Here is a 144,179-nt window from a genome sequence, read left to right on the forward strand (position 1 = left end):
CAGAAATGCACGCTGTATCGTGTCCTGTGTTTAAAGGGAAGTCAACATCACGCAGTATCATGTCCTGTGTTAAAAGGGTGTAACAACATCACTACACCAAGTACCATGTCCTGTGGTAAAAGGGCGGACACCATCACTGCACCAAATATCATGTCCTGTGGTAGAAGGGCAGCCAACATCACTACACCAAGTATCATGCCCTGTGGTAAAAGGGCAGACACTATCACTACCCCAGGTCCGATGTCCTGTGTTTGAAGGGCGCACAACATCCCTACACCCAGTACCATGCTGTGTGGTAAAAGGGCGGACAACATCATTATACCCAGTACCATGCCCTGTGGTAAAAGGGCGACCACCATCACTGCACACCAAGTATCATGTCCTGTGGTAGAAGGGCAGTCAATATCACTACACCAAGTACCATGTCCCGTGTTTAAAGGGCAGAAAACATCACTGCACCAAGTATCATGTCCTATGGTAGAAGGGCAGTCAAAATCACTGCACCAAGTATCATGTCCTATGGTAGAAGGGCAGACACCATCACTACCCCAAGTCCCATGTCCTGTGGTAAAAGGGCGGACACCATCACTACACAAAGTAGCATGCCCTGTGGTGAAAGGGCAGACACTATCACTACACCAAGTCCCATGTTCTGTGGTAAAAGGGCGGACAACATCACTACAACAAGTATCATGTGCTGTGGTAAAAGGGCAGACACCATCACTACACCAAGCATCATGTGCTGTGGTAAAAGGGCAGACACCATCACTACACCAAGTATCATGTCCTGTGGTAAAAAGGCAGACACTATCACGACCCCAAGTCCCATGTCCTGTGGTAAAAGGGCGAACACCATCACTACACCAAGTATCATGTCCTGTGGTAAAAGGGCAGACACCATCACTACACCAAGTATCATGTGCTGTGGTAAAAGAGCACACACCATCACTACACCAAGTATCATGTCCTGTGGTACAAAAGGCAGACACTATCACGACCCCAAGTCCCATGTCATGTGGTAAAAGGGTGAACACCATCACTACACCAAGTATCATGTCCTGTGGTAAAAGGGCAGACACCATCACTACACCAAGCACCATGCCCTGTGGTAAAAGGGCGGACACCATCACTACACAAAGTAGCATGCCCTGTGGTGAAAGGGCAGACACTATCACTACCCCAAGTCCCATGTTCTGTGGTAAAAGGGCGGACAACATCACTACACCAAGTATCATGTCCTGTGGTAAAAGGGTGGACAACATCACTACACCAAGTATAATGTCCTGTGGTAGAAGGGCGGACAACATCACTACACCAAGTACCATGACCTGTGGTAAAAGGGCGGACAACATCACTACAGCAAGTACCATGTCCTATTGTAAAAGGGCGAACACCATCACTACACCAAGTCCCATGTCCTGTGGTAAAAGGGTGGACAACATGACTGCACCCAGTACCGTGTTGTGTTGAAAATGGTGGATAACATCAGTACACCCATGCCTTCTTCTGTGTTCAGAAGATGGTCAACACCACCAGAAACAGTACATTGTTCCATGCCTTGTGTTTAGGAAATGGAAACATTACAACACACAGTAACCTGGTGGATTTCAGTGATATACCAATCACTTCATACTTCGTGAAACGTTTTCAGCAGTGCCCTGTCGCCCAGGAAAAAGCGCTTCACCCAGTAACCGATCCTGTCCGTTATGGGCGAGCAATGGAACATGTAAAGTGTGGAACACGACCAAGCACGCATCTGATTGTACTCACACTGCAGAGTCACCGGTGTCTTCGTTCTTGTTTCCAGAGTGTAGGTTTCAACACCCGCAGCTGCAAAACAATTTCTACATAAAAGAACAAACATAAATGCGCTCACACATATATAACATTAAGTTAGATGTTGAGAACTCTGTTGGTTTCACGAGCGGAATACATCATCTTTGTAATACATAGTATTCAGTAGTAATCCATAAACAAGTTTCATGTCTTCTTGTTGTACATGCACTTCTAAAAGCCACGTTATCAAATACCTACTCTTTGTTTGTTTTATTCAAAGCTTCAATCAATCTTCATATACAAAATGAACTATCGCCAGGTTAAGAAGCAAGTACCTGCATGTGTATGTGCCTGAGCTGCCAATCCATCTTCATTGACAGATCCGAAGTCAGAAATGTAGGATTTCAATGTCTCCAGGCCTCCTGTGTTGAAACTGGCTGCAGATGCACTGTGTGTCTCTGGTGGAACTGATCTGAGATGCGTCTTCGCTCTGTCTTGTATTGAACTCTCTATTGAGAGAAAGTCAGAGTTTGAAGCATACTTGAGTGCTGTCCTGATGTAGTCTGAGGTCCACTTGCATCTTTTACTCTCGCCTTCAGAGGTAACGTGTACAGTGCGCAGCTTTGACAGTTCCTGCTTCGTGTGATTCTCCAGATCTATGACCAGCTTCTTCTCTCTTTGATCAAGCTGTGTCCTCAGAGAATGGAAAGTGTGGTGGATGGCCTCCTTAAGAGCACTACTTGTATTCTTTGTGTCATTTACGACTTTGCTGACGCTCTTCAAATATGCTTGGTGACAAGTATGATGCGCAGTCACATTCTTCCCATGTTGTTCTATCCGTCCTTTTGCAGCATCAGCAGCCACATCTAAATCATCAACGTCGTGCTCGGAATGATCGCCAAGCCTGCATTTGGCACAAATTGAAATGTTGCAGTTTTTATCAAAATATTCAAGAGGATAACGATCGTGAAGTTTGCATACTTGTTCTACAAACATGCCCCCCGGTGCCGTATCCCCAAGGGTTTCAACAACATGTCTTCTGGTAGCTTTAAAACTATTGTGCATGTTCTGGCAGTATTCGCAGAGGAACTCGTCACACTCCTGACACCAACACACAGCCTGGTTGCCGTCATCTTCATGTGTACAGAGGAGCTCTGTGGGGCGATGTTTGACTGTCAGGTGGAATATTTCCTTCTGCCTGACTGCGTCCTTCTGGAGGCTTGTGTCTGTGAGGTTGACCCCCCTCTGACATGTAGAGCATGATATCACTCCACCAGCTGCAGATGTCACACACGTCTCACACACAGCGTGTAGACAGGGCAGTAAGTAGGGCACTGGACCTTTCAGGGTAAACTGCTGCTGACAGACAGAACACTTCGGGAAGGTGTCCATTCTGAAACAAAGCATTGTCTCTATTACAACGAGAACATTGCATAATTGCATATAACATTGTAATAATACGAACAGTTTATCAATAATGGCACAATCATTCCACGAAAATAAATGGGCTAAAACTAAGCACTAGCACTTGATCCTTGATGTATTTGAATTAAAAACAGGCAATCACATTACAACTGATTATTGAATACATAAAGATCAAGATTCCTTGAGACACATGTTGTGATATTGTAGTATTGAATATTGATACTGGTTGTTAGAACGTTTTCTAGACTGCCTTTCTGATTCTTGTGACATCGAATGTCAACAGGACATGGTTCCTGTGATGCGGTGAATGCTCTAGCAAACATTAAGTTATCGGGGCCGTCATGTGTATGCATATTTCACAATCAACTCGTGTATAAACCTCGAAATGCCGCCAATCAGACTGCATTGGACCTATGAATTAGCTGTATCTCTCATGAGGACGGTTACAAGTAGAGTGTGATACACAAAATGGGAAATTCAGCTATTTTGTATCTGTTTTGGTAAAATTGAAAAACGAAAAGAGATCACATCTCTAAACATTGGATTAAGGAGGTGGCGATGCCGATTTTGTAATAGCCATAGCAATGAATATGAGAAAGTCATACTGACCGGTTCAATAGTTCAAAGGGAAACTATGTATCTACACTATTTACACTCCACCCATACTTTCATCTTCCTGTACTACCTACCAGCATACACTATATTCTCCACCCGTACCTTCCTCTTCTTGTTCTACCTACCAGCATACACTACATACTCCACCCGTACATTCCTCTTATTGTACTACCTACCAGCATACACTGTATACTCCACCCGTACCTTCATCTTCTTGTTCTACCTACCAGCATACACTACATACTCCACCCGTACATTCCTCTTATTGTACTACCTACCAGAATACACAATATACACCACCCGTACCTTCCTCTTCTTGTACTACCTACCAGCATACACTTTATACCCTGTCTGTATATCCCACACCTTGTGCTATCTTCCAACATACACAACTCACTGCACCCGACACTCCTGCACCTTTATTAACCTATACGAATATCCACAGTCCCTGAACGAATAGATATCCCATTGGACTCCGACACAGTTAAATCTCTATAAATACCCCGTCCTACATGTAGCCTGCCTACCTCAACGATTATGTTCAAACTATGCAGTCGACGACAGTGTTCAATACAAGGCCGACAGCAGTCAAGTCACAACAAGCAGGTTACAGATTGATCCTTGTAAAGAAGCGGAAAGTCTCTAACCCTAATATGTGCAAGTGTTAAAACACTGTTTAACTCTCACAACTTTAGGTACAGTTGTTTGTGTTTGTCAGTGTTATAGCGTATGCATCGTGCATAATCTACTTCGAGGAATGGCGTCTGAATTGGGAGTGAAAATGAAAGGTTTACTTGATTGCTCCGATTCCTCGAATGTGTAAATTTAAATCAAGGCGAAAAGGAATATATAATTCACTATGAGCTGATTTACACTGACAATATATCTTAATCAAGACACTTTTACTCATATATGTCGCGACAATACAGGACACACCTACCTGTGAGTTTATCTTCCTTGTTATACAGGTCACTTCCGGGTCAGACGTCTATGCGCGAGCGTCGTCGAATTGTGATAGAATATGTCACATGACACATAAACATGAAAAGCGTACAAACTTTATCATTTGATATAACTAGTAGTCCATTCAAGTTACATTGAGACCTGTAGTTAACAGTAGTTCTGTTGTGCCGTGGTGGATCAATGTAATGTGGGAAGGAAGCCCAGCACTAGGACTGCGTTCCTAAATTTCAAAGCAGCTTGATGCGTTATTTCGATAAATAAATTTAAAACTGTCAAATAAATTATTTTCCTAAATATATACAAGTGACACAGAAAATTATAACTACATTTGTTGATATTGTATGTGCTCAAAATTAACATACTTGTTTACACTGGCGGGGGGCACGGGTTGCCCAGTCGTCTAAGGCGCCGCGATTTGCTGTGCAGAGTTGCGCCCCTTGGGCACGCCAGAAACCTATGATTGTGGGTTCGAATCCCGGTTCGCCCCGATTATGTTTCTAGGTTTGTCAGCACCATACCCGTGCTCGTGAGTTTCACCGAAGTGGTAAACGTCTGAGACCTGCATCACTTCGGGCTTTCCTCCCACATCAAGCTGACACGCCGTGATATAACTGTAATACTGTTAAAAGCGGCGTTAAAACCAACTCACTTTCTCACACTGTTTACACTGGCTGTTCAATCAACTTGGTTGTTCAGTCATTTTGTTAACTGACATATCTGGGTACAGGTGCTTGTACATGGGTATATATCACTGTGTTGAGATACTCAGAAGAAATATTTGTTTGACGCATGTCTCGAGGGGTGGGTGAAGTGGTTTAAGCGTTGGCTCGTCACGAATGAGGTACGGGTTCGATTCTCTACTTATATACAACAGGACAGGCCCATTTCTGGTGTCTTGATAAGGTTGGACTATTGGCCATGGTAAGATTGATCACCCAACCAACTCTCACTAACCTACTCACACACATGCCCCCACACACACCCAACACCCACACACCAACCAAACCACACACCTGTGTGTTCTACACATTCTCTATCTATACATGGGTGAAAAGTAAATATTGGTCATTAGCACTTTTGCAACAGTGTGTGTTCGGTGACATGAAGAGTTATCCCCCTTTGACCGCTCGTCTGAGATTCGTTGTGGCATATGCATTGTGGCATATGGTTTCCACGACATGTTCAACATGACACGGGCGGTATTTCAAAGCAACTGTTACAGAATTTTCATACGAAGAATAAAGCCATTTATCACCAAAACGTGTTTTCACAGGAGATGACTTTTCTCTATGACCCTGAAGGTGGTTGCTACTGCACATTTTTAGACACCGGTTACTATTAGAAAAAAGTTATATATTGTTGATAAATAGAATCTCATTGAGTGGCCTTCAATATCAAATGTTGCAACGCGCGGCAGTAAAAGTTTAATATTTAATTTTAAATATTAAGTTAATTTACAAATAGACTGAAACATCTGTCCATTCATTTATTATGATAACGATTTCAAGACATTTTGATGTTTAATTTCATCATACAGTGACTACCAAACAATAGGATTAAAAGAGATCGAATACTAGCATAGTTAGTCTATTGTGATTGTTTAAGCTTTTTTGAACCTCTTAATAATTGTCAGTCAATCTGTAAAATAAATGGACAGATGTTGCTGACAATTTAGACATTTTATGAATTCCCTGAGAAAACAACATTTTACACACTGACTGACATATACGCCTACAAACTAAAAGGAGTGGTGTCTGTCGCACATCGAAAAGCTTCCAAGCGAAAACGAAGAGGAACATGAAGGATTCTGTTAATGCTAAAACAAAATGCAAAAACTGTAATTACAACCGACCAACGTTATATGTTTAAGAAAGAACATTTGCTCAACCCCCACGTGTAGTGCAATAAAGTACAGTTTTAACCTTAACTCTAGTTAAAGCACGAGGTCGCTTATAAAAGCCTTAATTATCAAACGTGTGTGCCATCTGTCAGACAAATAACTATTTTGACCCCTTGTTATCGTGTTGTCCAGCAAATCGTTCCACAACAAACAAATCACCCGATCTCAAGAGCAGCACTTGTGGGAACCTACTCATCTGTCTGACAATATGGCGACTAATTATTCTGTATAATTTATTTAAATTATTCAAAATATCCCCTTCCTATTGCAGGTGTCAATGGTGAGAGACAATTATATTACAAATATTATGTGAAACAAAAATGGTTGAGAATAGAAACCTGGAAATAAAACTGTTCAACCAGACATGTTTCTTATATATATATAATAAATACACACTTCAAAAAGAGGGGCGGTCGGATAGCCTAGCGGTTAAAGCGTTCGCTCGTCACAAATAGGAAATGTTGGACGTCGTTGTTGTCGTTATACAAAAACATTGAAAACTGTTCACTGTCATGTCACATAAGGCCACAAGTTTGAACTCAGTTTCTCGTGTGGCCGCCCCGGGCAGCAATCACGGCTCTGCATCTTCTCGGCACTGACTGTATAAGTGTACAAATTCTGTCCTGCATAATTCTTAGAACGCGTTGGCCAGTTGTGGGAGTGTCTGCGTGTCATCCCAGAGGAGTTCGATTGGCTTGAGATCTGGAGATCTCGACGGACAGGACAAACTGTTGATGTTGGCATTATGAAGGTAGTCTACCGTGACGAGCTGTGCGTGGTGGAGCGTTGTCCTGTTGAAACAACTCCCTCTGGCGGTCAATGATGGGAAGAAGGTGAGGTTGAAGAATTTGAATCATGAAGCTATTTGCTGTCAAATTTCCCATAACCACAACCAAGTCAGATCTCTTGGTGTAGGATATGTCCCCCACACCGTGACACTACAGCCACCGAAATTGTCGAATTCACGTACACAATGTGGGGCAAAACGCTCATTTCGACGCCGATAAACACGTTGTCTTACATCTCGCCGGTGAAGAAGAAATCTTGATCCATCACTAAACCACACCACAGTTTCTCAAATTCCAAGGGTGTAATGTATGACACCAACGCAAGCGTCTCTGTCGACGGATCTGTTGCAAAACTGGGACGATAACTGGTCTTCTGGGTCGGATTCTAGCCTCGCGAAGATGGTTCCTGACAGTCAGGTCCGATATCCTCCTCAAACCAGGGATGCGTCCTGCAGTCTCCGTAGCTGTGGCATAGCGATGACGTAGGTGGAACAGTTGAATGGAGCGATCCTTTGCAGGGCTGGTAACTCTTGATCGGCCGGTTCTCGGACGGTTTGCAGTGGAATTGAACTGTGTGTATCGGTCCCAAAGGCGACAAATGTTGCTGTGGAGGACGTTGAAGTGGCGAACAACAGAAGACTGCGATTCACCTCTTTTGATACGTCCTATGGCGATGTTCCGATCGGCAGCGCTGAGTCTCGGCATTTTCGAACTTGAAAAATGTTGACACTTGAATGACAAATTATTGGCTTATGCTTGCCTTATGGCCACTACCACGAGTTGTACCACGAGTTACGAATGCCATAACTTGCACGTGCATTTTGCTTTACTGTTTTCTTCCATGACATTTGTTAAAAAGTGTGAAAAAAATGCCGTTTAAAACATTGCAAATCGTCAATGGCTGCGTTTTGATGCACCTTTTGTCGAATATCAGGCCACGGACATTTTCCAATAACATATATCAAATTTATGGACGGGATGCTTTGCATAGTCAGGTTCAATAAACGGCATACTACCTATGCGTTTCTTTTTTTTTGAAAAGTGTATGTAGTACCGATACGGCATATAGGCAAGTCATTTACATATTTTGTTTGGTGTTTTACGCCACTGGCAGCAATATTCTAGCAGTATCATAGCGGCCTGTTGATATTCGAGCATGGGCCATCCAAATCAGAGGATGATATTATGAGCAACGATGACAGGCAATCAACAACGTCACCAAACCTGACAGTGAGATCGCACTTAGTCGCTGTAACGACATGCAATAGAGTCTTGGCAAACTACACGATCCACACGGTTGATTTACATATTTGAATGACGGACTGGCTTGTCTATTTTACCTTCTTCGCTGTTCCTTCAGCAGAAATATTAATACCAATCAGTCTTTATTTTACTTACGTTTGAAATATGACATATAAATGGGTAGATGTGTTTGGTGATTAAACATGTTTAATGCTTAATAAGTGTTTGATATTGGATAGCTTTCGTTGCTTGAGTTAACCCGTGAAGATCCGGGGTAGAATAGGTCTTCAGCAACCCATACTTGCCGTAAAAAGTGACTATGCTTGTCGTAAAAGGCGACTAATGGGATCGGGTGGTAAGGCTCGCTGACTTGATTGATGCATGTCATCGATCCCAATTGCGTGGATCGATGCTCGTGTTGTCAATCAATGGATTGTCTGGTCCAGACTCGATTATTTACAGACCGCCGTCATATAGCTGGAATATTGCTGAGTGCGGCGTTAAACAACCAACCAACCAACCAACCAATGTTGCTTGACTTTCAGACTTTGCATGTGACATCACCCTGACAAACATTGCCTACTAGTACTGTGTTCTACACCCAGTTCCAGAAAGTGCTACCAGAATTTGCGAAAATAGATGTAAAAATGTATTTACGTTTACTTATTTTTGGAAGTGAATATTATAGCAGATGACGTCAATATAAAAATCGGGTCTTTTACTGCGCTATGATACCTCTAGATGTCTGCGTGAAGATCTCAGGGCACCTAATCTTCTTCATTAATTAATAAGCGTCGAGGCTTCTAAAGTGTTGGTACGAGTGTGCGATGTGAATAATTGTTGTTTGCATCTAAAATGTATATTGTTGCAGACATAGTTTATGTCATGTCGGGGTACTATTAAGTGTAAATGAGTGTTCTGTGAGGATTGTCGTTTACTAAGACCATTCCGTAATGAAGCAGAATCGCTGTATAAAGCTGTGTGTGGATTCCGTGGAAGAGTCACCCTTACATGGAGGTGAGAAGTTTCGTATCGGAGTAACATTATCTACTTTAAATGAGCTTACGGGTAACGTACAGGAGGAATACACTATAAACTTACAACAAAAATCAATAACATACGATGACGTTTAATTATTTTCAGGCCAAGGGATGGCACGGAAGTTTATATGGAAACAAAAAAGCATCAAATAAAGGTACTGACCGTTAGGGCATGACAAAACGTTGAGTGAGTTGACAGTTTTTGGCAATATTCCTGCAAGATGTTTGGGCGTGACAAACGACACTTTTAAGTACAAGGTTACCTCACGAAAGGCGTGAAGCTCAAGCCCTCAGTTTCAGTGATTTTGAATTAAAGCCACTTTGAACAGTATTTCAGCGTGCAAGCTAATGTGTGAGGAATAGAAGAGGTGGTGCAGACGTTTACAACTATAGTAAAACTCGTAGCATTCGGGCTAGCGCAAGGGACAGCTCTTCACAGGGCTTAACCGAATGGGTATTGCTGGAATATTGCTAAACGCGGCGTAAAACCATACTCACTTACTGGAATGTGAATGTTGCCTGCAGTTTGTGAGGTCACTTACTCAACATATTCACATTCTGTGTCCCACAGTGTTGACTTACTTGACTTACCCACAGTGGTGTTCACAAGGAGCGAAACCTGGTGACATTAGCTTCACGTTATATACACATTTTACACTTTGACCGTATACTATTCATCATAAAATTTAAATTCGTTCGTTTTGTTTTTTTACGTGAAATTGTATATTTTTGGCGAATTTAATCCTCTGGCGTTCTCGTTTGCATCGCTTCACATGGGCGATGGGCTGAATGACAACAAATATGTTTTTTGGAGCGAACTGAATCATAATAGGTAATATAATAGGTAAGTTTTATCATACTTATCATACGGCGATAAAACTAGTCCTTCCAAGAAAATTCAATATGCTGTAGGATTTAGTGCCCATGAACAACTTTCTGTTTGTGTAACTCGGTCGAGGTACGACTGAGTGGATAAATGTCATGTTACGCAGTATTACGAAAATACCACTTCAAACAATCATTAACAAATTCTACTCGTAGATTCACGCTGAGAGCGTAATACCACCTATTCAGTGAATACTTGCAGCCTTTGAGAGGTGAGGAAATACTGATTCTCTCCCGATTCTGTAACTTTGTCAGGGTGGCCCAGTCGTCTAAGGCGCCGCGATTCGCTCACTCACTCACTTTAACATTATTTCAACATTCAATAAAGGTCAGATAAACCGTCATTCCGAGTAGGTTACTCTAAAATACACATCGTCTATTTTTTTCTGCGAAAATGGAGCAATATCTATATGAGATGTGTTGATAATCACTCAATCTATTTCTGAAAGAAGTGACATCAAACAGTCTGTGACGTCTTTGATATATGATCGTCTTTAACCATTCTCGACGATGCGGTGATATGTGTCGTTGGTATGGGCCGCTTCGCTAACAATGTCACCAACGACGTGAATTAGCTAATCAAGATAATATACTGTCAATAATTTCACCAATACCTTTGCCCCTAAGCGCAATATCAGGACACATCAGCGTAACACGGAGTTATAGTTTGGCTGGACTAACGAGTGAATGCATAGTCCATTCAAAAATATCGTAATGAAATCGACAGCCGGTTCGTAAACGACTTTGATCGATTTCAGGATTTGAAAGCATGTGTACCGTCGACTGGGCGTCGTCAGATATTAATCACATATTTTCAATTATTTTTAATGAAGGTCCTTAGTTGATTTGATGCACTTCGCGAGGTAAGACCCTTTTTATTACAATACAGATGAGATCGTCTTGACTGGGCGCAGCGATTTTCTTTTAAAAATGGACTTCTATAGCCAGTTAATTAAAACTCCCTTGACTCGCGAAGATGGTCATTGCTGGTAACTTGAGCAACAGTACATGCCATTGACGTACGATGACAGCCATGTCACGTAGTGCAACCACGTGGGCCCAGTTGACATTGGGTACTCTCCAGAAAGACGCCTTATCGTGCGGCTATGTTAAAATATGGGGCTTGAGGTCATATCAGCGCGAAGATTGCTTTGAAAAAAATGGCTCCGTTCTGTCCAGGAGTCCCCGTGGTGTGGTTGTGATACGAACTTACTGTAGTGACACACACAGATAACGCATAATCAACGCAACATCGGACAAGCCTCGAAACACGCCGAACGCAAACAACGACATTGTTGTGTTATATTTCCTGATGCCTAAATATACAGAACAACGATATTTGATTGGTGTAGCCATTTTGACTAATATTACAAAATAATCGACTATGCTTTTTGTGTGTGCGATATTATGACTGAACTTTCACTATGTGTTTAAACCAAGGCAAGTGATGCCAAGTTATGCAGCTAATAGGTTTCGCCATAGACTAACATTTAGTCTATGAAATCTTATATTACACAATACCCTTCTCAACTCTAAAAATAAAAATTAAAAATGTCTCTATGCTGTGGAATAGAGCTAGGTAGAGCTGGCTAAACTTGCTTTGGTATACGTTTCTAGACTGGTGGTTTTTTTCATAAAATATATATATTCCACAGTCATGGTGCAGGACTAGTTTCGTCCATATACAATCATATGCAACTGCATGTAGAGTTGTACTTACAACTACATGTGTCTGTAAAATGGGAGTAACTGGGTGAGTGCTCAATTTGTATCTATATGGGGAATCGATCCCAAATACATAGATTACCTACGGAACCGTTCAGATCATTATCAATCACGTAGTTCAGTTATGTAATACAGCTAAAGAACTTAATATATCATCACTAGTTTAAGATTATGACATAACATAATAATGCAAATCAGTTAAAGCTCGGCGCTTAACCAGGACCGGTTGATATTTTCAATATTGAAAGATAATATACTGTCAATAATTTCACCAATACCTTTGCCCCTAAGGGCAATATCAGGACACATCAGCGTAACACGGAGTTATAGTTTGGCTGGACTAACGAGTGAATGCATAGTCCATTCAAAAATATCGTAATGAAATCGACAGCCGGTTCGTAAACGACTTTGATCGATTTCAGGATTTGAAAGCATGTGTACCGTCGACTGGGCGTCGTCAGATATTAATCACATATTTTCAATTATTTTTAATGAAGGTCCTTAGTTGATTTGATGCACTTCGCGAGGTAAGACCCTTTTTATTACAATACAGATGAGATCGTCTTGACTGGGCGCAGCGATTTTCTTTTCAAAATGGACTTCTATAGCCAGTTAATTAAAACTCCCTTGACTCGCGAAGATGGTCATTGCTGATAACTTGAGCAACAGTACATGCCATTGACGTACGATGACAGCCATGTCACGTAGTGCAACCACGTGGGCCCAGTTGACATTGGGTACTCTCCAGAAAGACGCCTTATCGTGCGGCTATGTTAAAATATGGGGCTTGAGGTCATATCAGCGCGAAGATTGCTTTGAAAAAAATGGCTCCGTTCTGTCCAGGAGTCCCCGTGGTGTGGTTGTGATACGAACTTACTGTAGTGACACACACAGATAACGCATAATCAACGCAACATCGGACAAGCCTCGAAACACGCCGAACGCAAACAACGACATTGTTGTGTTATATTTCCTGATGCCTAAATATACAGAACAACGATATTTGATTGGTGTAGCCATTTTGACTAATATTACAAAATAATCGACTATGCTTTTTGTGTGTGCGATATTATGACTGAACTTTCACTATGTGTTTAAACCAAGGCAAGTGATGCCAAGTTATGCAGCTAATAGGTTTCGCCATAGACTAACATTTAGTCTATGAAATCTTATATTACACAATACCCTTCTCAACTCTAAAAATAAAAATTAAAAATGTCTCTATGCTGTGGAATAGAGCTAGGTAGAGCTGGCTAGACTTGCTTTGGTATACGTTTCTAGACTGGTGGTTTTTTTCATAAAATATATATATTCCACAGTCATGGTGCAGGACTAGTTTCGTCCATATACATTGTACAATCATATGCAACTGCATGTAGAGTTGTACTTACAACTACATGTGTCTGTAAAATGGGAGTAACTGGGTGAGTGCTCAATTTGTATCTATATGGGGAATCGATCCCAAATACATAGATTACCTACGGAACCGTTCAGATCATTATCAATCACGTAGTTCAGTTATGTAATGCAGCTAAAGAACTTAATATATCATCACTAGTTTAAGATTATGACATAACATAATAATGCAAATCAGTTAAAGCTCGGCGCTTAACCAGGACCGGTTGATATTTTCCATATTGAAAGATAATATACTGTCAATAATTTCACCAATACCTTTGCCCCTAAGGGCAATATCAGGACACATCAGCGTAACACGGAGTTATAGTTTGGCTGGACTAACGAGTGAATGCATAGTCCATTCAAAAATATCGTAATGAAATCGACAGCCGGTTCGTAAACGACTTTGATCGATTTCAGGATTTGAAAGCATGTGTACCGTCGACTGGGCGTCGTCAGATATTAATCACATATTTTCAATTATTTTTAATGAAGGTCCTTAGTTGATTTGATGCACTTCGCGAGGTAAGACCCTTTTTATTACAATACAGATGAGATCGTCTTGACTGGGCGCAGCGATTTTCTTTTCAAAATGGATTTCTATAGCCAGTTAATTAAAACTCCCTTGACTCGCGAAGATGGTCATTGCTGATAACTTGAGCAACAGTACATGCCATTGACGTACGATGACAGCCATGTCACGTAGTGCAACCACGTGGGCCCAGTTGACATTGGGTACTCTCCAGAAAGACGCCTTATCGTGCGGCTATGTTAAAATATGGGGCTTGAGGTCATATCAGCGCGAAGATTGCTTTGAAAAAAATGGCTCCGTTCTGTCCAGGAGTCCCCGTGGTGTGGTTGTGATACGAACTTACTGTAGTGACACACACAGATAACGCATAATCAACGCAACATCGGACAAGCCTCGAAACACGCCGAACGCAAACAACGACATTGTTGTGTCATATTTCCTGATGCCTAAATATACAGAACAACGATATTTGATTGGTGTAGCCATTTTGACTAATATTACAAAATAATCGACTATGCTTTTTGTGTGTGCGATATTATGACTGAACTTTCACTATGTGTTTAAACCAAGGCAAGTGATGCCAAGTTATGCAGCTAATAGGTTTCGCCATAGACTAACATTTAGTCTATGAAATCTTATATTACACAATACCCTTCTCAACTCTAAAAATAAAAATTAAAAATGTCTCTATGCTGTGGAATAGAGCTAGGTAGAGCTGGCTAGACTTGCTTTGGTATACGTTTCTAGACTGGTGGTTTTTTTCATAAAATATATATATTCCACAGTCATGGTGCAGGACTAGTTTCGTCCATATACACTCATATGCAACTGCATGTAGAGTTGTACTTACAACTACATGTGTCTGTAAAATGGGAGTAACTGGGTGAGTGCTCAATTTGTATCTATATGGGGAATCGATCCCAAATACATAGATTACCTACGGAACCGTTCAGATCATTATCAATCACGTAGTTCAGTTATGTAATACAGCTAAAGAACTTAATATATCATCACTAGTTTAAGATTATGACATAACATAATAATGCAAATCAGTTAAAGCTCGGCGCTTAACCAGGACCGGTTGATATTTTCAATATTGAAACACTCTCCATTATTATCACTGAATTGAATCTAATTTCAACTGTTGATGAGTAGAACCACATTGCATCTGATTATGTACCAGATATATGTCTACATTTATATATGCATACCAAAAGGTACACTATGTTGTTTAACTGATTGCACAAAGATAGATGTTTGTCTCTTATGGTATTACACTGTCGCATGAAAATAATGCCACAAAACCTCCCATGAAATGTGCTTAAAATAAATGTAAGCGACACATTTCAATAATCAAATAATCTAGTTAGCTCTAAAAGCAGTCTATCGAACAATTCCAACTACATGTATGTCATTAGCGTGTGTTTATGTAATCTATCAAACAGCGATGATACCAGGTTTAAAGGTGAGCTTATTCTGCCACGACTGTTGCACCTGTCACAAACACCTGCACGGACACGTAAACTGTTCACCTGAAAGAGCACGGGTACAAGTGGTACAAGATAACAAAAGGAATTACATTGGATATTTCTTTTGTCACTGATGCGTCAACGTACATGAATGTGGCAAAGTAAAACTACCCCCCCCCCCCCCCCACACACACACACACATACACAGCCCACCCCCACCATCCACCCCCCACCCCCCACCCCTCACCATTGTCACGACGTTTCAGCAACGTTGACACTTATGATATCACTGCACACTATATGAACAGGACTATGCATTGTGAAGGTCATACGTCGACTCTTATCGCCTGCATTAGGTCATGTTAACACCGGTCGGCGCGCCATGAAGCCAAACACTTTGTACCATTTCTTCGTTGGGAGGTTTTGTGAAAGGGGCAACATCTTGCAGAATCTTCTGTATTAGCTGACAGCAGTTGGTGGGACATTTTTATCGGTCAGTAATATGTTTCCTTAACTTCGTAGTGAGATATAGTTCTACATAATTAATCTGTAATATTATAGTTTCACGATTGGTATTAATTATTACATTGCGATTTATTTGTCTTTCCAAGCCAAACTCGTGTGTTGCTGTGATATTTTTTATATCAAAAGACACGAGGGTGAGATTTTATTTCTCATCCAACATCATTCTTTCAACTTATTCAGATTGTAGACAGTAATAAGCAGTTTCCACTTGCACAAAGCGATTTTAGTGGTGAGATGATCGTAACTCCGGTTCTTTAACATTGGCGTACAATAGTCGTAGCGCTAAGATCGCTTTGTGCAAGCGGGCCCAGTTGCAATGCCATTATTGGTGTAAGTGATGACGTCACAATGGTATGCAAAGCATTGTGATGCAATTTCGACCAAGTGATATCTCCTGTGGTTGCCAGTTTTTGATGATAAACGATGTTAAGTACAGTGGTCATTGGTTTAGTCATAATTTTAGTATGGTAAAGTGAATCTTGGCTTCCTGACGTACTTCGGCAGCTATTAAATTGTAATCGTTATTCACTTAGTTCATTTATCTTGTTCCAAGACACCATCACCAGCCATTAAGATGTCACATTCCAAAGATGATCAGAAGCAGGATGGAAGAGGACAGATTGATTCAGTTCATGATGACGACAAAAGTAATTTCAAGACAAAGTCAGAAGACTCATCGGATGGAGATTATAAACACATTCCACTGTCTTCAGCGACAAAAGTACAAGGGGATGATTTAAGAGATGTTGAGGATAGACTGTTGGGGGATGGAGGTGATGGAGGTGATGGTGGAGCAGTGGAAGGTAGTACACAACCTGAAGAGGACGCCGGTCTTCCCATTGACCATGGTTGGGCGTGGATGGTATTAGCAGGTGACCTTAAGTACACGCATATTAGAATTTAAAGGATCATAGGTGAAAGATAAATCTTCTACGAATTTAAAGGTATGGTACGTTTATACACGGAGGAATAAATGTAGTGTGGTAAATGCTGCGTATGTGTATGTCTCCATCATATGACATGAAACTGAATTAATAAAATGCATATCTTTTTCTGCAGCAGAATCGGTGAAATATTTATGTTTGAAGAAAGATTTTGTTTCACTGAGGTTGACCTACTATTTCAGGTAGTGTCCTGAATGTGTTTATGATAGTGGGATATGCCAAAGCTATTGCAATATTCTTTGTGGCGTATCTGAAGGAATTCGAGGCATCTGCTGCCACAACAACTCTATTCATGGGAGTTATGGCAGGAACGTCCAGCTTAGCGTGTATGTATTTAATGTACCAATTAACCGATCATTCGATGTAACTAGAAGGCAATGGAGTTGGCTGTATAGCTGATTGTACTTAAAAATATCATTATGAATATATCTTCAAAATGATTATTTTGCATTGGCGATCGAAAACGTCCTGTCCATCACAAACATCCCATTCGCCTCCCAATTGCAACATTACCCGTAAACTGGCTTTAAATTACCATTGATGTTACAATATAAGTTCATTTGATTGGTGTGATGTCATTATCAAGTCATTATTTTTAATCAAGGTTGTGAGTTTTGAAAATCACACTTTGTAAGAAATAATAGAGCTGTTGGTTCTCGTACATGTGCTTTGATTCCATTAGGCATGTTACGTCCGAAAATTGAATCATTCAAAACAGTTATATAATTTGATTATTTGATGAAATGGCGAATTTGGTAATCAAAGTACATCCGTGTTTGATTAGTGTCAAAAGGAAGGAATCGAAAGCAGACATTCATCAAAATATCTAATCCTGTTTGGCTACCTGGCCAAATTGTGTTTTTACAGCACTCTTTTCCATGAACGTGATTCTACAACTGATTGGAGAGAGGAAAACTGTAATCATCGGTGGAACAATAGCAGTTGTAGGAATGCTTACAGCCGTGTTCGCTACCAGTATTACATACCTCATCTGCACTCACAGCATCCTAATGGGTAGGTATTTCAAACAAAAATGAAATTGATCAAGGGCATACTTTTATAGCAATATCGGAAAATTCTATGATTGTTTTGAATAAGCAGTGGTTACAGAATCTAGATGTCTTTCCACTTCAACATACAATTGTTTATAGAGCAATTTCTTTCGGGATGATCACACAGAGTTTGATGGTTTAGTACAAAAAAGAATAAACTAAATTTTCAAGATTTTAATATGCATTCAATTTCAGGTATAGGTCTTTCCATGACTCACGGCCCCGCACTGGTACTGATTGGAAAGTACTTTAAGAAGAGAAGAGGCATCGCGACAGCAGTTGCCATGTCTGGAATGAGTTTGGGGGGCAGTGTCTTCCCACCTCTAGTGAACTTCCTATTGGGTGAATATGGAGTCAGAGGAAGTATGTTGATCCTAACAGGGCTGACAATGAACGTGTGGGTCGGGGCAGCCCTGTTTAGACCATTAAGCTATTTTCAAAAGAGGGCACCAAAGAACAGATCAGTCATGAATAAAGGACATGGAGATGAAGATGGTGATGTTGTACAAGACTCTTCTGTTGATATGGCCATCGACGAGGCTGGTGGACATAATGCAGGTCTCAGTCAAATGGACACATGCAAAGAAAAGGCTGTTCGTGAAAGAAACAGACCTGATACGGCGATTAGCTTTGGATCACAAGAACATGATCTTTCCGAATATCATCTGAGAATGTACACAAGCAACCCTGATTTGACATCACTGTCATTGGTGGATATACGAGAGGTTCATTCACAAAAGTATGGCGATGAACAAGAAGCCAGGCTACACAAAAGTGCGTGCATGCATGTTAAACAAGCTTTTGCAGCTTTTGACTTTTCCTTGTTCAAACAACCAATGTTTCGGCTGATTGCCGCATTTTCTCATTTTGGTATGGTGTTTACAGTAGCAGGAGCATATCTTCCTGCCCTGGCAAATGAAAAAGGCATTCCACCAACAGAGGCAGCCTTTCTGTTGACTATTACAGGTGTGCTTGATTTCTGCGGTAGACTGGCAGTCGGGTTCGTTGCTGATCTCAAATACATCAAAATCAATCATTTGATGGTTATTGGAATAGTAATATCTGGAACACTGGCTCAATTCGCCTCTTTTTACAACACGTACCCACTTTTAATCGTATTCTCCGTGCTTGCTGGGCTCTTTGGCAGTTTTTATAATTGCCTGATTCCTATTGCCATTGTTGAGTTTATGGGACTGAAACACATGGCCAAAGTTCTTGGATTTATAGCTGTGTTTCATGGGCTTGCAATGGGGCTGACACATCCAATCATGGGTAAGTCTTCCCATCAGTTTGCATGCTATTAAATTCATAAGGTGTACAAAATTATTAATCATACTACATTTCTGTTTTTACAACTCTTTAATTAATAAATTCAAAGCTTAATAGTTTAATATAAAATAGACATAAAGCGTTTAGACATGCTACAAATATATAACGTAATGTAAAACCCCAATACTTTGACGGTGCAAACCTTTCAAAAGAAAGAATTCGCGGTCTATCGAGTTATTGGTATGTTTGGGCAGAGTAAAATTCTGAGCAGCTAATCAATTAGAGTCAGTATGGTTTCCCGACGCTGTTATCAATATTCCAGCTGTATTGTACCCATGTGGGCAACGAACCCGGACAATCGATGTGAAGAGAAAACGCTGTAACCGCTATGTTACCCCAGCGGCCTCATAACTTTGATGTTCCGTATATATTGAAACGTTTAATACTTCCTGTTATGATGCAAAACCATTAAATACTCGATTTTAAAACAAATGCTTGGTTTTGCTTCTTCACAGATACTGATACTGAAATTTTAATAACCCTAAAAGAAAATATAACATATATAGTCATTAAATTTGAAATATTTCATATTTTGCCTAAATTCTTACTATTGTTTTAAACATTACTTATCGTAACACATTTCTTGCAGGGGCAATCCGTGATCTGACTGGCTCGTACAACTTGTGCTTTAACTATATTGGAATATGCAGCTATATCTGTGCCATATTGCTTCTATGCATACCACTAGTCACAAAGAAGACACCAACGACACCAAAAGCAAAGGAATTGGAAGAAGGCCAACCACTGAAACATGACTGAGATTGAACATTTAAGAGTGTCGTGTGTAGATGCATAGATGCCTTTTTATATATATTGTCTTATATCCCACTACCTATTCGTTTGGAGATTGCATCCCTCTGCGAGTTGTATCTTTGCTTCAACATATTAGACATTGTCGCAGTCATTGTGTTGAAAACTAAACATGTGTAGGTTTTTGAATTGTGTGGATCATTGGAAGCATCAAACGAAATGGCTTTCTGAAGAAAAGTGAAACGATTGTGATCCCCGAACGTTACGAACATCACCTAGATGTAAATCTGCCTTAAGATAGACAACAACTGATACACATGTACATGTATATACCAGCATTATATCATTCGATGTTACCCGTAAAGATCCGGGTTAGAATTGGTCTTCTTCAATCCAACTTGATCGGGTGATCAGGCTCGTATTCCAATTGCGTGGATCGATGCTCATGATGTCAATCACTCGATTGTCTGGTCCAGACTCGATTATTTAAGACCGCCGTCGTATAGCTGGAAAATTGCTGAGTGCGGTGTTAAACAACAAACAAACATCATATATTTCAATAATGGGCTTGGTTTGATAGGCTGAAATAGTTTAGTATAACATTCTTTATAACCTTTGGCAGTGTGTTAAGCTATTTGAATGAATAAAGTGTACACCGTTATGTAGCTAGTTCTCATACTAATGCTTGTAGTAATACGTAATCACAATGTGAAAACAAGATTATTCATCAGTCTGCATTACAACTTGCAAACACTACAATAACAAGGAGCTGCGTATGCCTGAAATATAATATTCTAGCAGTCGGCGTACTTTATCACCAGTATATACAATAACTGCGGTAGCGGACCTAATCTTCATTTGATTGATTTGACAACATCTAAATATAGAACGTATTAGGTGTATGTGTTTCTGTATCATACATGTCGTGTTAAAGAAAATAAATGTATAATGCGAGCTTTATTTCTAATATTTGATTTTTACGACACGGACTCATACGAGGGTAATACTGTCGTTAAAGAAAAGGGCCAATATAGCTCTTGCCTGTAAGGGTATGTGCAATGTCAAGGAAATTAGCAAGTCAAGGGCAGTAGGGTGACCTTGTCAGTACATACCGGCTATGTCATCCTGTTTCGAAGAGATAGCATCTTGAGAGGAATTATTAGTGTCGCACATTCAAGTCACTGATTTATAATCGGAATAGATTAAATGTATTTGACATTTGATGAAATAAGAAGCTGAAAAGAACTTGTTGAAAAACCTGTTGGGGCATGTATGACAGTGCAATCGGGGCCGTGCGTCTGACACACACAGTGTCTTGCATATAACGCCCCCTACTTGACATAATATTTTTCTGTCACGTGAGTTGGAGATTGGTGATTGATGTTTATGGCATGAACAGCTGTCATAGGTTCGTGTGAAAGTACAGGTATAGAGTACAAGTGAAATATAGCCCTATGTTGCAGGGACATTGTCAAGCGATTCAAACATTTATGACCTGTTTGTCAAACATATCTACCACAGTATAAATATCATAGGTTAAAGGCTGTGCATTACGTGATAAAGATAGTCCATTTAACATCAGTAAAAACAGATGGAGACGGAGTTTAATTGAATGAGTCGCAATGGGTATTACGATGACGAATTAAAACTAACGAACCCATAGTAAATAAAATGTATGTAAATGTATAATCCTTGTCTATGTATAAGCTAGATTTGAAAGGCAAATGAAATAACTTTTTTTGTTGGTTCCTTTTGTTCTATATACCCGTGCTCACACGTAACAGTGAGTGAGTGAGTGAGTTGGGTTTAACGCCGCTTTTAACAGTATTCCAGTTATATCACGGCATGTCAGCTTAATGTGTGAGGAAAGCCGGAAGTGATGCAGGTCTCAGACGTTTACCCCTTCGGTGAAACCCACGAGCACGGGTATGGTGCTTACACACCTAGAAACATAATCGGGGCGAACCGGGCTCACACGTAACAAACATATGTGTTGGTTCTGAAGGTGCTAAAACGTGCGGGAAATCCCTGATACTCAAGTAGCTGGATACAGCAAACCAAATTCCCATCATAAACTGTCAACGCAAGACAACCAGTCTTAATTATCGGCCGAAATAGATACCATTTGTCGTAAAGGGAAAATAGATGTGAAATGTATATGAATACGTGTATGAGAAGTGGCATGTGTTCATCAGTTGCACCCACAACAAGTTTCGCTTCACATTTACATACATGTACATCAGTTGTGCGGTATGGTACATATTTCTTCAGAAAAGCCCCGGTTGTTCCAAGTATCCCATGCTTCAAAAGCAATAAATAAGGGTCGGATGGTTAAAATGCGTGAAACGGCTGTACGGTGACTAGTTCATTGTTAACTTCAGTGTAATTGAAGCTGTAATATTACTATGTAGAGCGTAAAAAAATCATAAACTCATGAAATCTGATAAATCATAGAACGGCTATTTAGAACTTTGACCAATCTTGATTTTGATAGATGAGATATATGTCATCTGTACCAGCTTTTTCACAGGACATTCAGAAGAGAAGACATGCTCTTTCTACCAGTAGATGGACATAGGTGAGGGTTCATGGGAAATTAATGCTGACTGAATGGAGCAACACACAAACTATCGATGTGGTCAAGCAAACTAACTATTGGCAGTAGAAAACCTTAATTGCAGAATAATTATTGACTGGTGCACGTATTAAATAATTATAATATTTAATGTACTTAGATGCTCAAAATAGCACATGTAACCTAGAAATTCAATGTTATATTCAAATATAACTTACAGATACTTATGATAAATATACTTTACATTGCAACCTAGTTAATACCTAATGATTTCATACTTTGAAGTTTACACTGTTTCTCTCATGCTGATTGGCTGAAAGGGTAGTCACGTGATCTGATATTTGGAGTTCACACACATGTGAACGGACAGAAAAAGTTCACACGATGTGAACAATTATTTGTGAAATTGATCGTGTGAACTTTTGCCGGAACTACTTTCCGGGGTTTCCCCGAATTCTCGATCGGTGTTTACGATCAACTCGTTGTTCTATTTTCTTTTTAATACCTGCATTTATCAGCAAAATAATTAATTCAGTATTTTTGCCTGGTCTTGTAACGTTTCATCTGACTTATAAATAAATAAATGCTTTGGTTCTGGTGATTGATGTCGTCTAGCTGCTACATGAAACAAAATGGATTGTTCTTGAGATGATTTGGATATGGAATGGTTATCTTTCAATACTAATAACGCAAGTGAAGCAAATTAATTCTGTAAAATTACTGAGGGGAACGAAAGTGATTTATTGAGCGATATTGACTTTGATGCCTTGTTTTCGGAAATAACAGGAATTTTGCACCAATGAAAACAATATCGTACCCTGCTCAGATGTGGCCGCTGACAGAGCAAACGCGACTGCTCCTGATCAATTCAAAACTAAAATCCCATTTACTATCGTATCGGGGAAAAAATCTAAGATTTTGAGAAACCATAAAACATAAAAAGGTAAGGAAAGAAACTAAAATTTAAAAAAACCCTAAAACTTGCCTACCTGTTTTATCGATTGATCATCGGAGTCGAGAAAATATCAATAGACGGAATTAGAAATCGACTATTCCGGTTTCTGAGTTGGCCGACCTTCTCCGTGCATTCTAGGCCGAGAAGCGGCGTCACAGGAGGAATGACGGGGCACAGAAATGAAACTGGTATGAGGTCATACAGTAGGTCCATCTCAGGTGACAAGGAAAACCAGCTAAGCAAAGTATTACAGCACACGCGACAATTCCTAAACTCCAAATATGACATACCCTGACGTTCAAAATTATCACAAAACACACAAGTTTCAGAGCACTCGGTTCAACCCCCACCAGTCCATTCCGCATCGTCCGAATAGGTTTGCGATTATCCAAACACAAGCAACACATTCATAATTCGGTGATATTCCCAATTTGCTAGTGCCATGAGAGGGTTCACGCGTAGGGGTGTTTTCCATGACTGCTCCATGAACGTCATTTTCAACAGCAGTAAGTACCATAAGCTCCCGTTCGACTCGAAATACACCTCTTTACAAACTTATGTGACGTCATGTATAAATCCGCGCTTGAAAATTGACCTCGCCTCGGTGCATCGAGGTCATGTTTATATTTTTGATCAACTTCCTGTAACCTATTTTTAAGATTTGATTTATCCCAAATATTGTTTGTAAATTTGTTCCGAGAATGAAACTATATTGACATATTTCTAGGTAATGCTGTATATATTCAAAGAACTATTTCTCTTTGCGTAACTGAGTATGAGTGGGGAAACGTATGTGACCAAGAGCCGGCAAATACCGATAAAGTAACATTGTTGTAATGTTCTTCGGCGAAACCAGAGGACTTCAAATTTAAGAAAACATTGTTACAATATTATTCGGCGAGACCAGTAAACAAGAAAGTCTGAAATTATAAGAATTGAACGATTTAAAAGTGCTGGTTAAACTTTCGTGTGAACCTCCTTGCAAGCTCGGAGGTTCAAACGAAAGTTTTACCAGCGCTTTGAAACTGACGTTCAATTCTTAATTAACTCACAAAATTGTTGTACCGTTACACTGTCCGGGCAATCGTGCATGTTATGTCAACACAACAATATAATCGTATGACGTATGATGTTATGACACATCTTATCATGGTAATTACTTATGTCTTATATACAGCGATATTGAAGCATTACTTTCACTTAAACTTGTATAAAATGACAAGGGTACCTTTGTTGGCCAAAGACTTGTGCCAAATGCCAAATTGAAATTATATTCTTTCATATTCCTTTGGTGTTGTTTATTAGACGAAACAAGAAATTCATGACATTGGAACCCTCAGACGAAGAATCATGTCAGACAATTTATCCCAACCTCGCTGTTCCCTCAGTCATTTATATATTTACCAGGTTCAATGGAAGGGCGTGGTTTGATTAACTTGGAAGCTATTCATGGTAGACTTGTATGGTGAATTTTCGCACACATTTATTTGTCTGATAATCGTCTTGGGAAGCATGATGAAAAACAAGCCATCCACAGTTTTCTCAAAGGATGTGGACACAATCTCAATGTCAATGTTGACTTTGTTGATGGTTCTGTACTGCTGAACGGTACAGAAATGAGTGTCGACCAAGTGACACATCAAATCGGTGTTGTTGCTCAAGGGAAGGTTCTCTGAACGACCACTGCATCGATTTTATGTGCCGTGTAAACGGCAACCCGGCAGAGTCTTCACATTCTCCAAATAGTTCTGGGTGGGTTCGACTCGGCAGCAATTTATGGGAGAAGTCCCATTCGCTGTCTGGGTTGCGTGTAGAGGGGACAAAGGCCCTGAGCTAATGATTAGCATACCAAGCCTGACTGTGCCAGGATCACCAAACCATCTTTGCTGCATTTGTTTATTTTATCTGTATATAATAATGATAATGATTATGATGACGACGACCACGACGATGATGATGTTAATGGTAATGATGATGGTGATCATGATATCATTTCTGCCTTAGTACTCTTGAATAAAATAAAATACCTTAAAAAGAACTAGGACAAACGCGTAATGTTATCAAACGTTTAAAACATTATCAAAAGAATTACGGATACGATGTTTCGAGCATTATGAGTTGATCCTTTCATTGACACGTCTAGGACATTCAGTAATCTATGGTCCAGCATTGGTACTAATTGCAAAGTATTTCAAGAGGAAAACGGGGCGGTCCGGTAGCCTAGTGGTTAAAGCGTTCGCTCGTCACGCCGAAGACCCGGGTTCGATTCCCGACATGGGTACAATGTGTGAAGCCCATTTCTGGTGCCCCCGCCGTGATATTGCTGGAATATTGCTAAAAGCGGCCTAAAACCATATTCACTCACTCACTCACTCAAGAGGAAAAGAGGCATTGCAACAGCAGTTGCCATGTCTGGGAACAGTTTGGGAAAGAGTATATTCCCATCTCCTGTGAACTTCCTGAGGAAGTTTCTTCATCCTGACGGGGCTGAGAATAATCGTATATTGTTTGTGTCTGTGTTCTATGGTTGTTCTGTGTCAGTCACGCACCTCGTTATGGGTAAGATCAATTAACATGTTTATACATTGTTTTCCAAACTGCATCGTGTTACATTGATTTCTTAAAGGGTTAACCCTAAAGGTTAAGAGTGACTGAGTTAGCCTCGAACAGTATTTCGACTTAATGTCCAATGTGATGCAGATCTCGACCACGTTAGTGAAACCCACGAGCATTGGTATATCACGAATCATAATCAGGACTATTTAGGGGATTCGAACTCAATAGCATTATCATTTTGGAACGCCTAGAGGTCGCGAAATGCGACACCGTTTACAACTGGGCCACCCGTGCCCCTATTAGGGATAATAGATGTACATTAGTATGAATCCTTAAATGTATGACTTCATAAATGTATAAAACATCATCATACGTCCCTGGCCAGAGACTAGTATAACACATACACATTGATTGTATGAAGTAGTTATAATAATGGAAGTTGTATTAAGACGTGATGTGGCTCTCGTGTTGATCAACAATTGTAATGAGCAATGACGACAAATAAATATAATTGATAAAATATTGTAATATGTTTGAATGTCATTATGGCTTCGTTCACTGAACATGTCATTTTCTTGCAGGCATAATCCGTGATCTGACTGGTTCATAGAACATGTGTTTCATCCGTATTGGAATCTGTAACGCCATCACTGCTGTAACTCTGCTGAGCGAACCATTGTTCAGAAGAAGAGCAACTGCGACACTATCCAAAAGTGATGTAAAAGAGCTGGATGAAAATCAACCATTAAAAATATAATGACTTAGATTCACAAGTTGAACAGTTGATAGAGTAATTAATAGTGTAAATGTATATTCAGTGTATAGATTTAGATATATTACACATATACAAAGTGAAATTGCGTACGTGTTATACCAATGTGATTGAACATAAAAAAATCGTAAAGTACATAAAAGTGCTGTGTTATATACACTAAGCATAAGCTTTACCATATTTAACTTCACTTTCGGATTTACATAAAGAAGATCTTTTCCACTTGACCACAGATTGCAATGTGACTTCTGTGTGTAATCTGCAATCTGCTTAAGTTGCTAAATTGGACTGGATCACGGAAATCTTGTAGACTTTTCACTTTCCTTCTGAATCCCAAATGTGATCACACGTGCCTTTCGACTTGGGAAATAAATACCATAGAGCATTAATCATGTATTGGGTTTGATTATTTTTATCAGAACTTTAACAGAAAGGGACCTCATGTTACATCCTCTTGTGAAAACACAAAAGGTTTATCTCCTAATTTAGTCATCATATCTGTCAGAAACGATTTAGAACGATCAGCAAGGAAAGAGGCATGTCCCCAAGTAAGATTGTTATAAATCCGAATGAAGGAGTTTTATTTCGCCTCACACTTTGTGTAAAATAATCATTAAAAAATGTCTCCATGAGTAAGAACGAGATCGTAGCCAAAGCAAAGAGTAGATAATTAAGTGTTCACATAATTAGATGTTTGATTCCGGAAGAAAAAGAAGAAGAAGATGAGAGTGATCTTTATGAAAATGTCACCGTTGACGCAGATATAATACTATATATACTCAACAAAAAAAGTTCCTGTGACACCAGTATCATAGTCTACTTTTCAAACAAGTAAAGTTTGGTTTTCAATATTGTAAATTACGCAATTATTCAACATTACGAAGTTCTACGCCTGTCCGAAAATGAACGTCTGCGAGCCATTGGTATGCTTGAAGCAGGATCGAGTCAACGTGATGTTGCAAGACAATTTAACGTCCACAGAAACACCATTTGGTGTTTATGGCAACGTTGGCAACAGACGAATGCAGTCAGAGACCATCCTCGGAGTGGCAGACCAAGTGTAACCAATAATCGACAAGATAACTGGATTCGATCAACACACCTACGATATCGATTCCAGCAAGCAACAGTGACTGCCAGAAGCATCCCTGACCTTCGACGAATATCTTTACAAACCGTACGCCGCCGAATCAGATGTGCAGGGATTGTAGCCAAAAGACCCGCCAGACGTCCTATTTTGACAGGAAACCATCGTCTAGCACGTCTACAATGGTGCAGACAGCGTCTACGCTGGACGGCCATGCAGTGAGGACAAGTTCTATTCACTTACGAGTCTCGTTTTCACCTAAGTCACAGTGATGGACGGATTCGAGTGTACCGACGTTTAGGTAAACGTTACGTCAGTCACTGTGTCATTGAAGAAGATAGGATCTGGGAAATTCGAAACATGCTCCAGCAGACCCACAGAACTTTGTGCGACGCCTGGTCCATTCAATGAGACGAAGATGTGTTGCTTGCATCGCAACCAGAGGTAGACACACACGCTAATGATCTGTAAATTGACATTTTGCCATGTTCATGTTTTTTTTATGAAATCACGCATTTTCTGAAGTCAGTATGGCAAATTAAACCATTTGAACACTTACAGGAGTCTTTTATCTCTTGCAAACCGAAATTATTTCAGATTTGGAAAAAAACATAACTTTGCATTTAATCTTATTCAATGTTGCAGGAACTTTTAAAATAATTTGGTGCATGTGTACATACAGTGCCCCCGATTACCATGACCTATGGGGCACTATATATATATATATATATATATATATGGTTTCAGTTTTAGTGTTTTTTTTATTCTTTTATATAATGTATATATGTATGGTTTCAGTTTTAGTGTTTCTTTTATATATTAAAGAAACACTAAAATTGATCAATTTTGGCCATGTATGTATCTCTTCCTTACACCTTATGTAGTATAGTGTTGTATGTCATGTGTTTATTGTGCTACAGAAATGCGTCAGTGACTGATGTTTGCTTAACGTCGTTTGGCGGGCTATTTGGAGATTCGGAGGGCAAGACCAGTTTTATGTTCCGTCAACCATAATCTCTCTTTCGGCACAATCAGGTATGCCTGTACACGCTGAAGCCGCATTGGTGATGACAATTATAGTAAAAATGAAATACCCCAAGTCCATGTTTGTATGTTTGTGATGAAAACATCTTAATCTAATGTACAATGGGTACTACCGATGGATGCTATATGGTAGTCAAGTCTGTAACGGATGGAACCGCCTCCATGGTGAAATGAATAGAGAGTCTGCCCGGAAGTGCGGACGTTTGGTAGGTCGATCTCCGGCCGCGTCATACCAAACGACGTTAAAAAGATGGTACTTCTGGCGCTCGGTATTAACGGAATGGACAAGGACTGTATCAGAATCAGCTTACAGTAAACTACGGTTATAACGAACGCAAAGGGACCACTAATTTAAGTTCGTTATAACCGTAGTTCGTTATAAGCATCTATACCGCAGCAAATAGTCGGGACAAAAAAGTAAGTTCGTTATATCCGTCAGTTCGTTATAAGCGTGTTCGCTATAAACGTAGTTTACTGAGTGGGGTATGCATGTTAATCCGCGGCTAAACTCCACTTCACGCAAATAGTTCCACTTATCGGATACACGAAAATGCCCGCATACAATTACACCGGCCGTCAACTAATTGTGCCGTATTCATTTCAGTTAACTGAATGCTATTGCGTGTACCTTCGAAACTGATATTTTTTCTGACGAAATACGGAATACATTTGAGAAACCAGGACAAACGTATAAATAGCACGTTTGCAGTTGGATATCTTGCTCAGCGTTGTCAGAGTCCTTTCATTAGCGGAGGCGAGGGGACACAAAGACTTCTGTTTGAGGATACATACAGGTGAGCTTCGTGTTACATGAGGTAGATTTGTATCAAATACCGATATACTAGAACAAGATTCGTGGTGTCTTGTGGCTGTGACGTGTAATTTGTATATTATACCAGTGACGTTTTGTCGTTTTCATTAGTTTGATAGAAAAGAATGAACCCCTCGTATACTTCTATACTATTAAACAATGCGTATGTAAGAGTTAGTTGAGTACTAAGTATGATTAACTTTGTTTACTATAATATGAATACGAAATGTTATACTCTACGCACCGAAGCGACGTAAAATCTATAAACGATGCTTACCATGTATAAAGAGAACAAATCATGTGAGCAGATAACTAGTGTTGGATGACATTCTCAAAAGAGTTCTATCAAAAGACATTGCAATAAACTTGACAGATTTCATTGAACAGACAATGATACTGCATCCTTAAAGTAACAAATGGAGCAGTGCAATGATACGGACAAATTACTGCCACGATTATGTCCGAGCTTGTTAGGTTGGGCTGAAAAGGTATTGTTAATCACTGACCCTCACAGAAGGCCGCCATTTCGATTGCAACACGAGTGTGTAATCGGCTTGGCGATAACAGAAGCGTGTGTGGTCGTCCGTCGCTGAAGATATATATGTAGGTCAGTCACAAGATTAAAGATAATTTGTGACTATACACAAGCACAGATAGGTATGTAAATGTATTATCGTGGTTGAGATGGCAGGTATGCATTGTATCTGACACTTGCGTTGCTAGATATTCGTGTAGGCTTGTACGGAATTCATATCATAACAGGTGAAAGTACCTTATGTGTTGTGGTAGAAACTGACACTGGGATCAGGTGAAAAGGCTCTGTTACGTGGCTCATTGTTTACCATCGAAACTTGATGACGTGGATCGTTGTTCGTGTTTTCAATCACCACACTGTCCATACTGACAGTTCAGAGTTATTTATATGGAATGTTTGTTTTTACAGCCTTAAACTACATTCAGACAATCACTGATAGTTACAGACAGCCATATTGACCTTCTAGGAAAATGTCACAATGGTCTTGTATAAATGCAGCTTCATAAATGATTTAGGTCCGATGTGCTATCAAAAGCAGTAAAAATGACACAAGATTCAAAAACTTGTCGAGAGGATGAAGCTGACAGAGACGGACATGTAGTTGTGACACCAGATACAAACAACGGAAAACTGTTCATACCAAAGACGGGAGGGGCGGTTGATGGGGAAGACAGTTTGTTGGGAACGGTTACCGAAGAAGGTGAGACACGAGCTGGGGGAGACGCCGAGAAGCAGAACATGTTGCATGATGGTGGTAATGGCGAGCTACCAGATGACACTCAACCAGAGCAAGAGGATGATGGTGTACCTATCGATCGTGGATGGGCTTGGGTAGTGTTAGCAGGTGATCGATTGTGCATATTTCTACGTCCATCCAGATAACAGAAACAAATATGTTTGTCAGAATATAAGATATAGTACTCTGTCACAATCATTCTATAGCATATGGAATCCAACATTTAAGAATTCTGGATTAAATCTGTCCCTTCTTCATAAATTTCGAAAACAATTAAATTGTAAAAAAATCACGTCTTGGTAATCACTGATACCACATTGTATTTTATCCTATTCGGTGTCTTCTCGTCTCACTCCAGGGAGTTTCCTGAATGTTGTTTTAATGGTTGGGTATGGACGGTCCATTGCCATATTCTTTGTGGCATACTTGGAAGAATTCGAGGCATCTGCCACAAAAACAACCTTGTTCATGGGTGTGATGGCAGGAACGTACAGTATAAGTTGTGAGTATTAAACAATACATGCAAATGTAAACTGTTTTGGTAAAGAAAGACATCCCCATGTTCCTGTATACCGCTGCATACTGATACAAAATGTACATAGATAATTACGGTGATGATTGTGTTTTGTTATGGACACACATAATCTATCTCGTGTTCCCTCTCGGCTGGCAACATATTCTGACACTTGTGGTCGTATAGATGATATGTTAAGTGTACTAATTTTCAGTATTTTAACAAAACCATGTTCTGTATGTTAACAGCTCTCTTGTCTATGAACATAATTCTGCAACTGCTTGGGGAGAGAAAAACTGTACTTCTTGGTGGGACTATATCAGCTGTAGGAATGCTGACCGGAGTTTTCGCCACCAGTATTACATACCTCATCTGCACTCACAGCATTCTCATCGGTGCGTGAATCAACTATTCATGTTAACAAATACAGATATACATAAAGACACAGAATAATAATTTATGGCACAAGTAAATGCATCCATATGAGACTTTTTAACATTAGGTCCCTTTATATGGCCATTATTGTATACATATATGTTTCTAAAATGTTTACGTTTGCACATTATACCTAAATGTAAACAAATATTAAAGGCTTGAATGAGTTGGACACACTCCGAAAAAAATAGATCAGTTATGCAACGGCGTAACAAGGTCATGCAGGTCTTGTACATTAAGAATTATACTTGAAAAACGAGCATAAAATTCTGGTATGAGTAAGAGACATAAGATTGAAGCACAATGTGTCATATTTAATATAACTATGTAAGCTGTATTGTAGGATGTTGTAATCATGTAACACTATAAGCATCTTGAACAAAACATCAATGAAATGATTCATTTACTTTCAGGTATAGGTCATTCCATGATTCATGCTCCAGCATTGGTACTGATCGGAAAGTACTTCAAGAAGAGAAGAGGCATTGCCACAGCAGTTGCCATGTCTGGAATTAGTATTGGGGGCAGCGTTTTCCCACCCCTCGTTCGTTTCTTATTAGATGAATATGGTGTCAGAGGAAGTATGTTGATCCTAACAGGGCTGACAATGAACATGTGGGTCGGGGCTGCGTTGTTTAGACCATTAAGTTTCTTTCAAAAAAGGATACCAAAAAACCCATCTGTCATGAGTGAAGGGCGAAAACATGACCAAAGACATGGCAATGAAAAACATGGAAATGAACATGATGTGGTTCGAGCCTGTTCTGTAAAGGAACTAACTAGTGTTAATGGTGGAAAAGCAGTTGTCACATTTGCGAGTAAATCAAATAGAGCAGAGGGACAGATAAGTGCAATTATCCGCAAAAGTACAAGACCAGAATCAGTTGTCAGCATTGAATCACAAGTAGATTCCCTCTCAGAAAGCCAGATTAGATTGTACACAAGTAACCCAGATTTGACATCAATGTCAATGGTGGATATTACAGAAGTTAATGCTGAATCATTTGACAATGAACAGGAATCAAAAGAAGCCAAAAGTTGTGGCATGTATGTGAAACGAGCCTTATCAGCATTTGACTTTTCCTTGTTCAAGCAACCAATGTTTCAGTTGATTGTTGCATTTGTTCATTTTGGGGTAATATTTGGATTGGTTGGAGTCTACCTTCCTGCCCTGGCAAATGAAAAGGGCATCTCACAAACAGATGCAGCATATTTGTTGACTTTGTCGTGTGTTCTGGATTTCTTCAGCAGACTTGCTGTCGGGTTCGTCGCCGATCTCAAATACATCAAAGTAAATCATTTGATGGTTATTGGAATACTTATATCTGGAATGGCAACCCAGTTTGTCTATTTTTTCAACACGTATGCTCTTCTCGTCGTATTCTCCGTCATTGTCGGACTCTTTGGCAGTTTTTATCACTGCCTTATTCCTGTTGCCATTGTCGACTTCATGGGACTTGAAAACATGGCGAAGGTTCTCGGATTTATAGCTGTGTTCCACGGTTTAGCCATATCTGTGACGCATCCGATCATGGGTAAGATCGTCATTAAATATTTTATGTTTTTAATGTTATGCTGTAATTGACAATGAGCATTCATCGAGATACAAGTATAATAGTTCTGTTAAAAGGTACATGTAGTAGTGACATTGATAAACGTAAGGGAACACGACTTGTACATTGTTTGGCCATCCATTTGGTTGGCAAGCCATGCAAAATACCGATATATATTGACTGATAATAATGTGGGTGGGGCTTGCGATGCATTCTTGCGCTGAACGATGTCACCGATTTTGTCTACAATCTGTTGGTGATATTGATTAAATACCAAACACTCTGCCTGAAGCTACCGGTATTTACACTGTTCACATCAGTTTGTAGGTGTATACATCCAAAACGAAACAGATTGAAGTCAGCTCTTAATATAGTGTCTGTAAAGGTAAAACATTATGAATTCCATTAAAAAAGAAGTCTTCGACCACCCCAACAAACAGTCATTAGCAAGTGATTCAAGTTAAATGTTCTTTGATTTGAACTGCAAATATGTCGGACAATAAATTTCATTATTTACGATGCAAATAAATGAGGAGAGTGTGAGTCATCAAGACATATCTTTAGACATGTATGGTATTGACAATTGGAATTGATATGATCTTATTTATTATTGGGTATGCGATCTGATCTAGTGGTTTCTGGTGCTTGGTTGGATGGGATAGTGGCGCACGAGGTTGTTCAAGAGGTCAGGTGTCAAATTCAAAATTTGCACTTTGCGCTTTGCTGTCAATGTCACAAATGGCTAGAAATGCACGAATTATTCGAGGCAGAACTTCTGATGATGTCGACCAATGTCAGATTGGCTCGTGTTGTTCCACTCATCAGTGAGAGCTGCACCGAGTTCATTGAGACTGGTCTGTGGATTGTGATGTTGGCGCACACGTCTGCCAATGACGTCCAGACGTGTTTCATGGGGGAAAGGTCAGGACTGGGTGCTGGCCATGGCATGTTATAGATGTATTGCAGTTGCATGAATTAGATCACAATTATTAAATGTGTTTAATATAGGGTCATTGAGCGTTTGGGTCCCAAAAACCAATATGCGTGTGTTGAAAACCGAGTCTGAGTGTCAATAGTAAATCTGATATACCACCCCCTCAACGTGCTGTCCGTGGTCACGTGCTTCATGACTTTCACAATGCTATGTTTTAGGATTGATTTCTTCATAAATGTTCGTGTCACTTAAATCACTTGCCAGTTTTCTGTACTTTCGCCACATTATTGTGCGTGTCCAAATTCAAATTACCAGTGCTCGTCATAGGCCAACATACTTTAGTTGGAAATACGGTCAGGTATAATGATTTGTTTGATTGCTTGTCATCACATCTTCAAGAAGCAGCGGAGTAAACTGACTATAACAGCCCAGTTACCACCTTGCCGAAGTCCGCTGGACGTTTGAAGTTATACTTTGGCTGGACTATCAATCCAAATCCCGTAACAAAATCGACATCATGTTCGTAAACAACATGGCGACTGTCGTGCAGAGTTTGCTCCACTGCAGAATTTGCAAAGCATGTATAACGTTAACTGGGCGTCGACAACAGATGTTTTCCAATTGGTTCATTTTTATAATCAAAGTGCTAGTGCTCGACGTGCTATATTCCACATGCACTGGGTGTCTACGCCAGGGAATGTGAAACCTTTCTTCGACTAATTTGATGAGATCGTCTTGACTCAACACCGCCATTTTGTTTGAAGCAAATGCAAGTTATATGAGAGGTGGAGTTCAATCCGTCAATATGAGGGACATAGAAGTGACATATATCGTTATTGCGACTGGTTGCGCTGCGATCGAGCCATGAAATTCAAGCCTAATTCAGCAAAGATTGAAATTTGACTTTTGGAGACAGTTAACTGCCTTGTCTCAGAAGATGCTGTCATTGATAATTAATTATTTAAAATCAGAAGTGTTAAAAGTATATTGCTGATTTAGGCGTACATTTACTGACCCACGTCTCCATTAACTTCGGTACCACAACTGGTTATGTTAGGCTGTATTAACCATTGTTAAATGGAACGTTTAAAAATCTTTTGTTGAAATCTGACTACTTTGTGAGTATAATGCCCTGCGTATTTTTGTTACAGGGACAATCCGTGACCTGACCAGTTCATACACCCTTTGTTTCAACTACATTGGAATATGTAACTTCATAGCTGCAATATTTCTACTTTGTGTACCGCTCGTCAGACGTCGGGCGAACAGAATGAAGTCAGAGAGTCCCCTTATGGACACTGAAGAAAACCGACCCCTGAAAAGCAATTGATGTATCAAGGACGTTTTGTGCAACTATAAACGTTGAATAAACTGTTTTACAAAGACACATGCCACATGTCTGTGCGTTGAACTCGTATCTTTATATTATGTGCGAGTGTTATGCTTATATTGATTTTTTAAAATAAAACTTCAAACTGGCATTTTATGTGTGATGATATGTATAAATCAAATAATACAACTATCGATATCTTCATATGCCCTCGGGAAACCCATATATATGTCTACAGTTTTATGGATTAGCTGTCTCTTGCGAATGAATGATGTGAGCAGATACTCTGTAATAGCGTATACGATATGTTAATCTGTGTCACTGATGAATGAAAATGAAGAGCAAAACGTATGAAATGTCAACCCTAAAATGAAACTTTTATTACATACTTCAGTGTGAAAGACTGAGTTTTCCGAAGTTGAGAAAAGTGACATTTTTATTGCAGTGAACATAACACTTGATATGTCACTGCTGTGAACATAACACTTCGATGGAACTATTGTCATACAAAAGTTACCTCCTTTTAAATTGTCTCCCTTTGTCGTAAGTGACAAGCCCGAACACAAACTGTTGAGTTTTTTTTACGTTAGTTCCACATTAACAAGGCAAAAAATTGAAAGACGGCTGTTTATGAAGTTAATATCACTTCTTGCCGTTCGTTATTCTCTCGAAAATGTTTCCTTGTAAACTCTAAATCTTTCATTATACTCGTCAATCGAGACAGTTCGTTTCACAAAGCGCCATTTGTGTTGCTTGACCAGTGTGTATTCTTTCGCTTTTAACAGCAGTCTCCAAGTTTTCAAGAATATTTTTTTTGTGAAAGTTGATTTTGAAAATAATCATATCTAAATATATGATAAAGAATTTTCGTGACAATAAATATTTTTTGATACTTTTGTTTAGATTTGTTTAAGATTTTGCTGACAAGAAACTTTTTTTTAAGTCGCAAATACAAGGGGTTGTGAACACTCCTTGCGTGTTAGGTAGGGAGGATTTACGTTTGAAGGTTTTACATTTGTAATGAATTAATTTAATTTACTGGTAGACAACTACACAAAAGAGAATATGATAGGATATGCCATGTTTCTCTCATCGAGTGACGGGGGTGAAAAGAGATATTCGACACTCGACACATGTAATATCCTCTATCACTTAATACAACCTATTGTGACGTTTTTGCATTAGTTTGTGATGTCATTAATAATGGATGACGTTATACTACTGTGCTCAACATTGGACAAAGTAAGATCATGTTGCTTCAACTGACCAGTCAGAATTTAAAATCACTGTAATCTCATTTCGGAACGATTTTAGCACTTACTCAAAATACAATGGAGCTATGGTACGGACCTAGGTATGTTTCTTATATAGCTAGGCTACCTACCCACTTTATTAAGGAGCCACGAATAACCCAAAGGTCACTTGCCGTTTCATACTCCTCCATGGTCTCAATTCTCAAGTTTGTGTTTCAAGTGCCGGCACTTCGGACATCCTTTCCACCCTCCCATATAAAACACTGTTAGCAGTTCTGTTAACAGACAGAGATCATCATGTATGTGTATTGAAACGGTCATACAGGCAGTATTCCAATAATCATTAACAAATATCGCCATAAGTAAGAAGGAGGTCGTCGCCAAAGCAAAGAGTAAATAATAAAGTGCTCACCAAATTAGATGTTTGATAACGGAAGAAGAAGAGGAAGTAAGTGATCTTTATTTCAGTGTCACGCATAAACAAACAAATACATTTTGGGTTGCTATTACAATGCCCGATCAACATGACCTATGAGACACAAAAGGCTTTAAGAAGCTTAAACCATTTATATATATACACAAAAGGCTTTAGAAGCTTAAACCATGTATATATATATATATATATCATATATATGTATATAAATTATATAATAGAATAATAAAGTCCACGTTAGTCCATCATCTTCTTTATATCAGTTTCAGACATAGTACTTTCGCTGTCTCATGACAGCTCTTCAGTGTAACTGACAATGACATATAATATGACGTCATACGTATCATGACGTCATACATTACAACTGTGACGTCATAATGTATTTACACACTCCAGCGACGACACCGAGTAATTTAACAAATGTAGGGAGACATTTGAATTAAAATATACAGTATTTGAAAATAAGTTTTATACATATATATATATATATATATATATATATATATATATATATATATATATATATATATATATATATATATATATATATATATATATACATGGTTTAAGCTTCTTAAAGCCTTTTGTGTCTCATAGGTCCTGTTGATCAGGCATTGTAATATCAACCCAAAATGTATATATATAAAAGAAACACTAAAATTGAAAACAAAATCATCGATATAATCCTATTTGTTGCGTGTATCCATACTCATACCCGCATACACGCAGCCAATCTCACTCTATGTTATCGTGTACCAACCCTCGGATAATCGTACTCACAAAAATAATACCCCACTTTAGGTCGTTAATAACGTCAGCCAAGTCATTAAGAAACAAACAGAGAATAACGTTGGTGACAACGCGCAACTTTCTGCAACCATGAATATAAAATTCATCCGTTAATTTCAATGAAATGACCGTTTACAGAAACACTTGACCAACTTGTTCCATACAACAATTTAACATTGAAGTTGAAATTACCATCTACAACCAATTTTTGCAGTTCATACCAGAAACAGTCACATTGGATTTGATTGAAAACTTTCATCGCGTTAATATGGCAAACAAAGGTAGAACGTCTTAAAGGTCATAGCTTACGGTTTTTGATTGCTGCATACAGCGTAAAATCTGTTCAATAAAAGCAATCTTAATAGTGAGTTAAACTGCCATGACAGTCAAACACTGAACGGGAATATTATCAAATAATATCGCTCACTAAAATAACATGAAACATCACTCACGGAATGAAGTTGGCGAGTTAACTCACGCTCATGGTATAACTTCGCTCGAGAACGAGATGGTTTTCCAGTTAAAACAACAACAGCCTAGCGGAGGCTACCGCACTTGGACACCATGCGAATAATTCTGGTCCACAGGTTGACATCCTGCAAATACCCAGTTATAAACCATTGTACAGTGAAAACACTTTAATCCGGAATAAGGAATCGTGTATGAAGTAATTGCAACCTGGAATTCATTCAAGCAACGCTGGATTATTAAGGACACATCCTTCCACAACAGGTTCAGTTACACATTCGTTATGTTTGATATATGATCTGGAGTAATATCAGTTTCGACCACATTCCATGTATGTATGCTATGAGAGTGGAATCGAAATTGCCATCAACTGGTCCAGTGAGATGATGACCTTTGTAAAGCCTTGTAAGCTATCCCTTTAACCCACGTAGCATACAAATTCGTGAATACCTTTCCAAATGATGTAAATATATAATTAACTTAAATGCTAGTTACCAGTTCATGTGATCATTGAAGGACAATAGAGTTAAACCGTTAAACATTTTGTTTTGCTTCGTGGTTAGTAGGGTGACCCAGTCGCAGGTCAGGTTCCGATTACTGACACAGGTCCAGTGTGTGAAGACCATTTCGTCGTGATATCGCTGGAATATGGCACAAGCGGGGTAGAACCATACTTACTCACTGACACACTGCAATGTGATCAATATTGGCCGAAGTAACTAGTCATCATGATTGCAAGCCCGACCAAAATGTCATATAACCGTATGCTAAATATTTGCAAAGGAAACGTAAATATTTGCAAAGGAAAAACAGCAAAATGAAAATAATGGCCGTGTATTTTTGTATGTATCTCTTTCTTACACTCTACTGTAGTATAGTGTTGTATGTAATGTGTTTATTTTGCTACAGAAATGAGTCAGTGGCTGATGTCTGCATAACGCCGTTTGGCGGGACTATAATGCGATTCGCGGGTCAAGAGCAGTTTTATGTTCCGTCAACCATAATCTCTCTTTTGGCACAATCAGGTATGTCTGTACACGCTGAAGGCGCATTGGTGATGACACACACGGTAAAAGTGTAATATTACAAGTCCTTATTTGCATGTTTGTTTCTTAATCTGATGTACAATGTTTATTCCCGATGGATGCTATATGGAAGTCAGATCTGTACGGACGTTCATTGGGTCAGTCCCCGGCCGCGGCCGCACCCGACCAAACGACGTTAAAAAAATGGTACTCCTTGTCATTCGCCTGGCGCTCGGTATTAACGGGAGGGACAAGGACTGTATCGGAGTCAGCATACTTTCTCTGAGTTGGGTATGGATGTTGATCCGCGACATAGTATATCAGTGGGCTAGCACTATGAAACATCTCATAAGCTATATGAGAGAATAGTCTTTAACGTGACCTTAAACTCCATTTCACACAGATATTTCCACTTATCGGACACTAGGGCAAACGGTTTGCCTATAAATAGCACGTTGGACATCTTGCTCAGTGTTGTCAGAGCTCTTTCATCAGTGGGGGCATGGCGGAACAAAAAGTACTTTTTTTGAAAACACATACAGGTGAGCTTCGTGTTATATTAGGTAAATTTGTATCAAGTACCGTTATACTAGACAAAGATTCGTGGCGTCTTGTGTCTGTGACGTGTAATACGTTCCTTCCCAGGCATTTACCCCGTTTGTGATTATACCAGTGACATTTTGTCGTTTTCATGAATTTGGTAGAAAAGAAAATATCCTCTCGTATAGTACTATGCTATTAAACAATGCGCATGTAAGAGTTAGTAAAGTACTAAATATGATTTACTTTGTTAATAATCATATGAATACGAAATGCTATACTCTACGCACCGACGTAAATTATATAAACGATGTTTACCATATATAATGTAAGCAGACATCCAGTGTTGGATGACACTCTCAAAAGAGTTCTATCAAAAGACATTGCAATAAACTTGACTGATTTCATGAAACAGACAACGACACTGCAACCTTCTAAAGGCTTAAAGTAACAACTGGAGCTGTGCATTGATACGGACAAATTACTGCAACGATAATGTCCGCGCTTGTTAATTTGGGCTGAAATGGTCACTGACCCTAACAGTAGGCCGCCATTTCGATTGTACCACGTGTGTGTTATCGGCTTGGCGATAAGAGAAGTGTGTGTGGCCGTCCGTCACTGAATATATATATGTAGGTCAGTCACATTCTCTTCATGTGTGTACGTTTTGAACATTTCCAGTCTGTAAGGGACGGTCGGGTAGCCTAGTGGTTAAAGCGTTTGCTCGTCTATCCGAAGACCCGGGTTCGATTCCCGACATATGAAGCAAATTTCTGGTGTCCCCCGCCGTGATATTGCTGGAGTATGGCTAAAAGCGACGAAAAACCATACTTACTCACTCACTCCAGTCTGTAAAGATAATTTGCGACGAAACACAAGCACAGATACGTATGTATATGTTTACACAATATTATCTTGGTGAAGATGACAGGTATGCATTGTATCTGACTCTTGCGTTGCTATATATTCGTGTAACATACAGGCTTGTACGGATTTCGGATCATAACAGGTGAAAGTAACTTATGTGTTGTGGTAGAAACTGACGTGGGGATCAGGTGAAAAGGCTCTGTTACTTGATTAATTGTTTACCATAGAGACTTGATGACGCGGATCGTTCTTCGTGTTTTCAATCACCATACCGTCCATACTGACTGTTCACAGTTATTTATATGGAATGTTTGTTTTGGTTTGTTTTACAGCCTTAAACTACATTCTACCATGAATTTGGAATTTACTCTATTCTGATTGGTCAATCAGAGGCTATTAAATCACAATAAACCCCCTCTGATTGAAACAGCTGGTTTGACGGCCGCTTCACCGCGGAATCTAATATTCGTAGATTAGTACTATTTTCAGTCATTGTCGGTAGGCATATTTAAATAATTATACCTACAATTAAAGGTTACAAAATGCACAGATGCGGGTTACTACAATATTCAAAGGATGTGTAGCAATACATTTTGTGCAGAAAAACACGACAGAAATCAACAAAGGGAATGTATTTACGTTTTGGAGACAACAGAGAGCTTGGCATTTTTGCACTTTTCTATATATGACTGTGACGTCATATCTTTTGCGTCACAATGAGCGGCATGACGTCGTAAAGGTGACGCGCGATGTAGAGCGAAAGCCTTGCAAAGCTTGCTTTGTTTTCTTTAGGGATGCCCACCTCATGTTTGCTTACCAAGTTGCCGTGCTTATATGCTTTCAATGCCTGTCATATGTTCGAGTGAAGTATTACGGTGTGAACAAACTTCTTAAGGATATACAGCACCCTATTTTGTTCGGTGATTCCGTAATTCACATCGATAACCCACTCAAAACACTGAACTCAACCCATGGCGCTTCACTCAGTATATTTGCTAACACAAAAGAGTTCGCGTTTTATTTAGTCATGGTAGAATGGAGATAAACATACTGTGTTTTCAATGTAGAGCTAGGTTACCTGTAGATTTAATCGCGCAAAATTTAACATTTGAAACCTCACGCTGCACGTTCGGTTTCAAATTCAATTTAGCAGGGTTAAATCTACAGGTAACCTAGCTCTACATTGAAAACACAGTATGTTTATCTCCTAATTCAGACAATCACTAATAGTAACAAGCAGCCAAATTCACTTTCTAGGAAAATGTCACAATGGACTTGTGTAAATGCAGTTTCATAAATTATATAGGTCCGATATACTATCACAGTAAAAATGACACAAGATTCAAAAACGTGTCGGGAGGACGAAGCTGACAGAAGCGAACATCTAGTTATGACACCAGATACAAACAACGGAAAACTGTTTGTGACGAGGACGGGTGAGGCGGTTGATGGGGAAGACAGTTTGTCGGGAATGGTGACAGAAGAAGGTGTGACTGGAGCTGGGGTAGATGCCGAGAAGCAGAACATGTTACATGATGGTGGTAATGGCGAGCTACCAGATGACAGTCAACCAGAGCAAGAGGATGTTGGTGTACCTATCGATCGTGGATGGGCTTGGGTAGTGTTAGCAGGTGATCGATTGTGCATATTTCTACGTCCACCCAGATAAAAGAGACAAATATATTTGTCAGAGTATAAGATATAGTACCCTGTCATAATCATTCTATTGGGTATTGAATCTTAAGATAAAGAATTCTGGATTAAATGTGTCTCTTCCTCTTGCATTTTGAAAACAATTAAATTATAAAAAACACGCCTTGGTAATCACTGATACCACATTTTATTTTGACCTTCTCCAGGGAGTTTCCTGAATGTTATTTTAATGGCTGGATATGGACGGTCCGTTGCAATATTCTTTGTGGCATACTTGGAAGAATTCGAGGCATCTGCCACAAAAACAACCTTGTTCATGGGTGTGATGGCAGCGACGTACAGTATAAGTTGTGAGTATTAAACAATACGTGCTAATGTAAACTATATTGGTAAAGAAAGACATCCTCGTGTTCCTGTATACCGAAGTATACTGATACAAAATGGACATAATTATATTGTTGCAATGATACTTTTATATCATATCATGGACAAAAACAAACCCTCTCGTATTCCATCTGTACTGACAACATATTCTGACCCTTGTGGTCGTACAAATTATATATATATATATATAGTGGTCATACAAATTATATATATATATATATGTGTATATATATATATATATATATATATATATATATATATATATATATATATATATCTATATAGATATATATATATATATATATATATATATATATATATATATATATATATATATATATATATATATATATATATATATATACAGTGTACGAATTTTCCTTATTTTGACACAACCATGTTCTGTATGTCAACAGCTCTTATATCCATGAACATAATTCTGCAACTGCTTGGGGAGAGAAAAACTGTACTTCTTGGTGGGACTATATCAGTTGTAGGAATGCTGACAGGCGTTTTCGCCACCAGTATTACATACCTCATCTGCACTCACAGTATTCTGACTGGTGCGTATACTCTACATGTTCACGAATCCATAATAGCACAGAAAAATAATTGATGGCTCAAGTGAATGCATCCATATGGGATTTTGTAACATGCGGTCCCTTTATATGATCCTTATCTATACATATATGTATATAAACTGTTTACTCTTGCACCTTTATCCTAAATGTTAGATTTTATTAAAGGCTTGAATGAGTTGCACACACTCTGAAAAAATAGTTCAGTTATGCAACAGCGTAACAAGGTCATACAGGTCTTGAACATTTAGAAATATACTTGAAAATCGAGCAAAGAATTTTGGCATGAGAAAGAGACATAAAGCTTCATAGACATTTTCAGATTGACGCAAGATGTGGCATATTTAATATAACCATGTAAGCTGTATTGAAGGATGTTGCAATCATGTAAAACTATAAGGAACTGGAACAAGATATCAGTGATATTTGATAATGAATAATTTACTTTCAGGTATAGGGCATTCCATGATTCATGCTCCAGCATTGGTTTTGATTGGAAAGTACTTCAAGAAGAGAAGAGGCATTGCCACAGCAGTTGCCATGTCTGGAATTAGTATTGGGGGCAGCGTTTTCCCACCCCTCGTTCGTTTCTTATTAGATGAATATGGTGTCAGAGGAAGTATGTTGATCCTAACAGGGCTGACAATGAACATGTGGGTCGGGGCTGCTTTGTTTAGACCATTAAGTTTCTTTCATAAAAGGATACCAAAGCACCCATCTGTCATGAGTGAAGGGCAAAAACATGACCAAAGACATGGCAATGACAAAAATGGGAATGAACATGATGTGGTTCGAGCCTGTTCCGTAAAGGAACTAACTAGTGTTAATGGTGGAAAGGCAGTTGTCTCATTTGCAAGTCAGTCAAACAGAGGAAAGGGACAGACAGGTGCAATAATCTGCAAAAGTACAAGACCAGAATCAGTTGTCAGCATTGAATCACAAGTAGAGTCCCTCTCAGAAAGCCAGATTAAATTGTACACAAGTAACCCAGATTTGACATCAATGTCAATGGTGGATATTACAGAAGTTAATGCTGAATCATTTGACAATGAACAGGAATCAAAAGAAGCCAAAGGTTGTAGCATGTATGTGAAACGAGCCTTATCGGCATTTGACTTTTCCTTGTTCAAGCAACCAATGTTTCAGTTGATTGTTGCATGTGCTCATTTTGGGGTAATATTTAGATTGGTTGGAATCTACCTTCCTGCACTGGCAAATGAAAAGGGCATCTCACAAACAGATGCAGCATATTTGTTGACTTTGTCGTGTGTTCTGGATTTCTTCAGCAGCCTTGTTGTCGGCTTCGTCGCCGATCTCAAATACATCAAAATAAATCATTTGATGGTTATTGGAATGCTTATATCTGGAATGGCAACACTGTTTGTCTATTATTTCAACACGTATACTCTTCTCGTCGTATTCTCCGTCATTGTCGGACTCTTTGGCAGTTTTTACCACTGCCTTATTCCTGTTGCCATTGTCGACTTCATGGGACTTGAATACATGGCGAAGGTTCTCGGATTTATAGCTGTGTTCCACGGTTTAGCCAGATCCGTGACGCATCCGATCATGGGTAAGATCCTCATTCTGTATTTTATGTTATTAATTTTATGCTGCAATGGACTATCAGCATTCACAGATTTATTAGCTCAACAGCACTGTTAAACGTACATATAGCAGTAACATTGATCAACGTTGGGGAATACAGCTTGTACACAAGCACGAACCGTCTATACACTCTAATGATAACTTGTAAATGCTTCCATGAAATTTGGTTGGCAAACCATGTAAAATACTGAAATATATTGACTGATAATAATGTGGGTGGGGCTTGCGATGCATTCTTGCGCTGAACGATGTCACCGATTTCGTTTACAATCTGTTAGTGATATTGAATAAATACTGAGAAGTCTGTCTGAAGCTATTAGAATTTACACTGTTCACATCAGGGAACAACCAACTCTGTTGGCCAGAAATGCACGAATTATTCGAGGCAGAACTTCTGATGATGTCGACCAATGTCAGATTGGCTCGTGTTGTTCCACTCATCAGTGAGAGCTGCACCGAGTTCATTGAGACTGGTGGGTGGATTGTGATGTTGGCGCACACGTCTGCCAATGACCTCCAGACGTGTTTAATGGGGGAAAGGTCAGGACTGGGTGCTGGCCATGGCAGGTCATATATGTTTTGCAGTTGGATGAATTAGATCATAATGATTAAATCATGTGTTTTTAATATGTTCTTTGAGCGTTTGGTTCCAAGAAAACAATATGCGTCTGCTCACAACCGAGTCTGAGTGACAATAGTAAATCTGATATACCACCCCCTCAACGTGCTGTCCGATGTCATGTGATTCATGAATTTCACAGCCCCGCCGTGATATTGCTGGAATATTGCTAAAAACGGCATAAAATCAAACTCACTCACTCACTCACACTCATGAATTTCACAATGCTATGTTTTAGGATTGATTGCTTTAGAAATGTTCCTGTCACATAAATCACTTGCTTTCATTTTCAGACATTGGTGTAGATTTCTGTTGTATTTTTCCGTAGTTTCACCACATTTTTTTGAATCCGGATCTAAAATCAAATAACCAGTGCTGGTCATAGGCCAACTTACTTCGGATGTAAATACGGCCAGGCACAGTGATTTGTCTGATTGCTTGTCATCACATCTTTCCGAAGCAACGGACATTACTGACTATAACAGTCCAGTTTCTACTTTGCCGAAGTAGCCTTGACATTTGAAGTTGGATTAACAATCAAAATCGCATTTCAATATCGACATGGCGACTCTCGTGTTTGCTCCAAGCCTGAATTTGCAAAATATGTGTACCGTCTGGGCGTCGGCAGATGTTTTCTGATTTGTTCATGTTTATAATCAACGTGTACTACACCTCTCAACGTGCTACATTCCACATGCACTGGGTGTCTGAGACAGGGAATGTGAGACTTTTCTTCGAACTTGATCGGATCGTCTTGACTAGACACTGACATTTTGTTTGAAGCAAATGCAAGTTATATGAGAGGTGAAGTCCAATATGTCCATATGAGGGACATAGAAGTGACATAACTCGTAAAAGCCACTGGCTGAGCTACGATGGAAACTTGACTTTTATAGACAGTTAACTGCCTTGTCTCGGAACATTAACGTCGGTAACACAACTGGTTATGTTAGGCTGTATTATCTATTGTTATATGGGACGTTTAAAATCTTTGTTCAAATCTGACAACGTTGTGACTCCTGCGTATTGTTGTTACAGGGACAATCCGTGACCTGACCAGTTCATACAACCTTTGTTTCAACTACATTGGAATATGTAACTTCATAGCTGCAATATTTCTACTTTGTGTACCGCTCGTCAGACGTCGGGCGAACAGAATGAAGTCAGAGAGTTCCCCTAAGAACATTGAAGAAAACCGACCCCTGAAAAGCAACTGATGTATCATGAACGTTTTGTGCATCAATAAACGTTGAATAAACTGTTTTACTAAGACACATGCTACATGTCTGTGCATTGAACTCGTATCTTTATATTATGTGCGAGTGTCATGCTTCTATTGACATTTGTCAAACTGGCACGCATTTTGTGTATCATAATATGTATAACTCAAATAATACAACTATTGATGTATTCATATGCCATCGGGAAACCCATATATATAAATACATACATACATACACACACACATATATATATATATATACATACTGAACAGCATTGAAAACGCACCACCATGAAAATGGATGTATTTTTATCCGGGCTTAAGTGTTATGAAAATATATAAGTGAATGAGTAATATACGACGTTCTGGACGATGCATGAAGAAGAACAGCTCGTCAAAACACATTCCTAATTTTTTTGTCAGCGACATCGCCAAAACGCAACAAATTGCATGCACATCATGGAAAACGTGTTTTGTTGCACGGAAACCATGCGGAATAGGGCTATAAAAGACAGACTTTTAAAAGCCACATCACTTGTTGCTGCAGACGTAAAGGGCACTGACACAAGAAATGCCAAGATTAACAGTAGAGGTACGTGAACGTGCCTTGGGGATGCTTCAAGTTGGTACATCAAGTAGAGTCGTTGCAAAGCGGTTTCAATGCCATCATTCAACAGTTCTCAGGCTACTGGGCAGATACCAGCAGACAAGAACCACCAGAGATCGACCACGTCCGGGTCAACGTCGTGTAACTATACCACGTCAGGATCGCCATATTGTTCGTCGGCATCTTCGTGATCGAACACTTCCGGCTACCAGGATTGCAGCAACCGTAAAAGGCCGACGGAATTGATCAGTGCTAACACCGTACGTCGACGTCTCCGCGCAGCAGGGCTACGTGCTCGACGTCGATATGTTGGACCCATACTCACTGATCGACATCGAAATGAACGTCTGCGTTGGGCCAAAAGGCATCGTCATTGGAGATTGCGGCAGTGGCATGGTGTGCTGTTCTCTGATGAGTCCCGTTTTCATTTACGGAATGCTGACGGTCGACTGCGAGTGTGGCGTCGACATGGAGAACGTTACCACAATTACTGCGTTGTACAGACATGTCGATGTGTGTGGGGGGGAGGGGGGGGGGGGGTCATGGTGTGGGGCGGCTTCAGTCATAACCATCGAACAGAGCTCCATGTTTGTCGTGGAAGAGTTAATGCCCTTTTCTACAAGAATAACATATTGGCAAATCACGTCATCCCATTCTTTCATCAGCACCAGGATATGCCACTTCCAGCAAGATAATGCAAGAACGCACACTGCAAAACAGTACCTAGCGAACAATAATGTGCCTCTGCTTCCATGGCCAGCCCTGTCACCCGATCTATCGCCAATTGAACACTTACATGATTACCTGGGTCAACGCCTGTCACGTCGTCCGCAACTACAGAACCTTAGAGAATTTGAAGATACACTACGTCAAGAGTGGAATGCCCAAGAACACTATTTGCAGACTTATTCGATCAATGAGAAGACGTTGCATGGCCTGTGTTGCTGTCAATGGTGGACATACCAGATATTGACTTATCATTTTAACCCTATGTGTTTTCCTTACACTGATGACGTAATTGTAATTACTTTGTGGTATCCCTGTTTCCTTTGTCGTCTTTCTTAGTAATCCGTCTGTCTGTTCTAATCAAAATCGGTCATTGCTCAAGTTGTTTTTGTCATATTTCAAGATTTATTGCTGGTGCGTTTTTCAATATATATATACTGTAAAACAGGAAATTAAAGCGAGCAGAATATTAATGCGAAACATTCGAGTGACGGAAGGTCGTATTAATTTTATGTGCATTAATTTTTCAAATAACAAAGTCACCTACACAAAATGAAGTTGAGTAGTGGTCAGTTCGGTGTCCTCCCATTAGTTAGACGTCCCAATAGTCCAAGCTTATAACAACACTTTAAACACACTAATCCTTATGCTTGTTACCTCAGACTTTAAAATGGAATAGTCCAGATAAGATCTGACAAACAAAGCAAAGCAGCTTTAAATAGATACTTTAATATTATACTTAACATTTAATGACACTTTACATTTGATAAATTTTATACAGTTTGTAACAACACTTTGTGACAGTTTTTGGTAATGTACACTTTACATTTAATAACGTTTACAGTTTATTTATCCCAGACGAAGCAAGTGTGCTAGGTGACAGAGGTCTATTGAGTCGCTCTTGAACTTCTGTCTTCAGTCGTCGAAAAAGCCGGCCATAGGTTGTTGCGTGGCGATCTGGCAAAAGGGCGAACACTAGAGGGAAGGTGTTGGGACCAACTCTGGCATGAATGATGTGTATTTGATCCCATAAACCTGGACATGCTGTGAAGGTACCATCCATGTAAAGGGTGTCAGCTTCCTGGAGGGCTTGGTATAGTGGAGACAAGGACCCTGGGCTAATAATGAGCCTAACCAGCCTGACTGTGTCAGGATCACCCAAACCATCTTTGCTGTATTCATTCATTTTATCTGCATATAATAATGATAATGATGATGATGATGAAGACGACCACGACAATAACAATGACGATGATGATGATGATGATGATGATGATGATGATGATGATGATGATGATGATTAGTTCTCTTGAATAAAATGAAATACCTTAAAAAGAACTAGGACAAACGCGTGATGTTTTCAAACGTTTAAAACATTCTCTAAAGAATTACGTATACGAAGTTTCCAACGTTATGAGTTAGTAATGTCATTGACACAGCTAGGACATTCAGTGATCCATGGTCCAGCATTGGTACTAATTGCAAAGTATTTCTATGAGGAGAAGAGGAATTGCTACAGCTGTTGCCATGTCTGGGAACAGTTTGGGGAAGAATAATTCCAACCTCCAGTGAACCTCCTACTGGATGAATATGGTGTCAGAGGAAGTATGTTGGTACTGACATGGCTGACAATGTCTGTATCTGTGTTCTATGGACGTTCTGTGTCAGTCACGCACCTGGTCATGGGTAAGATCAATTAGCATTTTTATGCACTTTGTTTCCAAACTGCATCGTGTTACAATGAATTCTTAAAGGTTTAACCCTAAGGGTTAAGAGTGACTGAGTGAGTCGTATTTAACTCGGATCCGAACAGTATTTCGGCTGACTGTCCAATGTAATGTAGGTCTCGACCACGTTAGTGAAACCCACGAGCATTGGTATGGCTGAACCATGAAACGATTTCGGAGATTCGAACTCAATAGCATATGATATTGATACGCCGTTAAGAACTGGACCACCCGTGTCCATATTAGGGATGTGCTGGAGGTACATAAGTATGCATCCTTAAATATATGACTTATCATGAAAACATCATCATACGTTTATGGCCAAGGACTAGTATAACACACAAACATTGATTGTATGAAGTAGTTATAATAATGGAAGTTGTATTAAGACGTGATGTGGATCTCGTGTGGATCAACATTGGTAGCAGACAAGCAATGATGACAAATAAATATAATTTATAAAATATTGTAATATGTTTGAATGCCATTATGGCTTCTTTCACCGAACATGTCATTTTCTTGCAGGCATAATCCGTGATCTGACTGGTTCATAGAACATGTGTTTCATCTATATTGGAATCTGTAATGCCACCACTGCTGTAATTCTACTGAGCAAACCATTGTTCAGAAGAAGAGCAACTGCGACACTATCCAAAAGCGATGTAAAAGAGCTGGGTGAAAATCAACCTTTAGAAATAAAATGACTTTGATTCACAAGTTGATTAGTTAATAGAGTAATTAATAGTGTAACGTCCGGCTTATAGTCAGTGTATAGATTGGGTTAAGATATAATGGACAACAAACATACATAAAATGTAAGTGCGTGCGTGTAAATACCCTGATGATTAAACATGAAGAGTTGTGTTATATAAACTAAGCATAAATATTATCATATTGAACTTCACTTTTGATTTACTTTTGCCACTTGACCACATATTACAATGCGGCCTCTGTGTGAAATCTGCAACCTGCTTACATTCCTCAATTGGACTGGATCACGGAAATATTGTGGATTTTTCACTTTCTTTCTGAATCCCAAATGTGATCACCCGTGCCTTTCGACTTAGGGAAATAGATACCACAGAACATTAATTATGTATTGAGTTTGATTAATATTTATCAGAACTTTAAAATCTGTCTTTTTTCAGAAAGGGGACCTTATGTTACCTCCTCCTTTGAACACACATTTTGTTTGTCTAATTTAGTCATCATATCTGTCAGAAACGATTTGGAACGATTAACCCAAGTAAGATTGTCATAAATCTGGAAGAAGGAGTTTTATTTCGTCATTCACTTTGTGTTAAATAATCATTAAAAGATGTCGCAATGAGTAAGAAGGAGGTCGTCGCCAAAGCAAAGAGTAAATAATTAAGTGCCTACCAAGTTAGATGTTTGGTTACGGAAGAAGAAAAAGATAGTGATCTTTATTTAAGTGTCACGCATAAACAAACATATGCATTTTAGGTAGATATTACAATGCCCGATCACCATCAACATGACCTATGAGAAACAAAAGGCTTTAAGAATCTTAAACCATGTATATATATATAAAAAAGAATCACTAACATTGAAAACAAAATGATTGATATATTCCAATCTGTTGCGTGTATCCATACTCATACCCACATACATGCAACCCCACACTCCTCCCCACCAAACATACATACACACCCATCTCACTCTATGTAATCGTGTGGGGCGGTCGGGTAGCCTAGTGGTTAAAGCGTTCGCTCTTCACGCTGAAGACCCGGGTTCGATTCCCGACATGGGTACAATGTGTGAAGCCCATTTCTGGTGTCCCCCGCCTTGATATTGCTGGAATATTGCTAAAAGCGGCGTAAAACCATACTCACTCACTCACTATGTAATCGTGTACCAAACATCGTGTGATCGTACTCAGAGTAATAATACCCCACTTTAGGTCGTTAATAACGTCAGCCACGTCATTACGAAAAAAATATAACATCGCGCAACTTTGCTCAACCATGAATATAAAATTCATCCGTTAATTTCAATAAAATGACCGTTTTCAGAAACTCTTGACCAACTTGTTTCATACAACAATTTAACATCGAAGTAGAAATTACCATCTACAACCAATGTTTATAGTTCATACCAGAAACAGTCGCGTTGGATTTGAAATCTTCTATCACGTTAATATGGCACACAAATGTAAGAATGTCTGGATGCTCATAGCTTACGGTTGTTGATTGTTGTATACAGCGTAAAATCTGCCATGTCAGTCAAACATTGAACAGGTATATTCTCAAATCATAGGGCTCACTAAAACAATATGAAACATCACTCACGGAATTAAAGTTCGCGAGTTAACTCACGCTCATGGTAACTTCTCTCGAGAACGAGATGGTTTTCCAGTTAAAACAATAACTGCCCAGCAGACCAAGCATCAAAGGATACCGCTATTGGACACCATGCGAATAATTTTGGTCAACAAGTTGACGTCCTGCCAATACCCAGTTATAGACCGTTGTACAGTGAAAACACTTTAATCCGGAATAAGGAATCGTGTATAAAGTAATTGCAACCTGGAATTCATTCAACCAATGCTGGATTATTAAGGACACATCCTTCCACAACAGGTTCAGTGGCACATTCGTTATGTTTCATATATGATCTGGAGTCATATCAATTTCGACCCCATTCCATGTATGTATGCTATGAGAGTGGAATCGAAATGGCCATCAACTGGTCCAATGAATCAATGAGACGATGGCCACAGTAAAACCTTGTAAGCTATCCATTTAACCCACGTAGCATACTAATTCGTGAATAACTTTCCAAATGATGGACGTACATATATAATTAACTTTAATACGAGTTACCAGTTCATGTGATCATTGAAGGACAATAGTGTTAAACCGTTAACAATTTTGTTTTGTTACATAGTTAGTAGGGTAGCCCTTTGCGTTGGCTCGTTAAGTCGAAGGTCAGGGTCCGACACCGAAATGTGTGAATATCATTTCGTTGTGATATTGCTGGAATATGGCACAAGCAGAGTAGAACCATACTTACTCACTGACTCACTGCAATGTGATCACTATTGGCCGGAGTAACTACTCATCATGATTGCAAGCCCGACCAAAATGTCATATGTCCGTATGCTAAATATTTGCAAAGGGAACGTATAGATTAGCGTCGAATTTCGGCGAAAGAGGTAACTTATTTGGGGAACTCACCCTTTTAAAAAAGACGGCCTTTCAAATGTGAATGATGTTCAGATTGTAAGGCATGTGTATTTAGTTGGATGTTATTCATATGCTATTATAGGTAGAATTTGATTACAAATACGTTTCGTGAAAAAAATAATGGCTATATATTGTTCCCATTCGCTTGGTGCTCAGTATTACAAGGACGATGGACAAAGACTTCATCGGAGTCTATGTCAGAGAATAGTGTTTAACGCGACGTTAAACTTCATTTCACACAACTATTTCCACTTATCGGACACTAGGGCAAACGGTTTACCTATAAATAGCACTTTGGAAATCTTGCTCAGTGTTGTAAGAGCTCTTTCATCAGTGGAGGCGTGGCGGAACAAAAAATACTTTTTGACGACACATACAGGTGAGCTTCGTGTTATATGAGGTAAATTTGTATCAAGTACCGTTATACTAGACAAAGATTCGTGGCGTCTTGTGTCTGTGACTTGTAATCTGTTCCTTCTCAGGAATTTACCCCGTTTGTGATTATAGCAGTGACATTTGGTAGAAAAGAAAATATCCTCTCGTATATTACTATGCTATTAAACAATGCGCATGTAAGAGTTAGCTAAGAACTAAATATGATTTACTTTGATAATAATGATAATATGAATATGAGATGGTATACTCTACGCACCGAGTCGACGTAAATTTTATAAACGCTGCTCACAATATATAAAGTGAACAAATCATGTGAGTGTTGGAAGACAATCTAAAAAGAGTTCAGTCAAAAGACAATGCAATAAACTTCACTGATTTCATGAATCTGACAACGATACTGCAACCTTCTAAAGGCTGAAAGTAACAACTGGAGCAGTGCATTGATACAGAAAAATTACTGCAACGATTATGTCCGAGCTTGTTACTTTGTGCTGACAAGGTATTGTTAATCACTGACCCTAACAGTAGGCCACCATTTCGATTGTACCACGTGTGTTATCGGCTTGGCGATAAGAGAAGTGTGTGTGGCCGTCCGTCACTGAATATATATATGTAGGTCACTCACATTCTCGTCATGTGTGTACATTTTGAGCATTTCCAGGCTATAAGGGGCGGCCGGGTAGCCTAGTGGTTAAAGCGTTTGCTCGTCAATCCGAAGACCCGGGTTCGATTCCCGACATGGGTACAATGTGTGAAGCCAATTTCTGGTGTCCCCCGCCGTGATATTGTTGGAATATGGCTGAAAGACGTGTAAAACCACACTCACTCACTCACTCCAGTCTGTGAAGATAATTTGTGACACAAATTTGTACACAAGCACAGATACGTATGTATATGTTTACACAATATTATCGTGCTGAAGATGACATGTATGCATTGTATCTGGCACTTGCGTTGCTATATATTCGTGTAACATACAGGCTTGTACGGATTTCGGATCAAAACAGGTGAAATTACCTTATGTGTTGTGGTAGAAACTGACATGGGGATTAGGTGAAAAGGCTCTGTTACTTGGTTGATTGTTTACCATCGAGACTTAATGACGTGGATCGTTTTTCGTGTTTTAAATCACCATACCGTCCATACTGACTGTTCACAGTTATTTATATGGAATGTTTGTTTTTGCAACCTTAAACTACCTTCACACAATCACTGATAGTTACAAGCAGCCACATTCACTTTCTAGGAAAATGTCACAATGGTCTTGTGTAAATGCAGTTTCATAAATTATATAGGTCCGATATACTATCACAGTAAAAATGACACAAGATTCAAAAACGTCTCGAGAGGACGAAATTGGCAGAAGCGAACATCTAGTTATGACACCAGATACAAACAACGGAAAACTGTTTGTGCCGAAGACGGGAGAGGCGGTTGATGGGGAAGACAGTTTGTTGGGAGCGGTGACAGAAGAAGGTGGGACTGGAGCTGGGGGAGATGCCGAGAAGCAGAACATGTTGCATGATGGTGGTAATGGCGAGCTACCAGATGACAGTCAACCAGAGCAAGAGGATGGTGGTGTACCTATCGATCGTGGATGGGCTTGGGTTGTGTTAGCAGGTGATCAATTGTGCATATTTCTACGTCCATCCAGATAAAAGAGACAAATATATTTGTCAGAGTATAAGATATAGTACTTTGTCATAATCATTCTATAGGGTATGGGATCTTATGATTAAGAATTCTGGATTAAAATGGGTATATTCTTCTTGCATTTTGAAAACAATTGAGTTATAGAAATACACGCCTTGGTAATCACTGAAACCACGTTGTATTTTGACCTTCTCCAGGGAGTTTCCTGAATGTTATTTTAATGGCTGGATATGGACGGTCCGTTGCCATATTCTTTGTTGCATACTTGGAAGAATTCGAGGCATCTGCCACAAAAACAACCTTGTTCATGGGTGTGATGGCAGGAACGTACAGTATAAGTTGTGAGTATTAAAAAATACGTGCAAAAGTAAACTATTTTGGCAAAGAAAGACATCCTCGTGTTCTTGGAAGAATACTGATACAAAATGGACATAACTATATTGTTATATTAATACTTTATATATATAACTTGTACGACCACAAGGGTCAGACTATGTTGTCAGTAGCGATGGCATACGAGAGGGATTATTTTTGTACATGATATAAATACAGAGTACGAATTTTTTCCTATTTTGACACAACCATGTTCTGTATGTCAACAGCTCTCATATCGATGAACATAATTCTGCAACTACTTGGGGAGAGAAAGACTGTACTTCTTGGTGGGACTATATCAGTTGTAGGAATGCTGACAGGAGTTTTCGCCACCAGTATTACATACCTCATCTGCACTCACAGTATTCTCACCGGTGCGTAAACTATACATGTTCACGAATCCATAATAGCACAGAAAAATAATTGATGGCTCAAGTGAATGCATCCATATGGGATTTTGTAACATGCGGTCCCTTTATATGATCATTATCTATACATATATGTATATAAACTGTTTACTCTTGCACCTTTATCCTGAATGTTAGATTTTATTGAAGGCTTAAATGAGTTGGACACAATCTATAACAATAGTTCAGTTATGCAACAGCGTAACAAAATCATGCAGGTCTTGAACATTTAGAAATATACTGGAAAAACGAGCATAGAAATCTGGCATGAGAAAGAGACATAAAGCTTCATAGACATTTTCAGATTGAAGCACGATGTGTCATATTTGATATAACAATGTAAGCTGTATTGAAGGATGCTCTAATCATGTAAATCTGTAAGTATCTTGAAGAAAACATCAATGACATTTGACATTGAATAATTTACTTTCAGGTATAGGGCATTCCATGATTCATGCTCCAGCATTGGTATTGATTGGAAAGTACTTCAAAAAGAGAAGAGGCATTGCCACAGCAGTTGCCATGTCTGGAATTAGTATTGGGGGCAGCGTTTTCCCACCCCTCGTTCGTTTCTTATTAGATGAATATGGTGTCAGAGGAAGCATGTTGATTCTAACAGGGCTGACAATGAACATGTGGGTCGGGGCTGCTTTGTTTAGACCATTAGGTTTCTTTCATAAAAGGATACCAAAGCACCCATCTGTCATGAGTGAAGGGCAAAAACATGACCAAACACAAGGCAATGAAAAACATGGAAATGAATATGATGTGGTTCGAGCCTGTTCCGTAAAGGAACTAACTAGTGTTAATGGTGGAAAAGCAGTGGTCTCATTTGCTAGTCAATCAAACAGAGGAAAGGGACAGACAGGTGCAATAATCTGCAAAAGTACAAGAACAGAATCAGTTGTCAGCATTGAATCACAGGTAGATTCCCTCTCAGAAAGCCAGATTAGATTGTACACAAGTAACCTAGATTTGACATCAATGTCAATGGTGGATATTACAGAAGTTAATGCTGAATTATTTGACATTGAACAGGAATCAAAAGAAACCAAAGGTTGTGACATGTGGGTGAAACGAACCTTATCAGCATTTGACTTTTCCTTGTTCAAGCAACCAATGTTTCAGTTGATTGTTGCATGTGCTCATTTTGGCATAACATTTAGATTGGTTGGAGTCTACCTTCCTGCACTGGCAAATGAAAAGGGCATCTCACAAGCAGATGCAGCATATTTGTTGACTTTGTCGTATGTTCTGGATTTCTTCAGCAGACTTGCTGTCGGGTTCGTTGCCGATCTCAAATACATCAAAATAAATCATTTGATGGTTATTGGAATGCTTATATCTGGAATGGCAACACTGTTTGTCTATTATTTCAACACGTATGCTCTTCTCGTCGTATTCTCCGTCATTGTCGGACTCTTTGGCAGTTTTTATCACTGCCTTATTCCTGTTGCCATTGTCGACTTCATGGGACTTGAATACATGGCGAAGGTACTTGGATTTTTAGCTGTGTTCCACGGTTTAGCCACATCCGTGACGCATCCGATCATGGGTAAGATCCTCATTCTATATTTTATGTTATTAATGTTATGCTGCAATGGACCATCAGCATTCACAGAGTTACTAGCTCAACAGCACAGTTAAACGTACATATAGTAGTAACATTGATCAACGTGAGGGAATTCAGCTTGTACACAAGCATGGACCGTCTATACACTAAACCATGCAAAATACAGAACTATATTCACTGATAATAAGGTGGGTGGGGCTTGCGATGCATTCTTGCGCTGAACGATGTCACCGATTTCGACTACAATCTGGTGATATTCATTAAATAACAAGAAGTCTGTCTGAAGCTATTCGAATTCACAAGGTTCACATCAGGGTTTAGGTTTATACATCCAAAAACGAAACAGATTGAAGTCAGGTCTTAATATACAAATGTGCTGACATAGTTCAGTTGTAAATACGGTCAGGCACAGTGATTTGTCTGATTGCTTGTCATCACATTTTCCCGAAGCAACGGACATTACTGACTATAACAGTCCAGTTTCCACCTTACTGAAGTAAACTGGACGTTTGAACAACGTTTGACGCATTACAAAATCGACATCATGTTCGTAAACAACATGGCGACTGTCGTGTTTGGTCCACTCCAGAATTTGTAAAGCATGTGTACCGTCTGGGCGTTGGCAGATGCTTTCAAATTTGTTTATGTTTATAATCAATGTGTACTACATATCTCAACGTGCTACATACCACATGCACTGGGTGTGTGAGACTTTTCTTCGATTAACTTTATCGGATCGTCTTGACTAGACCCCGAAGCAAATGCAAGTTATAGAAGAGGTGAAGTCCAATCTGTCAATATGAGGGACATAGAAATGACATAACTCGTTATAGCCACTGGTTCAGCTAGGGTGGAAACTGGACTTTTATAGACAGTTAACTGCCTTGTCTCGGAAGATGTTGTCATTATTACCCGAGTTAATAATTTAGTCAGAAGTGTTAAAATTAGATTGCTGGGTTAAGCGTTTAATTACTTAAATTCATTTTATTTAGTATCACAACTGGTTATGTTAGACTGTATTAGCTATTGTTAAATGAAACGTTTTAAAATCTTTGTTCAAATCTGACAACGTTGTTACTCTAATGTCCTGCTGCGTATTGTTGTTACAGGGACAATCCGTGACCTGACCAGTTCATTCAACCTTTGTTTCACCTACATTGGAATATGTAACTTCATAGCTGCAATATTTCTACTTTGTGTACCGCTCGTCAGAGCTCGGGCGAACAAGATGAAGTCACAGACCTCCCCTAAGAACATTGAAGAAAACCGACCACTGAAAGGCAACTGATGTATCATGAACATTTTGTGCATCTATAAACGTTGAATAAACTGTTTTACTGATACACATGCTACATGTCTGTGCATTGAACTCGTATCTTTATATTATGTGCGAGTGTTATGTTTATATTTAAATTTGTCCAACTGGCATTTTATGTTATAATAATAATAATAATGTTGATGTATTCATATGCCCCCGGGAAACCTATATATATGTCCAGTGTTATTTATTAGCTGTCTCTTGAGAATGAATGGTGTAGTATACTCCATAATAGAGTATTATATACATTACTCTGTGTCATTGATGAATGAAAATGAAGAGATAAACGTATGAAACGTCAACTCTAAAATGAACCATCACTTTAGACAGCCTATTGTTTGGGTGACGTATTTGTATCAGTTTGTGATACATTATCATTAATAATGGATGACGTTATACCACTGTGCACAGAATTGGATAAAGTAAGGTCATATTGCTTTAATGGACCAGTCAGAATTGAAAATCGCTGAAATGTCATGTTTTCCATAAAATACAATGGAGGCTATGGAACAGAGCCAGGTATGTGCATGTCATGTTTCTTATATAGCAAGACCACCTACCCACATTATTAAGGAGCCACGAATAGATTAAACGTCACTTGCCGTTTCATACTCCCCCATTGTCTCATTACTCAAACAGGGGCGGTCGGGTAGCCTAGTGGTTAAAGCGTTCGCTCGTCACGCCGAACACCTGGGTTCGATTCCCGATATGGGTACAATGTGTGAAGCCCATTTCTGGTGTCCCCCCGCCGTGATATTGCTGGAATATTGCTAAAAGCGGGGTTAAACCATACTCACACACACCCAATACTCAAACTAAATAATTTCCTTCCAACCCTCCGATATAACAAACTGTTGAAAGTTAAGCACTGTTAACAGCCTGATATATTCATGTATGGGTATTAAAACGGTCATTCAGGCAGTTTTAATGAGTCGCAAATAGTTAATGAAGCAAATACAAGACAATGCGAAAAAAAATTACTTTCAGAGTATTAAATTCTTCCGAAAACGCCAAAAAACATTTGCTGATATTGAAAACAAACAGGTCATTTATACCAGCTAGTACCAGGTTTCATAATAAGTTTCGTGTTAAGAATTGTTGCGCATTAATTTGCTTGTGCCACATTTAATGATAATGATGTTTTTACGTGTGTTTGTTTCAAGGTCTCAGTAAAGCTTTCAGATGTTATGGTAGACATGTGGAGGACACTTCCGAATTTGACGCATCAGTATAAAAATGATGTTTGATGCAATTCCCTATTTTGACTCGTACCTCGTGTTTTTTAGATTAATAATTGACTTCCCATTGCTTGTGTTTGTGACGGGTGCTGCCGGTGGGACAGGGAACGCTTACATTTTCACGAACACCTGGTAACATCACTATTTGATAGTGATTTATAAATACAAGCTCATAATCGGAATCAAACAATCGACAAATATTTCTTATGAATTTGGAAAGGTCTTTGTAGCTCTTGATTGTTTATTTGTGAATGTGTTTAACAATAAGCTGAAACCTTGTGCTGATGAAATCCAAAATTTCTTTGGGATAATGAATAAACACATTCACATATTACACCTAAAATAGATCCATTGATGATATAACACTAATATATAGCTGGAACATTGCTGAGTGCGGCGTTAAACAACAACAATTTCTTTTTTTAATTTATGATTCTGTTAACTATGTGAATGCCTGTATGCGTACATGGGTGAATGGGTATTTGATGAAGAAAAGAAGTTGACGCCTTGTTGTTGTGACGAAGTAAAATAAAAAAACATGTTGAAATCTGATGAAAACATGAAGTCAGTTTGATGTAGACAGCCAATGACAAAGCATGGGATCTGTTTCACCTCGCTATCCTTGCCTTATAGGTATGACTTACCGGACACTCCATCATAAGACATTCATAGGCATTGAGGGGCGGTCGGGTAGCCTGGTGGTTATAGGGTTCGCTCGTCATGCCGAAGACCCGGGTGCGATTCCCGACATGATTTCAATGTGTGAAGCCCATTTCTGATGTCCCTCCAACTGGAATATTGCTAAAAGCGGCGTAATACCATACTCACTCCTTCACTCACTCATAGACGTTGAACGTAGACGGTAGACAACTCAAATCAGTTCAGATTTGTAATTATACTTATAGATAACGTCATTTAGTTGACGACGTTAGTTTTGAGAGAGAAGTGTCAAAAACATCATGCCCTATAGATGTAGCTGGAGAGATACGACAATCGGTTTCAAGAGAAAAGGTAAAGATAATTGACTTGAGGATTGTGCGAATATTCGGGAAATACCAAACTTAACCCAACCTGTGAACGGACTTGTCCGATATTTCCGAGTTCGGATTTTATTCAGGAAGTTATTAAAATTTGGGTAAATATTTTTAAAGCTTGTACATTTTATCAACATACTTAAAGAGGCTGTACAAAATGTAGATATCTCATACAAGAAACAAACGACTCGTGGTCCTTGTTTATCTACAGGGAGAAAACACTACTGGTTTATTCCCCCTGCAGTGTTTTATTGTACGATAAAAAACTCCCACTGGTCGTTTATTTCTTAAATAATGTGAGTGTTCTAATGCGACTCACAATTTCGGGCGGTCAAATTCTTTGTATTTCCTCAGTGAACAAACATGTACTGATAATGATGAATGCCGTACATTTTGGCCTCATTGATAGTGAAGGTACAAAGGTGAGAGGTAACAAGAGCAGAGAATACGTACGACACAGACCATTTGTCCAAGTGGATTCTGATGAAGAGTTGCCAGTGGACTGGTGTGGGACTGCAGGCGGCCCTAAACGCCTCGGAACCAACGTTTTAGCATCGATATTATTGAAGCAAACAGCAATGAAGAAGAGGATGCATTTGTCCGGAACAGGCTCGCTAAGATACACCAACGCAACGTCGGTGAGTCGGGACACGTAGAGACGCCTGTTCAAAAACTACGGATGTCCAGACAGATGGAACTGATGTCTGTCATCTCTCCATAGATCGAGGATGGGCGTGGATGATACTAGCGGGTATATAGTTACTTGCATATGTCTTGCCTATGGTAATATTCTGCACCCAAGATGGTGTAATTATTGGCTTTTGTTTTGACGTTTTATTTGATTTAACATGACGTTATGGGAACCTCTATTGCAGTAAGGAAGAGGATATATATGGATGTCAACTTCATTTTTATGAGGAACACAACGTTTCGGAGTATATTCTTACTCCTTCATCAGCAATGAGCAAATGAAAGCCAGCTTGGTAATTAGCACCAAACAAAGATCAAAGCAATAGGTCCCAAGCACTAGGCAGATAGGTTCCCTGGTCACGGTTCATGACTGGCATTGCTACGTCCATTCTTTCACCTATCTGTGCTAATTATTCCCGGCCTCCTGTTTGCCCTGTGTCCATTGCCTATTACTTTTCTATGATAATTTGAATACTGGCTTCCATACTATCAGCGCTTAACACTGTAAAGTGTTGTCTTCCATTGTCTATTGCTTATCATCTATAAGCGCCTATCATCTGTTGGCTTCCCTTGTTAGTTTCTACCCTTTGATATTTTTCACCTTTTGTTATCTTGTTAATAATGTTGTCCCCACTTATTCATATATATGCTCTCTGCCTCATGGCATTCATTGACATGATGAAGGAATAGGAAGCAAGGTTTTACAAACAGGAGAATCACATGGTGATGTTGCCTGATGACTTACGCGTTTTCTGGTCATTCTGACCCTTATGATATGTACTAATACCGCGGTTTGATATATATTAACAAATTGTGAGTTTTATTTCATCTTTTTAGGAGGCAATGGGCAAAGTAGTCTTTGCATCCTATGAACTCAAGTTCAAAGCGAATTCGCGCTGATTAAGACCTTTGGTTTGTCAGCGCCGCATCCGTACATCCGCAAATGGGTAAATATCTTCACCCACGTCAGTTGTGCTTTACCTCCTAAATAACCGAAATAACTGGGGCCAAAGACCAAACATAGTTGTTTGTTCTCAGTGACATCAATGACATCAGTTTGAGCAACTTATACCCCTTTTTAGGATGTCTTCTCAACGTCATTATTCTGACTGGCTATGGTCGAGGGATTGCCATCCTTTTCGTGAAATACTTGAAGATTTTTGAAGCATCAGCCACCGAAACGACGCTACTGATGGGCGTCATGCCTGGTGTTTATAGCCTGTCTTGTAAGTATACATGTCCATACTATACTGTGTACACAGCTATAACATACTAGCACGTACAGTGGAACCGTTGATCCGAAATGTACTGCTCCACGTGCCATCTTGTGGATACATTAATACCCAGGTTCACGAACCATGAATGTTTATTAAGTGAGATAAGTACAATCATATGTGACCCCGTAGAAGAAAAGGCACCTAATGGGTGCTATTAATACATTTATGCTGTGACGTCAACGTAATTCCGTCAAAATCACCTTGTTAGCTCACTCTACAAAACTATTTTATTTTTCTCTCTTTAGTTCGTAATATAATAAAACATTATTTCAAACCATATCAGTATACTTGCTTAATTTCGATTAATTAAGACATGGTATCTAAAAACTGCTATCGTTGTATAAACAGTTATAGTCCGAAAATGGGACTTAGCAGAAAATGAAATGTTTGAAGTAATGTATCTCTCTAATGAATATGAATCGAAGCTGATAAACCGTGGTTTTTTTGTAGTCCTAAGATACCACAGTTGTGTCAAATTGTGATTTTTAACCCATAAGGTTATTTATTACATGGTTGGTCACATGTGTTGTATTTTAGGCATCACCTGTATGTGTATCGTAGTGGATATCCGCATAGGCATTGAAAGCATCCACATAATACGGTTTCTTGTTCCAGCGCTCATATCCATGCATGTCCTGGTAGACCTTCTTGGTGTCAGGAAGACAGTGATGCTGGGAGCAACCATATCTACCGTTGCCACGGTAATGACTATCTTCCCTACAAGCATTACTTATCTGATTTGTACACACAGTGTGTTAATCGGTAAGGGTAAATTTAGTTAATTGCTTGTCATCGTGTGGATCTAGGCACTTAATACCGGTTTGTCTGTGCCAGTATCGATTGTTTAAAAACAACCATTATATAGATGGAATATTGCTGTGTACTGTGCTTATTATCAAATAGATGACACATCATATTCATAAAGAAATGGTTCATGTCATCACATCCATCATATTTTTGTGACACAATTAGCAGTGTCATTGTGCTTATTTGCCGACCCAAGATCTACTGCTTGGCCATGAAACACCATATTAATTTCTACGACCTTGTGGTACGATGTGATTTCCCAAATAAAACGCAGAATCTGTAAATGTCCACTCAAGATCAATGAGTGAATGAGGGAGTTTGGTTTTACGCCGCTTTTAGCAATATTCCAGCAATATCACGACGGGGGACACCAGAAATGGGCTTCAGACATTGTACCCATGTCGGGAATCGAACCCGGGTCTTCGGCGTGACGAGCGAACACTTTAACCACTAGGCTACCCGACCGCCCCTCAAGATCAATGAATAATCAATACATTAGTGGTAGGTTTGCAATATAACAAGGCAATACCATGGGACAAATACGTGAACAAATAACATGGCTCAGAATAAGAGATAAAGCATCACCAATGTCTTGATTTTTGATACTGTTAATGCTTCCATTCGGTCATGTTTGTCACAAAGCAGCGGTAGATAACTCTAATCTCTTCCTATTAAACTCTGGCCACAACAACATTTCACATTTTACCAGCGTTTCCGACAATTACTGCTACCGACAATAACGACAAACACATTTACAACTATTTATTCTGCCACATAAAACCACGTTTTTACGTCAGTTTGAGCTTCTCGCCCGCATTCAGTAGACAGGAATGACGAACTCGTACATAAAATGTTGTTGCAAAACCCAATTCATATACATGTATAATGACCGAAAGCCAACAAAAGGTTATGTGATTACATGTAACCAGAGGTCAGCAGATGAAATGAAAAGGCTACTTATATTATTTTCCTTCAACTAACTGATAAAATTATGTGCACATAAGTTACCCTCCGACGGGGTCAGTGGCTAAGAGGTTAATGCATCCGCACACTCTCTTGCAATAAAACATCGTTAGTCTCGCACCCCTTTAATCCGAAAACAGCCATTTCCAAACATCGTACGTGTATGTAAAAGGATAATACTTGTTTGATAGGCATTTCTTAGAAGTTGACGGATGACAAAGTGGACACAATTTATGGATAACGACTTCTTTGTTTTATTGTAATGAATATGGTACAGAATATATATATATAGTAGGTTGAGGATTAATAGTTAAAGTGACAACAATAACACACAATCACTAATCTTCCACCTACCATATTTATTCTGTAATTTCTAAAATGACATTGGTCAGTTATAATGTCTCTTTTTTCCTTAAATGTATTAATGCGGACGATTTCAGAAGGAATGCCCCCACTTGTAAAATGTGTCAATCCCGCTATTCGCGTCTCCGCCGATGTAGGTGGAAAATTGCTAATATTCACTGTGCTTCTATTTGCTCGTACTCTTATCCACTTCATTTGCTCTAATGATACATCTTTATATACACAGGTGTGGGATACTCCATGATCTATGACCCAGCTATTGTCCTGATTGGGCACTACTTCAGCAAACGACGAGGACTTGCTATATCAATAGCTATGTCCGGCATCAGTTTTGGCAGCAGCGTGTTCCCCCCTTTGATACGATACCTTTTAGACGAGTATGGGTTACAGGGCAGTATGATAATACTCACAGGAATAACAATGAACATGTGGGTGGGTGGACTGGTGAACCGCCCACTGGAGTCGTACAGAAAAATGAAGACAACAGCAAACACAAAACAAAACGGACATGCACCAAATAACAAACGTAAATCGGCGTTCATTTAGGGCCTCAAAAGATTCAAAGTGTAAGTTCCTTTACATCGGAAAAGCCGGGAAGGTCTCCCCTTCAAGGGTATTCGCTCCCCAATACAGATTACCCAGCAAACAATTCTACGTTGTGACAACGTTGTTACAACGTTGACTTTTCGTTGCTGCAACGTTGTGACGTAACGTTGTCACAACGTAATTCTGTAGACTCCCAGATTGGTTGCTACAACGTTGTGCGTAAACCAAAATACAACCAAATCAAGACGTTGTCACAACATCCATTTTTTACGTTGCTACAACGTTTATCCAAAACGTCGCGACAACGTAGGTATCGCACACATATGGCGACACTACAGTTGTTGCAATGTCCATGTAGATTAACGCCTGTCTTATTCCTCAATACCTCCCAGGCAGCAGCCAGAAAAGTTTGTACCAATCTAGCTTATCGTTAAGACATCAGGTACCAATCTAGTTGAGACATCAGGTACCAATCTAGTTAAGACATCAGGTACCAAGCAATACATTCTGAAAACTGAATTCACTTTAACCCTATCCATGAAACAGCAAGTCAATGTAATGCACTCTCTTTTGGCAGAGTTTGAAATACGGCCAAGATAAAAATCTAAATGTTTTAAATTACATGTACAATTTGGTTATATAATATTTATTTTCCCAATCAGTTTTCAAGGCTATGTGCAAATTGTTCACAAATGTTTCAACACAATTGAAAGATATTTGATTTTCCCACGAATTTGCAAATTAATAACCATCAAACAATAAGCCCTGCACAAATTGGAACATTTAAATTTTCTTGGCCTTACCCCATACATTCAGCATTGAGAGCAACACTGTGACAAACAGAATAGTCTATGCATCTGATGTCCTAAGATCCATTTCCCAGCAACGAAATGACAATAGAATTCTGGTTGAGATGACTTTTATTTATTTATTAAATGACAAGTCAGAACTTGGGCTGAGTGGCTGAGGAGCCTTTTCAGTCCTCAAATGAAAAGTCACAGGGATGATCTTCAACTGTATCCATAGTCTCTCCTTAAGCCTTGGTAACTGAATAAAAAATGACACAAATGTAATAAAATGGCAAGGCAAGGGACATATTTCTGACATAACACAATAATGGTTGCATTCCCCAAAATAATATTTTGATGTCTGATGTCAGTCTTTAAACAGGATCATACATAGGCAGAAAAGCTTTTAACACTGAATCATTGATGTAACTTTATACCCCCGCCCTTTTAGATTGTGGGTATAATTAAATAAGAATCATCTAAATTTTAATTCTTGAAGATGTTTGTATATATTATTGCATCATACATACCTTTCTGTCAGTGATGTACTTTAAACAAATATGCTCCCACAATACTGTTTCTCCACCTGAAAGAAAAACAGAAACCACAAAGTATCACATTTTTAAATAAACCAGTACTGTATAGATAAATAACATTTACTTAGAGTATGATGTAACTGGTGGTAGTATTGGCAAATAGTTTTATCAGTCAATAGATCAACTGTAGTTATTCAAAAGCAGTAACTTTACCTTTCTGCTGTACATCACAGTGAATATGTTGGCCAAGTTTCTAAAACCTTATTTAAAAAATATATACATAAATGAAAAATATATATTGCCAAATAAAATAAATAGTTCCCATATTTGAAGCATGAATGTTGAATATGAATTATGAATAGAAGTGTTAACACTTTGGGGTATTTATCCTAATTAAAATTGTGATTATTTTTTTTAAAATACTTACCTTAATATTTTCTATATTAATATGCCAGGGTATTTATATAGAATCTATGCTTTAATATTTACAAAGATAGAAACATGGGAAAATTAACAAAATGCAATAGCTTATACAATACCAGACGAAGTTGAAACAGCAATTTATTTGTTACTACGATTATTAACATAATACAGTTCAATATCGTTAAATATAATTCTGTAGACCTAGTATGGTAGCCTACGTGGCAACATATGGAGATCGAAAACCGAACGAATAGGGTTGCTATCAATTACAATTTATTTTTCATTGGTGCACATTGGCTACACCTATCTCACCTTAATAATCAACAAACGATGACCAACTCACTGACAATATATGGTGATATTTAACTTTTAACAATCGACTAGCTTATCATCACCAATATGACAATACCGCAAACACCCCGTTATAGCGCGCGACGAGAGACTCGTTTTACCTTTGCTCGTTTTAATTAGAAGGGAGTCGGACATAGATCTAGTTATCGGAAAATGATGAATTGATTCTTTTTGGGAAATAATAAAAATACACTATGATAAGAGCCTTGCTAAAATAAAATGTATAGACAGCATCAACAACCTGATGGTCCACATTTAGGCTACTTCAGTCAGTGCTAATTAGGCCTTTTCGGAAACAACAAGTGTATTTCTATCTCTTCCCGAAAATACAATTTTTCATAACATCATTGAGCGCATTAAGACTAAGGCTATAACTAGTAGCCTACAGAGAGTCGATCTGAAAATACTTCCATTGTTTTGATTCCCTCTCTTCGCTGTATAAGAGAAATCTACTAAACCTTTCCAATGGCCTGAATGAGCCACATTGTTTCACAAAAATCAAAGTCCGAAGATTAGTACAAGTAAACTTTGAATGGTAATGATTTCAGAAATAACACGGAAGAAATGGCGATAATTGTCAGTGGTCAGTAGGCGTTGCATAAGTTAGGCCTATTTACAGACCTACACGTTTACGATCGAAACCCGAACATAATATGACGCCATTGACGGCCACAAAACGCCGCCAGACTGAATTCTGGTCAAACATATACTGCTTGCCCTTGGTAATTACCCTTGGTATCCATAAAATAATAATATGGAAAAAAGTCTTGAGCCTCCTTCACCTCTATATACATCATGTTCTGTGTATTAAATATCAATATCAACACTGACGTTCATTGATAGTGACCGGCAAACTGCATTCTAACCCCGCCACTTCTGAATAATACGATACATTTAAATCATTTGACGATCTGCATGTACAGAAACATATCAACAAGCGGAGGCTGCTTCTGAAAAATTTACTTACCTCATCCGAATTCACAGATCATCTGTCCAGTTCTAGTTGCTGCACAATCTCTTGGTTGTAGACTTCTAATATATGTCTAGAAAAAGCTTGAACTAAGATGGCTGGTGACAACAAATCTTGCGCGACAATGTGACGTCATTCTGACGTCACTTCACGAGGCAACAGGCTAAACTTTTCAGCAGTCGCTCTCACGCCGCTAAAAATGGGCGCAATTGTTTTTAAATGTAATATTGCTTGTGACAACATTTAGTAGACAGATAACTTCGTTATAGATATATATATATTTTAAAAAAAATAAAACTAAGAGATGGTAGATCTACAAGTGGTTTCCTAAACATCATTTACAAAAAGTGTTGTAATGTCCAAAGCACAACGTTATCACAACGTTAATTTGCAACGTTGTTGTTACGTTGTGGAATAACGTTGTCATAGAGATACGCAATTACGTTCAGGAAATTTTAGTATTAAGAGATGAGAATTTAAATGCCGAATATATAGAAAGGTAATGCATTAATGCCTTGGTATTCTGACAAATTCGTGTTGATTTTGATAAAGCAGTTCTATTCCTTTATGACTATCGAGAAGCAAACTCTATAACGTTTCACCGACGTTTCAGAAACGTAGCTACAAAACGTTGTGTGATGTCCAATGCACAACGTTTTCACAACGTGAATGTGCAACGTTGTTATAACGTTGTGAAATGACGTTGCACGTTGACGTTATAACAACGTTGTGACAACGTAATATCACGACGTTACCAATCCACAACCTTTCCACAACGTTGTGACAACGTCGTGTGTTAGCTGGGTAACCAGAATCGCCTACACGCGTAAGAAGAATCAGCAGACCACAGACAGTCAAACTAGCTTCAATGTGTATGCAAGTGATGCCGAGCTGGGTTCAGTGTCGATGTTAAGTGTAGAAAAATGAAGATGCAGCTTTTCCAAAAGTTGATGAAAATAGTGAGAAGGATACTGTCACTTCGAAGAATGCGATATTTTACATGAAGAAAGTGCTTTCAAGATTGGAGTTTTCGTTGTTCAAGAAGCCAGTGCTTTTAATAGTTATTTTGTATATTTTCTTTGGAACAACCATAGGCCTTGTGCCGGTATATTTGTCCGCGTTGGCTAAAGAAAAAGACATCAATCAGAGTAAGTATTGCTTATATCTGGAGCAATAGATTTCTTCAGCAGATTTTTCTATTGTTTCTTGGTAGACACGAAAATCATGCGAGTTACAAGGATTATGGTGATTGGTCTTATAATTACTGGAACTATTACTCATCTCACATTGTTTTCGTTTCTTATGTCACATTGCTGATATATTCTGTAGTGTACGGTATGTTCGCGAGATCCTACTTCTACCTGATTCCTGGAGCAAATGTAGACCTCCTCCGATTGCAGTTCATGGCGAAGACACTTGGATTTCATGGCACCTCCATGCATGGTGTTTCAATGAAAATCCGGGTTAGAACACAGGTCCTTCAGCAGCCGTTAAAGGTGACGATGTTTGTCGTAAGAGGCGATAAACGGGATCTGGTGGTCAGGCTCGCTGTATGCTCATGATGTCTATCACTGGATTATCTGGTTCAGGCTCGTTTATTTACAAACCGCCGTCATATAGCTGGAATATTGCTGAGAGCGGCGTTTAACAACAAACCAACAAAAAACAACATTAAAAATGAATAAATATTAACTTGCATTCTTTGTGTAGACACAGTGACGCTTTGTAGCTTGAAGTCCTAAAGCATGAAATGTATCGAGTAATCCGTAGTTCGACAGAAACAAATATTAAATAATTGTAGCGATAAGAATAATACCAGGACTTTACATCGCCTTTAAGGACACACCGAGATAAAAAGGAGATCAAATTAATTATCCTGAACAATATTATGCATGATATTCATTTTCTTCTTTCAGGCAGTCTAATAGATTACACGGGTTCAACTATTTTGGTGCATGTGCATATGCATCTGCAATCATCCTGTTATGTGTACCACTACTAACAAGACGCGTCTCAAGACACCTGAAAGAGTGAGTGAGTGAGTTGGGTTTAACGCCGCTTTTAACAGTATTCCAGTTATTTCGCGGCGTGTCAGCTTAATGTGGGAGGAAAGCCCGAAGTGATGCAGGTCTCAGACGTTTACCACTTCGGTGAAACCCACGAGCACGGGTATGGTGCTGACAAACCTAGAAACATAATTGGGGCGAACCGGGATTCGAACCCACAATCATAGGTTTCTGACGTGCCCAAGGGCCGCGACTCTGCACAGCGAATCGGCGCGCCTTAGACGACTGGGCCACCCCTGACCCCCACACCTGAAAGAAGAAACATTAAAAGAAAATGAGGAGGAATTCAAACCCTTGTAGCAAACAACGGAACTGTAAAAGGAAATTTATCTTTTCAAGACATTTTACTTGTTTGGACGTCCAGAAGTAGGAACATTCACCTGTTGTAAGTGTTTGATTATTTTATCTCTTTTGGACCCCGGATAACATTAAAATAATCGAATCGGTGAAATTGAGGGGATTCATGAACACTCGTTGCATCTACTGTAACAACATAAAGATTACTAAACGAGCTCCTGTGTAATACCAATTTTATAAAACGAGTGAATAGTTGTGGTATCTGACGAGCGAAAGTGAGTTACATAAAATTCACGAGTTTCAAAAAATTGATTTTAAACGGGGGCGAATAGAGTATTTTATTTATTGTTTGCCATTTATAACGTTTTTAGAATTATACTGTTGAGTATGAAAAGGCTGACACCTACACGATCCACGGCATAGTCCAATTGAGTTTAACAGAATAATACTTCGAACACGTCAAAAATTGAAACGTACGAGTTTATTACCTTACAGCGGTCCACTTTTAGAATTCACAAAATTATCGTAGGGCTAAGACTATCGCAACTCACATACTTTAACAGACTAACGACTGTCGAAGCGCTACAATACGATCGCCTTGTAGAATGGGCCTTGCACTTCAAAGTTTATAATAACGTGAAAATACCCGACGTAATTTGTGGAATTTTGTTGCAAGATCCATCGGCGAAACAATGCCATGTGACATCAGCCTAGCTACAAGGTTGCTGGGGTCATCGATTGTGCATAAGGTCCCCTAAGTGGTCCTATCAACTCCACACGCAATGTCGTTGAATAAGCCAATGAATATTGAGAGCTTTCAATATTTGTTCGTGAAACGTTTTCCGAGAGTACATAAGCACGCGTTTTGGTATTACACATTGTGTAATACAGCTGTATGCTTATTAAACGGGTGATTCCTTCACGGGCAAGTAATACAAAAAATTTCTTCACATGATCCTTCTTATCGGAGGTCGAAAGGTAATACCTTTAGAAATAGAATCGCTGTCATGCGACAATAAAATGTAGTTTCACACGTCTGTCACGTTGTTTGTTTTGTGAAATAATACAAAATGGTCAAAAAGTATAGTGTTTCCATAGAGCCGCACACTGCTTTGGGTACAGAATTCGTCGTGGCAACTACATTGTTACAATCGAAGCCAACATTCCTGAAGCCAGCATTACCAATAATATGTCCAAACCCTGGAAAGTATGTTATTCAAAGATAGCAATAACATCATAGCTCGGCTTAGGATATTCATAAAGTTATCGATTTACAGAAAATACAGAGATTAGAACAAACGTTACCATTTTTGTCTTTTCTGTAACATAGCAAAAATATATAGCACATTTGCCACTATCATTTCCACCAAAACATATAATTTATATATCAAACATGTTTTGGTAGAAACGAATGTGTATATTTTGTTGTGTTGTGTCATGGAACTTTGTTCCACTTTGAGCACTCTTTTGCAAGTTTAGATTTGAAGACGGGACAAGTTGGTTATGAAAAGAATAAAGAACTGTAGTAAATGAAAGTTTGATGTGTAGGTACTCGACTATCATAAGTTGCAATGGCAGTTGCTTATTTGTTTTGTCAGCTGGAAGTATATAGCTCTGGTTGGAAGTTTGGCATTCAATGTTGGCTTCTAAGATTTGATATCGATTTCGTTTAAAGATATTACAGTTGTCTTTATTAGATTGATATTCGAATTCGTAAATCGGTAGATACAACAGTCTGTTTCTATATTCACGTTCATGAACTATAATATATACGAAGTTCGTTATATTTATGGGAAGAAAAAAACAACCGCATATTTAATTTGATACTTGTACTGACTATAGGCATAGAGACTATTCGGTATACTACTATCAGTTATGTCTGAAACAGACACAACAATCTACGTGGATTGAAACCTTTCTATAAAGGGATGTTTTACTGTTCCTAGTACAGACGTACAGTGTGGGTGTGAACAAAGAAACTCTATTGATCATTATGCAGGGACACGCAACACAAATAAAGTCTGATCATCGCAATGAGGTTAATACTTTAAGTTTATTTATCAAGATCTATTTTGTTTATGTTGCCGTCCAAGTTTGTTTGACAGACACACATTATTGATTTTGAATTAAAGTATCTACCTAATGTGTTTCAAGTCCAAATCGAAGAGTTCTAGACAGTGCGCATACAGGACATATGTGTGTATTCTAGAGGGCCAAACAACCTTTCAAATTTATTTGATTTATCAGTATACATGTGTTACAGCTCGTTCCTTCAATATAATCGTATGACGTATGATGTAATGAAACATCTTATCGTGGTAATTACTTATGTCTTTTGAATTCTTTTGACTTTAAATTATGTTAACCGGGAATTCGACACATCCAGGTTAAAATAGTAATTAAATATAATTTGCAGGTACAATACCATACAACTGGTATTCGAGACAACGTGGCTAAACTGCATGTAGGTATCCTACAGACAAAATGCACGAAACTCCCCGTGCTAAAGTAAGAAATCAACATCTGCTGTGGATGATCAGTGTGATACATATAAAACGATATTGAAGCATTGCTTCCACTTACACTTGTATTAACTGACAAAGATATCTTTGTTGGCCAATTTCTTGTGCCAAATGCCAAAGTGAAATTATGTCCTTTCATTTTCTTTGGTGTTATTGATAAGACGAAACAAGAAATTCATGATATTTACACTCTCAGACGAAGAATCTTATCAGAAAATATATCCTACCCTCGCTCTTCCCTCAATCGTTTATATATCTTCCAGTTGCAATGGGAGGGCGCGGTTTCATTAACGTGGAGGCTCTTCACGACAGACTTGTATGGTGAACTTTTGCACATATTTATTTGTCTGATGATCTTGTTGGGAAGCATGTTAAGACTTATGATGAAAACAAGGCATCCACAGTTTTCTTATACGAGCCAAGGATGTGAGACATAATGCCAATGTCTATGTTGAGATTGTTGATGGTTCTGTACTGCTGGGTGGTACAGAAATGAGTGTAAACCAAGCGACAAATCAAATCGGAGCAGGTTTCGTTTCTCAAGGGAAGGCTCTCTGAACGACCACTGCATTGCTTTTATGTGCCGTGTGTTGAGAACAGGCACCCAGCACAGTCTTCACGTTTTCAAAACTGTTCTGGGTGGGTTCGACCAGGCAGCGATTCCTGGGAGGTGTCCGATTCGCTATCTGGGCTCGATATAGTGGAGACAAGGACCCTGAAGAGCCTAACCAGCCTGACTGTGTCAGGATCACCCAAACCATCTTTGCTGCATTTACTCATTTTATCTGCATATAATAATGACAATTATGATGATGAAGACGACCACGACGATGATGATGATCTCTTGAATAAATAAAATACCTTAAAAAGAAGTAGGACAAACGCGTGATGTTATCAAACGTTCAAAACATTCTCCAAAGAATTACGTATACGATGTTTCCAACATTATGAGTTAATTATTTCATTGACACATCTAGGACATTCAGTGATCTATGGTTCAGTATTGGTACTAATTGCAATGTATTTCTATGAGGAGAAGAGGCGTTGCTACAGCAGTTGCCATGTCTGGGAACAGTATGGGGAAGAACATATTCCCACCTCCAGTGAACCTCCTACTGGATGAATATGGTGTCAGAGGAAGTATGTTGGTACTGACATGGCTGACAATGTCTGTTACTGTGTTCTATGGACGTTCTATGTCAGTCACGCACCTCGTCATGGGTAAGATCAATTAACATTTTTATGCACTTTGTTTCCAAACTGCATCGTGTTACAATGAATTCTTAAAAGTTTAACCCTAAGGGTTAAGAGTGACTGAGTGAGTCGTATTTAACTCGGATCCGAACAGTATTTCGACTCAATGTCCAATGTGATGCAGGTCTCGACCACGTTAATGAAACCCGCGGGCATTGGTATGGCTGAACCATGAAACGATTTCGGAGATTCGAACTCAATAGCATATGATATTGATACGCCGTTAAGAACTGGACCACTCGTGTCCATATTAGGGATGTGCTGGAGGTACATAAGTATGCATCCTTAAATGTATCATGAAAACATCATCATACGTTTATGTCCAGAGAATAGTATAACACACAAACATTGATTGTATGAAATAGTTATAAAAATGGAAGTTGTCTTAAGACGTGATGTGGATCTCGTGTGGATCAACATTGGTTGCAGACAAGCAATGATGACAAATAAATATAATTTATAAAATATTGTAATATGTTTGAATGCCATTATGGCTTCGTTCACTGAACATGTCATTTTCTTGCAGGCATAATCCGTGATCTGACTGGTTCATAGAACATGTGTTTCATCTATATTGGAATCTGTAACGCCACCACTGCTGTAATTCTACTGAGCAAACCATTGTTCAAAAGAAGAGCAACTGCGACACTATCCAAAAGCGACGTAAAAGAGCTGGGTGAAAATCAACCTTTAGAAATAAAATGACTTTGATTCACAAGTTGATTAGTTTATAGAGTAATTAATAGTGTAACGTCCGGCTTATAGTCAGTGTATAGATTGGGTTAAGATATAATGTACAACAAACATACATAAAAAAGTGCGTGCGTGTAAATACCCTGATGAATAAACATCAAGAGCTGTGTTTTTAAACTAAGCATAAACTTTACCATATTGAACTTCACTTTTGATTTACATTCAGAAGATGTTTGCCACTTGACCACATATTACAATGCGGCCTCTGTGTGTAATCTGCAACCACCCTACATTGCTCAATTGGACTGGATCACGGAAATCTTGTGGATTTTTCACTTTCCTTCTGAATCCCAAATGTGATCACCAGTGCCTTTCGACTTAGGGAAATAGATACCATAGAGCATTAATTATGTATTAAATTGGATTAATATTTTTATTAGAACTTTTTTTTTTTTTCAGAAAAGGGGACCTTATGTTACCTCCTCCTTTGAACACACATTCTGTTTGTCTCACAATTTAGTCATCATATCTGTCAGAAACGATTTGGAACGATTAACCCAAGTAAGATTGTCATAAATCTGGAAGAAGGGGTTTTATTTCGTCATACACTTTGTGTTAAATAATCATTAAAAGATGTCGCAATGAGTAAGAAGGAGGTCGTCGCCAAAGCAAAGAGTAAATAATTAAGTGCCTACCAAGTTAGATGTTTGGTTAATGGTCAATGAAATAACTGTTTACAGAAATTCACCAACAATTTAACATCAAGGCAGAAATTACCATCTACAACCCATTTTTGAAGTTCATACCAGAAACAGTCACATTGGATTTGATTGAAAACTGTCATCACGTTAATATGGCAAGCAAAGGTAGAACGTCTAGATGCTCATAGCTTACGGGTGTTGATTGCTGTATACAGCGTAAAATCTTTTCACTAAAAGCAATCTTGATAGTGAGTTATGACAGTCAAACATTGAACGGGTATATTCACAAATCATATTGCTCACTAAAATAATATGAAACATCAATCACGGCACGAAAGTTGGCGAGTTAACTCACGCTCATGGTAACCTCGCTCGAGAACAACAACAGCCTAGCGGGGGGTACCGCACTTGGACACCATGCGAATAATTTTGGTCAACAGGTTGACGTCCTGCGAATACCCAATACCCAGTTTTAAACCGTTGTACAGTGACAGAAGTTTAATCCGGAATAAGGAAAGGTGTATGAATTAATTGCAACCTGGAATTCATTCAACCAACGCTGGATTATTAAGGACACATCCTTCCACAACAGGTTCAGTGGCACATTCGTTATGTTTGATATATGATCTGGAGTAATATCAATTTCGACCCCATTCCATGTATGTATGCTATGAGAGTGGAATCGAAATGGCCATCAACTGGTCCAATGAATCAGTGAGACGATGACCTTAGTAAAACCTTGTAAGCTATCCCTTTAACCCACGTAGCATACAAATTCGTGAAAACCTTTCTAAATGATGTAAATATATAATTAACTTTAACGTTAGTTACCAGTTCATGTGATCATTGAAGGACAATAGTGTTAAACCGTTAAACCGTTAAACATTTTGTTTTGTTACATAGTTAGTAGGGTGGCCCTTTGCTTTGGCTCGTTAAGTCGAAGGTCAGGGTCCGATTACTGACACAGGTACAATGTGTGAAGACCATTTCGTCGTGATATTGCTGGAATATGGCACAAGCGGGGTAGAACCATACTCACTGATTCACTGCAATGTGATCAATATTGGCCGAAGTAACTACTCATAATTATTGCAAGCCCGACAAAAATGTCATATAACCGTTTGCTAAATATTTGCAAAGGAAACGTATGGATTAGCGTTGAATTTCGGGAAAGAGGGTAACTTGTTTGGGGAACTCACCCTTTCAAAAAAATGGCCATTCAAATGCGAATGATGGTTAGATTGTAAAGTGTGTGTATTTAGTGGGATGCTCTTCTTATGATATTATAGACAGAATTTGATTTCAATTACAGTTCGTGAAACAAATGATGGCTATATATTTTTGTCATTCGCCTGGCGCTCGGTATTACAAGGCCTATGGACAAGGACTGTATCGGAGTCTATGTGAGTGAATAGTCTTTCACACGACCTTAATCTCCATCACACAAATATTTCCACTAAGGCTTATCGGACACTAAGGCAAACAGTTTGCCTATAAATAGCACGTTGGACATCTTGCTCAGCGTTGTCAGAGCTCTTTCATCAGTGGAGGCGTGGCGGAACAAAAAATACTTTTTGACGACACATACAGGTGAGCTTCGTGTTATATGAGGTAAATTTGTATCAAGTACCGTTATACTAGACAAAGATTCGTGGCGTCTTGTGTCTGTGACGTGCAATCTGTTCCTTCTCAGGAATTTACCCCGTTTGTGATTATACCAGTGACATTTTGTCGTTTTTATGAATTTGGTAGAAAAGAAAATATCCTCTCGTATATTACTATGCTATTAAACAATGCGCATTTAAGAGTTAGTTAAGTACTAAATATGATTTACTTTGTTAATAATGATAATATGAATACGAAACGTTTTACTCTACGCACCGAGTCGACGTAAATTATATAAACAATGTGAACAAATCATGTGAGCAGATATCCAGTATTGGAAGACGCTCTCAAAAGGGTTCAATTTAAAGAAAATGCAATAAACTTGACTGATTTCATGAATCTGACAACGATACTGCAACCTTCTAAAGGCTGGAAGTAACAACTGGAGTAGTGCATTGATACGGACAAATTACTGCAACGATTATGTACAAACTTGTTACTTTGGGCTGAAAAGGTATTGGTATACACTGACCCTAACAGTAGGCCGCCATTTCGATTGTATTGGCGATTAGAGAAGTGTGTGTGGCTGTCATCACTGAATATATATATAGGTCAATAACATTCCCTTCATGTGCGTACGTTTTCAACATTTCAAATCTGTAAGGGGCGGTCGGGTAGCCTAGTGGTTAAAGCGTTTGCTCGTCAATCCGAAGACCCGGGTTCGATTCCCGACATGGGTACAATGCGTGAAGCCAATTTCTGGTGTCCCCTGTCGTGATATTGCTGGAGTATGGCTAAAAGCGGTGTAAAGCCATACTCACTCACTCACCCACTCTGTGAAGATAATTTGTGACTATACACAAGCACAGATACGTATGTATATGTTTACACAATATTATCGTGCTGAAGATGACACTTATGCATTGTATCGGACACTTGCGTTGCTATATATTCGTGTAACATACAGGCTTGTACGTATTTCGGATCATAACAGGTGAAAGTACTTTATGTGTTGTGGTAGAAACTGACATGGGGATCAGGTGGAAAGGCTCTGTTACTTGGTTGATTGTTGACCATAGAGACTTGATGACGTGGATCGTTCTTCGTGTTTTCAATCACCATACCGTCCATACTGACTGTTCACAGTTATTTATATGGAATGTTTGTTCGTTTTTTTTCAGTTTTGCAGCCTTAAACTACATTCACACAATCACTGATAGTTACAAGCAGCCACATTCACTTTCTAGGAAAATGTCACATTGGTATTGTGTAAATGCAGTTTCATAAATTATATAGGTCCGATATACTATCGACACAGTAAAAATGACACAAGATTCAAAAACGTGTCAAGAGGACGAAGCTAGCAGAAGCGAACATCAAGCTATGACACCAGATACAAACAACGGAAAATTGTTCATACCGAAGACGGGAGAGGTCGTTGATGGGGAAGACAGTTTGTTGGGAACGGTTACAGAAGAAGGTGGGACTGTAGCTATGGGAGATGCCGAGAAGCAGAACATGTTGCATGATGGTGGTAATGGCGAGCTACCAGATGACAGTCAACCAGAGCAAGAGGATGATGGTGTACCTATCGATCGTGGATGGGCTTGGTTTGTGTTAGCAGGTGATCGATTGTGCATATTTCTACATCCATCCAGATAACAGAAACAGAGTATAAGATATAGTACTCATTCTATAGCGTATGGAATCTTAAGATTAAGAATTCTGGATTAAATGTGTTTCTGCTTCTTGCATTTTGAAAACAATTAAATTATGAGAAAAAAACACGCCTTGGTAATCACTGATACCACATTTTGTATTTTGACCTTCTCCAGGGAGTTTCCTGAATGTTATGTTACTGGCTGGATATGGACGGTCCGTTGCCATATTCTTTGTGGCATACTTGGAAGAATTCGAGGCATCTGCCACAAAAACAACCTTGTTCATGGGTGTGATGGCAGGAACGTACAGTATAAGTTGTGAGTATTAAACAGTACGTGCAAATGTAAACTATTTTGGTAAAGAAAGACATCCTTGTGTTCTTGAATACTGAAGTATACTGATACAAAATGGCCATAAATATATTGTTACAATGATACTTTTTATATCATGGACAAAAATAATCCCTCTCTTATTCCATCACTTCTGGGGGGCACGGGTGGCCCAGTCGTCTAAGGCGCCGCGATTCGCTGTGCAGAATTACCTTCCTTAGGCACGCCAGAAACCTATGACTGTGGGTTCGAATCCCGGTTCGCCCCGATTATGTTTCTAGGTTTGTCAGCACCATACCCGTGCTCGTGGGTTTCACTGAAGTGGTAAACGTCTAAGACCTGCATCACTTCGGGCTTTCCTCCCACATTAAGCTGACACGCCGTGATATAACTGGAATAATGTTAAAAGCCGTGTTAAACCCAACTCACTCACTAACTCACTCCATCACTTCTGACAACATATTCTTTCCCTTGTGGTCGTACATAATTACATATATATATATACAGTGCACTAATTTTCCCTATTTTGACACAATCATGTTCTGTATGTCAACAGCTCTCATATCGATGAACATAATTCTGCAACTACTTGGGGAGAGAAAGACTGTACTTCTTGGTGGGACAATATCAGTTGTAGGAATGCTGACAGGAGTTTTCGCCACCAGTATTACATACCTCATCTGCACTCACAGTATTCTCACTGGTGCGTAATCTATACGTGTTCACGAATCCATAATAGCACAGAAAATAATTGATGGCTCAAGTAAATGCATCCATATGGGATTTTGTAACATTAGGTCACTTTATATGATCATTATCTATACATATATGTTTATAAACTGTTAACTCCTCCACCTTATTCCTAAATGTAAGATTTTATTGGAGGTTTGAATGAGTTTAACACACTCTATAACGATAGTTCAGTCATACAACGGCGTAACAAAGTGATCCAAGTCTTGAACATTTAGAAATATACTGGAAAATCGAGTATAGAATTCTGGCATGAGAAAGAGACACAAAGCTTCATAGACATTTTCAGATTGAAGCATGATGTGGCATATCTAATATAACTATGTAAGCTGTATTGAAGGATATTGTAATCATGTAAATCTGTAAGTATCTTGAACAAAACATTAATGATATATGATAATGAATAATTTACTTTCAGGTATAGGGCATTCCATGATTCATCCTCCAGCATTGGTATTGATCGGAAAGTACTTCAAGAAGAGAAGAGGCATTGCCACAGCATTTGCCATGTCTGGAATTAGTATTGGGGGCAGCGTTTTCCCACCCCTCGTTCGTTTCTTATTAGATGAATATGGTGTCAGAGGAAGCATGTTGATCCTAACAGGGCTGACAATGAACATGTGGGTCGGGGCTGCTTTGTTTAGACCATTAAGTTTCTTTCATAAAAGGATACCAAAACACCCATCTGTCATGAGTGAAGAGCGAAAACATGACCAAACACAAGGCAATGAAAAACATGGAAATGAATATGATGTGGTTCGAGCATGTTCTGTAAAGGAACTAACTAGTATAAATGGTGGAAAAGCAGTTGTCTCGTTTGCGAGTCAATCAAATAGAGCAGAGGGACAGATAAGTGCAATTATCCGCAAAAGTACAAGACCAGAATCAGTTGTCAGCATTGAATCACAAGTAGATTCCCTCTCAGAAAGCCAGATTAGATTGTACACAAGTAACCTAGATTTGACATCAATGTCAATGGTGGATATTACAGAAGTTAATGCTGAATCATTTGACAATGAACAGGAATCAAAAGAAGCCAAAGGTTGTGGCATGTATGTGAAACGAGCATTATCAGCATTTGACTTTTCCTTGTTTAAGCAACCAATGTTTCTGTTGATAGTTGCATTTGTTCATTTTGGCATAATATTTAGATTGTTTGGAGTCTACCTTCCTGCCCTAGCTAATGAAAAGGGCATCTCACAAACAGATGCAGCATATTTGTTGACTTTGTCGTGTGTTCTGGATTTCTTCAGCAGACTTGCTGTCGGGTTCGTCGCCGATCTCAAATACATCAAAGTAAATCATTTGATGGTTATTGGAATGCTGATATCTGGAATGGCAACACAGTTTGTCTATTTTTTCAACACGTATGCTCTTCTCGTCGTATTCTCCGTCATTGTCGGACTCTTTGGCAGTTTTTATTACTGCCTTATTCCTGTTGCCATTGTCGACTTCATGGGACTTGAATACATGGCGAAGGTTCTCGGATTTATAGCTGTGTTCCACGGTTTAGCCCTATCCGTGACGCATCCGATCATGGGTAAGATCCTCATTTTGTATTTTATGTTATTAATGTTATGCTGCAATGGACTATCAGCATTCACGGAGTTACTAGCTCAACAGCACTGTTAAACGTACATATAGTAGTAACATTGATAAACGTGGGGGAATACAGCTTGTACACAAGCACGAACCGTCTATACACTCTAATGAGAACTTGTAAATGCTTCCATGAAATTTGGTTGGCAAACCATGCATAATTCCGAAATATATTGACTGATAATAAGGTGGGTGGGGCTTGCGATGCATTCTTGCGCTGAACGATGTCACCGAATATCTCTACAATCTCTTAGTGATACTGATAAAATACTAAGAAGTTTTCCTGAAGCTATTCGAATTTACAATGTTCACATCAGTTTTTAGGTTTTTACATCCAAAAACAAAACAGATTGACGTCAGTTTCTTTATATAAGATTGTCTGTAAGGGTAAAATATTATGAATGTCATTTAAGAAATATTGGCCCATTCCAACAAGCAGCCATTAGCAAGTGATTCAAGTTAAAACATTTTGTTTTGAACTGCAAATATGTCGGATAATAAATTTCATTATATACTATGCAAATATAGGAGGACAACAGTGTGAATCTTCAAGACATATGTTCTCACCTGTATGATATTGGCAAATGGGATTGATATGATCTTATCTATTAAGGGGTAAGCGATCACATCTAGTGGGTTCTACTCGTTGTTGTTGGATAGTGGCGTACGATGTCGTTGATGAGGTTAGAGGTCAAATTCGAAATTTGCACTTTGCGCTTTGCACTCATGTCGGGAACAACCAACTCTGTTGGCCAGAAATACACGAATTATTCGAGGCAGAACTTCTGATGATGTCGACCAATGTCAGATTGGCTCGTGTTGTTCCACTCATCAGTGAGAGCTGCACCGAGTTCACTGAGACTGGTGGGTGGATTGTGATGTTGGCGCACACGTGTGCCAATGACGTCCAGACGTGTTTAATGGGGGAAAGGTCAGGAGTGGGTGCTGGCCATGGCAGGTCATAGATGTTTTTCAGTTGGATGAATTGGATCATAATGATTAAATCATGTCTTTAATATAGTCTTTGAGCGTTTGGTTCCAAGAAAACAATATGCGTCTGCTCACAACCGAGTCTGAGTGACAATGGTAAATCTGATATAGCATCCCCTCAACGTGCTGTCCGAGGTCAAGTGCTTCAAGACTTTCCCAATGCTATGTTTTAGGATTGATTTCTTCAGAAATGTTTTTGCCACATATATCACTGGCTTTCATTGTCAGACATTGGTGTAGATTTCTGTTGTTTCACCACATTGTTTGGAATCCCGGTCTAAAATCAAATTTCCGTTATAGGCCTACTTACTTCAGTTGTAAATACGGTCAGGCACAGTGTCTGATTGCTTGTCATCGCATCTTCTCGAAACAACGGACATTACTGACTATAACAGTCCAGTTTCCACTTTGCTGAAGTAGGCTGGACGTTTGAAGTTTGATTAGCAATTAAAATCGCATTACAAAATCGACATCATGTTCGTAAATAACATGGCGACTGTCGTGTTTGCTCCACTCCAGAATTTGCAAAGCACGTGTACCGTCTGTGGGTCGGCAGATGCTTTCTGATTTGTTCATGTTTATAATCAACGTGTACTACACCTCTCAACGTGCTACATTCCACATGCACTGGGTGTCTGAGACAGGGAATGTGAGACTTTTCTTCGATTAACTTGATCGGGTCGTCTTGAGAGGTGAAGTCCCATCTGTCAATATGAGGGACATAGAAATGACATAACTCGTTATAGCCACTGGTCAGCTTGGGTGGAAACTGGACTTTTAGAGACAATTAACTGCCTCTTCTCAGAAGATGTTGTCATTATTACCCGAATTTATTTTTTAGTCAGAAGTGTTAAAATTATTTTGCTGGGTTAGGCGTTTAATTACAGACCCACGTCTTAATTTTATTTAGTATCACAACTGGTTATGTTAGACTGTATTAGCTATTGTTAAATGGAACGTTTAAAATCTTTGTTCAAATCTGACAACGTTGTGTGACACTAATGTCCTGTGTATTGTTGTTACAGGGACAATCCGTGACCTGACCAGTTCATACAACCTTTGTTTTACCTACATTGGAATATGTAACTTCATAGCTGCAATATTTCTACTTTGTGTACCGCTCGTCAGACGTCAGGCGAACAGAATGAAGTCACAGAGTTCCCCTAAGAACATTGAAGAAAACCGACCACTGAAAAGCAGCTGATGTATCAAGGACGTTTTGTGCATCAATAAACGTTGAATAAACTGTTTTACAGACACATGTCACATGTCTGTGCATTGAACTCGTATCTTTATATTATGTGCGAGTGTTATGCTTATATCTAAATTTGTCAAACTGGCATTTTATGAATTATAATATGTATATTTCAAATAATACCACTATTTATGTATTCATATGCCATCGGGAAACCCATAAATATGCCCAGTGTTATGTATTAGCTGTCTCTGAAGAATGAATGGTGTAGTAAACTCCATAATAGAGTATTCTATACATTATTCTGTGTCATTGATAAAATAAAATGAAGACAAAAACGTATGAAATGTCAACTCTAAAATGAACCATCACTTAAGGCAGCCTATTGTTTAAGTGATGTGTTTGTATCAGTTTGTGATACATTATCATCAATAATGGATGACGTTATACTAGTGTGCACAAAATTGGATAAAGCAAGGTCATATTGCTTTAACGGACCTGTCAGAATTGAAAATCGCTGAAATGTCAATGGAGGCTATAGTACGGAGCCAGGTATGTGCATGTAATGTTTCTTATATAGCAAGGCCATCTACCCACATTATTAAGGAGCCACGAATAGATTAAAGGTCACTTGCCTTTCCATACTCCCCCATGGTCTCATTTCTCAAAGAAAAAAAATGTCCTTCCAACCCTCCGATATAACAAACTGTTGAAAGTTAAGGACTGTTAACAGCCAAAGATAAGCATGTATGTGTATTTAAACGGTCATTCAGACAGTTGTAATGAGTCGCAAATAGTTAATGGAGCAAATAAAGATAAAGCGATAAAAAATTACTTTCAGAGTATCAACTTCTTCCGAAAACGCCGAAAACATTTGCTGATGTTGAAAACAAACAGGTCCCGGAATTCATTCATTCCAGCTAGTATCAGGTTTATAATAAGTTTCGTGATAAAGAATTGTTGCGAATTAATTCGCTTGTGCACATATAATGATAATGATGTTTACGTTTGTTTCTTTCAAGGTCTCAGTAAAGCTTTCAGGTTTTATGGTAGACATGTGGAGGACATTTCCAAATTTGACGTATAAGTATAAAAATTATGTCTGATGCGATTCCCTATTTTGACTGGCACCTTGTGGATTTTTTAAAACATTTTTGAGATAAACACAAGCTCATAATCGGAATCGTAAAATCGACAACTACTTCTTAGGAATATGGAAAGGTCTTTGAAGCTTTTGACTGTTTATTTGTGAATGTGTTTAACAATAAGCTGAAACCTTGTGCTGATGAAGCTCAAATGTACTTTGGGATAATGAATAAATACATTCACATATTACACTTAAAATAGATCCATTGATGATACAACGCTAGTAAATAGCTGGAACATTGCTGAGTGCGGCGTTAAACAACAACAATTTCTTTTTTAAATTATGACACTGTTAACTACGTGAATGCCTGTACTATCCACGAGGAAAGTATGAAATCTATTTCACCTAGCTATCCTTGGCTTATATGGATGACTTACTGGACACTCCATCATAAGATATTCATAGGCATTGAACGTAGACAGCAGACACTCAAATCAGTTCAGCTTTGTAATTATACATATAGATAACGTCGTTTAGTGGACGTCATTTAGTTGACGACGTTATTTTTTAGAGGAAAGTGTCAAAAACATTCTGCCCTATCAATGTAGATGGAGAGATATATGCGACAATCGGTTTCAGGAGAAAAGGTAAAGATAATCGACTTGAGGATTGTGCGAATATTCGGGAAATACCAAACCTAACCCACCTGTGAATGGATTTGTCCAATATTTCCGAGTTCGGATTATATTCAGGGAGGCGTCGTTTTTTAAATTTGGGTAAATATTTTTAGAGCTTGTACATTTTATCCTATTACATAAAGAGGCTGTACAAAATGTAGGTATCTCATATAAGACACAAACGACTAGTGGTCCTTGTTTATCGTACAATAAAACACTACAGGGAGAAAACACTTCTCGGGGCTGCACCCCGCATGGTTTATTCACCCTGCAGTGTTTTATGTACGATAACCAACTCCCACTCGTCGTATATCTCTTAAACACTGTAAGTGTTCTAATGTGACTAACACGCGGTCACATTCTTTGTGTTTCCTCAGTGAACAAGCATGTACTGATAACAGGATGAATGCCGTACATTTTGGCCTCATTGATAGTGAAGGTACAAAGGTGAGAGGTAACACGAGCAGTGAATACGTACGACACAGACCACTTGACCAAATGGATTCTGATGAAGAGTTGCCAACGGACCGGTGTGGGACTGCAGTCGGCCCTAAACGCCTCGGAGACGAGGTTGAGGATTTTAGCATCGATATTAGTGGAGCAAACAGCAATGAAGAAGAGGAAGCGTTTGTCCGGAACAGGCTCGCTAAGATACACCAACGCAACGTCGGTGAATCGGGACACGTGGAGACGCCTATTTCAAAAACTACGGATGTCCAGACGGATGGAACTGATGACAGTCATCTCCCCATAGATCGAGGCTGGGCGTGGATGATACTAGCGGGTATATAGTTACTTGCATATGTCTTGCCTATGGTAATATTCTTCACCCAAGATGGTGTAAATATTGGCTTTTGTTTTGTTTTATGGGAACCTCTATGGCATTAAGGCAGAGAACGTATGGATGTCAGCTTTTTTATTATGAGGAACACAACGTTTCGGAGTACATTCTTACTTCTTCACCAGCAATGAGAAAATGGAAGCCAGCTAGGTAATTAGCACCGACAAAGATCCAAGCACTAAAGTACTCACGGAAATCGACACAAAGTGTTACGTGTCCAAATTGACATAGCAGAAAGAGACTATAGGCATTATGCACCTGTTCTCACCTGTCGTCAAGGTGTCATAGGTCACCTTGATTTACTTACACCTGGTTATGCCCAGTTTCACAATAGTTTGTTTTATTCACATTTTTACACACTTTTACGTGTAAAAAGGCATAAAATCATTTGATACGCTGTATTGGTGCCACGGCCCAATTAGTACTAATTTAGTTGTTTGAATATTTACATACTTTGTATATTAACTGCATTTATTTAAGATCTGAGGTAAAAAAAACAGGTTTCTTTTCATTTCCGTGAGTACTTTAGGTAGATAAATCCCCTGGTCACGGTTCGTGGCTGGCATTTCTATGTCAATTCTTTCGCCGTTCTGTGCTAATTACCCCCGGCCTCCTGTTTGCCCTGTGTCCATTGCCTATTACTTATCTATGATAATTTAAATACTGGCTTCCATACTATCAGCACTAATCACTGTAAAGTGTTGGCTTCCATTGTCTATTGCTAATATATTCTCTTCCTTATGTGTATCACTTCTAAATAGCTTTCATAGACCTCTATTGCAGTGTCTCTCAGGATTGACCAACATTGGTATGTCTGTTCAATACCCATTAAAGATTCCTGATGTCATACACATGCACTGGTAATGTTGACAGCAATTGTGTGTAATAGGACCATGGCCTTATGTACCCACGCTAATAGTTATTGTCCCCACCCCTTGATATATGCGTCTTGGCATAAGGGTGAAAATAATTACTAGAAGGGTTTATGTTCGGAAATAATATTTTTATCTTTGTGGAAGGCAAGGATGACAAAGTAGTCTAAGGTATCGTAATACGCTGTACGGAACTGCGTCCTCTCATCTTAGGTTCGAAGTCCAGATTCCAGTTGAGTGTGGCATTTGCCAGCGCCACGTGTGTGTTCATTGGTTTTACAAAGAAAATGTATCACTATTAACCTTCAACTGACACACGGTGCCGTAGCCTGATGACATACACATTCTCTGGTCAGTTTGACCGCAATGATGTGTAATAGTACCGAGGTTTTATATATATTAACAAATTGTGAGTTTTATTTCATCCTTGTAGGAGGCAAAGAGCATAGTAGTCTTTGCATCCTATGAACTCAAGTTCGTAGCGAATTCGCGCTGATTAAGAGCTTTTGTTTGTCAGCTCCGCATCCGTACATCCGCGAATAGGTAAATATCTTTACCAACGTCACTTGTGCTTTACCTCATGAATGACCGAAATAACTGGGGCCTAAGACCAAACATAGTGAAGAGTATTTGTTCTCAGTGACATCAATGACATCAGTTTGAGCAACTTATACCCCTTTTCAGGATGTCTTCTCAACGTCATTATTCTGACTGGCTATGGTCGAGGGATTGCCATCCTTTTCGTGGAATACTTGAAGATTTTTGAAGCATCAGCCACCAAAACGACGCTACTGATGGGCGTCATGGCTGGTGTTTATAGCCTGTCTTGTAAGTATACATGTCCATACTATACTGTGTACACAGCTATAACATACTGGCACGTACAGTGGAACCGTTGATCCGAAATGTACTGTTCAACGTGACGATACATTAATGCCCGGGTTCACGAATCATGAATGTTTATTAAGTGAGATAAGTACAATCATATGTGACCCGGCAGGAGAAAAAGGCACCTATTGGGTGCTATTAGTACTTATATGCTGTAACGTCTTAAAGAAAACTTTTGACGTCAACGTAATTCCGTGAAAATCACCTTGTGTGCTCACTCTACAAAACTATTTTATTTTTCTCTCTTTAGTTCGTAATGTAATAAAACATTATTTCAAACCATATCAGTATAAATGCTTACTTTCGATTAATAAGACATGGTATCTAAAAACTGCTATCGTTGGATAAACAGTTATAAGTCTGAAAATGGGACTTAGCAGAAAAAGAAATGTTTGAAGTAATGTATCTCTGTAATGAATATCAATCGAAGCTTATAAACTGTTTTCTAATAGTCCTAAGATACCGCAGTTTTAAAATAAGAGAAGTCAAATGGTGATATGTATTATGTCATGTTATGCTGGTCACATGTGTCATTTAGGCTACACCTGTATGTGTATCGTAGTGGATATCCGCATAGGTATTGAAAGCATCCACATAATCCGGTTTCCTGTTCCAGCGCTCATATCCATGCATGTCCTGGTAGACCTTCTTGGTGTCAGGAAGACAGTGATGCTGGGAGCAACCATATCTACCGTTGCCATGGTAATGGCTATCTTCCCTACAAGTATTACGTACCTGGTTTGTACACACAGTGTGTTAATCGGTAAGGCTAAATTGAGTTGACTGCTTGTCATCGTGCGCACATAATACGGGTTTGTCTGTTCCAGTATCGATTGTTTTAAAACAACCGTTATACTGTTGGAATATCGCTGTGTACTTACTTAAACAACAAACAGATGCCAAATCATATGTGCTTCATAGAGAAATGGTTAATGTCATCACATGCATAATATTTTTGGGACACAATTGGCTGTGTCATTGAATAGATAAGCCGACCCAAGATTCATTTCTACGACCTTGTGTTACTGGGTGATTTCCCAAATTAAACTCAGAATCAGTAAATGTCCACTCAAGATCAATGAATAATTAATACATTAGTGGTAGGTTTGCAATATATCAAGGCAATACCATGGGACAAATACGTTGACAAATAACATGGCTCAGAATTAGAGATAAAGCATCACCAATACCTTGAATTTTGATACTGTTGAATGCTTCCGTTCGGTCATGTTGTCAAAACGCAGCGGTATATAACTCTAAACACAACAGTACTTCACACAGTTACTTCGACAGTTACTGCTACCGACAATAACGACAAACAAATTTATTCTGCCACCTTTTACATCAATCTGAGCTTCTCGCCCACATTCAGTGGAGAGGAATGATGTACTCGTACATGAAATGTTGTTACAAAACCCAATTCACATTTTATGACCGAACAGCCAACAAACAATGGAAGTTGTTTACAAATAACAAAATATATACACTTGCAAACAAAAGTTTATATGATCACATGTAACCAGAGGTCGGCAGGTGAAATGGAAAGATTACTTATAGTATTTTCCTTTAACTAACTGATAAAATTATTCGCACATAAGTTACTCTCCGACGGGATCAGTGGCTAAGAGGTTAATGCATCCGCACACTCTCTTGCAATAAAACATCGTAAGTCCCGCACCCATTTAATCCGAAAACAGCTTTTTCCGAACGATTACATCGTACATGTATGTAAAAGGATAATACTTGTGTGAAAGGCATTTTTTAGAAGTTGACGGATGACAAAGTGGACACAATTTATGGATAGCAGCTTCTTTGTTTTACTGCAATGAATATGGTACAGAACATATGTAGTAGGTTGGGGATTAATAGTTAAAGTTACAACAATAACACACAGTCACTAATCTTCCACCTAAGATATATATTCCGTTATTTCTAAAATGACATTGGTCAGTTACAATGGGTTTTTTTGTCCTGAAATGTATTAATGCGGACGATTTCAGAAGGAATGCCCACATTTGTAAGACGTGTCGATCCCACTATTCGCGTCTCCGCCGATGTAGGTGAAACAAACAAAAAAAGCTCATATTCACTGCTTATATTCACTGTGCTTATATTTGCTCCTACTCTTATCCACTTCATTTGCTCTAATGATACATGTTTATATACACAGGTGTGGGATACTCCATGATCTATGACCCAGCTATTGTTCTTATTGGGCACTACTTCAACAAACGACGAGGACTTGCTATATCAATAGCTATGTCCGGCATCAGTTTTGGCAGCAGCGTGTTCCCCCCTTTGATACGATACCTTTTAGACGAGTATGGGTTACAGGGCAGTATGATAATACTCACAGGAATAACAATGAACATGTGGGTTGGTGGACTGGTGAACCGCCCACTGGAGTCGTACAGAAAAATGAAGACAACAGCAAACACAAAAGAAAACGAACACGCAGCAGATACCAAACTAAATCGGCGTTCATTGAGAGCTGATACGAAACATTATGGAAAATTAAATCCTGAAAAGTCTCAAAGTGTAAGTTCTATTACCTTGGAAATGATGGGAAGGTCTCCCCTTCAAGGGTATTCGCTCCTCAATACAGGTGTACCTGATTCGCCTACACTCGTAAGAAGAATCAGCAGACCACTGTCAGGGACGAGTCAAACAAGCTTCAATGTGTATGCAAGCAATGCCGAGCTGGGGTCAGTGTCAGTGTTAAGTGTAGAAGATGAAGATGAAGCTTTTCCAAAAGGTGATGAAAATAGTGAGAAGGATACTGTCACTAACAAGAATGCGATATTTTACATGAAGAAAGTGCTTTCAACATTGGAGTTTTCGTTGTTCAAGCAGCCAGTGTTCTTAATGGTTATTTTGTATTCTTTCTTTGGAATAACCATAGGCCTTGTGCCGGTATATTTGCCTGCGTTGGCGAAAGACAAAGACATCAGTCAGAGTGACGCTGCAATATTTCTACTCATATCTGGAGCAATAGATTTCTTTAGCAGATTTGTCTATGGTTTCTTGGCAGACTCGAAAATTATGCGAGTTACAACGATTATGGCGATTGGTCTTATTATTACTGGGACTATTACTCATCTCACATTTTTTTTCAATTCTTATGTCACATTGCTGATATATTCTGTAGTGTACGGGATGTTCGCGAGCTCCTACTTTTGCCTGATTCCTGTCGCAATTGTAGACCTCCTCGGATTGCAGTACATGTCGAAAACACTTGGCTTTGTATCTCTTTTCCATGGTGTTTCCATGGCCATAACGCACCCTATCGTAGGTAAGTACAACAGGCCCCATGTGGTGTACAAGGATTTCATATGTATACAACTTGCAGAATTTGTAGTCACATTAGATTAACAAAGAATGAATTAATGATAACTTGCATTCTTTGTGTAGACACAGTGACGCCTTGTAACTCGAAGTCCTTAAGCATGAAAATGTATCGTGTAATCCGTAGTTTGAGAGAAGCAATAAGAATTATACCAAGACCATAAATTTAAATCGTCTTTAAGGACACACCGAGATAAAGGAGATCAATGATCCTGTTAATGATCCTGAACAATATGATGCATTGTATTTTCTTCTTTCAGGTAGTCTTACAGATTACACTGGTTCATATACTGCAGGCTTCAACTATCTTGGTGCATGTGCATATGCATCAGCAATCATTCTGTTGTGTGTACCACTACTAACCAGACGCGTCTCAAGACACCTGAAAGAAGAAACATTAAATGAAAATGAGGAGGAAATCAAACCATTGCAGCTAACAACGGAATTGTAATGGGACATTTATCTTTTCAAGAAGTTTTACTTTTAAATTGGACGTCCAGAAGTATGAACATTGACCTGTTGTTAGTGTTTGATTGTTTTAGGTCTTTTGGACCCTGAATTGGTGAAATTAAGGGAGATGATTGAACACTCGCTGCATCTACTGTAACAACAATTGTTTTCTTCAGATCGCAATATCGACATCCGTAAATGTCTACATGATCCTGCTTATCAGAGGTGAAAAAGTAAGACCTTTAGAAATATAATCTGTGGGATGCGACAACCAATTGTTATTCCACATTTGTCTGTTACGTTGTTTGTTTTGTGAAATAATACAAAATGGTTAAAAATGCATTGTGTTTTCATAAAACATGCTGTATGTTCCTGTTATAACGCCTTTAGAAGAGTGTGGCTTTGGATGCAGGTGCGTAAAATACTTGGACATGTTCAACAAACAAAATTTCTTGAAGCCGGTCATTAGGAACACGATGAGGGAAGATGCAATAAGGCTTTCACTGTTCATAATCTATATGATGTCAAAGTTCAATCAATAACTGATCGGTTTTTTTCTTTCTGTCTGTCTGTCTGTCTGTCTGTCTCTCTCTCTCTCTCTCTCTCTCTCTCTCTCTCTCTCTCTCTCTCTCTCTCTCTCTCTCAAAGGAGTATTCTTTGATTCGATAAGAACCAAGATGAAGGGTTTTGACAGAATTGTGTCCAGCGTTGAGTTCATAACATCGACGAGGACGATGAAGGGATAGCTAATGATGACGAGATGATTTGACAATATATACATAGAATTCAATATAACTAGACACAGAATGTCGTTCGACAGTTACTGAAGAGAAAGATGTAATGGGTAAAATGCATACGTACAAGCAAAAGTACATGTAATTCAAGTCTACAGTCCAACATTTTTGTTTATAAAATTCAAAACACAACGCTGTGTACGTTCCCCAATATCCCGTTGCGGTGCTTTTGGCAATGGTTAGTGTTTTACAAGTTCGCTTGGGTAAGGAGGTTAACAAGTTATCCAGGAATGATAAGCACGAATAACTCCAGTTCGCTGTAGTCGTGTGAGTTAATATTCAACAAACACATTATCAAGAAATTAATCTTATATTACCAACAAAACGAAGTATGGTTCCGATTGATCTGAAAGCCAACATTATCCAATAATATTTCCAAACGCAGGAATGTATGTTATTCAAATATAACAATAAAATCATACCTAGGCAAAGGATATTCATAAAGTTTTCGATTTACACAAAATACGGAGATTTGAACAAAAGTTACTTATTTTTGTCCTTTTTGTCATTCATTCGAAGCAGGGAATATATAGCACATTTGGCGTTATCATTTCAACCGAAAAATATACCTCATTAAACAGGGTGTGGGTAGAACAATATGTATATATGTTGTTGTATTGTGTCATGGAACTTTCTTCCATCTCGAATTTTCTTTTCAAGTTTCGATTTGAAGACGGGACAAGTTAGTTATGCAAAGATTTAGGGTCTGTAGTAAATAACTATCATATAAGTTGCAATGACAGTTGCTATTTTGTTTTGTCAGTTGGAAGTTTATAGCTCTTGTTTGAATTTTGGCATTCAATGTTGGCTTCTAAGATTTGATATCGATTTCTTTTAAAGCTTTTATAGATCTTTTATTTGATTGATATTCGAATTCGTAAATCGGTATCCCGATAGAACAATCTATTCTGTATACACGTGCATAGCCTATAATATGTAGAAAGTTCGTTATTTATACGAAAAAAACAACCGCATATTTCATACTTCTACTGACTATGGGTATATTGACTATTCGGTATACTACTATTAGTTATGTCTGTAACAGACACAACAATCTACGTGGATTGAAACCTTTTGCTGAAGGTATTTTTTACTGTTCATAGTAAAGACGTACAGTGTGGGTATGAAGAAAGCAACTCTATTGATCATTATGCAGGGACAGACGACACAAGTAAAGTCTGATAATCGCAATGCGATAAAAAATACTTTAAGTTTATTCATCAGGATGTTTTGTTTATGTTGCCCTCAAAGTTTGACAGACAAACATTATTGATTTTGAAGTAAAGTATCCACCTGATGTGCCAATGCGAAGAGTTCTAGACAGTGCGTAAAAAGGGAAATTCCATATATGTGTATTCAAGAGGGTCAGGCAACCGTTTCAAATTTGTTTGATATATCAGTATACATGCAGGTACCTTAATAACTTTCAAATTAAAAGATGTTTGCAGACTGTCATGATCAAGCCATACGTGCACATTATTTTGACATGCTGACAGTTTGTTTGTGCAACCGACAGTCTGAAAGAAGCAACTTTATTTGCCCCGAAATCTCGTTAAAGTTATGCAGCCTCTATCTGCAAATGAGCAGCGGGGTGCAATTGGAATGTTTGAAACCGGTGATTGCACAACACGTTGTTGCTAGTCGGTTTGGTGTTCATCGAAAAACCATACAGTCACTAATGCCTGTGCCAACAGATTTTAAACGCCAGGTACCGACCAAGTTCAGGACGTCCCCTAGTAACATCACGTCGGTAAGATAACCATATCCATCTGATCCACCTGCGAAGTCGGTTTCAGATGTTTTATACTCCGCAACAGCACCAGCCTTACGTCCGATCAGTGCAATGACTTTGGGGAATCGATTACAAGAGCATACCATCGACCACGGCTAGCTGTACGTCCATTGTTTCTGCTATATCACCGAACTACAAGACAACATCTGAGGCTGAGGTTACTTGACTGGGGATCAGACCTCTTCAAAGATGAATCCTGGACTGCAGTAGCGGCCGTCAACGGGTTTATCGACGTTAGATTGAACGGTACCCTGACGTTCAATCTGTATCTCAGATATATTTCAAGCAATTGAAGATATCAGTAATTTTGCAATAAATGTGAAAAGGGATTGCCATATATACGAACATATCTACTCATACATAAGTAGATAGCTGCATGTAGTTTGTCTGTTTGTTGTTTAACGTCGCACTCAGCAATATTTCAGCTATATGACGGCGGTCTGTAAATAATCGGATCTGGACCCATCTTCCCCAGGCAAGAGAGTTAACTGACTTTGAAAGTCCAGTTTCCACCCTTGTCGAACTAGGCTGGAATTCCTGGGCTCGATTGTAGCGCCACCAGTGGCTATTCCGAGTTATGTCCCTTCTATGCCTCTCCTATGGACCAATCAGATTCCACCTCTCGTATCACTTGCATTTGCTTCAAACAAAACAGCGGCGCCCGGTCAAGACAATCTGATCGTCTTACATGTACATCGCGAAATACATCAAATCTCGTGAGCACCTTGATGAAAAACATGAAAAGATTTGGAAAATATCTCTTGACAACGAGTTGGCGGTGCACATGCTTTGCAAATCCTGCAATCGACCGAAATCTGCACCACAGTTTACGAACCGTATTTCGATTTCGTTGCGCGATTTCATTGGACTATGCATAGACTCGTTATGTCCAGCCTAAATGTTACTCCATAATACCAGCCTAGTTTGGCAAGGGTGGAAACTGGACTTTTTAAGTCAATTAACTCTCTTGCCTCGGGAAGACGGTCTGGACCAGACAATCCAGTGATTGACATAATGAGCATCGACCCACGCAATTGGGATCAAGTCAGCGAGTCTGACCACCCGATCCCGTTAGTCGCCTCCTACGACAAGCATATTCGCATGCATGTATGTAGTAGATACACGTAGATAGGTAGTAGATAAATGTAGATAGGTAGTAGATACATTAGAGTCGATGCTTTCTTGATCAAGGCGAATGATGACCATCATGTGCAAATCCAATCCAACATGAAGGCAGTGTGATGCAGACAATCCAGGACAAACCACATATATAGCCGTACCTAATCTGAACTATCCACAAGTATAAGGATCTATTTCATATAGCTAACATTGCCTTATCAGGATGAGACCGTCTCCTTGGTCTAGTGGTAGAGCATCTGCCCGAAGAGGGCAAGGTCGGGGGTTCGATCCTCTGCCGAGTCATACCAAAATACGTTAAACGATGGTACTTGTTGTTACCCTTTGCCATTAACGGGCTAAAACAAGGACTGATCGGATTAGATTCGGTGTACCAATTCGAGTATTCATGATACACTTCGACATGGTACCTCAGTGGGCTTGCACCATAAAATTGGCATAAGTCCGGACTGGTACAAGCTGCCGGACACACACACACACACACACACACACACTCACACACGCACGCACGCACGCACGCACACACGTATATGCACGTCACTTAATAAGTGCAATAATTTTGAACGCGACGTTAAACCCGATTTCACCTCACCTCATCAGGATGACTTACTGGACACTGCAAAATAAGACATTCATATGCATTAAACACAGACAGCAGACATCAAACCAGTTTAGCTTGGTGAACCGGTTATGGTGATGCCATATAATTACCGAGAGAGCTGTGCATGATGCGTACATGATGAAACCATTAGCTACTTCACCAATGAACGCGCACACCTATACTGATAACAGCGTGAATGTTGTACACATCAACCTCCTTGATAGTGAAGGTGCAAAGGTAAGCGTTAACATCAGCAGAGAAAACGTACGATGTAGAGCCCTTGTCCGAATGGATTCTGATGAAGAGTGTGTGCCGGCAGACCGGTATGGGACTGCAGGCGGTCCTGAAAGCCTCGAAGCCGAGGTGGAGGATTTTAGCATCAATATCATTGGAGCAAGCAGCGAGGAAGAAGAGGATGTGTTTGTCCGGAACAGACTCTCTAAGGTACACCAACACAATGATGTACCTGTCGGTGAATCGGGACACGTGGAGACGCCTGTTACAAAAACTACGGATGACCAGACGGGTGGGACCGATGACAGTCATCTCCCAATAGATGGAGGCTGGGCGTGGATGATACTGGCGGGTATGTAGTAACTTGCCAATAGTAATTATTCTTTAACCAAGATGTGCAACATTTGTCCATTCTATTGCGTTTTAACATAAATATGAATCAATATCACAATGTCGCTGACCAACATTCCTACATTCCTTCTGCAATTATTCAGGTACTGGTATCTGCTCAAATGTGGTTTAGTTGATCCCCTACCAGTGAATCCGTATGCATTCTTTGTCAACTCCCTGGGGTCTATAATACCCAAGTTGCCAACGGGGGTTTTACATCCACCTCACACATCGGGTACCCATTCCCTGCTTGGTAAACAGAGGCACCAAGCTGACACCACAAGATTTTACACTCGAGTATGAACATGTTCGCTTTTCCAACATTTGTACATCTACCATCGGATGAGGGCGTTCTTTTGAGTGCAAAGGGCGAATGCGCTGTAAACTAGGGGAAACGATACTGTAAACATCTGTAAACATTGTTGGTCTACAACCCGACCGAATCTCATCTCATTGCGCCTGTTAGCCTTGCCCACTCCATCTCCAACAGTAAAATTGTTCAATACTATTTTAGATGTCTGTTGTGCAAACGTACGAGGATTCCATGTACTCTTACTGACAACTATTATCACCCTGTCATATATGCGTCATGGTATAGGGGTGACGATACTTTTTAGCATGGGAACTTGTATATTTTCGGAATAAATTTTTATCTTTGTTGGAGTCAAGGGTGACAAAGTAACCGAAGTTATCGTTCTAAGCTTTGACAAAATCACGTCCTCTCATCTAAGGTTCTAATATAAGATTCGTGTTGATAATAACCCTCTGTTTGTCAGCGCTACATGCGTTCTCTTTGGTTTCAGAAACAAAATGAGTAAAGATCTCTACTAGCGTCAGTTTTGCATTACGTCCAACCTTTAGCTGATACACTGTGACAAAGCTGAAATAACTACTCCTAAGATCAAGACCGCCTCCGTGGTCTAGCGGTAGAGCGTCCGCCCGGAGAGCGGAAGGTCCGGGGTTTGATCCCCGGCCGCGTCATACTAAAATACGTTAAAAGATGATACTTGTTGTTACCCTGTCTGGCGCTCGGCATTAAGGGGCTAAAACAAGGACTGGTCGGCCCGGAGTCAGTATACTGTGTCTGAGTTGGGTATTCATGTTAAACTGCGGCATGGTATCTCAGTGAGCTAGCACTATTAATCGGCATCAGTCCGGACTAGTACAAGCAGCCACACAAACACATACACGTACATGCACGTCGCTATATAAGTGCAATAATCTTGGCCGCGACGTTAAACCCAATTTCACCTCGCTTCACCTAAGATCAAATTCACTCACTCACTCAGGGTGTTTGTTCTCTTTGTCTTATGAGTATGTCTCAGTATCATCATTTTGAGCAACAAAATACCCTTTTCAGGATGTTTTCTCAACGTCATTATAATGATTGGCTATGCCCGAGGGATGGCAATCCTTTTCGTGGAATACTTGACGTTATTCGAGGCATCAACCACCAAAACAACATTACTGATGGGTGTCATGGCTGGCGTCTATAGCCTGTCTTGTAAGTATACATGCGCGTATTGTGTATAAATGGTACACAACAAGTAAGTTGCGTGTACGCAGATAAATGCGATGGCAGAGCGATCGTATCCGAATACGTGTAGCGGGGGGCGTGGAGTCATCCCACAGCTGACATCCTTACCTTGTCAGCTTGCTGACGGGGTTAACCTCTTTGGTCATGTGGACACGGCGTCCGACCTCGGATCAGAAGATCCGTGGTTCGAATCCCATCACGCGACTCGGAAATTTTATGGCCGCTACATACGGAAGAGATATGACAATCGGTATTGGGAGAAAAGGTACAGGTAATTGATGTGAGGATTGTGAGAATGTGAGGGGAATACCCACCTGTGCATAAAATGGACTTGTTCGACATTGCCGAGGTCGGATTCTATTGAGGGTGTCATCATTATTGAAATACGGGCAAATATTTTTAAAGCTTGTAAGTTTTAGTAACATCCTTAAAGAGGCTGCACATAATGTTGATATCTGATATAAGATATAAAAGACTCGTGGTCGTTGTTTATCGTATAATAAAACACTGCAGTGAGAATAAACCACTCGGGGCTGGGCCCTTTATTGTTTATTCTCCCTGCAGTGTTTTATTGTACGATGAACGACTCCCTTTCGTCGTGTATTTCTAAAATAAAAACAGTGGTATGCCAACAATAATGAACGCAAAAGATTGTTCCTTCTAGAGCGCAAATGTACTTTTTCCCATCTGTCCGATATAAGGGATGAATATGATAAGATTACATTTTTTGCGTCCATATCTTAAATCAGAACGTAAGATATTTGTTCCAAAATGTTATTCAGATGCACCGGACATGTTAGTTTTCAATCTCTCTTTCAATGTACAAAATTCGGAATCATAAAAAAGCATATTTTGTAATATTATTATGAAATTCGTTAAATAGTCATTCCACTTCCGCCATCATGTAATTTGTACTTGTCGTGCGTTTGTACCTCATATGCCAAATATATCGTCCTGAGAGCAAATAAAGTTCTGAACTTTTCTGTTCTGAAGGAAGGTTCAGGACTAACGGTTTGCTCTGACACTATTTGTGTCACTATAAATCAGATTTCTTCCACGTGCAAATTCTTATTTTGACATTCTTGTTCGCTCCAATTTTGTTTCAAGGTTTGTCAGCACCTTACTCGTGTTCCTCTTACTGGATGAATTTTTCTTTTGACGACGATGTCGCGTTTTGATGTTTGTTTTGTCTGTTTTACGCTATTTCCGTTATCCAAATTCTATTTTGGTCATGCATTTGTGATTAAGTATGCCCTAAAATCTGCAGAGTTACTATGCATTTGTGATTAAGTATGCCCTAAAATCTGTTACTATGCTGATATTAATTACCTTTTATAGTCCCAACAGTAATTGACCAAAGGGCTTCAGAATAATGGAATTGCACTGAAACAATTTTGTGTTATTATCTGTAAGATGTCTTCTTACATTTGACAAACCCATCTTCTTATAATCTATGATGAATTTTGTGAGTATGTTAAGCATTTTTTTAATGTTTATTAAGTGAGTAACTACATGCACACATGTATCTCCATGTATATGCTGTCTTGTAGAGATGTTGAGTGTATGTGCATCTTAGGGGATAGCCGCGTATTTGTTTTAGGCATTTTCTTTAACCGGTTTCCTCTTCCAGCACTCATATCCATGCACGTCCTGGTAGACCTTCTTGGCGTCAGGAAGACTGTGATGCTAGGAGCAACCATAACAACCGCTGCCATGGTAATGGCCATCTTCCCTACAAGTATTACGTACCTGATTTGTACACACAGTGCGTTTATCGGTAAGGGTCTCATTGTATTTACGATTCCCTTATCACCATGGACACATGTACACTGAATGTAGGATGTAGGATGTGAACTAAAGCTGCTCATGTACAACACAAATATACACGGATGTTCATTTAATAATTGCCACATCCTGGTTTGATTCAGGGTTGAAATAATCACAAAGAGCATATGAACGGTCCCTTAATGAATCTCTGATTTTGTTGATTGGATGCCACCAAACATGGTAAAACACCAAACAGATGAGAAATCATACAGGTATAATATTTGCTAACACATCTCCGTTTATATACACGTTTATTTGTTGGCACAATTTGCTGTGCATCATTGCTCTGCTCAGCCGATCTAGGATCCACTGGTTGGTGTGTAAAGACCCCTATTATTTTCTTTTGTATATACTGTTACTATGTGGTTACAAAAGTGAAACGCAAAATCAGTAAAACACAACAAAATATGAATTAAGAATCAATAAATTACAATGTGTATTGAAATAATCAGTTTTAGGTTTACATTCAAACGAGACAATGCAATGGGTCAAATAGGTGGCAGAAGCAATTGGCAGCATGCTCTACAATTAACGATGCCTAGAAATGTGTCACTGTCGAATGTCTTGACACAGGCCTGTTTTCGTTCTTGAATCAAGAATAATGTCGGCAATCCACACTAAGCAAGTACATAAAACGCAAGTCAGCCTGAAGAGGGCCCGCCAGGTACAGCCAACCTTCCAGAAACTGTCGCATCTTTCTCAAACTATCAAGCCTTTCACAATTACAAGGGACAAATGACTTTCATCACTGTCTGTTAACATCTGATCACCACTGTGTTTGCCATCCGGCACATAATACTACTTCCAAAGTCACTTTGAGTTTCTCGCCAGCATTCAGTTGACAGTAATGAGATGGAAAACCCAACTCATACGCAGACCGTTTAGCCAACAAACAATAGAAGATATTTCTAATTTATTGTTTTTTCTTTAAGAAATTGATAAATGGCATTTTGCTGAAGGTACTCTAAGATCGAATGGGTGGCCAAATGATTAATTACAATTACACTAAATAACAATGATTTTTTATTAGTCAGCACCCTGTTATCCGAAAACTGCACTTGCCGAACGATTTCAGCGTGTATGTTAAGTGACAATGGTCATTTGTAAAATGTGTTGATCCTACCATTGGTATCGCCAACTACATGTGGGTGGGATACTGCTATCTTTGGCTTTTCATGATGCTCACTGTGTTTCTCATTGCTCATATCCCTATCACTTTGATGTGCACTGATGATGTATGTATTTCCACACACAGGTTTGGGACACTCCATGATCTATGGACCAGCTATTGTTCTGATTGGGCACTACTTCAACAAACGACGAGGACTTGCTACAGCAATAGCTATGTCCGGCATCAGTTTTGGCAGCAGCGTGTTCCCCCCTTTGATACGATACCTTTTAGACGAGTATGGGTTACAGGGCAGTATGATAATACTCACAGGAATAACAATGAACATGTGGGTGGGTGGAATGGTGAACCGCCCACTGGAGTCGTACAGAAAAATGAAGACAACAGCAAACACAAAACAAAACGGACATGCAGCAGATACCAAACTAATTCGGCGTCCATTGAGAGCTGATATGAAACATTTTGGAAAATTAAATCCTGAAAAGTTTCTGAGTGTAAGTTCTATTACCTCGGAAATGATGGGAAGGTCTCCCTTTCAAGGGTATTCGCTCCTCAAGACAGGTGTACCTGATTCGCCTACTCTCGTAAGAAGAATCAGCAGACCACTGTCAGGGACGAGTCAAACAAGCTTCAATGTGTATGCAAGCAATGCCGAGTTAGGTTCAGTGTCAGTGTTAAGTGTAGAAGATGAAGATGCAGTTTTTCCAAAAGGTGATGAAAATAGTGAGAAGGATACTGTCACTTCCAAGAATGCGATATTTTACATGAAGAAAGTGCTTTCAACATTGGAGTTTTCGTTGTTCAAAAAGCCAGTGTTTGTATTAATCATTTTGTATTCTTTCTTTGGAATAACCATAGGCCTTGTGCCGGTATACTTGCCTGCGTTGGCGAAAGACAAAGACATCAGTCAGAGTGACGCTGCAATATTTCTGCTTATATCTGGAGCAATAGATTTCTTTAGCAGGTTGTTCTATGGGTTTTTGGCAGACACGAAAATCATGCGAGTTACAACGATCATGGCGATTGGTCTTATAATTACTGGGACTATTACTCATCTCACATTTTTTTTCAATTCTTATGTCACATTGCTGATATATTCTGTAGTGTACGGGATGTTCGCGAGCTCCTACTTTTGCCTGATTCCTGTCGCAATTGTAGACCTCCTCGGATTGCAGTACATGGCGAAGACACTTGGCTTTGTATCTCTTTTCCATGGTGTTTCAATGGCCATAACGCACCCTATCGTAGGTAAGTATAACATGATCGATATGGTGTACAAATATTGAATGCATATACAACTGTAAACTCATTAGCTTTACGCATAGAATGAGGAACGATAACTGTCATTTTTTTGTGTATTCACAGTGACGCCTTGTAAGTCGAAGTCATAAGCATGAAAAAATAGATCAAGTAATCCGTAGTTTGAGAGAAACAGATATTAAACAATTGTGGCAATAAGGATTAGCATTACATTTTTGCAAAAGACATATCGACTTCGAGAAGTCCGAGTTATTATAATAATCATCAACCACCGATTTTATGATGCATTGTATTTTCTTCTTACAGGCAGTCTCACGGATTGCACTGGTTCGTATACTGCAGGCTTCAACTATCTTGGTGCATGTGCATATGCATCAGCAATCATTCTGTTGTGTGTACCACTACTAACAAGACGGGTTACGAGGCATCTAAATGAAAAAACTTTAAACGAAAATAAAGAGGAAATCAAACCCTTGCAGCAAACAACTGAACTGTAATGGGAAATTTATCTTTTCAAGATATTTTACTGGTTTTGTGTCCAAAAGTATAAATATTCACCTGTTTTGTGTGTTTCAATGTTTTTACTCTTTTACATCCCAAATGACATTAAAATGAACTAAATTCTTGTTATTGAGGGCATTCAAAGTTCTTATTGTAGGTAACGTCCAAAGAAATATAATAAATACACATAAATGTCTATATAGGATTTGTTTTCGGTGGTCGGAAAAATAATACAAAACCCTTGGAAATAGATTCGGTAGGGTGCGACAATAAAATGTAATTTCACATTTGTCTGTAACGCAAATTTATTTTTGAAATGATACAAAAACGCTTAAGCGTTTACAAGAGAACTTTACTGAAGCCACACAATGATTTAGGTATAGAATTCAACGTGGCTACTTCTCTACTCGTGCGGTTTACTTGTTGTAATTACCAATAAACAATACAACCCCGACCGACACAACATCTTGCAGGTGAGGTGAAATGGGGTTGAACGTCGCGTTCAGGATTATTGCACTTATATAATGTCGTGCATGCGTGCGTGCGTGCGTGCGTGCGTGCGTGCGTGCTTGCGTGCGTGCGTGCGTGCGTGTGTGTATACTCGGCCGGACGTATGCCGATTTATGGTGCTGGTACCCTGAGATTCCATGTCGCAGTTTAACATGAATACCCTACTCAGAACCAGTATACTGACTCCGAGCCAAACCATTTTAGCCCCTTGCTGCCGAGAGCTCGGCAGGGTAACAACAAGTACCATATATTTTATCGTATTTTGGGATGACACGGTCAGGGATCGAACCCCGAACCTTCCGCTCTTCGGGCAGACGCTGTACTTCTAGTCCACGGAGGCGGTCCAACTTCTTGAAAAACCAGAAGCACAGAGTCGCCGTCATAAAGTTACACCGATAATTACATGATATTATTTGGGATACAGTTGCCATAGCCCCAACCATCCGTCTTAAAACCTACGCTGACCAGTATTACTAATTGGGATTCGAACCTACGATCAGTGCATCCCGTCGCCAAAGGGACGCAACTCGGCACTGCTAACATGGTCACCCATGGCTTAGATTTAGTATATGATTTCATACTGATTTATCTCTCTCCGGGTCCATGTCCACAGTTCAATTTAAAATGTATTGTATGATATTAAAACGTTCAAATTTCACATAATATTCACAATTATGTGCATATATCTCAAGTAATCAATTGCAATCAATACAAAAGTATCAGTTCACTGTAGATCTAGCTTCTAAAGTAATATGATGCTTTGAATATCAAAGAGTAATGTTTTATTGAAGAATAAGATTTGAAAGTGTAAAGGTGGATAAAGACCTTTTCCATTCAGCAATACAACAATCGATATCATCGTGGATGAAAACATTAGCGCTAAAAATGAATATGGACATTCTGCTTTACTGTTCATAGTGGGGACGTAGGTGAGAAAAAAGAAACACTAATAACCACTTTGCAGGGACACGCAAAACAAATAAATGCGGAAATATACTTTAAGGATGTATATCTAGATCAGCTTCGTTTGTGTTGCCTCCAAAGAGTGTGATAAAAGTGTGTTGTGTCAACCGGTTCTACTTTTTAAACCCCCCACACCAATGCAACATAACAATAAACCATAGGCCATTAAACACACTACGAGATTTGTAGTGATGCGAACTTGATGTGTCTTGGGATAAGCGACTGAAATGTTTGTTTAAAATCAATATTTCGTACAGTAGGTAAACAGTGAGACTGAATACACATGACGCATGTTTTGCATTCCAAAGGCCACCCCGAATGATTGATTGAATTAAACACGTTTGCTACCATAGCAAAATGGTTTTAGTTCACCGATCTCCCAAGCTATCTGTATCTTTTGAACAAATGACTTTCCCTCAACTCAGTAAATGATGCATCGGCTACTTCTTACTCTTAAATTTATGTCTCATCGATTATGACATATCAGTTTGTATTGTGTATCTAGTGATGAATACTTTATTTATCGGAAAGAAATACCGTTAACACTTCAATTGAGTTAATTAATACTTTAGGCCAGAACTACTTTCAGCCTGCTTCAATGACACAATGATATAGCTGGAATATGGCTGCGGCGTAAAACACCATTCACACATTCATTCATCACCGTTTCCTACACCATCAAAGCAGAAACCTGAGTGAGTTCGGTTTAACAATGCTTTGTACTTTTATATGACAGCGTGTCAGCTTAATTTAACGGGAAGCTCGAAGTGATGCAGATTATAGACGTTGACCACCACGAGCACGGGCATGGTGCAGACACACCTCGAACATAATCATGACGAATTTGGGACTCGAACCCACGATAATAGATTTCCGGCACGTTTAAATACCTTTAGAAAACTAAACGTGTTGTTATGTGTGAACAGGTATATATAGAAGAAGATGAAACAAACAAAAAATGAAAATATTGTCATTAGCTTTTCAGAAGTAATAATACATTTCATATCGTGTTCGAGTTCGTTAGTGGGTTATCGATTCGATCTCGTAATATCTACAGCGATTCATTCAATAAAACCTTTTTCATTTCTTCTTTACATATATGTTAAAAAGGAGTATCATCATAACGTGATATACAGCCATGTCCTATACTATTTATACTGTGGTAGACATGCATAAAGAGTTCTTAAATGTTCGAATCGCTTAACAATAACACATTTTCACTTTAGCTCACCCATACATTAACACGAACCTATGATAGCTACTTATGTCTGCACATATCAATAACCGCCAACTCACGTGACAAAACCATAGAATATAAATCGAATCGTGAGCGTTATATTTGCATGACACAAGCAGCCCAAGACGAACGGCCCCGATTGTACAGTCACACAACAGGTTTTTCAGTTTCTAAGAAATAGTGAACTTCATAAATTTTCTCTTTGAGTTAACCTCGCAAACTCAGTGTCACAAAATGTTAAAAAATGATTTTTTTAATATAAAATACATTAAATCATTTACGATTATAACATCAGTCGCTTGAATGTACACTAATAATTCCTCTCCAGCTGCTTTCTCTTCAAGACGGGATGACATAGCCGGTATGTACTGACAAGGTCACCCTGCTGCCCTCGACCTGCTAATCTCCTTGACATTGTACATACCCGTACAGGCAATAGACGTAGAGGGAATTCTGTGCCGCGTCGTACAACTGACCTACATCACTAGACCTGTTATCTACCCTGATATTCGATCGTGTGAATGAAGCAAGTTTTATTGCTTTGTCCACAACGTGTCTGCTTTCAGAGAGGAAGCGGGCAGACCAGTGGAGTATAATTCGCAATGTAGAGTAGCGGCCCTTAGCAGTGCCAGTATCCGCTGATCGTGTTTTCAAATCCAAACTTCTCCCATGCGATACATGGTTGTCACCACCATATATGAGCCCTTCGTAGGTTTCCCCTGATTGGTAGGCGTCTACAAAGGTCACTTCTCTTCCATATTAAGCTGATAACCTAACTATTGTTCAAAGCAGGCTTTCCTGTATATTGGTGTTTCTGTTGACAAACAGGGCTGCTAATCATTAAGGCACAATATGATAAATGGGCGGTTCACTCAAATATCATATTCGCGGTTTCTAACATTACTTCAGTCAGTGAAATAATGTCTTAAACATCTATTATGTTATAATGACCTTACATGATAAGGATATTATTACCCTCGTATATTTACGTATCGTAAATATCATAAGGCTCGCAAAATACATTTACATTTCTAATACATGATATCTATAATCAATTTCTTATCTATTCGCAGGTAGAATTAAACATAACGTGGGAGGATCACCATCGCTTTACTTTTCGGTCTTCAGAAAATAAACTCTTTTGATGTTTCCAATGGTCCACACGAAACAACACAACTAGACGTCTATTTTATACACAATGTTTACGACATTGTTCCAATATGTTGCGGTACACAAACACAACACACCAGTGGCTGCACAACTCTATACACGAATGTGTACTAGTATTTCAATGAATGGACACACACTAACCACTCTTTAAATATTCAATCTCAGTCATTTTTCAGTGGTTGGCCTTCTTCCAATTCCTTTGCTTCTGGTGTTGTTGGTGTCTTCTTTGTGACTAGAGGTATGCACAGAAGCAATATGGCACAGATATAATTGCATATTCCAATATAGTTAAAGCACAAGTTGTACGAGCCAGTCAAGTCACGGATTGCCCCTGCAAGAAATATTTTAGCATAAGTAAAAATAAATGTTTTCAAACATTATTCTTAGAATTTTAGTCAAAAAGTGAAATAGTTCAAATTAAATAACTATATATCTTATGATTTGCTTTTTGTTATTACAATTTACGTTGCAGTACCTGTGAGGAAGCGAAACCAAGCAGTTGCTTTTAAAATCGATTACTTTATGGTAACAGGAAGCAAAACTTATCAATACATACTGTACAGCAACCACATGTTCAATCTGACTTATAACTTATTAGCATGGTGCGGTAGGCTAGTCGTTAAAGTGTTAACGGTGTTCGTTCCCAACATGAATACAATGTGTGAAGCTCAGTTCTGATGATCCCTATAGTGATAGTGCTGGACTATTGCTAAAACACGCATTACTATACTCACTAACTATAAATTATCAAATGGTTAGCATTAACCTCTAAACCAACATCACAATATTTCGATAAACCAAGAATTCTTTAATTTAAAATGTTTGGACACTCAAAGTTTCCTGTTCGTTATAAACGCATTATGATTATTTTTGAAACAATTAAACACTGAATGTATTAATGAAAGACTTATTCATACAGTATTGCATTATCTACAATATAAATGACACCTGATATATGAATGCGGAAATGTGCATGATCATTTGTACATTAGATGCAAAGTGCCTGGAAGACTTACCCATGATTGGATGTGTTAGACACATGGCAAGTCCATGAAACACAGCTATAAATCCAAGAACTTTGGCCATGTGTTTCAGTCCCATAAACTCAACAATGGCAATAGGAATCAGGCAATTATAAAAACTGCCAAAGAGCCCGGCAAGTACGGAGAATACGATTAAAAGTGGGTACGTGTTGTAAAAAGAGGCGAATTGAGCCACTGTTCCAGATATTACTATTCCTATAACCATCAAATGATTGATTTTGATGTATTTGAGATCAGCGACGAACCCGACTGCCAGTCTACCGCAGAAATCAAGCACACCTGCAATAGTCAACAAAAAGGCTGCCTCTGTTGGTGGAATGCCTTTTTCATTTGCTAGTACAGGAAGGTATGCTCCTGCTAAAGTAAACACCATACCAAAATGAGAAAATGCGGCAATCAGCTGAAACATTGGTTGTTTGAACAAGGAAAAGTCAAATGCTGCGAAAGCTTGTTTAGCATGCATGCACGCACTTTTGTGTAGCCTGGCTTCTTGTTCATCGTCAGCATATTGTGGATGAACCTCTCGTATATCCACCAATGACATTGATGTCAAATCAGGGTTGCTTTTATACATTCTAAGTTGACATTCTGAAAGATCATCTACTTGTGATCCAAAGCTGATAGCCGAATCAGGTCTGTTTCTTTTCTTAACAACCTTTTCTTTGTCTGTGTCCATTTGGCTGTCACAGAGTCCTGCATTGTTTCCACCAGGGTCATCCACGGCCATCTTTACAGAAGAGTCTTTAACAACATCATCATCTCCATGTCCATGTTCTTTATTCCTGACTGATCTGTTCTTTGCTGCCTTCTTTTGAAAATAACTTAGTGGTCTAAACAGGGCTGCCCCGACCCACACGTTCATTGTCAGTCCTGTTAGGATCAACATACTTCCTCTGACACCATATTCATTCAGTAGGAAGTTGGCTAGAGGTGGGAAGACACTGCCACCCAAACTGATGCCAGACATGGCAACTGCTGTTGCAATGGCTCTTCTCTTCTTGAAGTACTTTCCGATCAGTACCAGTGCGGGGCCGTGAATCATGGAATGACCTATACCTAAAATGAAATCCATAAAACTTGAATACTTAGTTTATTGTATTGACCAAACTATCAGGAACTAAACCACGAACCCTGTGTCATTAACGCAAACAAAACTGCTCTCTCAACAAATTATGTCTTGTAGTAAAAACATATACTGGCTATATTTTACCACTACTAATCCAAAACAATTGACCAACTCTCCATCCGTTTTCCTCAGATGTTTGCAATTTCTAGCCGGTATTCTTATAAAAAATATTTAATTTCATTAATGTACCCACCAATGAGAATGCTGTGTGTGCAGATGAGGTATGTAATACTGGTAGCGAACACGGCTGTCAGCATTCCTATAACTGCTATTGTCCCACCGATGATTACAGTTTTCCTCTCTCCAATCAGTTGTAGAATCACGTTCATGGAAAAGAGTGCTGTAAAAACACAATTTGGCCAGGTAGCCAAATAGGATTCAGTGTTTTGATCAAATGTACGCATAAAAAAAAATGCATGTCAGTTTTTAATACTTTGATTACGAAATTAGCAATTATTGTATATGATCTAATTATAAAACTGTTTTGAAATATTCAATTTACGGATGTAACACACCACATGGAATCAAAACACATGTATTGAACAACTTGCTATATTATTTCTTAAATGTGATTTTCCATACTCACAACCGAAACTGAAAATGAGGCCTTGATAATGAAGTTACACTCATCGAATGAACTTATATTGTATCATCAAGGGTAATTTAAAGCCTTGTGAGGAGTCAATTCTACAGTTGATGTCAAGGGGATGTTGGAAGGCAACTGGGAGTTTTTATGAGAGACAGAATATCTTTTAGATCACCGCTTCAAAACATTCCATTCTTTTCTCTTAAAGTGAGAGTTGAACATATTTTCACAATACTGTTTCTTCAGTACAATCATCATGTCCAGTTAATACAATTTCCTTTTGGTAACATGAAACGATCGGTCTCTAAGTGAATGAAATACATACACGATAAGCTGAACGTTCCTGCCATAACTCCCATGAATAGAGTTGTTGTTGCAGCAGATGCCTCGAATTCCTTCAGATACGCCACAAAGAATATGGCGATGGCTCTGCCATATCCCACCATCATAAACACATTCAGGACACTACCTGAAAAAGTAGGACAACATGAGTGAAACAAAATATTTCTTCAAACAAATAAATGCTTTACCGATTCTGCTGCATAACGAAATTAAGCATTACGTCAATTCTCTTACCTATCATTATCATATCATGGAGACATGTCACCATTCTCGTTAAATTCAGACTTATCATTTTACCATCCTTCAATACGAAGATGTGAGTACTTAAGGTCACCTGCTAATACCACCCACGCCCAACCGTGGTCGATAGGAAGACCGTCATCTTCTTCAGGTTGTGTACTACCTTCCACTGCTCCATCATCACCTCCATCACCTCCATCCCCCAACAGCCTATCCTCAACATCTCCTGAATCATCGTCTTTTGTCGCTGAAGACAGTGGAATGTGTTTATAATCTCCATCCGATGAGTCTTCTCCTGACTTTGTTTTGAAATTACTTTCGTCGTCCTCATGAACTGATTCCATCTGTCCTCTTCCATCCAGCGACATTTTAATCGCTGGTGATAGTGTCTAGAAAGAAGATTTGCAGTGAATATAGACAACAATTAAATAGTTACCGAAGTAGGTTACCAGCCAAGGATCACTTTATTATACTAAACTTATGACTATTCTAATCATATCAATTGTTACATTAAAAATACGATGTCAGGTAACACAAGAGTTTGGCTTGCAATTGGAAAGAATAATAAATCTCACTGTATTAAGTGACACCTACAATGAAACTATAATAGTATGAATTAATTATGTCAGGCAATGTCTTACTACGACGATAAAAAAACATGTTACTGGCTGGCATAAATGTCTCCACAACTGCTCTCAGCTACTACACGATGGTTCTACAATCTCCTTCCCCGTTCACAAACCTCACAACGAAGATACGGTATGCATTCAGGGCACGCCGACCGAGGACAAACATGTTGACCTGAGCTAATGCAGGCGATAAAAGTCGACGTTTCGACGAATGAACTCAAAATGTTTTGACCGAGACATTAACCCCAAACCCCCCACCCCCACCCCACCCCACCCCACCCCACCCCCCGAGCAAGCAGGTGATGGTCATGATCTCAGTCTTTGGATTGTCTGGACCAGACCCGATTATTTACACACCGCCGACCTACAGCTAAAATATTGCTGAATGCAACACAAAACCAACAAATCCCCAACGTTCGTTTCATGTAATATGTCCGTCAGGAATAAAGTGATTTACAGACAAGAGGAGAGTGTAAAACTGGTCAATAACATTAAAACTCACCCACTACGCAGGAGACCAAGGTACAAGTTCCCTTATGAATACACCCTCCAACTGTTGCCCACAGTTGTATTTCGAGGCCTTATCAGGACCTACATGACGAAGCCATTTGGTTGTGTTTCATCAGAAATTAAATCCGGTATTATTTTGACGTGTAACTTTGAGCGTATTAATATGCAAATGTATGATCAACAATAGCAGTCCGCGTGGCTTGTATCCAGGTGGTTGGTAGAGCGCGCTATCTGTTGAAACATGAGATCAAGTGTACCTCCATGAACACATACTCAAATACATGTTCACATATGTAAAAGTGAAACGTCACGTTTCGGTCATTTTGAATAGAAAAACACCCTTTCCACATAACACAATTACAACCTACTTGACCACTGTACTTGCGCACAGATAATCAAATGAATATATGTTTGCCAATAAACACATTTTACGGTCTACAACACGTATTGTCCACAACGCTTGCATGTTGACAACGGCCCAGTTAGCGACCTAGATATCTAAATTCAACCCTATATCTTTTAGTCCCAGTTATTGAGCAAACATTACACGTTGTGTCAGGAAAGAGTGTTCCCACTGACTCAGCAATTTTTCTCAATCAATGGGAGCTGGCTTTTACAAAGCACGACGTCTAACTTATATCCACGTGTAGGTCGGTGGCGTAGCCTAGTGGTAAGCACAGTCGTTCATAACTGACCGGGCTCGATTCCGCCATATAGATGCAACTTGTGGAGCCTTTCAAATTCCACCGCAGTCATGTTGCCGGAATATAGCTAACAGCGGCGACAACCATCACTCTCTCACTCACTTGCACACGCACTCCCCTTTACTAAGTTTAATATTCTTCTGCTTCTTCAAATGAACAGTGTTGTTTCAGGCATTGAAATGAACAGTTTTTTTTGCTAATAGCTGCGAGAACCATAACATACGCACGCACGCACGCACGCACGCACGCACGCACGCACGCACTCACTCACCCACTTACCTACGCACTCTTTAAGTCACTTGCTTAATCACTCACCCACCTTTAGTAAGTATAATAATGAAGGCATTGAAAATGAACACTCACTCACTCACTCACTCACTCACTCACTCACTCACCCACTCACTCACCCACTCACCCACTCACTCACCCACCCACTCACTCACATGAGCTCAGTTATTTGTCATTCAAGGATATAAATAATACACAAGAACATCACAGTTTACTGTTTTCTCACGGAAGGACTGGTATAAATGTACTATGTACACGTATACATAACTAATCAGTTCTTTTGTTGCATGTTGCATGCAGAGCATAATATTTAGGATGTCCGAAAGTATTATAAAAAGTATGATATTATTCAACCTGTCTGATTCAGTTCGTTCTGAAGACATATTTGATGTCATTTGGTATCGCTTGTATGAACCGAGAATCATAGAGGATTCAATCCGACAAGAAAATCACGTCAAACCAACAAATGAATAAATTGATTTGTTTGCTTGTTGAAATATTATACGGAATAAGTGTAAAATGTATACATATGGAATAGGATTTTCCTTCGGAGGAGGAGGATACGTTTGACTTTCTACTGCTTTGACTGTTGTTGAGTCTCTGTCCGATAGTTGGACCCGTGAAGATTCCGAGGTAGAATAGGTCGTCAGCAACCCATACTTGCCGTAAAAGGTGACTATGCTTGTCGTTAAAGGTGACTAACGGGATCGGGTGGTCAGGCTCGCTGACTTGGTTGATGCATGTCATCGATCCCAATTGCGTAGATCGATGCTCATGATATTAATCACTGGATTGTCTGGACCAGACTCGATTATTTACAGACCGCCGTCATATAGCTGGAATATTGCTGAGTGCGGCGTTAAACAACAAACCAACCAACCAACCAACCGATAGTGGAGAATCCAAGACCCATCCATGGTAATAAATCCCTCAACAAAATCAGCTGCGTCTGCTTTGAAACGACGTAACGTCTCAGGAGGGATTACGAACCTGGAGCGTTTCTGACCAGGAGACTGTTGGTAATGCTTATCAGGCTAATACATATGAACGTTCATGTCATTGTTTCAGCCATATAGCGACTAGGCCACCTTGCTAGGGATCACGGGGACTTACAGTGCCTCAGCACGGTGCAGGATACCCCAGCAGGATTTACGTCATCACTTTAGCTACTGGTGGTTGTGCATAATAATAGCCAGTATTTTACGGAATTTTAACTTCCTGGTCAGTGCCTTCAATAATCTGTATTGATAAAGCATCACACCACATTAAAAGCAAGTAATTAGTTATTAACATACATATTTTATAATACGAACAAACTTAGGATGAGGTGCCCGCTCACGGGATAATGTCATGATGTGAATCCCTTGCAACTGAACACAGGCAAGCAAAATTTCATTTGTTGATGAACCTTTCATCACTAGGTTGGTTGGTTGGTTGATTGGTTGGTTGTTTAACGCCGCAGACAGCATCATTCCAGCTGTATGACGGCGGTCTGTAAATAAGAGAGTCTGGACCAGAGAATGTAGCATCGATCCACGAAATTGGCGAGGATGTCAGCGAGCCTGACCACCCGATCAACTTAGTCGCCGCTTACGACAGTCGTAGTCCCCGTAGTCGACCTATTTAGTCTGTATGTGTGACAAGTCGCTTGAATGTACCACCGAATGACATGTCATGTGACAGGTTGTTAGTATTAGAATGTATGATTTGTGTGGAAACGGAACATATATAGTTAGTGATTTATGTGGATATAAATGGGCCATTGTCAGTTAATTGTGGAGATCTTAACTGGACATGGCAAGTGATATGTGTAGGTCTACATGGGACAAAGTCAGTGATTTGTGTATATCTAAATGGGACATAGTCAGTGATTTGTGTAGATCTAAATGGGCCATTGTCAGTTAATTATGGAGATCTTAATTGGACATGGCAAGTGATTTGTGTAGATCTACATGGGACATAGTCAGTGATTTGTGTAAATCAGCATTACTCATTGTTTGAATGCTTGTGGCTCGGTGTTCAGTGTACAGCTTTCATTGTTTGTCAGAGTATCAAGTGTTTTCAAGATCTGGCTTTGCAAATGCCTCTTTTGACAGTGGGTAAACAGTGATTCGGGAGATGGATTATGTTTTATTGACAAAAAAAAGGCGCAGGGGCTCGACGGGCAAGCAATGACATTGCCGGTAGTGTACATCAGCTGATCTGATGCTGCTTCATCACTTTGAAGAATCACATGGACAATATTTCTGTTTCAGAGTCAGAGTGCACACTCGTCACAAGTCTCGTCGATTCTGAAGAGGAGTGAATTCTTGTTAAGTGTTGTTTGTGAAATGTTATGCCCATAGTGATATGCATGGTACCGGAGGATAACTGGATATTTGGTTGAATGAAGGTATGTGTTGTAATTATGCCGGTGGGATTATATCTTTACACTCTTCAAAAAAAGAAACGCACGGGTAGACTTTTAGTAAATATATTGTACCTAATAAAGTCGATATTTTTCATTTAATATCATAGATATAAATATGAATTTTTGGAGCTCTATAGTCACATGTTGTCGTTGTACAAAGGCATTGAAAACTGTTCATTGTCATGTCCCATAAGGCCACAAGGTTGCGCTGAACTCAGTGTCTCGTTTGACCGCCCCGGGCAGCAATTACGGCCCTGCATCTCCTTGGCACTGTGGATGGATAAGTTTACGAATTTTGTCAGTTCTGCTTGTAACGCGTTGGCCAGTTGTGGGGGTGTCTGCGGCGTCTTCTGACGTTCACGTACATAGAGTTCATCCAAGAGGTGTTCGATTCGGTTGAGATCTTGAGATCTCGATGGTCAGGGCAAAACGTTGATGTTGGCATTATGGTAGGACTCTACCGTGACACGAGCTGTGTGCGGTGGGGCGTTGTCCTGTTGACAGTTCCCTTTAGTGGTCAATGATTGGTGAATGTGAGGTTGAAGAATTTGATTCATGTAGCGATTTGCTGTCAAATCTACCTGAACCACAACCAAGTCAGATCTCGTGGTGTAGAATGTGGCCCCCCGCCCCCACACCATGACACTACCGCCACCGACATTGTCGAAATCACGTACACAATGTGGGGCAAGACGCTCATTTCGACGATGATAACACGTTGTCTTCCATCTCGCCGGTGAAGAAGAAATCGTGATTCATCGCTAAACCACACTCGTCTCCAGTTTCTCAAATTCCAAGGATGTAAGGTATGGTACCAACGCAAGCGTTGCTGTCGACGGATCTGTTGCAGGGACGATAACTGGTCTTCTGGGTCGGATTCCAGCCTCGCGAATATGGTTCCTGACAGTCTGGTCCGATATCCTCCTCAAACCAGGGATGCGTCCTGCAGTCTCCGCAGCTGTGACATTGCGATGACGTAAGTTGAACAATCGAATAAAGCGATCCTGTGCAGGGATGGCAACTCTTGGTCCTGTTTTCCTCCATGACGACTTTTGATCAAATGTGAAAACAACGCCGTTTAAGACATTGGATATCGACAATGGCTGCGTTTTGACGCACCGTTTGTCGAATATCAGGCCATCAACATTTTCCAATAACATATATCCAATTTATATACCAGATGGTTTGTGTAGTCAGGTTCAATGAACGCCATACTACCTGCGCGTTTCTTTTTTTGAAGAGTGTATGTTCCGTTGGTTGCAACAGCCTATTTTCAGCAATGAATTTTAGTTTCCCATGGTGGTCATTGGATGGTCTAAACTGTTTGTCACCAAAAATATCAATGTATCTGACAATGTCTCGCAAATGTATCGGTTTATTGACGATCTCACATTTTTAAGTGATTCTTTGTGGCAATGTTTGAGCAATGTTCTTTGGTTTGGGCTTCAGAAAAATTCAGACGTAATTCTGTTTATGTTGACCTCACCCGCCCAGACTTGAATTAATACAAATATACAAATTCAATATTTATTACTGTGAATTACAACTATTCATATGTAACATTGCGTCTGTAAACAAACCTATACACGATATCAGATGATTAAAAGTAACTTGGAGTTACCTCCCTTGGACCACAGAACGTTTCTTTCAGCTATTGTCTCCAGATCGACATTAGAAATACTGTTATATAAACCATGTAATGCGTGTGGCCTCACGTTCATATGACGTATTTCTGTGTATCATCCGTTTGATTCTACGGCAATAAAACCATATTTGGCAATGCGTTTTTATGCGTATGCCGTAGCTATCAATACAAAGCTAATATAATTAAGTGCTTAATCCATCAACTCCTTAACCTCCGCCCATTAAATGCGTATCGTCACCATTTATATTTCTACGCGTAAACTTGTATAACATGTCTAACTTCATGTAAATCTTCAAGTAGTCTGCCACTGGTATATTTTGATTGCTTGAGTATAGACGCCCTCGAGCAGGATGTGCTGCTCGACAGTAATTCTTGGAGATTGAGTTTTGAGTTTCTCCTGAATGTTAAGATTATGGTTGTCTGGAAGCTCGGATAACGTTGTGTTTGTGATGTCAGACCACGTATTCCGTTCACTATTTATTTTTTGTTTATTTATCAATTAATGTTTGACAAATGTACTGGAAAAGTGAGACCATGTTGTCCTCCATTCCCCCCAAAGACTAAGTCTCCGCTAACTACTAAGAACTACATGCAGAGGAGTGGAGGACACAGGTATTGTATGAATTCATGGAAAACCGTGTAACGCCAGACCCCCTTTAAATGTAGTTGGAATAAAACGACGGCTGTTTATAAAGACAGGTCATTCGCTCCACAGCGGAAATTATGCATTCGCTTTGACATGATGACAAAAGCAAGCAGAAACAATTGGAACATATTGGATAAGGTTCACGAATGCAGTTAGTTTGTGCTGTCTCACGTGATAGTCACGTTCACGAAACCTATCCCAATATGGGTTCCTGTCCATTATGGATTCCTGTCAGTGCTGACCGGGGTTCTACGGGATCGTCTGAAAGTTCTGGACAGTAGACACTGTGTCATATCACCCGTTATCGTCGCAATCACGAAATAGTTTGGTGTGTTTTCATGGTTAGTCGAGTAAACGTACTTTGCTTTCAATGTAGGGCACGCCAGAAATATATGATCGTGAGTTCGAAATCCGGTTCGCACTGATTTCGTTTCTTGGTTTATCAGCACCATTCCCGTTTCACGAAAGTAGTAAATATCTAACCACCGAATCCGAATTCGAATCCCAGTTCGCCCCGGTTATTTATTTCTAGATTTGTCTGCACGATCCACCTGCTGGTGGGTTTCGCCTAAGTGTTGATCGTCTACATCATTTCGGGATTTCCTCCCTCAATAAGCTCACACGTCGTGATTTAACTGGAGTTATGATACTATATTTAAATCACAAACGTCATAACTGAACGTCATGGCGGGTTACAAAACAAACGTTTGTCTGAAGAGAAACGTTATTGTTTGGATGCGAACGTTGCGACAGAAAACACACAAACAATAGGATCAGGGTTATTGAGATTTTATTGATGAAGGTGAACTTGACCGAAATCGACCTCTGAGAACACCTATTATCGATCTGCACTACTGACACTGGTGACAGCAACGGACACCTTCAGTACCCAGTGTCCGGGATATTTATAGTAGCCCAACCCCACCCCAACCCTCACCCATCCGGGATACAGTTGGACCCGAACCATCTATGTTGTTCTCAAGGGGTGTCCAAATGAATCGGGTGGTGAAGCTCGATGACTTGGTGGATTTCGAATCGTCGTAAACCGACAGTGTAGATCGTTGTTCACAACATTGGTCACTGGATTATCATCCAGATTCGATAGTGTGCAGGTCATAATATACGCAGGCATATAGGTGGAATATTGCTAAGTGTGGAACAAACAAATCATACTTGCCCCGATAATCGAGATTCACACGTTAGATCTCAATGATTATCCAAACATGATGTTATATTCACATAGCCATAAGCATCGCCGCACAACCTATTTTCCGCTTTGTAAAACAAATATAGGTTAATGCTTACAAAAATGTTGTTTTACAAAAAAATATTTTTTAAATCTGATATTGCCGCAGTCGGCAACATTACAGCTTTCACGGTCTGGATCTTTTACACCAGTGAACGACAGCATGAGAAAAAAGCCAACCCATTGCTGTACGATGACACGCAATCAGCCATGCCATAGTCATGTCACAGACAACCTGATCCCCATTTTAGTCCGCTTGTGAAGGTTGCGTTAAGTAGCGGTGTCCTATTCTGAGCCGGGATACAAGTTAGAAATATCACTTCGACACAGTTATCTTCAGGGAAGTGTCAATCGTCTAGTCCTCATACCTTATCTGATATTGTTCTTCGGAGTTATTCTGAGCCTCACCTTACATGTGGTAAAAATTACCTGATCGCTGTCACGTTTCAGTTATGTCATATTTCTTAGAGGATGGACAAGATTCCTTAAGAGGGAATCATCTGGTGCCTGTTCCTTTTCTGTTAGGTCATGTTATTCCTGGACTTCTTCAAATTTCCATGACGCCGCAAGAAAGAACACAGCACAGGGGAGCTACATGTAGGTCCATGTTACTTTAAACCAATGAGCCTGTCTTCTTTAGATTTTTTCAGAACACATTTCGTGACTAGAGGGGTACTGAATAGCAACGCGGCACCGACGTAGGCACCCGCTCCGATGAAACTCAAGCCCCAGGTGTATGACCCTGTGGCGTCACGAATACCTCCTGTAAACAAACGACAAACTGTTACCTAATCGACTCTTAATCGACATGAATAAATAATACTGAATATATCATTTTACTACATGTGAATGCACTTCAATCAAATGGTGGTAATGTACTTCCACGTATATCCAGAGTGACGTGCACAGATGATTTTAAAAAAATAGGATATCGTCTCTAATCTGATACACAAAATACATTTTATATATTTTTTAGAATGATTAAGTGATTGTTTGTTGATGAAATACGTATCCTAATATCCTATGTATTTATATGTAGAGTCAATGTAGAAACCATACTCACTTACTTACTCAATACCACACACGCACGCACACGCATACATACATACATACATACATACATACATACATACATACATACATACATACATACACACATACATACATACAAGGTTTAATACATACATACGTTATAGGTGTGTATGGACAGATTTAGGGACAGGCTAGATCTTGAAATGTGGCGCTGTGTCAGACTGTGATTATCCCCTGAAAACTCCAATGCCTGACGACGTCTCTGTAGTTTATGGGATAGCATTGCAAATGCATAGACATTGATATATGGACACGGGTTAATGCAATGCATGACACGTAAAAGTTAAAGTACATGATGGGGTGAGGTGAGGTTTATAACGTCGCGTTCAAGATTATTGCATGCATATAGCGTCGTGTATGGGTGGTGGTTGGGAGGGGGGGGGGGTGAAAGTGTACTTGTACTAGTCCGAACTAATGCCGATTTTATAGTGCTAGCCCATGCCGCAGTTTAACATGAATAACCCACTCAGACACAGTATACTGACTCGGAGCCGACCAGACCAGTCTGTAGCAACAAGTACCATCGTTCAACGTCTTTTAGTATGAAGCGGCAGGGTATCGAACCCACGAGCAGATGCTCTATTCACTAGACCACAGAGGCGGTCGTTTAAGTGTATAACATAACAAAATCGTTCGGTAATGTTTCCGTATAATTATGGCCGTCTTACCTATAATTGGGTGACATATAGCTATTGACATTCCGTGAAACAAGGACACAAATCCCAAGGTCTTTCCAAGGTAATCCATTCCCATGAAATCAATGATTGCCACGTTAATCAACGCAAAATAGGTACAGGAAAACATAGTCATCGTCACCGTAAACATCATCATTAAAGCATATGAGTTGTAGAATGGAGTGAAATGCGTTAGAGTTCCGGCAACGGCTAACCCTATAGCCATAATTGTGTTGGCATTAATATGCCCCAAATCTATCACAAACCCAACCAGGAGTCTGCAAACGAAATCCACTGCACCAGCAATTGTTAAGAACAGAGCTGCATCCCTCTGATCCAAGCCCTTCTCATTTGCCAGTGCTGGTATATAGACTGGGACGACGCCAATCAGAACACTGAAGAATGCCACAAGGGAAATAAGCCGAAACATCGGCTTCTTGAAGAGAGAGAAGTCAAGGGATGATACTGCCTTTTTGATGTAAAAGCAATGTTTACTTGGCTTGACACCTTCAACAACCTTTATGTCTTGAACGCTTGAGTTCACCATTGCAAGGGACCCGAAGTCCGACTGGCTAGTGTAGAGGAGGATGTTACGGTTTGATTTAGACAATGCAATGGAATCAGATTCTGTTCTTAATCTTCTCACAAGGAATGGGGAATCAAACGAAGAATTCTGATCCTTGATACCTTTTTCTGAAGAATGAAGCGGACACGTTTCAGGATCAGAACTGATGCCACGACGCATTCCATTTGTCTTTAACTCATTGATAATTAATGATTTGGGGAGTTCCTTTGGAAGTTGATTCAAATCCTTTTCATCTTCAGATTTCCGTACTGGTTTCCTTTTCCTGAATGAGTCCAAGGGTCTTTGGACGGCTGCACCGACGAACATGTTCAAGGTCAGACCGGTTAGAATGATCATTGTGCCTCGGAGGCCAAACTCATCCAGGAGGTACTTAACTAACGGTGGAAATACACTACCACCCAAGCTGACTGATGACATAACTGCCGCTGATGCAAAACCACGTCGTTTCTTGAAATAGTGGCCAATATTAACAATTGATGGTCCGTAAATCATGGAATGCCCGATACCTGAAATAAATATTTACAGTTGAATTGACATACGTTTTGCGCCACAGTGACATGAAGATATGAATATGAAAAATGTCAACCTTTCACCAAGTCTAAGTTTTGAAAATTACAAATTAGTTTCTATGGTAGTATATGGCGGTGAAAAATAATTCCAACATTTATACATGTATACTTTTGGCAAGATAAGATACAGCTCAGAAGGGTGGCATTTGATTTCGATATGAAAAATATGTGGTAATCCGAAACTTATCTTGTGAAATAAATATCGTGAACGTACAGTAGCAACATATTGTTTTATTTCCTGCTTGGTTTGTTGATTGACTGTCAATAAATTCTATGCGACAAAACGCTGATCGCCGATTCTGGATCGGAGAGATCAGTGATTGATATCATGGACAACGTCAACGACGGCAACACAATCAGCCACGTCCTCGTGGTTATATACACACAAAGCCATTCAGAAAGTGGGCAAATGTAACAAATGTTATATTTGGAATAACACTTTCTTAGTAAAGTACACATTCTCGTACGGGATTCGAACCTACACTTCCAGGGTGAGGCACCTAATCGCCAGCACACAAAGTCAGCGACCTCACCCCATCAGCCAGCGAGGCTTCAACAAAAAATGATCCGACAACTGGTAATCTAAATCACGTACTTTGTGTACCCCTCGTGATTATACCTGATCACCCGATCCATTTACTAGCTTGTTGGTCGCCAGTTGTTATTGGATTCCCCTTTGAATCATGCGGTACATAAGGTACTTATATAGCGTTGTCTATATTACTTCCAGTTGTATTGGTTATACCTACCGAGCAAGATGCTATGTGTCCCAATAAGAAAGTCGATACTTGTTGCGAAGATTGCTGTCACCATTCCAATGCAAGTTATTGTCGCTCCCAAAAACAACGTCTTTCGGACTCCGATTAAACTAACGATGACATGCATAGAAATGAGAGCTGAAAATGGAAATGGTTGTGATATATTCGTCATGTACATAAAAGTAGGACTCGGTTTCAAAATTTGAATATTAACGATATTATTATCATTCGGGGCGGTCCGGTAGCCTAGTGGTTAAAGTGTTCGCTCGTCACGCCGAAGACCCGGGTTCGATTCCCGACATGGGTATAATGTGTGAAGCCCATTTCTGGTGTCCCCCGCCGTGATATTGCTGGAATATTTCTAAAGGCGGCGTAAAACCATATTCACTCACTCACTCACTCACTCATTATCATTCAATGATGACATGCGTGAGTATTTTTGATACAGTTTAGATAATCAATTTGAAAAGTAACAGAACAATTTATATGACGATTCTTTGATAGTCATAGTCAACAATATCGCCGTTGGTTTGTAAGAAAATGGTGCTGGCCAGACGAAGTGGTGGTTGACCGCATTGAGACTAGTCCAGGTACAGTGGCACGTCATCTAGTATTTGATTCGTGCTCACAATATTCCCTTTTAGGTTTTCTCATATGTACAAATTGGAAAGCGTGTTTATTTCTAAACTTTCGATCATTTACGCAGCACGCCAATAATTCATCAAAAGGAGCATACATATGTATTACTGGATTAAGTAATTTGGGGGTATGTGAATATTGCCATAGATATACATACCACCAAAGCTGTAAAACCCAGAATTGACTCCCATCAAAAGAGTTGTTTTTGCTGTCGATGCCCCGAATACTTTCAGGTATTCAACAAACAGCATGGCAAGTCCACGGCTGTAACCAATCATTAATCCGAGGTTCAGGAAACTTCCTTGAAAAAAAATTGTAGGCATATGTCAAATGATCATCATCGCTATGATGTATTCAGATGGATGAGAAAAATCAATTCCGTCTAAGGTGCAAATACAAAATCTTCACCTGAAATATGAGTGAGGGGGTTTAACGTCGTATTTCTCGGTATTGCAATTGTACCTGGCCATGTCAGCTGAACTTGGTAGAAAGCCTGAAGTGATGCTGGAGTAAGATGTTTACTACTTTGGTGAAATCCATGATAATGGTATGGTGCTGATAAACAAAGAAACGTAATCGGGGTGAGCCGGGATTCGAACCGACAATCATAGGTTTCTGGCGTGCTCAAGGGATGCAACTCTGCACTGTCAAATGGGCACCTTAGACGACTAGCCACCCGTGCTCCCTGATGGAGGTTTAAGACGTGTATCTGGTGACGTCTACGAGTACGGGTATAGTGCTGACAAACCACGAACCATCAAGGATCATAGATGTTGACGCTTTTGACGACTGGGCCACCTGTACCCCCGCAAAAGTACAGAACGAACCTTTCACAACGTACTACATACTTACAGAAAATATTAGGGTTTCACTCCGGTTTCAGCAAATTTCAAGATTTCACGGAAGGGGACACAAGGAATTGTTGCTAAGCTGTGTGGAGCATGTGTGACGCAGCTGTACAAAGCACCGTTGTTTAAAATCCCTTAACCATGCCATGATCCGATGATTGTTGAATTGAATTCGAAACTCGTATTCGTTCCCAAAAGTGGTAGACTGCGTCACAATTACCTTTCTTCCTTAGTTAGACAGACACCTAAATAGTACTGAATTACTGCTCACCGTGGCCGATCTCACTTATTCTTACGTTTACCCTCCTAACGTTTCAAGTGGTTAGTTAATAAATGATTCCACTCTGTAATTGTAAACTGCCTCCTTTAAATACTTTAACCGCCTCTGTGGTATGATGGACAGAACATCTGCTCGGAGAAGATACACCAAGCGTTATACCAAAAGACGTACTTGTTGTTACCCTGACTGTGCTCGCCATTAAGGGGATAAACAAGGACAGGTCGATTCGGAGTCACACGCACACCACACACCCACGAGAATGTATGAGGCTAGATTAGTGTAAAAATCCTAATGAGATGTTAAACCCTATCTCACTAACCTCACCTTTTCTAATTTAGCAAATACCATAAGCGAGAATCACAACGTATATCTGTTTATATGCAGTTCCATTATTCAAATTAAAAACACAACATATTCATGATGCTCTCAACTGCATACCTGCGAGAATAATCCACGCCCAGCCTCTGTCGACAGGGAGACTGTCGTCATCCTCTTCCTCTACCCCTTCCTCCTCATCCTCATCATCGTATTCAGTACACGGCTTCATTCTATCCACCTCCTTGCAATCCACGTCATCGCCTTGTCTATGTGCCTTTACGTAATCATCGTGTACACGTGTTGGTGTGACTACGTCACGGCTGTCATGCTCTTCAGCATCACATGTGTCACGCTCCACTCCGACATCGTCGTTCTCCAAGGCAGGCATGACGAAGAAGAAACACAAGTCAGCTGTGTTACCTTGAAAGTCCACATGGGATCTGATCCTATAGTTAACGGTCCACAAGATTATAAATGTATACGGTGACCTTGTTTGCGCCCTCCAAATCCATATCTCTTTCGTTATTACCTTGCAGCTACCACGTGCCTGTTGGTCGGTCTTCTTCCAATCACGTTCTGCTTACGACTAGCCGGATCATATGCAACTAATTGTGCGTACCACTTTTGTAATGATATTACTTTTACTTTTTATAACCTTTGGAAAACCCGTTAGAAAATATGACATTATTTATTTGTTTGAAACAAATAACTGTCACGTACCCACTCATTTATTCCACGTATTTAATATGACCTTTGACGTTACAAATGTAACATCTGCACTACTACAAGATCAAAAGATAGCGAAACAGGAATACAGGTGTTCAGTCTTATCTCAGCATAGGCATACGTGTCGTCATAGCGTGGCTACGGGACCGACCATTGGATAATAAATGCCTGGGATTCTAATGGTGAAAAGAATTTTATTTTCAGCCACTCTGCAAGTTCAGATTTTGTTTAATTAAAGGTATGAGTCTAAATATTAATTTGAATAAGCATCTTGTATTATTGTGGCAGACAATTTATTTTATTTCAGCAATGCGAATTCGAAGCATAATTAGTTTTAGGGACAACATTTAATCATAGCCCACCTCACCACCCAACCACCGGAATATCCAACCATGAGTCCCTTCTTGTATTTCTATCGTGTCAAATATATTTACAAACTTGACGGCGAATGGAGTTGGTCAACACACGCGGATATCCAATGATGGGTCCCCCAGTGTTGTGTCTACAAAACTGCAAACGTGACCGCGGGTGGCTTTGGTCAACACGCCAGTATCCAATCGTGCATTATCTGCACTTAACATTCACGTATGGTTGGCGGTAGACACTCAGTAAACATTTACGTTCAAGGTCGTGGAACGTGACACCAATAAAGCACTTTGTCACTGAACTGTCACGCACATCCTGTAGTATGTGAATTTGCATTGTGAAGCACCTTATAAACCACAGTATGTATTCGTGTACAGTACTTTGAACTGTCGCTGTTTCTGTGTGCTGACATGATGTCCTTGTTTGTGCGAGAATACATTTTTATATGCGATGCGCGTTATGTGGATGGCTTTAATGGCATAAGGATAACGGTTACACAGATCTAAGAGATCATCGTATTTCTGACTGTGAATATCGTGTGTTTTCCTATCTTGAGTTACAGAGTGAGATTGGAAAATCTCAACTATTCCAAACTATTCAATCTCAGCTATTCCAAACATGATAAAAGAATAAACACAACAAATCAATAAATATAATAAATGTTCCTCTAATCACAATATCGCTCTCTAATCTATGAGTAATTCAACGCATAAACCTTTTCTTTTCTTCCCGTGAGTAAATACTTGATGCGTCAATGTTGGTTTATCCTCAGTCACCAAATGTCCAGTTTCAACACGGCCTGTCAATAGTTGAATTAAAGTTTGATCACGAACGATCCACAGCATCAGGGTCACATGAAACCTGGTCAGGCGAGGTACCGAATCTGTTGGAGACCTACTGCCAATGCAAGAGCTCAGCTAACCAAGGGTTCAGCATTGTAACCGCCCGATCATTATTACATTTTGTCTGTTCTTGCAACAAGTATACCTATGGTGCATTGGGCCATGAGCTTTTTGACAAAAATACCTTTCAATCTTAATTAATAAGAGCCTGAAAGCTCGGGGAGATCTTTCTGTTCTGATTTTCATTGTCATAGCAAAAAGTACAGAAAGCTTTAGGGAAGACGGATGTTTCAAAAGGCTAGTTTAAACAAAATCGATGTTCAGCCTTCGAGTTCACACCTTGTAATGCTAAGTACGGAAAGCTGTAATGTCACATGTTACACGAAACGCCAAGGAACTGGGAATCAGTTTATGCAAAGGTGCATTCATAAGCCCTTGTGTATTGTTATATGGTATAGCATTGTTTGATACTCACAGTGCGTGCTTCACTGCATGAAGTCCCCCGTCGCACCCATTCAGATGGCTATGTTAGTAGGACAGTGCTTTCTATGTTCACTACGGTGCAGTGTTAACTACAGTGGCGCTATTGTATAACCAAACGGTGATTTTACAACTATTCTTTTCTACTACTCCAGGATTGGATTTATCTGTCCAGATTATGGAAGGTTGGGGTATTCCTGACTTACAACTGACTTTCAATAGACAACAAAGAGATATATGAAGTATATTCCTCCAGCCTGACCTAGTGATACAGTGCGACAACACGGTCAGCGAGTCATTATCACTTTGAACCTTATCCTGTCTATCCATCATGGTATGTGAAGTATTTATTTGCTATTGTGATCAAATATAAAATGTAATGTTCTCTATTTAGAGTTGTAGTAGATACGTTTGTATCGCCATGACGTTTCAAAATATGGTCATAACCTAGTATCTGTTGTATTGTCCTAATATCCCGAAGATAGTATTTGAGTGAGTGAGTGAGTGAGTGAGTTGGGTTTAACACCACTTTTAACAGTATTCCAGTCATATCGCGGAGTGTCAGTTTAATGTGGGAGGGAAGCCCAAAGTGATGCAGGTCTCAGACGTTTGCCACTTCGGTGAAACCCACGAGCACGGGTATGGTGCTGACAAACCTAGAAACAAAATCGGGGTAAACCGGGATTCGAATCATAGGTTTCTAGCGTGCCCAAGGGACGCAACTCTGCACAGCAAATAGCGGCGCCTTAGACGACTAGGCCAGCCGTGCCCCCAGATAGTATTTGATGTCAAGGTGGCATTTCACCCTTAAGGCAGCTCGATTAGAATCTGACATATCTGATCACTTTTCTAATATCACGATAATCGCCTTGAATGTATACGATGTACACCATTGTTCCCACGTGTAGTATATACATGTAGCATTCAAGTCACATAATTTGTAAAACAACTATACAATCATGCTTTCGACGATAGGTATACACTTGAATGTCATGTTCCTGATCTTGAGATGCGTGTGAATGTCGCAGACGTATCAGCAGATATAAAAACTTAATCATAATCGCGCATTCAGTTGAGGCGGATTTGATGCTGTTGCCACGAAGACCCATATATGTATTGGTTAATGATATCCACAGAGCGCAGCTGATAATGATCAGAAAACCTTATAGCGCATTATAGTTTGCTTCACGCTGAAACGATATTTCAAGCCAAAGAAGGTTATTTATTTATTGTTGAACGTCCTTTCAATGCATTGACATGGAAATTGAAGTTGACATTCGCTTGTTTATCTTGAAGTCACAAAAATCATATATTGAATTTTGCTTCCAGGTTCTAACAATATATATAACGAATACGAATATATGGTACCTTGAGTATTACTGTTAAGACATCTACATGAATATTTCAATTGTGTCACATTATCCAAAAATTCGCGACGCCAGATGGTTAGTTATATGTTCATTTTGGAAATGTCTGATGAATTCTATCTGACTTTTTAGGAAGCCACAAGTTTTGTCTTTGGAAATATTAGCGATTTAATGTGACTTATAAACCTGATTCAATGTGATTCTTAATAGTTTTTCTTTTCTCATCAAACCGAATAACTAGGGGAGAGAACAAGAGAACAATAGCTCCTATATATACACATGTTCCAGTGTAGTTGAAGCAGGCATCGTAAGAACCAGTAGCATCTCGTAAAATACCTACAACAAAATATATCATTGACAAGACAGGAAGTTCATTATCTTTCTTATGATAATAAAAACTAGTAAATTGTCCCAATGATACAAAAATACATTTCATTTTTTTTTAATGATTAAATATGCTTATTGTACCGTTTAGACGTATATGGAAAAAGGTAAGGGTGAGAGACGGTTTAGAGAGATAGAAAGAGAGGGGGAGAGAGAGTGAGAGAGGAGTGAGAGAGAGAGGAGAGAGAGGGAGGCAAGGGTGTAGTATATAGTAGTCTAGAATATGATGTATATTCAGAACAGAGAGAAAGAGAGAGGGTGTGGGAGGTTGGAGGTCACGAAGTGTACATAATTTATTTTTGAAAATACAGCTACCCTTTTTTGTAGTGTCAATATGAAAGCAGTGGAGCAAGTTCAGTTACATTTCATGTTAATAAATATCTTGTTTGTCTGCTGACAAATGATGTTCTGATGTCATTGGGATCAACTTACCTATTATCGGGTGTGTGATGAATCCAGATATACCATGAAACATAGCCATAAATCCAAGAGTCTTCCCCATATCTTCCAAACCCATGAACTCCACGACAGCTACCGGTATCAAGCAAAGATGAAAACTTCCAAATAGTCCTGAGATCAGTGTAAATAGTAAAAGGTGTAGGAAGGTTGTGTAGAACCAAGTAAACTGGTTCACAGTCCCGGTGATGAACAAGCCAATCGCCATTAGGTGGTACACTTTCACATATTTCCGATCAACCACGGCCCCAAGACACAATCTACTCAGGAAATCCACCGCGTTGAAAATCGTAAGCAGCATTGCAGTGTCTGATTTGGATATTCCTTTTTCCATAGCTAGAGAAGGCAAATAAGCTCCGTTAAGAGCAACAAGTATGGCCCATGGCGCAAAACATATAATAAATTGAAACAATGGTTTCTTAAACAGCGTGAAATCAAGATTGAGTCGTTTAGTTAGACGGATACAGATTTGTTCCTTGGCTGCTGGTTCCTTTTCTTTCTCATCTCCCCGTGATTCCCTTATCTTCTTGGTTGTTCGGAAGGACTCCAATGGTCTGAGGAGCAGGGCTCCAATCCACATGTTCATGCTGATACCAGTGAGAATAAGCATTGTTCCTCTGAGGGCGTATGTATCCACGAGGAATCGAATAAGGGGAGGGAAGACCATTCCTCCCAGGCTAACTCCAGATACTGACACAGTTGTTGCCCAACCACGTCTCTTCTTGAAGTAATGTCCCAGTATTACCAGGCACGGTGAGTGTATCAGTGCATTGCTCACACCTTCAACATAAAGGATAGTGTTTTCTTATAATTGACCATAGAATTATACTGCAATTGCCACCCCGTCTCACGAATAACAAGTAGGCCCATGTACCCCATGCTATGACAAGGCTTACTACGTTAATAAAGCTGTCAATTACTTTAAGGGTGGGCATGTGGGGGACATTTCCAAGAATGCTGTCCAATGCAATTGTTTTACTTGTGTCATATATTCCGTGTTTGTTCGGGTAAATACTTGACCTGATTTTGAAAGTGTTTGAGAATCGAGTGAACATCCTTGGTATCAGCTATATAATAGTAAATCACAAACCCATGCTTATCATATAGTCAGAATCGTACAACGGATTCTGCGTTTAGCATCTATTTCTTAATGTGATTATTGGAAGGTCTTCGTCGCTTTTATTTGAATAATCATGACCGAAACGTATACCATTAACTGATTTTGATAATGTCCAGTGATTTTGTTATATTATCAATTCTCATGTTCATTTTGTCGTTATGTACTGAGGGAAATGATGATAATTCCCTCACATACCCGAATACTGTGCCTGCAAAATTATTTCATGGTCAGCAAATCCCCGTGTGTTAAAAGATTTGTGAAAATATATGAATATATATTCACTATTCAGAACAAATGAATGTATATTGCCTGTAGTGAATGGAGCATTACACATAAGAGATAATACATATTTCCTGATCAAATATACATATATGTATTTAGTACTATTTACATACTAAAATTACACAGTTCTCCTGTGTAAAGAACCGTTACATACGCTTACCCATCAGAATACTGTGAGTGCAGATAAGATAGGTAATACTTGTAGCAAATATAGCTGTGGTCATTCCAATAACATTTAGTGTTACGCCAAGGAGCACCGTTTTCCTGATGCCAAGTACTCCCACAAGGATGTGCATAGTAAACACAGCTGAAACAGACGTTTTTAACATACAAATAAGTACAGCCGTATAAGAGAGAGAGAGAGAGAGAGAGAGAGAGAGAGAGAGAGAGAGAAGGGAGAGAGAGAGAGAGATATGAATATATATTCACTATTCAGAACAAATGAATGTATATTGCCTGTAGTGAATGGAGCATTACACATAAGAGATAATACATATTTCCTGATCAAATATACATATATGTATTTAGTACTATTTACATACTAAAATTGAGAGAGAGAGAGAGAGAGAGAGAGAGAGAGAGAGAGAGAGAGAGAGAGATAGAGAGAGATATTTGTAAATGTAATATTACAACCTACGAATGCCTTAATTAACCTTTAACTTCTTTGACTTATTTATGGTTTTCTGTATCAACCGTGCGAAGAATCTAAAATAAAAAAATAATAATGTAACACTGGGTCAGTAATGAAAGATTAGAAAGTCCTCCCGTTTAATTATATATATTGCGATCTACCAAAACATGAATAGTGACATTTAGCCCAGTATTGTTAAGGAATGGAGAGTTAGAAGTATATTCCCCAAATTATTCCACAACCCTACTTTTAAACTTATAAAAACTATTTGACTGTAGACTGTATGTAGACTGTATTTATACTCTAATGCTGTTGCGTGTGCACCAAGACCCAACGCGAGCTTATATTAACAATGCAAGGCACACTGCCCTTTATAATTTCCAGGGTCCTGAAATAGTGGGTTTTTTCAATCTCTTGCACGTTGTAAAGCGCGTAGATTATAGTTAATATAGAGTCATAAAAATAGCTGTATATGTTTACTTGATTTTTTCTCGTCAAAGATTTATCGAATTGTTTTACATATGAACATTGTTATCGGTAACCTGCTGTAACACAATGGTACATACAATTTAAGGATTATGCACATATTTAAAAGTTAATTTCAAAAGGTACCGTCATGTATTGACGTCCTCAAATCAAACGATGCGGGTTCGAACCCCGCTGGGGACACATATTTCTCAAAAAAATTGAAATCATAAAATATAAAACAAATAGTGCCGTCCATTCTAAATGTACATAATGGTTCCAGATAATGTATAATTGACCAACAACGTTTTATTTCTGAATGATAATGGAACGTTTAACAGTAGAATTATGTGTGTTTTAAGGTAGTGGCGATCACGAACTAACTATGTCCTGTCAACATCGGGATCGTTTATGGCGCCAAAGTTTGCTTTGAGCAAATATTCCATCAATCTTGAGACAGGTTACACCAATGTGGGGAACCTAACCAAGGCCTTAGGCATCATCACCGACCTTTGTTTGCTATGCTATCCTTTGTTTGAATAGAAGATATGGACTTTTTTATTTCATACTCACATGCAATGCTGTATGCGCCTGTTATAACCCCAAAGAACAGCGTTGCTTTCGATGCAGGGACGTCAAATACTTGGACATATTCAACGAACAAAATAGCGATGCCTTTGCCGTAGCCTACCATTAGGAACACGATCAGGAAGCAACCTAGTTGGGAGATTCGAAATAGCTTCTAGTAGTCACATTCTACATAACTTCTGTCATAGCTAAATCAGTAACTGATCTATTCCGGTATTCACTAAAACCACTGATTAAAATGTACAGATTAAAAAAGAAAATGTAGCAAAGAGGGTTTGGGTGATCCTGGCAGTCAGGCTGGTTAAGCTCATCATCAGCTCAGGACCCTTGCCCCATCTACACGCAGCCCAGACAGCGAATTGGACTTCTCCCAGGAAGCGCTGCCTAGTCGAACCCGACCAGAACCTTTCGGAGAATGTGAAGACTCCCCACCACTGCAGCCTTCAGCATTACCCAGATTGTCAGAAGGGTTGTGGCCCTGGCAGCAATCCCGGGTACTCTTCCAATGTCAGATAGGGAGGTACCAAACCTAAGGTACCGAGAACAATGGGAAGTTGGACAACTTGGTACTTGGGATGCAAGCGTGACATTTCGAAAGCAAGGTTCGCATATTTGCAATGTTTTTCCTGGCTGTTTACGGGCCTATTCCAAAGAATGATGTATTTATCATTTTCCATGACGACCTCCAAATATGTTGGGCCGTACCATGAATGGACCTATATGTCAAATCACAAGCATGGCGAGGACGGAAATAAAATGATCCAGCCACTCCATCATGTCGCTTTAGATACTGTGTTCGTGCCAAAGCTGGGAATCCACTGACAATGTGTTGGACAGTCTCATTACATTCATTGCATAATCTATATTTCATATTTACATTTTGATGCAGCATCACACATTGGCGGTTTCGAGTGGGAAGTGACTGGTCCTGAGCAGCAAACAAAGCCTTCTGTTTCACTTTTTAGGCCAGTCGGCTTCATCCAAGCAAAGGACTCTGCAAGGTCACTGATCTCCGTAACACACTGCACGTAGCTGGTCGTTCAGATAGCCTCTCCTTGAATAACTGGGCCGATTTGATTTAGTTGACACTCATTTCTGTACCGTCCAGTAGTACAGAACCATCAACAAAATTCAACCTTGGCTTTGAGATTATGTCGCACATCCTTGGCTCCTTTAGGAAACTGTGGAATGCCTTGTTTTCGTTATGAGTCTTGACAAGTTTCACAAGATAATCATAGGACAAATAAATTGGTGCAAAAGTGTACAGTACAATTCTATCATGAAGAGCCTCTACGTTAATCAAACCAGGGCCTCTCATTATAACTGGTAAATACTACTATTACTAATTTTATCATTATCACCATCATCATGATCATCATCATGATCGACATCATCATCATCATCATCATCATTATTATTGTCACAATATTGCGTCAAAATTAATATACGATTAGAAAAAGTAGGTGATCATGAAATATAAATGATCATGGTATTAGAACAAAGATAAGTGTTGACGACACACCCTATGTAAGAACGTTTATGTCTGCAAAATCAAACACCAAAACACACCCGATACGTACATGCAGGGTGTCATTCCTCATTATGAATGTGAAGGAGTCCGATTTATCTCTTTAGACCATGTTTTTTTTTGGTCTTATTTATATTGAGTTGTGATTTACTAGATTTCATTCATTTTGTGTGAAGGAACTACCGATGTAGCGTTTGCAGCGTGCGGACGGTCTACGGGCTCTTGGCATGCTGGAAACTGGAACAAGTTAACGTGCTCACTGTGCACGAATCGTCAATGCTCACATCCTGCAGCACAACATCCTTAAAATGTGATGACCAGCAAAGAGCCCAGATCTTTCCCCCATTGAACATGTCTAAGAAACGATTGGGAGACGTGTGCGTCATTTGCCGCCGACCACGTTGGCTGAACAGGTGCTACCAGGGGAGTAGGACAGATACCCTCAAATCGCAATTGGGTGACCCATATGCAGTATGCCTCGTCGATTGACATTCGTGACCAACTCGTGTTATTCCGGGACAAGCCGAATAGCGACTCGTGTCGATCTCATGGCCATTTTTGCGACCGGGTTCCGTCTTAGCGCAAACGGACATGCCTAAAACAATTGTCAACTCGTTGCGTAATGGTTCAAATATATTTCCCCATATATCATATATATTTCAGAAGCAATTTAAAGCACACCTGGACGTGCGGGATTATACAGTATGATTGAACACATTTAACTGTGTCTTTGGTATATTTTTAGAAGCAAGACATATGCAACATCAAAATTATTTCTGAGGGATTCTTTGACGGAGAACTAGAAATCATACGCGCATTCTGATTGGTTTGTCGTATTTTCGCACATAAAATTCATCGAAAGGGGGACGAGTCTTCTTGCAGGTTACGGAAAGTGGCGAGTGGTGAAGAATGGTCGAGTGAATGAATGTGTTGCAAATCGTGACACAATTAGGCACTTCTGATGGAAAAATGTGAACTTTGAAATTTCCTACATTACCCCAATCGTCCTTCGAGATCGTTGGCGGCAGTAACATCTACAGTCATACTATTATATCGGTTGTGATGTGTTCCCCATTCGTTCATTATTATCAAACAACTATTATACTAACTAATATCTCAAACAAGTTTGGAAAGTTTCTGTTATTTCCGGGCATCCCCTACTTCTTTACAAAAGAATAGTTCATATTTACCTACGAGTACAATCCAGGCCCATCCACGGTCAATGGGCAAATTTTTGTCTTTTTCTTCTTCATTGCTTTCACTTGGCTCTTTATTTATTTGTGTATTTATCATCAATTTCAAGTTTTCAATCTTTTCATCGCCTTCATCATCATCATCATCATCATCATCATCATCATTATCACTACCGGTCTTCTCCGTCGCCTCTATTTGCTTGTGATTACTTCCAGGTTCCGCTTGTGTGGTACCGCTGTGGCAGCTGACGACAGAGGTGGAACTGTCATTTTCACAATCCATTAGCTTCATTTCCAAACAATCTGTATTGATATAACTGTGTTTGCTTCGTGAAAGATTCGACTGGGGTTCGTTTCCATTGTCACTGTGTCCCTCGGTATTGTTTGGGTTGTTAGTTTCCATTATTCGAACCGATCTTCTTGTGAGGGTTTAGACACACCTGAAGTAGATACATCATAGTACAATATATCGACTGTTATAAACATGCAAATGAAGTTATAACGTAGGATGCCCAAAGGTGATAGTTTCGCAACGTTCTATGAACTCTGACGTCACTAAATTATAATATTTTTGCCTCACCGACAAAGCACTCTGTGACGTTATGAATGGAATGTCAGAACTTAAGGAAACATCGCAATAACGTTTTCATTACACTAACAAAACGATTTTATGACATTTTCACTTTATAGTGTTGTTAAATACGAATGAAAAAAATGTAAAAGTAGCTTTTAAGTGTCAATTATTAAGTACACTTAAATGTCTCTAAATATATGAGTAATTCAACGCACATAATTATTTTCCACCCTTGAGGTGTGAGTAAAATGGTTAATGAAGCCAACTGGATTTCTATTTACTTCAAGAGTTGATGAGCGCGTCACTGTTGTTTATGCCTCAGTCACTAAGTGTCCAGATTCACCACGGCCTGTAAATAGTGGAGTACTGAAGCTCTGATCATGAGCAACGATCCACAGGATAGGGGGAACATGGTACCTGCTCAGACAAGGTATCGAGTCTGACCACAGGATCCCGAAATTGGTTGAAGACCTACATGTGTTGCACAGAAGGATTTCTCTCCCAAGAGCTCAGCTAACCCAGCACAGTAACAATGTAACCAACAGATCAACATAGTATCCATGTGTTTTCTGACATAAAATAGCCTTCCATCTAAATCAGTAAGATACTGTTAGTTAGAGTGGCTCATGCTGTTCTGAATTTATAAATAACAGAAAGTGTTAACTTTGTAAATAGCAATTTATTTAGCATTTTATTTTAAAGGATCGGAGATAAAAAGTTGAATATCGAGAATTTTACAGTTTTAAGGCTCGAGAATACGAGAGACTGGCTTTCGAGCTTTCCTTCTTTTCATTATAAATATAAAAAATGCAATTTTCATGGACTGGCTGGAACATGGGGACCGCCATATGACTAGAATATTGCTGAGTACAGTGTTAAACAACAACGAAACAAAGATTGGGAAAGATTTAAGCTTTATGTCGAAACGTAGTGCATTTGTATACAGTGTTGCACCATAGTAAAACTTACCGTGCTCCTGGCAATGTATCTTGTCCTAGCACCTTTATCAGATGTTCATGTCAGAGATCAGTAGTGCAATGTATATTCACGACAGTCTTGTGTCAACTGAAAGGAAGAACCAAATTACCCATGCCATTACAGACTTTTCTTTTCTACAACATCATATCTTACAACACAATCAGGGCCATGTCTATCCAGAATATTGTTGTCAGTATGTTCATTTGTATCCTCCTTGCTTTCCACATTCCACATACGATTAAGTGCTCTTATCGGCTATAAATGGTTCAGGATTGATCTGATAACCTTGTACGTGTACGATGGCACAGTCAGCTGACCCATAATTACATTGGACTTTGACTTGTGTATAAGCCCATCTGTTGTCAGCTATTCTGCTTTACCTATGGCTGTGTATTGCCACGTTTCGAAACATTGTATATTTCAATGGAAGTCATTTTTTTTAGGAGCATTAAAAAATACGGGGAACAACAAGCTATGAGTCTCTGTACGGACCTCTTATCCCGGTTACAGTGATGTTTGTTGTCAAGATGGTGTTCCAGTTAATGAAAAGAGGTCGACTGATAAAGTGACAACGTATCTCAGGATATTATCACAATTGTGTCACTGAATGTACCTTATGTATACTGGTTCGGGTAATTGTGAGATACGATATTTATAGGACATGTTTGTCATCAAAAAATAATTTGTACACTTGTTTTGCATGTTTCACACAACTCTACATATGATATAGCAATGAAGGTTTTTCTGATCATTTCAAAGTCGGAAATGAAACACGGAAATGACCGCCATTCAGGCAACGCTGATAATTTCAGAAAAATTATAAAACAAAAATACATAATAATGTTTAACAGTATGTACCCCTCGGAAATAAATAAGTCACATGTGTTCGGTAGAAATCATCACAAAAGTCATATTTTTCCTTCGTCTTGTAAACGCCAATATCATAAACATGGCCTAGGCATTTATATTGCGATCTCATTTGGATAGGGATATAACATAGTCGTTTCTTTTGATTTATTGTTTCATGGAACGCTGTCATCGTTGTAAATTTCACCGAAATAAGGCGGTAGTAAATTACCCCTTGTCTCAACGAATCGTAAATATATCATGTGTGAATACGAGCATATTTCTTTTTCTGCCAGTCATGTGGCCATGTACGTTGGTACTTCATGGAAGTCAAAACATCATTTTGACACGGGTTTCCCATGAATCAATGGGACGTCATTCGCTATGCAGAGTTGCGTACCATAGGGATGCCAGTATCCGCTGATCGAGTGTTTTAATACACGATTCTCTTCGATTATAGTTCTTGGTCTGACAGCAATATGCCCGTGTTTGTGGTTTCCAAATGACAAACGTCTTCTTGATTATTAGAGTCCCAAATTAGCTGATAATTGACTTGAATTTCGTCCATGTAAGTACAAAGTCATGATATTGTCACCGGGTAGAAAAACCAGACTCGTCACGGTCTAGTGACCGCACCGCGTCCCTCTCTCTTTATTGTCCGGCGATGCTACCGTTAGGCAAAGCCCGGCGGTCGTCGTACTCAAATGTCTTTTATTCTCTTGAGGTTCAATTGTATATTTTTAGCATGTTTCGATTTCATATATGTAATATCATATGTGTATGCAAACTTATTCATGTATTGAAATGGTTTTGGTAACTTTGATTTTCTGATACTGGTAGATATTGATCACGTATCTATGGTCATTATTGCCACCTCAATAATTGTACATACATATTTGTAAATCGGAGCTGTATTTTTGGTACTTGCATCTTCGGTATTGTTTCAGTAGTTAGTTGGCTCTTTGGCCATTATTCCCTATGTTTGGAAACACACTTTGGTCACCTCAAAGACGGCGGCTGCTCCAACATATACCTGTCGATTAGAACAATGCAACCATAACCACATGTTGAGCATCACGTGATGCTATGAACATTCATCTAATTCTTTCAGGGGTAACTGAGTTTGTCTAAACGCCACTTTGAACATCAATTCAGCTATATCAGAGTGTGTCAGTTCCACATGGGAAGAAACCTAAGTGTTGCAGGTCTTAGACATTTATCACTTTGTTGAAACCAATGAGCGCATAAATGGTGGTGAAAAAGTTAGGCGAATTGGTTAACCGTGGCCCCTGTAACTTGTGGATTGCTAAATGCATACTGTGCATGTTGGGCTACACAAGTGTTGGCTTCCATACTCAACATTGATAAAAATAGAGACTTGAAGGAGTCAAAATTAAATGATGAAAAGGCAGTCTGTTTGGCCTGTTACCTATCACTGGAGGTGTCAACTGTGAATCCTTGGAATAAAATTGTAAAGGCAACAAGCTATGCCATATAGTCGCCTCGCAGTGAAATCCACTATCACCAATGGCAAAATGCACTGATGGGAACTTCCAAAGGTGCCACTCACTACACAGTAGGCTACAAGCAAAGGCTACAAACAGAAATGCTCCATCGGATTGACTGTGTCCCCTATCCTTCATCTGTGCCAGAATGTATGTTGAAACGAACTGACAAATACCATAATTAGAAAAAAAAACCATCGGATTCTTGAACAATGAATTCACAATATGTTTAACATTCCTCACATTCGCGTATGTACCTTATTTTCCTTTGTTCTTTGTAGTTATTTCCTTTATGGCAAGGAGCGGTCGGGTAGCCTAATGGTTAAAGCGTTCGCTCGTCACGCCGAAGACCCGGGTTCGATTCCCGACATGGGTACAATGTGTGAAGCCCATTTCTGGTGTCCCCCGCCGTGATATTGCTGGAATATTGCTAAAAGCGGCGTAAAACCATACTCACTCACTCACTCATTTATGGCAAAGTTGTCAAGCATTGTTAAGTATTGACTAAGTCAGTATGTTTGAAATACACATATACATGTGTTTCACATACTGATCATTGCTTCTCTTCGAGCCTTCCGAAACTGTTCTCCCCCTGGTGGAATCCCTGGATGCTCGGGTAACAAATTAGATCCATTCTTCCCACCTTTAGAAGGTATAAAGCCCTGATTAACTTCACATACACCGTATTTAATTTTAGAAATTATATCACAGATTTTCATTTACGTTCATCATTCTGTGAAATATTGTGATTTTATCGTGAACTGATACCGTTCAGATTCTTCTTTCACATCTTCACCAACGAAACCATCATGATGTCCATCTTCTTCTGTGCCTTTCGAATCTGTGTCCTTTTTAATACAGACCTAGAGGTCGATAGAGGGATGTTCATACCCACGTGTTTTTCGTTGTGCCTGCATACGTGTTAGCAATGTTCCCCGTACACCATATCCATACAGTAGAAATTGACCTAGCAGTGGGAATAAACCTGTAGCCAAACTATAGGCTGAACCTGCTGTTGCTCTAGTTCATTTCTTGAAACAGCTTCCTATGAGCGCTAATCCAGGCCCAAGTATCATGGAATTTGCCATGACATTGAAGAATGCTTGATTCTGATTGGTTAAAAAGAGGTATCCTTTTTCCTATTGATAACTCTTTTTAATTAAAGCTTTTCACACATAAACTGTGCTTATGAAATCGTTGATCTATCGACAGCCTACATACACATTGATGCATATAACTATGGCTGCCGATAATCCTATAGAATAGTCTGTGTGCACACAATTAAGAACAGCACAAACTAGACCCTCGTCAGGGCCACATACTCATCAGCCGTTGTCTGCAGGTAAAATTCAAGCAGTTCGAAGTTCGGATGGGAAGGGAGACATTCGTACATGTATCTGTTGGGAGTTATGTCAAAACAACTGTGACATAGGTACATCTTCAAAAAAACTAAATTCCGGTTATTTAATAAATTGTGTTATAGAAATAAATTCGTTCAGCATTTTATTTTCACTATTTCTACCTGTTACCCATACTATTAGTTATGGTGTCTTTAGTTGCCCTATACGGTGTCGTATTAGGTTATCAGGAAACTATTGGGCGAGGCGTTTACACAATTTGGTATCTTTGTCGCACATGTCATGTCAAAATGAAAACTTGACACTTAGAACCGGTATAAACGACAGGACCAGTAAATATGTTTTCGACACAGTGCTTTAATGTAAACATAAACGTTAACAATGGAATATATAATGCACTAAATGCGAACGTTTAAAGTACTATAGCTAAAGGGCGGCCGATTAGCCTAGTGGTTAAAGCGTTCGCTCGTCACCCCTAAGACCCGGGTTCGATTCCCGACATAGGTACAATGTGTGAAGCCCCTTTCTGGTGTCCCCCGTCATGATATTGCTGGAATATTGCTAAAAGCGGCGTCTAACCCTTCTCACTCACTCACTATAGCTAAAATGGATAGAATTATCATAAAAATGCCCACATGTTAAGATAAATCTGCGGGCCACTGTAACTTGATAGCAGTCTACTTTCCCCTTACGACGGGTTGTTATCTCTTCTATGTCTATGTGAAGTCCTTGGCGTCACGTTTCTTGTTTGTGACGTCATCCTATATTATGTTCTATGACGATGCTATTTGTAACTCAGTGACCTCCGGTGTAAGCCTTTTTTCTCTATATTTTTTTATATAAATAAAGTCACGAACGTGGTTTCTTTAATGAATAATGTCGTTGCTCATCACAATTAATGATATTAAGACACAAAACACAGTGTCGAATAACGAATTTCTGTACCAGGATTTCCATGTGAAATATGTGAGGTGGGTGTTGGAAAATTCAAAATGGCTGTTACTGACGGTGTACGATCTCATATTAGGTCAGTCACAGTCACAACCATCTTGGAATTTTTACTGACGGTTGCGGGCTCATGTGGGGTCACTAGTCCTGCCCTTATGATTGGTCATTCTCACTTTTAGGCGTAATAATATGGGAGATGTCATGATGATTTCCAAGGAAGGACTTCGCGTCGACTTCCTGGAAATGCGAAATATGCAACTGTTTGCTATATAAATAACACATATCTTCGAAAGGAAAACCTGTGTGTTTGAACCGTTCGTTTGTAACTAATCAATGCTTTGAGCATTTTAGTTTTGAACTGCGGTAATATTTGCTACGTTAATAACTCCCCCTTGACGGAATGTTCTAAGATAACCTTTGTACCCATGAGTAATTACTCATTCCAAGAAAGTACCGTTTTCAAAGCGCTCTTGCTGTCATGGTAAAGTGCTCGGTGCCCGATTTTGATAGGGGATATCTAATCTACAGTGAGACTAAAGCAAATGTCGAAATACATTTGGTATATCTCATATATGAGTGTGTATTCCCTTGCTTGCGAATAGATGGCTTGCTTCACCTTGTTTTGAGAGCAAATTAATACTGATGCTACCTCAAATAAACTTCAAGCATATCCATCGAATAGCTTCTATCGTTATTTAGATTGTGAGTAGGCATTTACTACATCGTCATTTCGTATGACTTGTTATTAAATAGTTTATAATTAGGTAGTTACTACATGAAAGTAAGTACTTTATGACAATCAAAACACCTTGTTGTGCAAGGGCATCCACTGTTTAGAATGTTTGCTGGCCTCGTACCAAGACACTGTCAGATTGACCTGTCTTTTCATGTGATAATGAATCAACATGTTCTCATTATATTTTAAAAAAACAGTTATGTAATGTACAGATACTGTGCAGATGCTACAGAGCATATTCGGAAATACAGAATATCTGTCACACTTGAATTGATGTTGAAATCGATCGCATTTGGGATTGGCAAACTAGTATATCCCCACAGTATCAAAGAAGAAAGAAAGCTAGTTATATAGAGAGATACCAAAACAAGACCGAGCTATAACGAATCATTCAACAATGTAGAAAGCTTTACTTGCTTCTCGCAGCGTATGTGTGTGTCATTGTTTTGATATATATTGTGGATTCCAATCCCTGTTCACCCCGGTTATGTTTCTAGGTTTGTCAGCATCATACCCGAGTTCCACCGAAGTGGTTAACGTCTGAGACCTGCATCACTTCGGGCTTTCCTCCCACATTAAGCTGACACGCCGCGATATGACTGGAATACTGTTAAAAGCGGTGTTAAACCCAACTCACTCACTCACACTCACACTCACACTCACACTCACACTCACACTCACTCATACAAGGTGGAACCCATTCCTCCTCACATGCCCTATTTGTAATCAGTGTCACATACTCATGGGAATGACCTTTTACTTTATTATGATACAATAAGAATCAACATTTTTATATGTCAGCGTATCATTTGTCAGCTTTTCCAAGATTGAGCAAATAATCAATAGTGATAATCCATAAATATTTATGAATCCGCCTAAAATTACAATGAATATTATCCTACTCTTCTAAATGAGTATTATAGTGGGAGGATGTTGATCACAGAAGAATAAATGGTACACATCAACTAAGAAGTCTGAAGAGTTTGGGGGCGGTCGGGTAGCCTAGTGGTTAAAGCGTTCGCTCGTCACGCCGAAGACCCGGGTTCGATTCTCGACATGGGTACAATGTGTGAAGCCCATTTCTGGTGTTCCCCGCCGTGATATTGCTGGGATA

The 144,179-nt window shown here is 39.3% G+C and overlaps 10 protein-coding genes and 1 pseudogene across 10 annotated transcripts in view; 8 read left to right on the forward strand and 3 right to left on the reverse strand.

Moving 5' to 3' along the window:
- The window catches only part of LOC139447301 (transcription intermediary factor 1-beta-like), a 9,643-nt gene extending 4,857 nt beyond the window's left edge, over positions 1 to 4,786 (reverse strand). The window contains exons 1-3 of the mRNA XM_071228598.1: positions 4,757 to 4,786; positions 2,112 to 3,169; positions 1,771 to 1,830 (exon numbers count right to left, since the gene is read on the reverse strand). Of these exons, the coding sequence (XP_071084699.1) occupies positions 1,771 to 1,830; positions 2,112 to 3,168 (1,117 nt within the window). The 5' untranslated portion in view covers position 3,169; positions 4,757 to 4,786. The remainder of the gene's footprint in view (positions 1 to 1,770; positions 1,831 to 2,111; positions 3,170 to 4,756) is intronic.
- Positions 4,787 to 16,857: 12,071 nt separating this feature from the next.
- Positions 16,858 to 20,418, forward strand: LOC139448869 (monocarboxylate transporter 5-like). Its single transcript, XM_071230391.1, has 5 exons — positions 16,858 to 17,155; positions 17,410 to 17,553; positions 18,095 to 18,241; positions 18,475 to 19,551; positions 20,198 to 20,418. Exons 1-5 carry the CDS (start codon positions 16,858 to 16,860, stop codon positions 20,365 to 20,367), a joined length of 1,836 nt encoding a protein of 611 aa, XP_071086492.1. The 3' UTR covers positions 20,368 to 20,418.
- Positions 20,419 to 31,229: 10,811 nt separating this feature from the next.
- Positions 31,230 to 36,254, forward strand: LOC139447892 (monocarboxylate transporter 5-like). The gene is made up of 5 exons (XM_071229370.1): positions 31,230 to 31,537; positions 31,788 to 31,931; positions 32,192 to 32,338; positions 32,792 to 33,913; positions 36,017 to 36,254. The coding sequence occupies exons 1-5, from the start codon at positions 31,237 to 31,239 to the stop codon at positions 36,193 to 36,195; spliced, it is 1,893 nt and encodes a 630-aa protein (XP_071085471.1). The 5' UTR covers positions 31,230 to 31,236; the 3' UTR covers positions 36,196 to 36,254.
- Positions 36,255 to 41,484: 5,230 nt separating this feature from the next.
- Positions 41,485 to 47,629, forward strand: LOC139448114 (monocarboxylate transporter 5-like). The gene is made up of 6 exons (XM_071229631.1): positions 41,485 to 41,591; positions 42,877 to 43,201; positions 43,430 to 43,573; positions 44,024 to 44,170; positions 44,637 to 45,758; positions 47,451 to 47,629. The coding sequence occupies exons 2-6, from the start codon at positions 42,901 to 42,903 to the stop codon at positions 47,627 to 47,629; spliced, it is 1,893 nt and encodes a 630-aa protein (XP_071085732.1). The 5' UTR covers positions 41,485 to 41,591; positions 42,877 to 42,900.
- Positions 47,630 to 55,615: 7,986 nt separating this feature from the next.
- Positions 55,616 to 59,592, forward strand: LOC139448561 (monocarboxylate transporter 5-like). The gene is made up of 5 exons (XM_071230131.1): positions 55,616 to 55,916; positions 56,147 to 56,290; positions 56,552 to 56,698; positions 57,165 to 58,286; positions 59,414 to 59,592. The coding sequence occupies exons 1-5, from the start codon at positions 55,616 to 55,618 to the stop codon at positions 59,590 to 59,592; spliced, it is 1,893 nt and encodes a 630-aa protein (XP_071086232.1).
- Positions 59,593 to 62,271: 2,679 nt separating this feature from the next.
- LOC139448870 (monocarboxylate transporter 12-like) lies at positions 62,272 to 71,533 on the forward strand (annotated as a pseudogene).
- Positions 71,534 to 80,069: 8,536 nt separating this feature from the next.
- Positions 80,070 to 85,280, forward strand: LOC139448487 (monocarboxylate transporter 5-like). The gene is made up of 5 exons (XM_071230035.1): positions 80,070 to 80,370; positions 80,582 to 80,725; positions 81,294 to 81,440; positions 81,906 to 83,027; positions 85,102 to 85,280. Exons 1-5 carry the CDS (start codon positions 80,070 to 80,072, stop codon positions 85,278 to 85,280), a joined length of 1,893 nt encoding a protein of 630 aa, XP_071086136.1.
- A 2,253-nt stretch (positions 85,281 to 87,533) lies between these two features.
- On the forward strand, positions 87,534 to 93,887 carry LOC139448043 (monocarboxylate transporter 12-like). Its single transcript, XM_071229546.1, has 5 exons — positions 87,534 to 87,819; positions 89,433 to 89,576; positions 90,253 to 90,399; positions 91,807 to 92,928; positions 93,242 to 93,887. The coding sequence occupies exons 1-5, from the start codon at positions 87,534 to 87,536 to the stop codon at positions 93,430 to 93,432; spliced, it is 1,890 nt and encodes a 629-aa protein (XP_071085647.1). The 3' UTR covers positions 93,433 to 93,887.
- Positions 93,888 to 98,043: 4,156 nt separating this feature from the next.
- LOC139448219 (monocarboxylate transporter 12-like) lies at positions 98,044 to 104,674 on the forward strand. The gene is made up of 5 exons (XM_071229737.1): positions 98,044 to 98,341; positions 99,740 to 99,883; positions 101,547 to 101,693; positions 102,999 to 104,120; positions 104,439 to 104,674. Exons 1-5 carry the CDS (start codon positions 98,044 to 98,046, stop codon positions 104,627 to 104,629), a joined length of 1,902 nt encoding a protein of 633 aa, XP_071085838.1. The 3' UTR covers positions 104,630 to 104,674.
- Positions 104,675 to 108,468: 3,794 nt separating this feature from the next.
- Positions 108,469 to 126,232, reverse strand: LOC139448871 (uncharacterized). Its single transcript, XM_071230393.1, has 9 exons — positions 125,813 to 126,232; positions 124,404 to 124,547; positions 123,599 to 123,745; positions 121,966 to 122,786; positions 111,945 to 112,239; positions 111,594 to 111,737; positions 110,876 to 111,022; positions 109,530 to 110,612; positions 108,469 to 108,844 (listed from the first exon to the last, which is right to left on the reverse strand). Exons 1-9 carry the CDS (start codon positions 126,078 to 126,080, stop codon positions 108,675 to 108,677), a joined length of 3,219 nt encoding a protein of 1,072 aa, XP_071086494.1. The 5' UTR covers positions 126,081 to 126,232; the 3' UTR covers positions 108,469 to 108,674.
- A 3,204-nt stretch (positions 126,233 to 129,436) lies between these two features.
- Positions 129,437 to 136,548, reverse strand: LOC139448402 (monocarboxylate transporter 12-like). The gene is made up of 5 exons (XM_071229944.1): positions 136,118 to 136,548; positions 133,385 to 133,528; positions 131,876 to 132,022; positions 130,290 to 131,093; positions 129,437 to 129,809 (listed from the first exon to the last, which is right to left on the reverse strand). The coding sequence occupies exons 1-5, from the start codon at positions 136,521 to 136,523 to the stop codon at positions 129,652 to 129,654; spliced, it is 1,659 nt and encodes a 552-aa protein (XP_071086045.1). The 5' UTR covers positions 136,524 to 136,548; the 3' UTR covers positions 129,437 to 129,651.
- Between the last annotated feature and the right edge of the window lie 7,631 nt (positions 136,549 to 144,179).

Source organism: Haliotis cracherodii, unplaced genomic scaffold, assembly GCF_022045235.1.
Source record: "Haliotis cracherodii isolate W230 unplaced genomic scaffold, xgHalCrac1.p SCAF_7, whole genome shotgun sequence".
Taxonomy (NCBI): domain Eukaryota; kingdom Metazoa; phylum Mollusca; class Gastropoda; order Lepetellida; family Haliotidae; genus Haliotis; species Haliotis cracherodii.

Coding starts and splice junctions, on each gene's coding strand:
- LOC139448869 (XM_071230391.1), top strand. CDS start 16,858: ATGTCACATTCCAAAGATGATCAGAAGCAGGATGGAAGAGGACAGATT. Junction 17,554..18,094: donor AGGAACGTCCAGCTTAGCGT/GTATGTATTTAA, acceptor GTGTTTTTACAG/CACTCTTTTCCATGAACGTG. Junction 19,552..20,197: donor GCTGACACATCCAATCATGG/GTAAGTCTTCCC, acceptor CATTTCTTGCAG/GGGCAATCCGTGATCTGACT.
- LOC139447892 (XM_071229370.1), top strand. CDS start 31,237: ATGACACAAGATTCAAAAACTTGTCGAGAGGATGAAGCTGACAGAGAC. Junction 31,932..32,191: donor AGGAACGTACAGTATAAGTT/GTGAGTATTAAA, acceptor GTATGTTAACAG/CTCTCTTGTCTATGAACATA. Junction 32,339..32,791: donor CACTCACAGCATTCTCATCG/GTGCGTGAATCA, acceptor ATTTACTTTCAG/GTATAGGTCATTCCATGATT.
- LOC139448114 (XM_071229631.1), top strand. CDS start 42,901: ATGACACAAGATTCAAAAACGTGTCGGGAGGACGAAGCTGACAGAAGC. Junction 43,574..44,023: donor AGCGACGTACAGTATAAGTT/GTGAGTATTAAA, acceptor GTATGTCAACAG/CTCTTATATCCATGAACATA. Junction 44,171..44,636: donor CACTCACAGTATTCTGACTG/GTGCGTATACTC, acceptor ATTTACTTTCAG/GTATAGGGCATTCCATGATT.
- LOC139448561 (XM_071230131.1), top strand. CDS start 55,616: ATGACACAAGATTCAAAAACGTCTCGAGAGGACGAAATTGGCAGAAGC. Junction 56,291..56,551: donor AGGAACGTACAGTATAAGTT/GTGAGTATTAAA, acceptor GTATGTCAACAG/CTCTCATATCGATGAACATA. Junction 56,699..57,164: donor CACTCACAGTATTCTCACCG/GTGCGTAAACTA, acceptor ATTTACTTTCAG/GTATAGGGCATTCCATGATT.
- LOC139448487 (XM_071230035.1), top strand. CDS start 80,070: ATGACACAAGATTCAAAAACGTGTCAAGAGGACGAAGCTAGCAGAAGC. Junction 80,371..80,581: donor GGCTTGGTTTGTGTTAGCAG/GTGATCGATTGT, acceptor GACCTTCTCCAG/GGAGTTTCCTGAATGTTATG. Junction 83,028..85,101: donor CGTGACGCATCCGATCATGG/GTAAGATCCTCA, acceptor TTGTTGTTACAG/GGACAATCCGTGACCTGACC.
- LOC139448043 (XM_071229546.1), top strand. CDS start 87,534: ATGGATTCTGATGAAGAGTTGCCAACGGACCGGTGTGGGACTGCAGTC. Junction 87,820..89,432: donor GGCGTGGATGATACTAGCGG/GTATATAGTTAC, acceptor ACCCCTTTTCAG/GATGTCTTCTCAACGTCATT. Junction 92,929..93,241: donor CATAACGCACCCTATCGTAG/GTAAGTACAACA, acceptor TTCTTCTTTCAG/GTAGTCTTACAGATTACACT.
- LOC139448219 (XM_071229737.1), top strand. CDS start 98,044: ATGGATTCTGATGAAGAGTGTGTGCCGGCAGACCGGTATGGGACTGCA. Junction 99,884..101,546: donor TGGCGTCTATAGCCTGTCTT/GTAAGTATACAT, acceptor TTCCTCTTCCAG/CACTCATATCCATGCACGTC. Junction 104,121..104,438: donor CATAACGCACCCTATCGTAG/GTAAGTATAACA, acceptor TTCTTCTTACAG/GCAGTCTCACGGATTGCACT.
- LOC139448871 (XM_071230393.1), bottom strand. CDS start 126,080: ATGCCTGCCTTGGAGAACGACGATGTCGGAGTGGAGCGTGACACATGT. Junction 111,738..111,944: donor GGCGTGGGTGGTATTAGCAG/GTGACCTTAAGT, acceptor CTACTTTTTCAG/GTAGTGTCCTGAATGTGTTT. Junction 111,023..111,593: donor AGGAACGTTCAGCTTATCGT/GTATGTATTTCA, acceptor GTGTTTTTACAG/CACTCTTTTCCATGAACGTG.
- LOC139448402 (XM_071229944.1), bottom strand. CDS start 136,523: ATGGAAACTAACAACCCAAACAATACCGAGGGACACAGTGACAATGGA. Junction 132,023..133,384: donor AGGCGCATACAGCATTGCAT/GTGAGTATGAAA, acceptor CGTCTGTTTCAG/CTGTGTTTACTATGCACATC. Junction 131,094..131,875: donor CACTCACAGTATTCTGATGG/GTAAGCGTATGT, acceptor TTTATGTTGAAG/GTGTGAGCAATGCACTGATA.